Here is a 144,179-nt window from a genome sequence, read left to right as displayed (position 1 = left end):
CCTCTTGGAGTTGTCATACCTCTCAAAACAGTTTCGCCGCTCATGTTCAATCCAAGTATTATCTTCTACTGTTGTACTTTCATAAAACTTACCAGATGCAATGTTGTAAAACCAGCGTATTATGTGATTGATGCCAAATGTAATAGGCAAATGACTACAAATTTTGCGGTGTGTGAGCATGCCCTTCATTTGTTGATGGGATCCTTTATAGAGAAGTATAAGAAGAAGGCAGAAATCTTGGTATATATAGCCCACCTGCAAACCGACTCCTGGGCCCCATCTTACAAAAAGTTACGATTGATCCAATCAATCGTAACTCTATGGAAATCCATCAGTGTCATAATTTTTTATACAGGAAATTTGCAAAATGTCCTTTGTAAACAAAAGAGATCACATCAAATTGTCAAGAAATCATTGAATTTATAGATACCGGTATACATTCATATCTAGAATTTTTTTAACAAACATGCTTTTTATATGTTGACTTTGCTGGCTTTCCATAGTTGCAATTGATCGGATCAATCGTAACTCTTTGTTAGACGGGCCCCTGGTATACTTCACCCAATTCCAATTCAGTAGCAATCATGAAATAGTAATGTAATTAATTGATTGAATATTGAAATATCTCAAATGTAAAATAATTTAATTTTCCCTCTCTATTCTCCTCTTTTTTATTATTTTTTAAATTATATTTGAGGTAAAAAAAAATCAGTTTTAATGGGCTTTTTTTCCACAATTGGGAAATTACTTAATTTTGGTCCCTATATCTTTCATTTTAAGCACTATTTTTTTGTGCAACCAGCAATTATATGGTAAATGCAAATATCAATATACTGTAGATTGATGAAGCACTATATAAAAGCCAATTATTATTATTATTATTGTTATTATGTAGAAAATCATTTTTCTAGATATTTTTTGTTTTGTATCGTTTCTGGTAGGGCTTGGGGTGACTCTAGAAAAGGTTTTACCCCAATGCATATCATTCGGGGAAATTAAGGGATGATTTGGGATGTTATGAGAGCTACTGTCATTGCCCATTGCCCTCGTGTATTTCAATTCTGTGTTTATACAGAGCTGCCAACCAGTACGTTTTTGGCGTATTTATTACGTTTTCGCAACCAAAATACGACAGTATGTTTTTTCTTTAAAAAATACGATTTTGTATTAAAAAAAAATATGTCTCTATTTCATAAAACTTACACAAATATGGTTATTGGATCAGTGTAATTTCAGGTAACTTTTTTTTTAAATCATTTTGTTAAAACCAGGGTGAGATACACATGTTTCAATGTTTTTTTTAATCATCTGCAAGAGCAGTGCTCATTTTAGCTTGCATGCAGCTTGTGTGCCGTGATGAGCGTGCGCGCCATGCATTTTATTATGAAATACAGTTTTGGGGGGAAAAATACTTTTTTTTCATCACAGAATACAATTTTTCATTCCCAGAGGTTGGCAGATCTGTTTATATTAACTTTGTGTGTGTGTTTTGTTCATAGGGATCTTGGAAGAGAGAAGTCTTTCATTGAATTGGACACACCCAAGATATCCCATGAGCAACTTACACAGCTTGAGAAAGATGTCAACGAGGCAATCAGAAAATGTATTCCAATGACCCCGAGATTAGTTGAAATTGGTTCCAAAGAGTTGCAAGAGGTGATGTCTAAAGAATACCTAAATGTCAAGTCCACCCCAGACATATGTTGATTTGAATCAATAATGGTAAATCAAACAAGCACAGCACTGATCAAAATTTTTATCAAAATCGGATGTGAAATAAGAAAATTATGACATTTTACAGTTTTGCTCACTTTTCATTTTATATTATATGTGATATTCGAATGAGAGAGCTGATTATGTCCCTCACTCACTATTTCTTTTGTTTTTTATTGTTTTAATTATACAATTTTACAATATTTAGATATTTTTAAGGGATTTTTTTCTTTTTATTGGATTCAACTTTTTGTTGGGGTGGACTTACCCTGTAAGATGGTTTATGTGTTTAAATCTAGACAATAGTTTGGGTATACTTCAAGAAGGTCAAGTATATTGAACACACGATTGTGACAAAAATTGGCACACACGTTAATTACGGTATAATCTACAAAAGTGAAATATCAAGTTCTTCTAAAAATCTCATTTCTAATTATGCTAATTTATGTATTTTTTATTTCAGCACTTTTTGTTTTTTATTGCTTTTTTTAATGGAAATCATCGGCCACTTCTGACCATAAACAAGATAAATTGATTGAGTTTAATCAGTAAAAGTTAAAATAATGATACATTTATGAATTTTGGCTGTTTAACAATGTACATTCGAATTGTACACAAATTCTTTTTTTTAGTAATTTGGGGTCTTGACATGCACTTGCAATATGAGTAATTTCGAAACCACTTTTCCTAGATATCGCAAATTTGGTCTCAGAAGTTGAGCACAAGTTGAAAGAAAAAGTTCATTGCATGTTGTGGCACCAGCTTTTTGCAATGTTACAGATTTATATAAAAAAGTGTTTATGGGAGGGGCTAAATCAGCTGCCCTCTGTTTTATTTGATAGCCCTAGAGTTTAATTGTCTTCTTGTGTTTTTAAAGACAATGACTATGTTATTATATATTATCTATATTATACTGTTTTTTCTGTGTTTTTTTACGAAGTAAGAATGCCCTGTAAAATTGTACTTGATTTGTATTACTTTATATTACTTTGTATTATGTTTTGAATGGAAATGAAATAAAAAAATTGAATTGAATTGAATTTGAGATGTTTGTTGAACTTTGTTTTGTGACCACTATCTTGTTTTAGGTCCGTACCCGTGGATTACCTGATGACCATGTAGGTCTAGTTAGGATCGTGGAGATTGAAGGCATAGAGGCAAACATGTGCTGTGGTACTCATGTTTCTAATCTTAGTCACCTACAGGTAAGTACACTAACCTGCATTCAATCAACTATATTGTAACCCTAGAAACAGAGTTTTTAAAGACTTACAGGTCAAACTATGATTGCATTTTGATCATTTTTCTTAATCTAACAAGAAAAAAAAGTCTTTCTGAAAGCATACATGGAATGCTATGCATCTTGTTCAAACTTGATTGCGTGAAATGGATATTAGATCAACTATTGTAGTAAGAGCTATGATTTGCAAACTGGTTTGAATACTTTCATATTGTTTTCATCTGTAACTCTGGCGATATGCCAGTCATGTCCATATTTCTCTGATAAAGCTTCATGCAGGCGGCTCTGGATTTCTGACTGTATTCATAAACAAGGCCATTAGTGAATCTATTAGATTTAGACAAATAAATCTTCAAAACGGAAATCATGAAATAAATGAAATGTTTTATTTGATCAAATAGGCCATCAAGCTCCTTGGTGCCGAGAAGGGAAAGAAAGGGAAGACAAATCTGTACTTTTTAGCCGGTAATAGAGTCCTCTCTTACCTTGGCAAATGCTACAGCAACGAGAAGGCCCTCAACTTATCTCTCAAGTAGGTAGTGGAGCACCTTTTCTGCCAAGTCTGGAATAAAATCTTTAGTTTTATAATGAAAATATTATACAACATTTATATAGTGCTTAATTCAGTGTTTCTACTTTCTGAGCACTGCCTAATGTTACCCAGGTTTTAGCAAGGCTACTCTGACCAGTCGCTCAAGCATTCAAGGAATCACTTCCTACTGGGTACTCGTGCTCTCCCCTGATAATGGCAAATGAAGATATGCCTTGCCAAAGGTTGTGAGTGCCGTGGTGGGATTTGGACTTAATACCTTGTGGTTCAAAGTCCAGAGACTTATCCACTGACCCATGCGCCTCTATAATGACTACAGTTCAGGAAATATGCAGCTCTAGTTTTTCTGTTGAAGAATGCAGATTATTCTCTTCCATTATTTGAAACATAACTTTACATGTTGGGACCTCATACATTTGTATCTTAGAAGAAATTCATTTTTAACGTTATGTGGTTCCCTATTTTACCAAAGATATCACTCACTCGTTAGCGCAAAGATAATGTCAAAAGTAACATATTCATATGGTAATAAAGTAATCAATCAAACTACAAAAGTGCATGGAATTATTGATTAGGAAAAAAATGTATTCTTAAAAATTGCTAGAATTATTTACTTTGTAATCCCTGATAATGTTTACTGTGGAAGAAAGAAAAACCTTAATGTGTTGAAGTTAATCAATTTTAGTCTGTAATTCATTAATAATTAGCATTATCTTTATTTTAGATGTGGCCCTGAGGAGCACATCCAACAAGTTGATAAAATACAGAAGTCATTGAAGGCAGCTAACAAGGTAATTTTTGAAAAATGATTTGAAAATTAATTTTTCATATTCAGTCTAATTTTTGCCACAAAATATACCCAAATATAAACATATGTTTAATTGTTATACTCTATAATGTAATAGTTTTGATTGTACAACGCCTAGTTAGCTTGTTGTACGCGAGCATATGGGAGGCTGAGTGTCAAACATTCGTACCGTTGCACAAAAGTACCATCCAAAATGTACCGTTGCACGGCTTTAGGAGGTGACGTCACAATATGATTTAATTCATCGCGCTTAGTAAAAATGAAGGTGCAATACGCGTATAAGCCTGCTGGCTAAATGCGCAATGCTGCCCAAGGTCATGTGCGCTTGTGGGATTTTGCTTTTTGCTTTCTTTTCATAGATTACTATAGGGATAAACTCTTGTTTTTTCCTATTTTCGCTAAATTCCGAGGCGTTGTACAACACAAATAGCGAATATTCTTATTCGTGAAATGGTGCGAGATTTCGCATTTGGTGAAAGAAAGAAACACTCTATTCAACTCGGCTAATGCATCGTTTATCGCTATTTGTATATTGGTGTAGAGTCAGTTTCATTACAAAGGAATGACACAAAAGGAATGAACAACTTTAACCCTAGATTTAACATTATGCCCTAAAACTAACATTAAACGCTACTGCAACCCTAACCCTATATCTTAAAAGCCCAGAGCAATCGTCGCTGGAGTAGATGTTGTGTCACCCATTTGCGGAACATGTTCAATCTGACATGTAGACCTAACACTTCCGTGAAACTTGTTTCTTTCTCTCAGACGTCACTAACCCTACTGAGGGACCTTGCTGTGCTAGAAGCCAAGCATTACAAACTCAATCCTAACCGGGATCCATTATTATCCATCCATCGTAAAGAAGGTGATGCAGAGTACATGATCATTGTAGCCAACGAAGTAGGACCCGAGGTGAGTAGATGATCATTTTTTTTAATTTTTTTTTCCAAATTTTATTGATTTTCAAGATTTTTTTCGTAACATTACAAAAACAACAATCATACATGAATTACATAATTGTATAACATTAAAAGAACAATAATTAAATAGGAATCACTGTAACAATTACCACAAAAAACAAAACAACAAACAAACAGACCTGATGTAAAAGCTAAACAAAAATGAGTCCCTGGTGGTTTGGATTGTTTTATCAAAATGTAATTATGGATAATTAAAATAAATTCTCAATAGGGGACCATTTTCTATAGTGCATGTTTTCTTTGTGCTTTTGTTAAGCAATTACCAATTTTATATGTCTGATTTTGCAAATGAATGCTTCAAAACCTATAAAACTTACTACTAAATTCCTGCATTTCTGAATATAAATGTATCTCTTCAATAAGATAATTAAGTGATTCAGTAATATTTTATGTGGTCCCTTTCAATCCTTTATGAAGCCAAACATCACTCTTTTCCTAGATAGATCCTCATATCTGACAGATAGCTTCAGACCAATTTTATCAACAAAAGCACGTCTTAAATCTTCAGCAACCTTACATTCATAAAAAAGATGTAAAGGAGTTTCAACAGAGGTCTTGCACAATGTGCAAAGTTCTGTCTCAACTTGCTTCATTTTAAATAGTCTCTCATTGGTGTAGAGAATATTATGCAAAATTTTAAACTGGAAGACTCTCATTTTAACTTCTATTGTGCATTTAAATGGGATTAAATACATTTGTGGCCATTGTTCCTCCTCTATCCCATATTTAGTGGAAAATAGGGGCTCACAGACAGGTCTATGTGTTAATTTACTCACTAAATCAACATAAATATTTCTAGTTTTTAGTTTTTGAATTTCTCCTGTCAAAAGGATGGACTGATCATGTTCATTATCTATTTTCTCCAAGAACATTTGTATCAATAATTGATTAAATGAACTTCCCCATTTCTTCCTGACTAGTGATACTATTGCCAAATATATCATGTGATATTTATGTGGTACTTCTCTTGCTTTCCAAAAATTAAATTGCATTATGTTTCCATGTAGATCAAAAAGTTGATATACATAACATAGACCTGCCTCATGAAAGGCCTTACAGTATACTGATTTATTATCAATAAGAATATATTGATTATTCCAAACAATTTGACTAAGTACACTTGCTTGGGTTCCTTGATCATCAACAATTTGATTATACTCCTTTGTCTTGGACCATGCTAACAGCAAGTTATGATAAAATAAGGGAATTCCAAGAGAGTTCAACTGGCTCACAAAATAATTACTCATAAAAATCAATTTTCCACCAAATCGTTTACAATAATGGTCAAAGAACAATTTCCAATAATGATCTGATTCTGTATAGTATCTCTGAATCCACTTAACCAGCTGTGTCTCTATCATGCATTTTAGTTTCGGGAATTTCAGACCACCTTCGGTATAATCTGCAATCATTGTTGCCCGTGATATCTTATCTGGGCCTTTCCACATAAACTGAAACATCAACTTTTCAACCTCCTTAACAAAATCATCGGGTATTACAATATTGGAAACTATATACATAATCTTAGACATAACAAATGTTTTCAATAGTTGAACTTTCCCTAATAAAGTTAATCCCCTATTCTTCCATCTTAAGAAAGTACATTTTATTTCATCGAGTCTCTTATCAAAGTTCAGTTTCCTGACTATTTCCTGATCATATGAGAAATAAATGCCTAAAACTCTTATGCTTTTGTCTGCCCAATGTATATCATTTGTTTTTTCTCCATTGTGCCTATCTTTCCCAATCCAAATTCCTTCCGTTTTTGTTTTATTCAAATAAAGACCTGACATGATTGAGAATTCTTCAAAAACTTTGAAAACCATCTTCATTGATTGTACATTCCTACAAAAGCAAGTTATGTCGTCAGCATATGCTGTATACTTTATTTGTTTTCCACTAAGTTCAAAAGCCTGAATATTATCATTATTATTAAGTCTTGTAAGAACAACTTCCAAGCTCAGTATAAACAGTAAAGGAGCAAGAGGATCACCTTGTCTGACTCCTCTAGACACTGGAAAATAGCCAGTGGTAAATCCATTCACCAAAACACAACTACTTATATAGTAGACCGGCCAAAACGATTTTTTATACTTTGGACGGCAAAATTTGTTAATGCTTGCTAATGCTTGGCATCCCAGCTAATAGTCTTGCAAAAATACCCAGGAATAGCGTACGGCCGGATGCCAAGCGCAATTTTGCGTGAAAGTGTCATTTTTAGCGTAAAATCTGAAAGAATGTCGAAAATCACGCATTTTGATATTTTGACGGATTATTTTAATATTTTTGAATATCTTTGATATGCAATTATTTTTATTCAGAGTTTCAAATTATAAGTCTCATAAATATGCATTTCAAATTTGAATATTACACACACACATATGGCACAGGGGAACATAAAACCACGATTTCCTCAAAATAAAAGTTTGTGAAAACTATCAATAGTTTAAAGTTTTTTACGCAACTTAAATTCTTCGATTTAAATGCGTTTCTCAATCGAATGTATAGTAAATGTCCTAATGCCACAAATATCAAAAGAATTTTCAAGTAAGATGGAAGATATCTTATTTTATGTTATCCGAAAAGAGACAATGTGTATTTTACCAGGTGCGCATTTTGAAAGAAAAATTGAAAAAACCGTACATATTATGTACATTATTACATGTATAAGTACATACTAAAGCGAGTTTTTAATTACATGTATAAGTACACATTAAAGCGAGTTTTTAATTGAATAGCACAATTTGTCAATTCTTTGCATCCCAGCTCAAATTCTTGCGGAAATACTGAGGAATAACGTACGGGCGGATGCCAAGTGCACTTTTGCGTGAAAGTATCATTTTTAGCGTGAAATCTGAAAGAGTGTCGAAAATCACGCATTTTAATATTTTGACGGATTATCATCATATTTTTTATTATCTTTGATATGGAATTATTTTTATTCAGAGTTTTAAATTATAAGTCTACTAAATATGCATTTCAATTTGGAATATTACACACACATATATGGCAATACGACATAAAAAATCGTGATTTACTCAAAATAGAAGTTTGTGAAAACTATCAATAGTTCTAAGTTTTTTTACAACTTAAATTCTTCGATTTAAATTGGTTCATCTATTGAATATCGATCGTTTCTAATGTCACAAATATTAAAAGAATTTTCAAGTAAGATGGAAGAAATATTTTCTAAAAGGGGGCATGCAAAATTTAGCGGGGAGGGGGGGGGGGCATTTTCAACGTAAAATTGAAGATACTGTAAATTATTAACATAATTACATGAATAAGTACATACTTAAAACGAGTTACAAAATTTCTGGCCGCAACTGCCTCTCCCCCCCCCTCCCCCCCCCCCCCCCCCCCCCGCTGCCTAAGGTCATGTGTAGTGTCCGAATGGATTACATGGAGCTGAAAGTATCCCGTTTTCAAGATAATATACCACTAGCGTAAAGGGGGGACCCCTGCCCCCCCCCCCCCTGAGGATTTTTTTTCTGGTACAAAATCCTTTATTTGTGGTTGAAAACCTTTTTTTTTTTGCTTGTAAATATCCTCCAAAAATTTGCCCCCCCCCCTTTGGAAAATCCTGGGTACGCCGCTGTAATATACTAGAAGTATTCTGCTCGCGATTCGAGTGTATATTTTATTGTGGCTTAGCGAGATAGGCACCCTACACGAGATTACAAAAAGATGGCAAATAAATTTTCGACTCGAGCTTCGCGCTGGCATTAATATATGAGATAAACAACTTGCTATCTGTTAAAAAAAAAAACTTGCTTGAAGTGTCAATTTCTCAGAATCCAGTCGCATCCAGTCCATTATTAAATAAATGTGAATACTGTATGTCCAATCTTTAACTCTTTATCTCTCCCAATTTTAGCTCGCGCTTTTGCGCTAACGTTTTTGTTAAGTAAGATATTCATCTTTTTCTACATTAAAAACATGTTTAAAATCCTTCGTTTAATTCGACATTTTCAGTTCACGCTTCGCGCTCGCATCAAATGCTATAATTAGATACTGATCATTGTTCATGATTTGACGATTTTTGTTTTACCTCATTTGCTAAGAAAGCGTGAATGCTTCTAAGCAAGCAACCAGATGACCGATGGCTTAAGGTACTCTCCGAGGGACCTATAGGATTAAAATGCCTTACTACCATTTAAATGCCTTACTTGGCACTAGCGCGCCAAGTGGGAATCGAACCCAGGCCACCGGAATCCGAAACCCCCTCACTACCGATTGAGCTATCGCGCCTTAGAATGTTTCGTTTCTAATAAAAAAAAAATAGCCAGCTCGGCTTGTGCCGGATTTTTTTTTTAAACAGATACATAACATTCTTTATTTCAAAACGTCATCAAAATGTCCAGTTTACGGATTGGAATATAAAAATCAGATTGCGTTTCGGGCTCGCATCAATAGCCTATATATCATTTTTTTTTAATATGTATTATATGCTCCGTTTTCACGTCAGAATATTAAAAATTTCTGAAATTTTTTTACATTACAAAAATGTTCATGATTACACTTACGAATTGTGTAACTTTCTAACTTTCAGCTCTAAATTTCATGGCATATTATAAAAATACTTGCGCTTCGCGCTCGCATTATTCAAATGGGCCTTGTCAGATGCTTAATCGTGCTTGTGAGAATAAAGCTAATATGTACTTAATAATAAATACTCGATGAATCAATCTATTTTGGTACCCCCTGCAAAATACCAAGCCCCGCCCCGTGCTCCTCTGCTGACAAAATCCTAGCTACGCTGCTGGTGAGTGAGCTGACTGACCAAGTCTTTTAAACAAAAGCCTTAATTTAGGGAAGAATTTGTGTTTATTAATAACAAAAAAATGTTTAAAATGACAATATTTACATTCAATTAAGGTTATAATAAATAAATAAATATGTATAAATATATAAATATATAAATAAATAAATAAATAAATAAATGAATAAATAAATAACTAAATGACCCCCTCCCCAACAAGCTTTCTATTATTTTGCTTCTGTTGTTTTATGCCTTTTCTTGATTTTTTTTGGGGCAAGTTTCCCTCCCCTCACTTCCATGCATCTTCTATCAAAAGGCTTATGTCAGTGTCCGTAGCTCATTTTCCCAATTTTAGAATGTAAAAGGCGTTGTTTCATGCAACTGCGGTCAGTTAATTGAACAGTTCATTAGACCAGAAATTAAAATAGATCGGCCAATAACCATTTGCATGAGCTAAGAGTTTTCATCTGTGGAGAATGATGTTTGAAATACTAAAAGAGTAGGTTCTTTAAGTTCACATTTTAATTCTTAAAGCTCATTTCATCACATGTATTGCCATGTAGGGAAATGCAGTCGCACGACCATAATGACAAACAAATCTAAAGGCTAATGACCAGCGTCCAGCGCATGCAGATATTGTAATATATAGATTGCATTTCCCAAATTGGCATTGACAATACATACATGTATGTCCAGGGCTGCCCAGGGTCGGGCTGTCCGGCCCCCGTCTTAGACTACGATATATAACAGCATGGACCTATGATAATAGCAAACGCGAAAACTGTAATGAAGCAAAATGAATTGAATGAAAATTATAACTTGCAATGCAAAAGACCAAATAACATTTATTATTCATATTTTCACATAATAATTATAGCAGCAGAACATTGGAAACAACTGAAACTAATAATTATTCACAAAAGCGCCATTCAAGTGATAATGAAATAAAAAGCTCATCGAACCTAAATGACGTATAACCTTGATCATGTGAACTGAAATTTGTGCAAAATGATCCATGATACTTTAATACCCTTATATTCAAGTTTAATAATGAACTGGATCAATAAAATTCAAAAGTTATGATGACATTAAGAAAAAATACCCCCATATGGCCAAAGTTCAGTGACTCTAAATGACCTTTGACCTTAATCATGTGATCTAAAACTTGTGCAAGACGATCAGTAATACCTGAATACTGTTATAAGTGTCATTAATTTTTTTCTATACGTTCAAAGTCATAACGAAATTTCGAAAACGTAACCTTGGTTAAGATTTCAAGGTTGATATGACGCTGTTATATCAAAACTACCGTCGCCTCCGCCTGAAAAGTGGCTCCTTTAGTCCTGCTCTGCTATGCATGCAGGCGAGACAAAAAATAGGTATTGCCGTGGCAACGACCATATTTTGTTAGACTTTGATAATCCAATAATTGAAGTAAAATGTAGATTGACAGAGTAGTTTAAAAATGCTAATTCGATCGTTTTATTCATACATGTATATTTTCTATGCACTAGCGTACCTACGGGGGGGGGGAGCAGAGGGGGCAGTCTGCCCCCCCTGACGAGTCCCAACCCAAGCAAAAGACGTATCCATGCCCCCCCCCCCTGTGGAAAATCCGAGATACGCTACTGTTTCTATGATTTTGGATATAGATATTCCTACAAAATTAATGTTACCATGGTAACGGCAAATTAAATATCAGACCTATTTATGAATATCGCCACAGGTAGATTTACGTACAGCACCAATTAATTCGCGGAAATAGCAAGAAGATCGAACTCTACAAAAGTAAACACAATCCTATATAAGGTCACGACGAGTATCGCACTGATTAATATTAGTATGTGCAATATAGATTTAATATTGTGCGCTGTTTGTATTTTATCAGAAATACGCATCCGATAAATTAATGTACATTGTTATCTTTCGCATATACACTACTCAAAAAAAGTTAAGGACCACTTTTTAATGTGTGTATACAATTTTCAAACCGGGTGTTGTATTTCTAGAAATACCCGAATATGGCTGTCTTGAATCTCCTCAAACACCCTGTAACAATTTCACACATGGGTGGTTTCAGTTGTTGCATGATGTCTCTCGCATTATTGCATATCCTGAAAAGTGGGCCCATTGTGAAGTGGTACAAATGTGGATTCAAATGCATTTTCTGTCTTTAGTCTCTACAATCAACAAATTGCTGACAACAGCAATGCCAAGATACAGCTGTCCAGGATGCCATCAAACACAATGAAATCAATTTCACACATGCAGTTCTTTCATGTCTCTTGCATCATTGCAATGTGCCCGTACAAAAGTGGCTTCCAAAGCATTTTCTGTCTTTAGTCTCTACAATCAACAACTTGCTGACAATAGCAATGCCAAGATACAGCTGTCCAGAATGCCATCAAACACAATGACATCAATTTCACACATGCAGTTCTTTCATGATGTCTCTGGCATCATTGCAGTGGGCCATAAGACAAGTGTCTTCCAAATCATTTTCCGTCTTTAGTCTGTACAATCAACAACTTGCCTACAACAGCAATGCCAAGACACCACCTAAGTGAAACAGATGTAGCCAGAGCCTAAGGGATGCTCGAAGCTGGCCTCAGTCAGCGAAGAGTAGCCAGAATGATGGGCGTGTCACACAGTGTCATTAGAAGAGCAAATCAAAGACACCGAGAGACAGGGCTATACTCCGAGAGACCCCGCAGTGGCCGACCAGTTTCGACAACCCCTAGAGATGATCGCTACTTGACGAATCTCAGCCTCCGCAACCGCTTTCACAGTGCACGCCGCCTCAACAATGACTTCGCTGCAGCAACTGGAGTGATTGTTTCCACTCAAACAATCCGTAACCGACTTCACAGAGCCAATATGCATGCCAGACGGCCAGCTCAGTGTGTCCCACTCACCCCTGCTCACAGAAGAATTCGTCTCAACTGGGCCCGGGAGCATGTCAGATGGACCAGACAGCAATGGCGTAGAGTTCTGTTCACAGATGAGAGCAGATTTTCCCTTGACCACAATGATGGACGTTCGAGAGTCTGGAGGCGACCAGGAGAGAGATTTGCAGACCCATGTATTGCAGAACATGACCGTTATGGGGGAGGCAGCGTCATGGTGTGGGGAGGCATCACCTACGCCAACCGTACTCGTCTCTACGTGGTCCCAGGGGGAGCAATGACAGGAGTGAGGTACAGGGATGAGGTCCTTGAACCTATAGTGGTGCCATTTGCAGAAAATGTGGGACAAAACATCATTTTCATGGATGACAATGCCCGTGCCCACCGAGCTAGGGTGGTGACCGAGTTCCTTGAGGGCCAGGGGATTGAGCGTATGGAGTGGCCAGCGAGGTCCCCGGACTTAAACCCGATAGAGCACGTCTGGGACATGATGGGGAGGAGTCTCGACCAGCTCGAAGCCCATCCACTTGGACTGCAGCAGCTGGGTGTGGCTCTGGAGGCTGCATGGGATGCACTGGACGTCAGAGACATCAATCGCCTCATCAGCTCCATGAGACAGCGCTGTGAAGCCGTTATTGCTGCAGGAGGTGGTCACACTCGTTACTGAACTGCCTGAAAGACACTCAGACATTCGTTTTTACCACTTCATGTCGGTAGCTGATACCCCTCGGGGCCCACTTTTCAGGATGTGCAGTGATGCGAGAGACATTGTGCAACAACTGAAACCACCCATGCGTGAAATTGATTACAGCGTGTTTAAGGACATTTAGGACAGTTGTACTGAGGTATTTCCAGAAATAAAACACCTTGTATAAAATCTTTATGTACGTTTTAAAAAGTGGTCCTTAACTTTTTTTGAGTAGTGTATAACATAAAATGATATATCTTGCATCTTATTTCAACATTTGTTTTCACTATATGTGCCATGACAACAATTATTATGTATTTATTCGGTTAGCGCTAAAATTGACGAAATTGAGATGCGGAACACAAACATTATACTATTGATAGTTTTCACAAACTATTATTTTTAGTAAATCACGATTTTATATTTCATATTGCCATATATGTGTGTGTAATATTCCAAATTGAAATTCTTATTTACTAGACTTATAATTTAAATCTCTGAATAAAAAAAGTCCATATCAAAGATAACCAAAAATATGATGATAATCCGTCAAAATATCAAAATGCGTGATTTTCAACAGTCTTTCAAATTTTACGCAAAAAAAGATACTTTCACGCAAAAGTGCACTTGGTATCCGCCCGTACGTTATTCCTTAGGATTTCCGCAAGACTTTTAGCTGGGATGCAAAGAATTGACAAATTGTGCTATCCAATTAAAAACTCGCTTTAATGTGTACTTATACATGTAATTAAAAACTCGCTTTAGTATGTACTTATACATGTAATTATGTACATAATGTACGGTATTTTCAATTTTTCTTTCAAAATGCGCACCTGGTAAAATGCACATTGTCTCCTTTCGGATAACATAAAGTGAGATATCTTCCATCTTACTTGAAAATTCTTTTAATATTTGTGACATTAGGACATTTACTATACATTTGATGGATAAACGCAGTTAAATCGAAAAATTTAAGCTGCGTAAAAAAACTTCAAACTATTGATAGTTTTCACAAACTTTTATTTTGAGGAAATCGCAGTTTTATGTTTCCCTGTGCCATATGTGTGTGTGTAATATTCAAATTTGAAATGCATATTTATGAGACTTATAATTTGAAACTCTGAATAAAAATAATTTCATATCAAAGATAATCAAAAATATGATGATAATCCGTCAAAATATCAAAATGCGTGATTTTCGACATTCTTTCAGTTTTTACGCTAAAAATGACACTTTCACGCAAAATTGCACTTGGCATCCGGCCGTACGCTATTCCTGGGTATTTTTGCAAGACTTTTAGCTGGGATGCCAAGCATTAACAAATTTTGCCGTCGAATCCTTATCTAGAGCACTTTTTGACTTTTGGCTGGTCTACTAATATTAGTGTGCAATGTTCTAACCCATTGTATGAAAGATGGTCAAAAATTGAACACTTCTAAACAATTTAGCATGAACCTGTGGCTTATTGAATCAAATGCTTTTGTCAGATCAAGGGCTAGCATAATACCTCTCAAATTCTCCTCCTCAGTATATTGTAAAAGGTCTGATATTAACCTTATTCCTTCCCCTATGTATCTGCCTTTAATAAAGGCAGTTTGTTGACTATCTACTAATTTTCCTATCACCTTAGCAACTCTCTTCGCCAAGCATTTAGAAAGTATTTTAACATCTACATTTAAAAGAGTTATGGGATGCCAATTGCTCAGTGTGTGTTTATCTTTATCAGGCTTAGGGATGAGTTTTATTGTACCTTGTCTTTGTGACACAGACATTGCACTATTTTCATATGCAAAATTGAAAGAATCAATAACTTCTTTTGATATCAAAGGCCAAAACCTCTTATAAAACTCCACAGTTAACCCATCGTTCCCAGGTGTTTTATTTCTAGCCATTTTTAACAATTCTGCCCTAGCTTCAGAGCAAGTGATGTTTCCTTCACACGAATTTCTTTCTTCATCTGTGAGTTGCTTGATGTTACTCTGACTTATGTACTCTCTACTCACCTCATCTTCAACCTTATCTTTGTTCTCAAACAAAGTTTTATATGAATTCTTAATGAAATCCTGTATTTCATACTGTTTATCAATACGTCCCACATCTGAAATCAAAACATCAATATTAGAGTTTGCTGCTTGACCTTTTTCCAATGACAAAAAATATTTAGTACTCTTTTCCCCTTTCTCGTACCATGTACACCTTGACCTCAAGATTGCCCCATCTGCAAAATAGTCATATATTTTAAACAACTCCTGTTCTATCTCCCTTTTCTTTTTCATTAATTCTTCATCTATATCTTCTGCTGCCATCATGTCATCTATTTTCTTCAATTCTTTTTCAAAATCCTTTCTTTTCTCTTCCCTTTCACATTTCTTCTTCTTAGAAAATGGTACAGTAAATTCTCTAATTTTAAACTTTAACCAGTCCCATAGTCCTCCTTTGTCATTTTTATCTTTAAACTCATCAATCCATTTTGAGTATTTATTAGTTAAAGCATTAACATACTCCATATCATTCAATACACTATTGTTAAATTTTCAGTAGGACGGACCAAACTTTTTTGTCCCAATTTTCATGTGTAAACTAACATGATCATGATCAGACAAAACACACGGTATAATATCATTTTCACTAATTGTATTCTGTAATGATTCATGGATTAACCAAAAATCCAATCTAGATTGCACCATTGGGTTATACCTTCTCCAAGTAAATCCTTTTTTGCAAGGGTTTCTGATTCTCCATACATCAGCCAAACCAAAATAAATTTTCATATTTTCTATAAGATTCACAGAGTGCTTCCAAATGCTTTTCATTGAGCCACCTGCCCTGTCCAGATCAAGGTTTTGAATTAAATTAAAGTCCCCACCAATTATAAGGATTTCCCCATTTTCAACATGAACTTGTATGGTCAATTCTACCTTCTTAAAAAACTCAACCTGATCCGTCTCATTATTTGGTGCATATATGTTACAAATCACATAAACTTTCTTCTGAATTTCAACTTTTACCAATAAAAATCGTCCCATTATATCTTTAATGGAGTCTAACACTTTAAAATCAGGTGTCTTTCTTAATATAATGCATACTCCTCTGCTCTTAGAAGTTCCATGACTGAAAATAATATCAGCTCTAACTTGATTTCTCCATAATGATTCTTCCTTTTCTACAGAATGAGTTTCCTGTAAAAGGATAATATCTTTGTTCTGTTTAAGCATATAATTAAAATAACGTTTCCTTGCTTTAAAGTCCCCCAATCCGTTCACATTATGTGTCATCAGCTTCAAGTCCATAATTAAGATATGAATTTCTTAAAAGTACCACCATCATATGATCAGGTTCAACATATAGTAAACAATCAGGTTCAGCAAACAAAAAACACAAAAAACAAATCATACCAAAGGCTAGTTCTTCTGTATGCCTTTGGGAGATCAAGGTGGCGCTCTACATCGTGGTCTTTCCTTTTCTCCTTTGAGTGGTTTTTCACATATTCACTCTTGGAAACAGTTCATGAAAAATAGTTTTAAAAAACACAAAAGTTTAAGCTCTTATCATTATCTTAATTCTAAGTATTCCTTTTCACTTTTCTTATTGTTTTTAAGTAGACAAGGTAAGTCCAACTCTATAACATTATTCAGGTTTTTGTGTGCTTTTTTTTTTTTTTTAATGTTTCCGGCATTTCGATGTGGAATGATAAAATTTTCTTTCCTTTGACGTTTTGAGTTATTTCATCTTGTATCCTCTCTCCTTCCCGTCTTTTCCTTCTTTGTAGAAGATGCGAGCAGGATACTTGAAGTACACCACTCTCCTTGTATTTTCCTCTTTCAGCTTCTTCTTGATGTGAATCAGCTTCTTCCGTTGTTCACGAATTTCCTTGGGCAACATTTCATCCACGTAAATAGGATGCTTTCCATTATGCTCAAAGGGTTTCTCCTTCAAGAAGCGACGTGCATTCACCAGGATCATGTTTTTGGTCATGTACCGATTAAAAGCTGCAATAATCGGCCTTGGTCGAGGTGATGAGGTGCTTCCGCTGCGATGTGCCCTTTCGATGATTACTTCAGCTTCAATCTGCAAATGCGACTTGGCGAATGACTGGATCAAATTTTCACAATTCTTGTTCTCAGCACCCTCTGGAAAGCCTTGGAACACAAGTGTGTTTCTCATTCCTCTGGCGGATAGGTCAGTCAGACGTTCGCACAACTTCTCATTCTCCTTTTCTTGTGCGTGCAATTTCTCTTTGATTGAATCAATGTCAAACTCAATCCCTTCTTGCTTTTCCTTCACTTCTTCTATCTCTCTCTTATTATTATCAATCTGAGCAAGTGATAAGTCTAATCTGGCCACAATGTCATTGAACTTTGAGTTCATTTGATCCATTCTGTCAAGAAGCCTTGCTAGTAACTCTTCAGTGGTAGTACTTGCCTGCACCTTTTCATCTCCATTGATCTTTCGCTTCTTCTCCGCCCGCGGTTCGTCTTTGTCTTTTTCCCTCTCCTTTCCCCCGGCAGCTTCCGGGTGCGACTCCTGCGAGTCCTGGCCTACTTCGCTGATTCCAGTATTAAGCACTGACTTCTGAGTGAGATTTTCAAGTAGAATATCCGAGTTTTCATTGATGTCCATCTCTGTTCTGTCTGAAATTGAGCCAGAAGGGGTGAAGTATTGGGAAATCCTTGGTGAAACGTCCCTTTTGTCCATCTGTCTTTTCTTTCCACTCATTTTTAAATGATTTTACAGAAATTTTCCACGATGAGAAAAAATACAGTTTGACTTAGTAGGGCGCCATCTTTCTCTCCGAGTAGATGATCATTACCTATGTCACCTGGGGAGCGTTTCATTAAAAGTTTTGTCCAACAAGTTGTCAGATCTGACAACTTTCCTTGATCTTGATTGGCTGAATGGCACTGTTACTATGGTAACTATCAAATAAAACGGGATTTGCTGGATGAAACGTCTGACAAGTCCCTTCATGAAACGCTCCCCTGGGCCCCATTTCATAAAAAGTAGATATGATAGCAACTCTTGCTGGAATTTCAACTACCATGACAACAGTTAATAACCTTCTTCCTGATTGGCTTTTCCAATAGAAGTTGACATTCCAGCAAGAGTTATATAATGGTGGTCCCCAAGTCTGCGCACCTAACGATTTGAGTTAAGATATAACATGAATTTCTTTTTATTCCACAAAATCTTGCAGTTGATAATGTTCCTTATATTATCATTAGTAAGTGTGCCAAATATCTCATTAAAAAAATGAAAGAAATATATGATTTTCTTGGAAAAAAATTTGGGCAGTCATTTTCAGATTGAACCAAAAAATATCTGTGCACCCATTCACTTTGCACGCGATTCAGGATTTTTGATGAGAAAGACTGCATTTGGAGGCCGTCACAAGAAATGCCCGAAAATTCATTAATTTTCCATCACTTTGAGTCAGATTTTTTAATGAATATCTGTCTAGGTATTGCATGTTTAAATTTGTGTTCGTTGCGTATCTTCTTCTACTAGAATTGTGCAGATACGCGTATGCGCAGACAAGGTGGACTGCGCAGACTTGGGGGAACTTGCCATACTATCATAGCAACTTTTTTATATGAACTAGGGCCCACGTGGGTGTTTCATTAAGCTGTTTGTAAAGTTATGCACAACTGAAACATGTTCTTAGCTGCTAAGTCAGCTACACAGGGATGTATCGTATAGCACGAGAGAAGGTCACCGGTCTTCATTCCTAACTTACGAACAGCTTTATGAAACACCCACCATGGCCTGGTATAACAAGGATTGCGATGAATAGCAAAATTGCCAAGTCCACTTGAGCTCATTGTTGTATGCACACATTAAATGGTAATACACAAACCTTTGCAATTGATTGCAATATTGCAGTGTCCAGTCAAGCTCAATGTTGTAATTGCATATTGTTTAACGTACACAAATCAACCAATCTGAATCTTTATTTTACATTTGTGATTGATCATAGATTGATGTGTTAAGGGGCCTTGGCCTTTTGTTTCACAGGCAATTTATTCTGTCTGAATCACGCTGAAAATTTAACAGTTTGGGATGTGATTTGACTTGGGTTTAGAATAAATGTGAGGTTCATGATTAGAGTTAGTGTGTAGGTTTGATGTTCGGTTTTCTGTTTGATTTCTTAAGCAGATATTAAATAAGAGCGGGGTGTTTCATAAAGCTGTTCGTAAGTTAAGAGCGACTGGTGATCCTTTCTTATGCGCTAAACCATCACCAATTAACCTATTGTTGTATACCATTTACCACGAGATATTACCAGTCGTTCTTAAAGTCGCTCTTTACTTACAATCATCTATATGAAACACCAAACAGTTATCCAGTATAAAAAAAATTGTGCAGCGGAGTGGTCACTGAAAATGTTGAGGGGTGGGGTTGTATTAACCACCCCCTACCCGGCTGTTTTAGGTTTAATGTACTTACTAGTATTTCCATTTCTCTGTGTTTCCTTGTTCTCTAGAATGCACTGATGTTTCTCTCAACGGGTGAGGAAAATGGAGCTGGTCTGTTTTTAGTTGCTGGACCAACAGATGTAGTCGAAGAGGCAGGGCCAAGGTAAATAGAGACTTTAAATTCCATGTATAAAATAATTATACTTGCTTATATAGCGCCTGATACCTCTTTATAAGAAGTCTCTAAGCACTCTACAGTAAATGCATCATTAGAATCCTTGCTCAACCATTCCCCTCCCCTCAAAAAAAAAAATGAAAACAATTCAGTTATGGGTTGAAACAACATTCCAGGAGCTAACCGATCTTTTTTGTGAATTTACTTTTTGTAATGCTTAAAAGTTTTTAAATTCATTGTTATCAAAATAGTATGTTTAATTATTAAATGGGTTATATAGTCGCCAAATCATAAATATGAGGAAACCTTGATTCTCTTTTATTGTAATGAAATTAAGTGATATGAATTTAATAGGCTCTGCCTATAAAGCCGACCTCCCATAAGTTGAATAATCGCCTAACTCAAAGCATCATTTCAGTCCGGAATATGCTAAACGTGTCTTCTTTATATCTTTTAAGTCAAATTTGAACAGATTTGAACATATTTCCGAGGTCCCAAGAGGATCAACTTAGGTAGAGTCAGCTGTAGATGTTTTATTATATATAGATATTTTGTCTTTTCTCAACCTTGTGCAGAGTTGCATCCTTACTTGAAGGGAAGGGAGCGTGTAAGAATGGCCGCTACCAGGGAAAGGCAACCAAGCTATCCAAGAGATCAGAAGCAGAAGAGCTTCTGAGAGAATTCACACACAAGCTTAACTTGAACAGTTGAGAGAAAGGAGAGAGAGAGGGGAAGAAAGATGAGAAAAAGAGTGTGAGTCGGGGTGTGAACATGTGTGTGTGAGAGACAGAGAGAGAAGAGTAGAGAAGAAAGAGACAGAGTGGGTGAGGCAGTTGAGCATATTCCCGTAGTCTACAAGCAAAGACTCTAATTAAATTATTGAAGATATTCAAATAGCTATTCTCATATGGTGCGTTGCAAGAAACTTGCGATCAATTGCAAGTCTATTTTCGTTCCCGAAATCAAGCATATGCCGTGCAATTAATTGCAAATTTGCGATTGATTGCTAATCTGCTCCATGAAACAAGGAGTGTAATCTGATTTGCGAAAGTTAAAAGTGATCAATCAACTGTAAAATTATAACAGAATATTTGCGATTGATTGCAAATATTTTCTTGCAACACCCCTATAGTCTGTAAGTGCAGCCTCTAATTTAGTTATTGGTGATATTCAAATACGGTAGCTATTTCCATAGTGCGTAAGCACAGCCTCTAATTCAATTATTGATGATATTCAAATAGCTATTTCCATAGTCTTCTAGCACAGACTCTAATTCAGTTATTGGCGATATTCAAATAGCTCTTTCCATAGTCTTCTAGCACAGACTCTAATTCAATTATTGATGATATTCAAATAGCTATTCTCATAGTCTGCAAGCTCAGACCCTTATTCAAATATACCACATGTAACTTTGCCAAAATCGCATCATTTGGGTTCACAGAACTCTCTGCTCCACTTACAAGAAAATTTGACTGGGGGGGGGGGCTATATAATACTAGTACATCTTTTGCATAATGTTGTATAATAAACTGCTTCAAAGTTTACTTTTATTACAATTTATGGTAGATTTGTATGCTAAGTGGAAAGTCAATATATGCCTTTATGATATATTCTTCTTTAATCACAATACATAAATCTTTATATCAAGTTCAATGATTTTATATGAAGTCCAGTACTCAATGCATTATAGAATTTACCTTTCTTGTCTCCACTAGCCTATTTGATAATACTGAAGAACAGCAAGGGCACTGTTAAAGGAGAATGAAACCCTTGAAACTAGCTGAATCCATATCAAAGAGAAAAATCAAAGAAACATATTGTTGAAAGTTTGAGGAAGATTGAATGAATAATAAGAAAGTTATGAGCATTTGAATATTGAGATCACTAGTGCCATGTAGATCCTCCCATCGGCAATGCGACCAAGATCTGTGATATCACACACGTACAACTCCCTCATTACTTTAGTACTTATTTCACTTATATTCTCACTTTTATAGAGTCTATCACAAGGTTAGGTGTTTTCTTTATGAGATGACAATATACAGAGGTTTCACAACATTATATCATTGATGAATCGTTTGTCATATGATTAGAATGAGCAAAAAGAGATGTTTTGGGGTATATTTTCAGTGTCCGAATGGGAGAGTTGTACGTGTGTGACATCACAGATCTTGGTCGCATTGCCAATGGGAGGATCTCCATAGCATTAGTGATCTCGACATTCAAATGCTCATAACTCTTTTATTGCTAGTCCTATTTTACTCAAAGTTTTGTTGATCTTATTCTTTGATTTTTCTGCTTTCACAAAAGCTAACTTGCTCCAAGAGTTTCATTCTCCTTTAAGCATTAATGGTACTTTGTGAAACTCTAAACTGATCATTCCTCAGTTGGTTTTTAAGTCCTTATTGTATTCAGATATTGTTTTATGTATATAAATATATATTTAAAGTTGTTTTTATCTAATCATACATGTCCATCATATGGTCATCATGGTCTTCAAAATTGTCATTTTAAAGAGACTGTTTTATGTTGATTGTGTAACAAATCCAGATCATGTTTTTTTTACAAATTGAATATCAACAAATTTTCGAATCGTAATTTACTGTTGCATGAAAAATCATTCAATCCCCCTCACATTTTACTACCTGTTTGTATGAAATTTGCAATTTGGATGGCTTGTGAATTACAAATTTTTAATAATATTATCGCATTCAATTTCAATTTTCTATTCATCACTGGAATGATGAAGTAATACTCAATTTCACTCAAGCGAGGAAATTGAATAATTTTGCATGTAAATGTAGACCTTTTTTGTGTAGGATTAAGTACAAATAAAGCCTGGATCACTATGAAATTTGTCAGATTGAATTAACACAAAGATATATAAGGATTTAACTTTGGTCTGCATTTTACCATTTTCTGCATGACCCTTGGAAATCACCAGGGCCCCGTAACACAAAGCTTAGCAATGATCGTAGAACATTTTCTACGATTGATTGCATTGACTACAATGTACAATCAATCGTAAAAATCAAGCGTACGATTAATCGCTAACCTTTGTGTAACAGGACCCAGGTAGTATTTCATTCAAAGATTTGTCAGTGATTTTCACTGACTAATTTGCTCTCAGCCAATCAGATGCAAGGATTTACAGTAGCTTATAACATTTGTCTAGTGAAAACGTCTCACAAAACTTATCATGAATCGCTTCCCTGGACAGGCTTTGAAAAATGCTTTGTTGAGCTTGCAAATGATAAGAAAATGCTCAATTTCTTATTGACTGGATATTATAATTGCACATGGGAACAAACACTCTTTATCATTAGGTTCTTTGTTTTAATAAGTAATGCATCTAAACATATATTGTCATTTTATACCGATTTTATTCTTGTATATTTGTAAACCCCGACTAGTGAGGAGAGCTTCATAACAGAAACTACCGGTAGTTTTTCTTTTAGTCATCCTCAGGCACTAGTCGGTGGTAATTTCTTCCTGTTGTACATATTCTTGTTGTCTTTTGCCTGAAAATAAAATAAATAAATTAAGAATTTGAAGATAGGGGTGCAGTGTATGTTGAAAAGTAAGAATAGAAGTTCAACTTTCCGGACTTTTAAGTTCTTAAGAGAAAATGATCAATTGATGCAATACCCATGTCTTCTAAGAACATGAATGTATGACCGTGCCTTATTGTGTAGCTTAGAGACATTGTTCCGTTGTGTTAAGCGCTATATAAATGCGGAATATTGTTATTATTATCAACAAAACTTATATTCAATCACAGCAAAGGGGAAAAATCATGTGGTGGGTGGACTTGCCCCTTTGGCAGATTAGCCCCGCTCTCCCATATTCTCCTCAAAATACATGCACATATTATTTTTTCCCCTCTGGCGATGCAATTTTCCATTGGATAGGCTTAAATTTTAAAAGGCAATAAAATTATCAACTTGTATTTGGTAAATAAAACATAGCTGTTATGAGCATTTTCTTGTGTTTCTTCTCTCTTCTTTTCTTGTGTTTTACTTCTCTAAGTCATGTTACTTCAATGTCATCAATGATTCAGTGAACGGGGAAGTGTTTTATGAAGGAAATAGTGATTTTCTCTGACTAAATTATCTGAGCCAATCAGATTCAAGGATTTCAGCAGCTTATTACAGTTGTATGTGAATGACATTGTTTCGTGAAATACTCCCCATATAATGCATTCAAATATTCAGATACTCTTTAACAAAACGTACTAGCCATTATTCTATGCATTGAATGTGCAATTAGTGGAGGAGTATCAATAGTATTTAAATGCATTACTTTTTTTGGGGGGGGGGGATGAGTTTGTGTGAATCTTTGAATGATGCAGTTTGTGAGGGGAACTGTAATACTGAACGATTAAATAATTTGTTACTATGATACATGTACATAGTTGATTTTTATTATTTGACCGAGATGGGTTTGAAAGGAGAACTTAATTTTTTTCTTATACCCCTCTGCTGAAATGAGACTGACAAATAGTCTTGATAACGTTTTGTTTTCATATACTTCAGATGATGAAAATGGTGAAGGCGATAATAATGATGATGATGGTGGTGGTAATGATGAAGATGATGATGGTAAGGGTGATGAATGATGATGATTAGAGTGAGGATGATGGAGATGATGATCGTGGTTGTGATGATGATGAAATTAATGAATTTGACTCAACAGAATGGGAGGGGGGCTAAATGTTCTGTTGACCCTTATTCCATCAACCTACTTCTCCTACTTAAGTCCTATCTCACCCCCTATTCTCCCGACTCCCATGAACACATTGCTGAGATCCACATGATAATGTTGAAATGCTGCCCCAAAAGTGTAATTTGTGTTCACTCATGCATTAAAGTTCAATTTAATAATTTATGAAACTTGCTTGAACAACCAAAACTGGTCACGGTTGATTATTAATTTATCACAACGCCCTTAACTTTGCAAGTTCCAAAGGATTTGCCTCTCAAAAACTGACAGAAATTGGAAGGCTAATTCCAGCCCAGCCTAATTTTCATACCCTTTGTTTCAGTGGGCAGTGCTCGCTCAAGCATGAATAGTTTTCCAACTATTTGGTGTCATTTGAAAGTTGACTTTATTGGCTTCCATAATATGTGTTTTCCCAAAAAGTGATATGTTTTTTATTTGGCAGCCATTTCAAAAGTGTATAGTTTTTTTGGGACGCACTGTATGGTTGTACACTTTACCTGTTAATTCCCAGTTATGAATATATATCATTTTCCGTTGGAAGTTTAAACGAATGTCGAATGGTAGAGGGGTCCAATAGGAAACACGCCCCCCCCCCCCTCTCCCTGGTCCAGGGCATCAGGAGATGACCGAATTCGAAAATACCCGCCTATTCATATCGAACGAAAAACGAGCGGATGACACATTCGTCCCTTAAAGTATTCCATTCTGGCGGAATAGTTAAAGATCACATGCTTGTTCGAACTAGAATCAACATTACACTTTAAGGGCGAAGTCCCCTGGATATCAACGAGATTTAAAAAATTTCTTGATTTTTCAGCTGGAAACGCATTGTTGATTTAAAGGCAGTAGTTTCGGTTTTCGCATCAATCATATTAACCTAGTCGGACTTCTCGAATGTATCAAAGCGCTATAGGAGGCTTTATCGCTTAAACTGAAACCGTGACGAGTATTTAGTTGATACTCATAATATAAAGAATTAATATTTGAATACAGCTTTGAAGAAGTCTGAGCAGAAATGGCAATGCTCAAAATGTCTGAATTTTTCAGTCTGAGCAGAGAGGAAAAGAATTCACCACCAAAGCTCATCCACCACATTTCTTGACACTTAATTAATATTCAAGAACTTTTTTCTTCCGTCTTGCAAAATAAAATTGATCAACCATGAAACAAACAAAAAAGCCAGTTTCGAGCTTTCGTAAATTTAATTACTCATTTTGCATAACGATCAACGCACCCATTGGTACGTTTCTTTCATGTCATCAAGGTATTGATGGTTGGAATGAACATTGCGAAGTATATAGAATTTCAATCAATCAAATCAAAATGCCGTTCATAAGTGTTTACATCCACTCTAAAGAAAATATGCCCGATACCGCATCATGTAGGCCTACATAATATCATATCATACTTTTGCTTGGTGTATAAGCTTCTGTAAAGCGTTTTGTTTATAAGTGTCGCCCCATTTAGGTTTCTCATCTCACCTTTTAATTCATTATTATTTGTTTGCTTTTGTTTTGTATTATTATTATTATTATCATCATCATCATCATCATCATTATTATCATTAGTTTGGGGAGGGCTGATCGGGAATACTGATACACTTTCTGCCCCCCCCCCCTTCATTAATTAATTCCCGAATCCGCCCCTATATTTTGTGATGCGACCAAAAACCAAAGAATACTATGAAACTATATCAGTACAAACTAATTAATTTGACGTTTGACAACTGTTTGAACTAGTAATAATGGGTCCCATGCAGTTGGTATACACTGTAGAAATATCTGTTAAGGATAAAATGGACGGAGCATGCGTGGCTTTACAATATGGTATACAATGCCATTCTCTTTTACAATTTGTTTAGGGGCAGAAGGACCCTTGCTATCCTTCTTGGCTGGGGATGTTCTGGCATGAAAAAAAGGCGGTAATTCGCGTATTCGATAGAAATGAAGTTATTTCCTATACCAATTTCGAATAAAGAAAGTATTTTGGGGTCGTTTAACCCGTCCTTCCATCGGATTTAACCGAATCAATAATGTTACAGTTCGGAGTTCACAGAGAGAGGGAGAGAGAGAGAGCCCTTTCTTATCAAAGAAAGATTAAACATTCCTTTAAGACTATTAGCAGTTGGTAAGGTGAACTGAATTACCATAATTATTTCATTCTCCCCATCTTGACCCGATCTTTTTTTTCGGTAAAATTTCGATTAAACGAATGCGTTACAAACAAACCGCGAGAATATTAATGACATGTTAATAAATCGATTTTAATCAGGAATGCTTATATTGAGTTTCCAATAACTTACGATCGTAACAAATATAGCACTGGCGTACAGAAGTTGGGGACTTGGGCTCTGGGCCCCAAATGTTCGATGACCCCCACCCAAAAAAAACAATATATATATATGATTCTAAAAAGGGGGAAAATATGAGAAAACGGATAGGAAAATTGTGAAATATTATATTTTGTGCTGAATATTATGTCGAAATCTATAACAAACTTAAATTTCAATTAAAAAATGCAAAGATTTCCGTTCACCCATGACTTTCAGGAATTTTCTAAATACACCCCCTCAAAATTTGTTGGCACGTTGCGCCAGCATTCTAACGATTCGTTTTCTTTTTCTTGGGCCTTTGGTTGAGAAACGTTTATGTAAATTATAGAAGTATGGCCCCCCAAAAACGTAATGAGTGAATGAACAGAACGAATAAATTTACCAGCTGAATAATATAAACATATCGTACAGAACAGGTGTAATATAATACAATGGTTTTGTAAAAAAATCAAATGAGACTAGGTATCATTTAGCCATGCAGCTTGCACGATAAGGCGCAGTTCCAAGGAAAATATGCCTTCCATTTTCTGGCAAATGCCTCCCCTTTTTGAAGCATCATCTTCTTTTGCGCTTGCGCTGGATCAAGTTGCGAAGCAAGTGCGTTTTTAGGGATCGAAAACATTTGTCTGTTCATTCTTGATTTATTTCGTCGCCTTTCTATATCTCTCCCTCTCTTTCTGTCATTCCTTAAGTTCGTTATTTCTTTCTTCCCTTTTCCTTTCTTTGTTTGGTTTTTATCTACCCGTCATTCTTTCTTTTCTTTCTTTTTCTTTTTTTTATTTCTTACTTTCTTTCCATTTTTTCCCCCCGTTTTTTTGTGTCTTTTTGTTCTTTATCTTTATTTCATTTTTTTGTTGCTTCTCAGAAAATCCGTACGAAATACTCTATAAATTATGTGCAACCTCATTCCTGTATTCTTGGATTCACCCTAACCGTCTTTCTTCTTCATTGTCATTCCAATTCAACTCTTCATAGGCCAGTGGGTTCCCTTTTACAATATGCTAATTGCGTCGATCATTGACACAAAACCTTTCGTCGAAAGAAATGCTCTTCCATTGCAAAGCGGACCAACAATCTCTGACAAGCAGCATTTGCATATCGCAGGAAGTTCAGGATGGCTCCTTTAAAAAGGTGGAACTGGGTAATCCTCATCAAAATACCACAAGATCATCAACCAAGCAACAGCTTACTCGAAGCCGAGTTGGTTTCTTCAAGACAAACACTTGGCCAACACTTATATTTCCACATACTACTAAAAGCTGATACCGTTGTTCGTCCACTATACAGCCAACATTCGGGCGGCAACGAGTTCGAACTTGGCGCCAATCGTGTTCGTGCAGAGAGTCAACGAGAGGCATCTAAACCATGAGTTTGTTATCGGTAAGTTGTGTTCTTGTTCCCCCCTCCCGTCATGTGGGTGCATACTTAAAAAAAAAGCAAAGTGAAATACGGGTCTTACTTATTCCACTTAATTTATTAAAGCCAAGGAATCATTGATTCGACTTTAACCAACATGATCACGATTGGATGTTAAACACACTGCCACTGGAGCCTAATTTTATTGGGAAGGAATTATTTCACTCCACAAAATGCAGTTCAGATCAAGACGTTCTCTGACAACATGGGATAATTTATAGATCGCCAGTCACTCATCAAGAAGTACTGAAACAATTACTATCCATATATAGATATATAAAAAGCGTCAATGAATAATAAATAGGTTGAGCCATAATCGACGTAAAGGCGCTATGCACAAATTTGCGATGCTCGTTGTGGCGTTTGTTTTGGTTCTGTTTTGTATGACATTTGGCACGTGATCACTCTCGTTCTCTCTTGATATCGCTCCACCCCCTTCTCACTCCCTCTCTTCGCTCTATTCCTTTACTGCCCTCTCCTTTCCCACCTGTTCCTACCTTTCCCGTTCTCGATCTCCATCTCCTTTTTTTTACTCACTGCCCCTCTTCGGTTGCTAAAACTAAATCTTATCACCGATAGCCTTAAAGGACAAGTCCACCCTAACAAAAAGTTGATTTGAATAAAAAGAGAAAAACCCAACAATCACAACACTGAAAATTTCATCAAAATCGGATGTAAAATAAGAAAGTTGTGACATTTTAAAGTTTCGCTTAATTTCACGAAACAGTTGTATGCACCAGTCAGACGGCAGGTCCCAAGAAAGTGGCTTCTTTCATCCAAGTGATATTCATGACTTGAGATGTTTTGCATATTTAATGAGCCTGATGCGGACCAAAACACCTCTTTTCATTCGGTCATTGCTGCTCTAATTGTGCATCGAATTTCATGAATTTGGTGTCATTGTAAAGAAGAAGAATCATTCTTTCAGGTCATGTGTTTGAATTTATTAAAAGATTTTGTAATATAGGTTAAAATTTTGATCTAAAATATGCTACAAAATAATTATTTTCACCTGACAAAAGCTGCTATTTTCACACTTTATTTGTGTTTGAGCCCAAATGATTTTTAGATCATGATGAAGCTGAATATGTATGCTTTAAAATGATATAGGTTTCAAAATAAGAATTGGTTTAATCGGGTCAATATCACACTTTTCATTTGCCAAGTACATAAAGCAGCTTGAAAACAAGAATACTGCACTCTGATTGGTCAAAGAGACCACACAGTGGCAAATTCCAACGGTTCCAGTGCCTGTGTTCGTGGGAAGGTCACACTTCCCATGTGGTAATCTCCTCAAATACCCCGCGCCTGTAGTTCTGTGAACCTTATCCAGCCAATCAGAACTCTGGATTTCATGCAAGTACAAAATTTCAGAAATCTCGTCTTGTACCTTGTTGGGAAAAGTGTGATCTTGACCCGATTAAAAGGTGCCGCATATCAAGAGTGGTATTGTGAGAAAGTACAGAAATTCAGCTTCATGGTGATATAGATATCATTGAGGCTCAAAATAAAAAGTTTTGCACAATTTGCAAAAGAAAACAGAGGAAGAAAATTCAGTTTTGAGGCACATTTTCAGGCCAGAAATTTACTTATTTAACGAAATATTGTATACAAAATAAATGACCAATATGAAAGAGGAACATTTACTCTATCTGATGGTGCAATAATATTTCATTTAACTTCAGGTTAAAACAGGTACATTCTTAGAGAAAGAAAATCTCACGAATCACGAGATTTTGCAAGGAGGAGGATTCAGCCACGAGATGATTTGGATGAATCTGGCCTTTTTGCTCATTAGCATAGGGACCTGCGGTCTGACTGGCACATCCCGGTCGGTATGCAAACTGATGGAACTGATGGCATCACTCAGATCACTCACTATTTCTTTTGTATTTTATTGTGTGAAATATTCAAATTTTCTCCTCATTGTCCTTTGAAACAAAGTCTTATTTCAGTTGGTCCTTATTTTAAAATCCGTAAAAATTTAAATATTGTGTAATTCAAACAATAAAAAACAAAAGAAATTGTGAGTGAGGGACATTGATTCTCTCATTTGCATGTGACTAAATTGTGCATATAACTATATGTTGTGAAAAATAAGCGAAACTTCAAAATGTCATAACTTTCTTATTTTACATCTGATTTTTCTCTATTGATTTAAATCAACATTTTTCTGAAGTGGACTTGACCTTTAAACCCACGGTGAATTGAGAAGGTGAAGGTTCAAAGTTCACACCACTAGACAGGGCATATCGCAATATGATCACATCCACAATTCTGACTGATTGAATGTAGGAAGGATAAACAAATTAAAGCACGGGAAAAATATCAGAAAAGGGGAACAGAATGGAAAGGTATAGAGAAATCGTTGAATAAAAAATATGTTAGTATGAAAGGTTTAAAGTAAGGATATAAAACGAAAAAATGGACAGACATTAGACGGGGATCGAAGGACATACCTAATAGGGAATTAAAAAAAAATAGTTCGAAAAAGTGTTTATAAATTGCACGTTTGGTTTTATAAAGAAGGCAAGGTGACAAGGTTGCTCGCTCTGTTTCGTAATGAAAATAAATAAAGTGGAGTGTGATAACATAAAGGGAAAATGGCTGAATACATTGTAGTTTTGTTAATTTACTGGGGAAAGAACCACTCTGTGGTCCATTGGCATGCTTTTCAGTAAGAGGGATTTCGGAGTTTGTAAACTTGTGTAATTCTAGTTTAAAGGAGAATGAAACCCTTGAAACCAACTGAATCCATATCAAAGAGAAAAATCAAAGAAACATATTGTTGAAAGTTTGAGGAAGATTAAATGAATAATAAGAAAGTTATGAGCATTTGAATATTGAGATCACTAATGCCATGTAGATCCTTCCAATTGGCAATGCGACCAAGATCTGTGATGTCACACACGTACAACTTCCTCATTACTTTAGTACTTATTTCACTTATATTCTCACTTTTATAGAGTCTATCACAAGGTGAGGTTTTCTCTTTATGAGAGGACAAGTACAGAGGTTTCACAACATTATATCATTGATGAATCGTTTGTCATATGATTAGAATGAGCAAAAAGAGATGTTTTGGGGTATATTTTCAGCGTCCAAAAGGGGAGAGTTGTTCATCTGTGACATCATAGATCTTGGTCGCATTGCCAATAGGAGGATCTCCATAGCATTAGTGATCTCGACATTCAAATGCTCATAACTCTTCTATTGCTAGTCCTATTTTACTCAAACTTTTGTTGATCTTATTCTTTGATTTTTCTGCTTTCACAAAAGCTAACTTGCTCCAAGAGTTTCATTCTCCTTTAAGGTCAAGTCCACCCCATGAAATTCTTGATTTAAATCAATAGAGAAAAATCATAAAAAACATAAAAATTTCATCAAAATCGGATGTAAAATAAGAAAGTTATAACATTTTAAAATCGTTTATTTTTCACAAAACAGATATCGGCAAAACTCATGGACATGCAATAATGTCTCTCACTCACGTTTTCTTTTGTTTTCTTTATTGTTTGAAATATCAATTTTACAGTTTTGACAATAAGACCAACTTTACTGAACCATAATGTTAAAACAATTGTAAAACCATTGTAACCACATGTTCAGGGGTGAATACAACTTTGTTTCCCATGACAATGAGAAGAAAATTTTAATATTTCATATTTCATTTAATAAGACAAAGAAATAGTGAGTGACGACACCAGTCCCGTCATTTGTATCCCGACCAGGATGTGCATGTGACTGCTTTGATTAGTTTTTTCAGTGTTATGCTTGTTTGATTTTTTTTTTTTATTCAAACCAACTTTTTGCTGGGATGGACTTGTCCTTTAACAAGAAGTCTTTTTTTTTGCTTCATAAAAGTCATTTAAATTACTTTCCATTGGCAATTATACACAGGAAAATGAATGCTAAATAATTCAGGAGCGGAATCTCTGACAGTGGCATTTAATTCAAACACGAAAGAAACATGCATTGCCTAACAGCAGATGAAATGTGGAATTGCACTTGATATGGTTTAGACTATAGTTTATTGAATTAAAGGTAGGTCAGCTGTAGAACAGTTGATCAACTAGATATCCCTAGAAATCTTTATTTTGAATAACTGTACTGCAACAATTGGTTGATTGGATGGGTTATCGAGGAAAAATTTCTCGAAATTATTTTTATGGAAATAACACTATCTTTGCTCAACAACAATCCTTTTGTCGAGGGAATGGAAAAAATCCAGAGGGAAGGCAAAGGAAATCAGGGAGAAGGAAAGAATACAAGGAAGGTATATAGACACTAAAAAGAAAAAATAAAGGAAATAACATCGAGTTCAAAGGTCATGCATTGTCCCGTAACACAAAGCTTATATATAAATTATATAGGGATTGATCTTAGAGGTAACGCTTAATTTCACATCGGGTCCAATGCAATCAATCTTTAAAAAATAGTCCTTAGCTTTGTGTCACTGCCCCCCCCCAAAAAAAAAAAAAGGCAGAACACCTTTGTTTATCTGTTATAGCAACAGTCTATTATTATAATATATGCTATACATTTTGTGTAGATTTGTCTTGTTTTTCAACATCATTCTCGGTTATCACACAATGTTTACTCGTTAGCTGTCAATGTGATATGGCAACCGCTTTGGGAGCATGACCTCTATAGCTCACACATAGCATATGTACAAGTTCGTGAACTTCGTGTGCACAATGGTAATTGGATGATAACGATATTAGTGTACTCGGTTTTAATCCGCATATAGCAGGCTTTGGCATTTTGAAGGGATTTTTAAATAGTTGAATGGATTTCTAAAACATTCTGTATGAATTCAAAAGGAATGGAAGTGACCTCTCCAACTCCGTTACTCTTCAATCAGAGTATCACCATGAATGAAACGTACACCCTTTAAAATACCGTCGCCCGGTGACATCGGTAATTATTCATTCGCTTTTGAATGATCAATTGAGGTACAGACCATTCATAAGATATGGTTTATTAATATTTAGGTGCCTCGGGCATTAATGTGTCACTGATTAATTCTCTTAAGCAAACTTTCGATGTGCCTGTGTAAATCAATTTGTTTTTCCTTAATGTGGGTCTTGTTTTCTTCCAATTTTCTTTCTGTTTCATTAGTATGATAACAAAAAAAAAAAATCATGAATTTAGATTCACGAGCTCTCACATAAAGTTGGTGAAAAAACAACAACACCACCACAACACTTAGGCTCAATTCCTTCAGAAAAGACACAAAACGGTATGCATGCTTTCGATATTGCAAATGTGAATTTATTTAAGTATTAGGCTGATAAATAACTAAAATAAGCGAAAATCTATTCTAAATCGTCCCCCTTTTGGTAAGTCTTTGTATTTATTTTTATTTAGACATTTGAAAAATCATTTGTATTGTTTTTTTTACCAGTGTCTCATATAAAGCATGATGATAATATTTAATATGTTATGCACATATGCAGCCCGGTAGCCATTTTCCTCTTTCCTTCCCTTTTTAGCAGCTGGAGCTACAGCCGGGGTAATATATAGTGCGACATTGAATAGGAAACTAGATAAATTGGCGCCTCATAAATGCTATATAAATATCATTATTTTCTCTTTTGACAATCTCGGGGGATTCGATGGAAACCCCGAACCCCACTCCCCCTGGCTACAGGCTTGCCTATGGCAACCTTGCAAAGGAAAATACCAAGAAGCTCGAAAGACTTGAGGAAGATCGCTCAGCTCGCAGCTGATACATTTAGACCTTATACCCTGTCAGTTCATCCTTTACACAACAGGCTCGCTCTTCTCAAAGTATAATGAATGACCCGACACACCCACTTCATGCCCACTCATCAGTACCGATTCATTCGTTCTCGTATCCAAATTTGTCTTTCCATCCGCAATCATTTGAGAATTTCTTTTGTTCCAAACCCAATTCTCATTATTTTTCAATAGCAACATTATTAGCCAAGCTTAATTTCTTAACCCCAGAACGACCTTCCTTGACCGACCGTGTATTTTGATTTTTTTCTTTTCATCTATTATGTGGATATTATTTAATATTTTTATCAAAGCGTATCTATATTTGTTTTGACTCAGTCTCAACTGCAATTTTGAATGTTTGAGGAGCTGGCCTTATGTATTTCACATATGTCATTTAGAAGCCTTTTAAATTTATTTCTTTTTATTGATTTATAATTGTTGATTATGAATACTTTTTCGTAAGGGGTATATATAAGTAACGCTCAAGAGGCTTGTGATTCGCTGTGTGTGTTTATTTTACTAGCAGTCCTTTTCTGGATCGTTCACATGCCTAGCCAAAAGACGTTTTGCTTTATTCATTCACATCGCCTCATTATTTTTATGTCTAAGAGTGCAATTTTATTTAAATGTCTAATTTACAATATGTCCTGTCAGTGTGTCCAAATTTCAGTTAATTATATATGTAACAACGAGTGAAGGAAACTAATGAATTGAAATTGAATTGAGTTTGAAATAAATCATAATGACGTCGTCAGGTATGATTGAGTTGAAAGCTGATAATAGCGTTTGAGAAACGATGCCTAACAATCGGCCCATCTCGATTAAGTCGTGTGGGCGGAAAGAATCCACGCGATTGGTCAAAAGTTTAGTATCCAAGCAACCAACTTCGTATCTGATCGAGAGGCGAAGTACGCCCTCATAGTCAAATTACAATAGCGATCTTCTGCTTCAGCCTCGGTCTCACTTCCTTATTTCACATTCGCCGACCTCGTATAGATCTACATTGGTATTGAGGAACTCATGTTGGTGCGCTTTGGTTGATGAATTCGCTGGGGGAAGGAAGAGTACTAGCGAAAATAAAGCTGGTTGTTTTCTCCAATTTTATTCACCAAACAGGTCAAACCTGGATACGTGCAGCGGGGTACGGAGAAGAGAGTTCGATTCGATTGCGCTCCGCCAGTCGTGCATCTTATCAACAATCAGCAGCAGCAGCAACAGCAAGGCTCACGCGTAGACTGCCCTCCCCCGCCGCCTCCCGCTCCCGGTCTGCCTGTACCTGCCCAAGGTGGTGCTGGCAATAACGTGGATATATTTCGCCAGATCAACGCCCTGTTGGAAAACTCACTGGATTTACGTGGAATAGGTTCGAACCAGGGAGCAGGACCGGTCAACAACGGGGACTTAGCCTGGCCATGTAGAGTTCTCACCTTTCCAAGCCCAAGGAGACAGCAAGTACTTGGGAACACGCCTCATTCTGAAATGAGAGATGAAGGTAAGCAAGATTTTCATTTCGTAGATGACGCAGACGATATGTGGTTGTGATCAAGTCGGGAGAGACTTCTCAATTTTCACATACCATCTGCCATGTGATGGTCTGTGACTAAGAATCTTGACCTCTGCCAGCCATGTATTCACAATTTTTTTTAAAGGGGAGCTGGATTAAAAGTTGGATCTATAATTATGACTGAATGGAAGGGGAAGTGTATTTCTATTAAATATTTTTAGTGGAATATGTTGTGCATAGGCAAGTGAGGACCTTTTCTTTTTTGCTTGTCAAATTGTTAATGAGACATAATGACATCGATTTGATAGTGAGGACCACCCCCCTTCGGAAAATCCTAGATCCACCCTTGAATTGTTCAATTAAATGAATGTGGAAAGCAGTTCTCAAGGTTTTTGTATAAGATGTTGATGTAAGAGATAAATGGGTTGTACATTTGATAATGATCATCAGGTAGGAAAAAAAGATAAATAACTATCCTCCCCCAGGTAAATGACTTCATGGCAGCCACCCTGGTAGGATTCCACATCTAATTGAACTTTGTAAACAGATCTATTACTGTATAGGATACAAATTCGGCAAATCAGGAAACTCTATACAGATCGAGGCTGCTTTTAATATGGGTATTTCCTCGATAGCTTAAAGGAGCAGATTAAGCAGTACACAAATTTTGTTTCAAATGAATTCGTCTGCTAGCTGGCAAGAAGGTAATGAGTATAATTTAATCAAAAATTATTATCTGCATTCCATAGTTTTTGAGGGATTATTCGATTTAAAGCATTTGCCAGCACCCCAAAAGAATTAGAAATAATTCTTAATGAAAATTTGATAACTTTTGTTAAAAGATTTGATGAAACTGGGACAGTTAATGTAACAAAAAATCAACCAACCATAACTGGAAGAGCTATGATGACATTCCTCAAGTCAACAGCCAATCAAAATCGAGTATTCCATTTAAGTTATTATTGGCTAAGTAATGATGATTCCATCATATTCTTAAGCAATTCTGGGAAACGAACCTTTTAAATTTATCAGTTTTGAAAGCAACCAACTGCAATTTTATTTCCTGTTTGAATACAAGTATAATTTGGTTTGTGCACTTCAGGGGTATACTTTCTCTTTTCTCCTAAAAGATATTTTCTCCTAAAAATATTTTTCTTAAAAATTAGAGGATTGTTTGTCAGCAAAGTTTAGATTTTCCCACTCTTTGAAATGGTCATCTCCCTTTTGTACTCTAGTCTGATTTTCATATAGTCTTTGACCACATGGGCTAAATCCATTTGGTCTACTTTCAAATTGGTCTAATTGATATTCGGTCTACACTACACTAGATCTTATACAAATTATTAGGCCAATTGCCATTGAGTCCAATGCCCAGATGGTCTTATTTCCACATTGTCTAATTATTTTGCACATTTTCATATAAAAATTTGAATTATAAAAAATCATGCAATCACAGACGTATAGACTTTAGGCCTTAATGCTGTTAGACAAAGTGGATATTATAGCCAAAGTGAAAATTGAAAAAAAAATGGTAGATAGGCTGAATGGTAATAGACCAAATCATGGACCAAATAAGACAAGCCAGGATTAGAACGTGTTTGATTAGATCAAAGTAGACCAAGTGGCAGCTACCAGTGAGTGATACAACATACAGAAATGTGCTGCTGACAGTACAAGGGACGATTACTCATGCATTCAATTATTGGACTATAAACAGAATGAATCTGGTTAAATGATCAATTAAACCAAATGAAAATTGGTTGGAATGGGTAAGAGTTGCTTATTAATATACCCTATTTTTAGGATTGTTTGTTTGCTGTCATCAAAATCATAATTATTTCAAACTTCCTGACTGAAATTATGTTGACCTTTTAATATCAGATTTAGCCGGTTTGAACTCAAATTTATATCTTGCTTGACTAACGATGTAGAAGCTGTTGCAAAGTAAAGAAGAAAAAAAACCACCCTTGATTTATAAGTTGATTCTTTTAATAGTAAGTAGCAAAGAACAAATTGATGCATTTGTGTTTTAAGTAATGGATCATTCATACCATCAATATATTACATTAATATGATTAAGCTTTGATTTTCCTCAAATTTTTGGCATTTTAAATATTCTGCTTACAAATACAATATTTAAAATGCCAAAAATGCCAAAAATATGTACAAGTATATATCAATATGACAACAACTTATACAGAATACACTTTAAATTACATGGATCTTAAATAGGCCTTAATCCAGATTGGCTGTGATTTTGAGTTCTGCCTTTGATTTTAACACTAACAGTGATATTTTAAAATCTGTCACAAAAAAATCAAATCTTTTAGCTTTAAATTCACACCTTTGAAAGGTTTCATTCCAAAGCTGATATTTAGCTGGCCACTCTATCAGCACAGCAGGTTAGGATTTATTTCATATCCATGAAATTTATAGTCTCATGAAGTTTGTGATAAACGCTGAATTTCAAGGGTTTAAAATGAATCCAGAACAGCTGTGATTAAACCAGCTCAACATTATGCTAAGATTAAAATTAAAGCCTTGTAGATTTCATTTAAAAGCTAAAAATTTCAAATATTAATCCTTTTGGGTTTAAAAACAATTCCCTATGATTCAAAAGAGTACAATTGTTCAATTGGTGACTATTCAGTCCCTCTGGGTTTATTCAAATCCTTAAAAAGTTAGAGTGTAGGATTGTATATCACATGCTTGTGGGATTGTTGTGGCTAGAATATATTATCCCATCACATGATTGGTGATAAGAGGGGTATAATGGCAAAACAATAAGACCTGAATATGGCCCTGAGGTCACCTCAAGATTAAACAAAAAATCTTTCTTTTAGCAACAATAATTTTGGAAAAATGTACAGCTAAAAGTGGGCTCATAATACTGTGTGAAGATAAGTTTTTTCTTTCATTCTTTACAGAGTTTCTTTATGATATATCATCCAAAATTATGCTTTCATTGGAATAAATATCAGAGTTCACTCTTAACAATTGAAAACATAATCATTAAAATGATCTTTGTAGTTAGCTTGGTGGAGCTGATATATTTTTCTAGTCAGAAATGACTGCTCTAGCTACATTTGACTTTTTTAAAATCAAATATTACTGAAATACAGTTGCACTCAACTGACCCCTTTTAAGTTTGGAAAAGAATTAGTTTGATTTTGGAGTGTTGCATTGATTAGTGCATGGCTTGTTTAACTAATTTCATAAATATATGGAATCCAAATGAAGATATGATAAATATTTAAATCGATCATAAGTTTATATCCAACTATGTGGTTGATGATACAATAGGCCTGTTGAACGTATTCACATGCATGCTTTTAAAAGGGGATTTCCGAAAGTTTTCCAGAGGCTTTGAAGAGTTTATATTTATGATCTAGAAATGAGAATCTATCCATGAATCAAAAACATTTTCTCCAGACCAAACACGTCACATGACAGAGAAGCGGAATGGGTTTCTCTGATTGCATCATACAATCCGCGGACAGCATCACATGGTATCTACTGAACTCTAGTTACATGTTTTCATTGGAAGGTATCGAGTGTTGGATCCACAATGAGACATGACAGATTACATGTACATACTTATTAATACTCGCATAACTGCAACCGCTCCCCTCTCGTCAGTCAGGCCAAGTCTCTCTCTCTGAAGCCATCTCGTTGAAGGAGACTGATTGAAAGACAGGATGGAAATAAACTTGAACTCTGTTCACACTTAACAAAGTTAGAACGTGCTATAAGGCATTCAAAATAATTCCTTCTAACTGAAAGGAATTTCGTGATTTTTGCCCATGGATGCATTCTTAAAAAACACAAACGCGTCTTGATTTTAAACAATTCAAAGTGCTTCATTTTTTGTATTTTTCTCAGAAGCAATGCAGCATTGGGCCCCAGGATCATAGGTGATGATTTTAAAGAGATTTTTTGCCCATTGAGGGGAGGAGATTAATTTTTTTTTTGAAAATCAAGGAGGGACCCTGGGATCGCCACCAATACCCGGGATATAAAAATATTCTTCCCCCCACCCCCCCAAAAAAATATGCCTCTATAAATCTTATCCTATACATGTATATATACCTCCATTATTATGTCTCTTACTTTTTTTTCTAGAGGATATATTTCTCTGCACATATTTTCTTTCTTTCTCCGAGACTGACTGAATAATTTTGTTTGGTCACACTACTTCAAATTCTCACTTTACCGTATGGTCAAGTGTGTTCTATGCCGGGTCAACAGTCCTATTCTCTTTCTGAGCTGAACTGATACGCCCCTTTCTTTTGTTAAAGTGATCAATCAGCTATTGACTTTAAACATGAGGGTAGCAATCTGGAGAGCTCTGGCATAACTGTTGCGTGAGCTCCTCACTGATTTGAGGAGAGTAACTGGATTGTACATTTATCTGGGGAAGTAATTTGTATCCGAACAGACTCTATTGTTATTTCAAATATTTTTAACAAATGAGGAACACAAATACTATTTTGGTAAATGAGTTAAACATTTGTTAGAATACCAGGTCAGTGAACTTGGGGTAAGAAATTTTCTAAGACGGAAGGACTAGCAAATAATTTGCACAAGAATTGGAGAGAAATTACGACATAATGTATTGGCTTTATCCTTACATCTTTCTTCAGAAGCATTTAAGCATCCATTCGAAAGTTATGATTTGAACAGATTTATGGCTCCACGTAAATGAACCAAAGATATCGTGACCACATATCAGTGAAACGAAAGTTGCCATTCTGCATTTCATGTTCACAATATACTATGGAATGTTGGATAGAAACACATACTTTGACATGTAAAATAAGGGAGGGAACACACATAGATTTGCTTCAGATTTGACAATTAAGTTAAGCATAGAAAGAATAAATTCTGACAATTGGAGCAAGAACAAAATTTATTTGTATGTTGTACTTCATCTGTTTCAATAATGTATAATAAGTCACTTCAGTGGCATAAATAATCATCTTTCTTCAGCCCCTTTAAACACCTCTGCACAAAATATATTCTGAAAACACAATGTATGATCTTAGACATTGGCTGTTGGTCGCTGTGACCATACTGTAGAAGTTCTTTTATGATGTAATGTAAAAAAACCAGGCTACTTTATGACTTCCACGTCAACATCACAAACTATCAAAGAAGTTATTGCTTTACCTGGTCCAAAGTTTGAGGGTACATGTAAACTGCAAATATATTGAGCATTTATTTGCAAAACCATTTTTTATGGACTAATTGTATTGTAATTTCTCTGCAGCAACATGGTAATTTTCAGCATGAAATAGCTATACTAGAATTAGCTTAAATGGTCTTTAACTGGGGTATTATAAAAAAAAGTAGTAAATGTAGCCCCGGCTTCCAAAATATGGCCATCCCTACAGTGTTTGCCATTAGTCAGTACCTGGTCAGTGCATTCTACTCATCCATCTGGTACTCAATGCAATTGAGTACTCAACCCAACACCCTGCTCCTGTGGCAAGGTGTTGGGTAATAAAATCACCACTGAAATGAAGTCAATTTTTAACAAAAACGCTGCCCCCCATCCAATATTAGTTTATTCATGTATCTGGATCCTTGATTTGAATGTCTTGTTCATTGTGGTATCATGAACACCATACTTCATTTGAAAGGTTTCTGGTTCAAAATTGATTCTCAATTTTTGACTCGGGAGTTCTACATATTCCCATACATCAGGTTGCATGAAATAAAGTGTTCCTTTACAAACCAAAGTGCTACATTAGCCTTTTAACAATGTAAATAGACCTTGTCCTCATAAACATGCTTAGTTTTATTTATAGTGTTCAATAAAAATTGAATGTTTGACTTGTGCATCAGACCAATTCACAACTGATGTCAGTAGTTGGCAAAAGGTATAGATAATCCATTTTAGGAGGCTCTTTTTGTTAATATCCAGTTAGTTTACTTTATTGAAAATTTAAACCCTTTTCTTAGAAGAAATGTTTGAATAACCATGTAACTCCAAGGATAAAAAATTTACCCAAAATATGATTTGAGGATTTTTATGGGATTTATTTGTTTTAAAAAGTAATTTTTATTTAATCACTTTGTACACGAGTTAAATTGAATATCATTTATTTCACCTTTTCCTCCATATCTGATCCAGTACCACACATCAACGCAAACCTATTAGAAGCTGCTAGAGCCCAGATCCAGTCGTCATCCTCCTCCAACACAATGGATGCCAAGATGACGCTACCCCCCTCGATCAGCACCTCTACATCCTTACCCACACCCCAAGGCTCTACCAATGGTACAGACTTCATATCTTTCCTCCCCAACGTTCCCGGCTCCCCGGTCTCCCAGAGCACCTGGAGCTCCCATCCCGTCTGCACCAACCCCAAAGATGCAATCACTCTGTCCAACATCGACCGCTACCTCAGTGGAGGAGGGGCGTTCCCGGACGAAGGAGCCTGCAGCCACATCGTGTCGATGCTGGAGTCCTTGCCGGCCAGCAGCGTGGGCAGTGACCAGTATCCATCGTCCGTGAGCAGCGTCAACAGTCCAAGTTCAGATTCTTCCGTGCTGTGGGATCATGTCTTCTCCCCCATCAACCAGGCTGGAGGTGGGGCAGGGAATAGAGACCTGAAGTGCCCAAGTCCCAGTGATTCTGACAGCAGTGGAGTCAGCTCCGCTGGATCCATGAATGATGCCCAGCTGGCAGAAAGCCTCTCTCAAATGATGGTAAAAAAAATGGCTTGTTATTCTTGTAAATGAAAAATGAAAAAAAGAAATGACATTCATACATTACCATGTTATACATATCAAAGTCATAATCTGCTGTTTAATTCTTTTAATCTATTGGAAACTGACTGACCTTACAAAATCATGAATTTCAATGAACCCAATTCTTCATGAGCATGCAGGGTTAGTCTCCAATGATTTGAATATGAAAAAGGAAGAGCTTTCTACTATCTACTTCATGATCATATTCTGTATTTTCTTTCTTTTTATAAATTTGATTTCAGAAGCGAGATTAACATAGACATAAATATTGTTACCTTTTATTTGAATTTCTTTACAGGGCAACCTGAATCTCACAGGAGACCCTGCATTCCGAAACCCTAACACACAGATGGGTCTTAACATGGGTATGCCTAACATATCGCCAGCAATGCTTTTGCAGGGCGGGCTTCAGGGAAATCTACCTGGAGCCTTTCCCAACATGCCGTTCTCCCAGACTGGTCAGTCGGTGACGGACTCCAACATGTACAGAGCCCTACCTCCTCCTGCTCTGGACTTCAACGATCCCAACGTCCAGGCATTGACCAGGCAACTCCTTATGGATCCTAAGTTGAACAGCCTCGAGAAGCTCTTTAATGCCCTTCCAACTGATCCTAGTAACATTGAGAAGTTGGCTCGACTTAACAGACAGGCAGCAGGTATGTAATGTTCTGCTAATCAGTACAAGTAGAGAATTCTGAGGTTTGAGGTTCACTGTAGTCCTAAAAATTGTTAGGATGGTGAAACGAAAATAAATTTTGTGAGAAATTAAAATGAAAGATATTGAGTCGGATTTAAGAGGAGAGAAAGAGACTGGCAGTAGATCAGTAACTGTTCTGCCAATCAGCTAGGCATAGAGATTGTAGAGGAATTTTGAGGTTCACCATAGTCCTGAAAACTGTTGGGATGGTGGAATGAAGAGAGGTGGATTAAAATGAAAGAGATTGATGGGCGCGTAGAATTATCTTTTGTGAGATAATGTGATGTTTTTAAAAGGAGTATATCTTTCATTTCCTCAATCTCACATACTGCCAAAACTGGCATTGAAGTATCAGTGTTATGCATTTTGTGTTTTCAAACTGATAAAATTGAATTTTATCTAATGCAATAGATGATAGATTTTAATGTTCATGAAGCCCTTGAAATGTTATCCGATTCAAATATTTAGCATTGTATCTTTATTTGGCTTGTAATCTTATTATTTACTTTTTATGTACAAAAGTTCACATTCATTGATGTTTCTTGCCAATTAATTGAGATGGTGAAAGGAATGCTTCTTCTTATTTTCTTTTATTTTAACCTGTTAATGACTTGACCTGGAAATGCTTTGCATAAATTTAACAAACTAAATCATCACACTTGTTAAAATTGCAGCTATCTGCCAGCCAACTTGTACGTGGAGTGGGCAGTTACCTCCTAAAGTGTACCGTAATCCAACGTACTCCTGCAAAGTATTCCTTGGTGGCGTTCCGTGGGATATCACAGAAGGTAAGCTAAACAAATTTTTTTCTGTTAATGCTAAGATTTCTTTTAAGAAGTTATCAGAGATATCATTATTGTTGATGAAATTTAAACTATAGGCCTACATAGCAAACTTCCGTATGAATTGACGATGCTTTTGAATTACATTTTGTTTTTGTTTATTTATTATCCACAAGTATTATCCTCATTTACATCCTTCTTCTCCTTCTTCTTCTTCCTTCTTCTTCCTCTTCTTCTTCTTCTTCTTCCTCTTCTTCCTCTTCTTCTTCCTCTTTCTTCCTCTTCTTCTTCCTCTCTTTCTTCCTCTTCTTCTTCCTCTTCTTCTTCCTCTTCTTCCTCTTCTTCTTCCTCTTCTTCTTCCTCTTCTTCTTCCTCTTCTTCTTCCTCTTCTTCCTCTTCTTCTTCCTCTTCTTCTTCCTCTTCTTCTTCCTCTTCTTCTTCCTCTTCTTCTTCCTCTTCTTCTTCCACTTCTTCTTCCTCTTCTTCTTCTTCTTCTTCTTTCTCTTCTTCTTCCTCTTCTTCTTCCTCTTCTTCTTCCTCTTCTTCTTCCTCTTCTTCTTCCTCTTCTTCTTCCTCTTCTTCTTCCTCTTCTTCTTCCTCTTCTTCTTCCTCTTCTTCTTCCTCTTCTTCTTCCTCTTCTTCTTCTTCTTCTTCTTCCTCTTCTTCCTCTTCCTCCTCTTTTGAGTACAGACCACCTTGTGATGTATCATTCTATGTTGCACTCGCGATCATTGTGCAATGATTATACATGTTGTTCCTATATTTCATTCCATCTGTTCATAACCTTGTTAATTTCTGTGAAGATTGTTATGCAAAATGTAAACTTTAAAAGACAGACAGGCTGTATACAACTAGGTCATCACCATACAATAACTCAACAATATACATTTATTGTAATCGTATTGATATTCAGCTGTGTGGTATAATTCCATATAAAGAAAATCACAAATTCTGATAATTCAAGCTAAAGTTCATTACGGTACTGAAATACCAGTTGATTTTACCCTCATGTTAAAATTTTGTTGATTTCAAAGTAAATGAGGGACAAGTTCATGCTAGGATCAAGGGGGGGGGTGGTCATTGTTTTTTTTTTTTAAAGAAGAGATTGCCTGATAGGGAAGCTATTTTTTGCACGCCACCTTTTCCAACTTTCCCCTTTCCATGGCTATTCTTCTGAAAGCACACATGAATACACACTCCAGACAGGTTACAGAGAAAATAAATTATGTGGGTTTCAAACCAGTAGTGTTGTGGGTCTTTTGTATAATTTATTCATCAATCATATGTATGGTTTCTCATGCCATATGGCAAGGAGAGAAGAGTCATTGTGCCAACATTGAACGAATATTGTTTGGACAAAATAAAAATTGTGTAGGCCTATTATTTACAATACGTTTTTTGTGGTGTTTTACCCTTTTTTGATCACTTACATTGAATTAAATTATTTCTTGTTACAAATAGATCCCCAATTTACCATCCTCCCAAAGATGCTTATGCAAATAAGTCACTGAAAAATATGAAATGATGGTGTCGATGACTGTGCATGTGGTTCTATAGCACATAATGAAAATAGTTGACCCATACTTTTAAAATAATTCCGTTTTTGTTTAAAAGGGACCATTCAAATGTTATGAGTTTCACTCATAAACTCGTAGTTTTCTCCTTGTACTGATGTTATTGTTAGTACTGTATTCAGCATCATATGTGAAAATGGAGGAAACCTATTTTAAAAACATTACTTTTGTAATATGCTTTGATTTAGAGTCTGAGTATAGTTTCTTGTCAGAAACAATATGCATGGAAATTCATTCAGAGATTTGATGTAAAAAAACATAGAAAAGAAATTGTGATGAATCGACCTTTCTTATATAAGGTACCGTAGTCATATCTTAAATTTACATTGACCAATTCTTCTGTTCAATTTGATTTTGATCCTCTTGACTCATCAATATGTGATACTTTGATATCATTATTATAGGTATCAACAATATAACAAAGGAAAATTATATTAAGATTGTACAAAGAATCATTTTCCTTTGCTGGGGAACAATGCAGAAGAGAGAATCCCAGATTCCTTTTTTTCTGGGGCACACTGTATTCTTGCAAAATGTTCCTGCTCCAGTTTTACTGGAAATAATAAAAAAAAGAATGTTGTAACAATTATCCACTCAAATTATTCATGCAATGGGTGTATCTTTCAAATATCAGCTCTTAAATTGATACAGATCGTCAAAAGCAATGCAATGAATTCATCATTTTAGAGTAATCTGAGCCGATTTCAAATACGCACCTATCTTACCCTGGCTTAACAGGTGACTGTAATTGTCATCTGAATATCATTCTCTTCATGTTAGTCTACTTCAATATTTTTATGGGCACTGTGACTTTAGGCCTGAAGCAGTTCGTAATTAGACACTGATATATCACAAATTTTAGGTGCAGATTCTTTGAAAATCAATGTGCAGTTTTTATTTACCTTTGGTAATATTAATTCCATGCATTTTGAAAAATGTATGCATATTTTAAGAAAGAATGATATCATTTATATGATTTAGAGTCTGAGTATAGTTTCTTGTCAGAAACAATATGCATGGAAATTCATTCAGAGATTTGATGTAAAAAAACATAGAAAAGAAATTGTGATGAATCGACCTTTCTTATATAAGGTACCGTAGTCATATCTTAAATTTACATTGACCAATTCTTCTGTTCAATTTGATTTTGATCCTCTTGACTCATCAATATGTGATACTTTGATATCATTATTATAGGTATCAACAATATAACAAAGGAAAATTATATTAAGATTGTACAAAGAATCATTTTCCTTTGCTGGGGAACAATGCAGAAGAGAGAATCCCAGATTCCTTTTTTTCTGGGGCACACTGTATTCTTGCAAAATGTTCCTGCTCCAGTTTTACTGGAAATAATAAAAAAAAGAATGTTGTAACAATTATCCACTCAAATTATTCATGCAATGGGTGTATCTTTCAAATATCAGCTCTTAAATTGATACAGATCGTCAAAAGCAATGCAATGAATTCATCATTTTAGAGTAATCTGAGCCGATTTCAAATACGCACCTATCTTTATGTCCAGTCAAATACATTGCATTGACATAATGTCATGATTTTTTTCTGTTTATGAAGGATATTTAAGAACAATTAACACATTTTGTTCAATTACACCTTTTAACAGCTGAGAAAAGAAAGGTAGCTTTAATAATTTGTGTGTGGGCAGAATGGCGAATGTAAAAAATAAAAAATTACATAAAAATATATGTCTGATACAAATTATGATATTGGAAATGTAAAAAGCACTTTTCTATACTAAGCAAATTTATAGCTCCTAAAGACATTCTTTGGCAATCTACATTTCTTATGCATAACCTTGTTATTTTTCATGTAGCATGACAGATGAATAAAAATGTTGCCAGCTTGGAGATCAACTAGGCTTCCAATGATTATCCCCAGTAAACCAGTTATTTCATATCTAACCCTGATGGTAATTTAGATTTAAAGTTATGTAAATTCAATAAAATGCGCAACTTTGTATAAATGAAGACAAAATGATTGTTTAAAAAGAATGCAAATAAATAAAATAAAGATATCCCTTGCATGAAAAAAATTTAAACTTTATTCTCTCCATCTCTCCAAATTATGGGTCACCAATTAGAGCCCCATAACACACAAGATTTGTGATCTATTGAAATTTCCAACAACTAATTTGATTGGTTTTCCACCATTTGATTATTATGAAATATGAAGAGAAAAGCTATTCTCACATTATGTTTAATTTTTGTATTTATTCCACATGTGATTAAAGGAGAATGAAACCAGCTGAATTCATATCAAAGAGAAAAATAAAAGAAACATATTGTTGAAAGTTTGAGGAAGATTGAATGAATAATAAGAAAGTTATGAGCATTTAAATATTGAGATCACTAATGCCATGTAGATCCTCTGATTGGCAATGCGACCAAGATCTGTGATGTCACACACGTACAACTCCCTCATTACTTTAGTACTTATTTCACTTATATTCTCACTTTTATAGAGTCTATCACAAGGTGAGGTGTTCTCTTTATGAGTGGACAAGTACAGAGGTTTCACAACATTATATCATTGATGAATCGTTTGTCATATGATTAGAATGAGCAAAAAGAGACGTTTTGGGGTATATTTTCAGTGTCCAATAGGGGAGAGTTGTTCATCTGTGACATCATAGATCTTGGTCGCATTGCCAATGGGAGGATCTACATAGCATTAGTGATCTCGACATTCAAATGCTCATAACTCTTCTATTGCTAGTCCTATTTTACTCAAAATTTTGTTGATCTTATTCTTTGATTTTTCTGCTTTCACAAAAGCTAACTTGCTCCAAGAGTTTCATTCTCCTTTAAGGAGAGCTTCTTTATCATATCTATACAATTTACAAATTGTAATATTCAGCATTTTTAATATAATAGAAAGAAATAGTGACTGTAGGGTGCACCGTAGACCTAAGAAGAGATTGTCATTCATCGGTTAGACAATGAATTTGCTAAAGCCAGGGTTGCACCAAAAACATTCTCCCGAATATGGCCTTATCCGGATGGATTCGGTGGATTTGGAACCTTTTCGTCTCTGATTTGGGAAGCTCTAGGAATCAGAGGTGGATAGGTCTGGAATAGGTCCCAAATCAGAGCAGAATCGCCAAGATTTGTTATTTTTGTTTATGCTTGGTCTGTGTTGACCCAATAAAACATATAAATACAAAAAAAGAATTGCCTACCCAGTATACCCTAAATGCCTCCCAGAATCCAACCGAATTTCATCTGAATACATCTCGAATGTGGCCCAAATGAAATTTGTTGTGGCCACATTTGGGAGTATTTTGGAGGGTATTTGGCTGGTTTTGAAAATTTCAAAACAAACTGAATCCCTCCCAAATTTCTCACTCAGAATCCTCCCGAATATTGTATCGGGTGGATTTGCATCTGATTTGGTTTCGGTGTTACCCTGCATGGCTTAACAGATGACTTGTAATTGTCATCTGAATATCATTCTCTTCATTTTATGGTCATTGTGACTCTAGGCCTGAAGCAGTTCGTGATTAGACATTGATATTTCACAAATTGTATGCACAGAAGATAAAAAAAAATCAATGTGCAGTTTTTATTTACCTTTGTAATATCAATTCCATGTGTTTTATTTTGAAAAATATATGCATATTTTAAGAAAGAGGGGATATCATTAATATAATCACATGTATAGAGATTGTGTTCCTCTCAATGTTATTGAGGTGCTAATGTGGGAGCGGTAGTTTGTATATCAAATAACACATGTTATATCACAATAATTACATACTGTATGATTTCGTAATATATTGGGCCCCCAAGAAAAACAGTGCTTAGTCCACTGATGGGGTTACCCTGGGTAAACAAAACGAAATAAATAAATAAATAAATAAAATATTGCTTATAAAGACCATTGTGGAAGCAATTGCCACTGTATTTTCTCAGGAGAACTGCTGTGTGGATAACTTGAATTTTATGACCATCTTTATGGGATTGATTTACTATATTTGCTGAACTTTAGAATTGGTATCTAGATGATGGATTTCAAAAATTATTTGGCAAGTCATCATTTTTATCATGTGATTATGTCAGGTTTGTTCATGCTGGTACACAAAATGTTTTCACAGGGGAAGAAATCAAGGGAGCAAAGCAACCGAACTGATCATTGGGATGTTCCTTACTTTGTTCAAATTTAAATTTTATATTATATTTTAGAAAATATCTGTTTTATTTGTCTGCCTTGAATAGAGAGATGCAAGGAATTGTGGTTTAAATACAAACCATTCATTTTTTGTGAGCTGCGAATTTGAAAATTTACAATCTTTATTTATTTTTTACATAAATTTATAGTTTGTCATATCATTTGTTTGTGTAAAAGAAAACCACTCAACAGAAAAGTGAAACATTACAACTCAATGATGAGATGAAGACAAGGAGTGTTCATTTCAGTTAAAAGTGACTTTTAATATTGTTGTAAAAACTCTCAAAACCTGTAGCTTATAATATATAATATCATAGGTTATTACCCCCCCCCCCTCTTTGCTCTGATAATACAACATGAAGGAGACATGCATGGCCCTTGAACACGGGTGCTTCAGCACCCCCAAAAATTTCCTTGGGAGTGCTATGTGTACTATTCTCCATTGGCAGCACCCCCAGGTTTTCTGGAAGAGATGTACAAATGGAAAAATATATTTAAAAATGACCTTAATTTTGTGGTGAAAACTTTTTTTTTGCTTTTCAAATTTCTCATGACCAACTCCACTATCATTTAGTAGTGAAAACCTTTTTTTGTTACATCAGCACCTCCACTAAAAAATCTTTCACAGGACCCTGTAAGGGGATGTTATCATTAAAAAAAAAAAAACTGGCGATTTCAAACATAAATGGTTCTTGATGTATTCAAGGGCAATCTTTACAAAGTCATGGGGGGGGGCATTTGTCTTGGATACCTTCCCTTGTGTTATCACAAAAACACTTCACCTGTGTGTATAGATCAGAGGTCTACTGGTAACGAGTAAAAATTTTAGAGGTGGCCATCCCAGGGGCAAAATGTAAAAAAAAAGAGATGCGAGCGAGCAAACAATAAGACTTTTTTATACAAAATTCAAATTTTGTGATAGATCTTTGACATAACATTCAGAAGATATGGTTTGCATTTTCCCTTTCAGTTTTGTTTCCTTTTCTCCTCTTTTCTTGGTGTGAAACTTTTGGGAGGTCCATGGCCCACCAAGCCCCCCCCCCCCCCCCGCATTTGTACACCATGAGCTTCCTTGATTAGTTTTTATTATTCTCCTCACTGAATGTCACAAATTCACTAACGATTGTTGCCGGTTGTCTACCCATGCTGTAGATGACATCTTGAAGCTTGGCAATCAATTTTGATTTAAATTCAGACTTGTTTAGAGAACATCTTTGTGTCATTTTCTTTTTCTTTTACAGCTGGTCTGCAGGCATCTTTCAAACCGTTTGGATTGATCAGAGTAGAGTGGCCGGGAAAAGATGGCAAACATCCAAGATATCCTCCTAAAGGTATGTCAGTATCTCAGGTTCAGCACCAGAGAGGGTTGCATTCAGACATATGATATTTATAATGGTAATGGGCATATGATATTTATAATGGTAATAGGCATATGATATTTATAATGGTATATAACGGGCATTTTTGTAGTGCCATCTATCTAGATATAGGGCTAAATGCATTGAAAAGTTGCAATGGCTTTTTGGCTAGCCATTGTTTGAGTCAGTATGCATAAAAATAAGCAATTCCTTGTGAGGAAAACTTTTGTAACACAAGTGTCGGATGGCACACATGCATTTGATTCTGAATGTTAGTGTTGTATCCAAAAGAAAATACTAGCTAAGTTCAAGCAAGTGGTAAACATGTAGAAAATGCTTCACTTTGTGAGCATTAGCATAAATTTGCATTTACTCATGCTTGACTTCAGCAGCACTTGTTACAGTTTAAATGATGGCAGCCAGAGAGGTGCAAAAATGTATGCTTTTCAGCACAATTTACTATTACACATTTGAGAAGGGTAGCCTTTTCTCACATGTCAAGATCTTTTGGGCCCACAGGAAGATCAGCTATAATTAGCTGAAATGGTGGCCCTTGGTAAATAAAATTTATGATTATCATTGTTTTACACCTTCAATGGGTGAAAATAATGATTTGGCATGACCATAAGTAAATTCTTTCGTAACACCATAGCTATCTTTGTCCTGTCCAGTCAAGTTATTTTTTTTATAAAGAAATGCATACGTTGGCAGTCATCCTAACTGTCATATCACTATACGGCAGTGTGAAACCCATTTCAAGTTTACAATTTCCACATTTTGTGATGCAACCTTACAAGATTTTCATCGCTAGAAAAATATATGGTAGGAAAGACAAAAGTTTTGCTTGACATCTTTATTTTTACATGGAACCAGTAATGAGAGAAAATATCGCAAAAGAGCTACAAGCTTGTCATTTTAGTTCGTGCAGTTTCTATTTTCCCTGTTAAAAAATGGCATAGGGAATACAACGACGCTGCCCACATTTTCAGAACGCGCAATCGGCAAACCGTCGTATCTCTTACCATGTATTTGCATGTTAAGTGAGCGCAGCTAGCTGTTTACTTTGCTGCTAGTTCATGTTTCCATTGGGATTTGCACATTTTTTATCCACACTTGTATGGCATCGGTTTGAAATTCCCCACATATCTATTTTCTTCCTAGAAATTTAACCATAAATAGAGCAGGAATTATTGGATTTCCTCATGGGCGGCGGAGCAGAGGATGATCTTTTGTGTTTTGGGGGCTGCAACGTAAATGTCACCCTTGAACAAAGGATAATCCTCTGCGTCACTAGCGTACCTACGGGGGGGGGGGGGGGCAGAGGGGGCAGTCTGCCCCCCCCTGACGAGCCACAACCCATGCAAAGGATGTATCCCTGCCCCCCCTGACGAGCTTGAAGACCTTTATTGCCCCCCCTGACGAGCTTGAAGACCTTTTTTTTTTTTTTTTTTTTTGCTTGTCAATTTTTTTTCTGGTACGAAATCCTTCATTTGTGATTGAAGACTTTTTTTTTTCTTTTTTCTTTGCTTGTCAAATTTTTTGTCGGACGGTTTTGCCCCCCCTGTGAAAAATCCCAGGTACGCCACTGCTCTGCGTCGACGCCCATGGATTTCCTTGTTGATATGAGACAGCTTTTCTCATGTTTTTAGGTACACATTTATTTTTGATCTCACAGTCCACTAATGCACGGATTGTGACGATCGTCTGCGTTCGGGGAGCGGGGTTGCCCGCGCCCTTTCAAGAATACTAGGGGAGCCAGCTTTTCTCGAAAGGGTGGGTTGAGGGAGGGGAGTCAAGTTAATGGACCCTTTGGAGCCCGGGGGGCCACTTACATTGACGAGTGGACACCATGCACGACCAAAAACCACGTAAAAAGGATGTCTTTTTTAAGATAGGGCACGTTACGTACGTATGGAAAATACTTGTTTAGGGTGCTTTTCGAGACCCACTGGTCGCGCATGGTATATATCCACTCGTCGATGGAAGTGGCCCCCCCCCCCGGGCTTTGGAGTCAACCGGGGGAGCTTTTCATGAAAGGCTGTGCTGAGTAGTCTCTTGTACCAATTGTTTATTTGTGTCTATGTAAGTTTGTGTGAGGGTCTGGACGAGGTGAGGCGATGGTTGAACAAAAGAAGTGTGTGCATGGGATATGTGTGGGTGTGTTGGGGTGCGTGTAGTGAGGAAGGAAAGAAGGAGGACAAAAAACCCACATTTTTGTGCATTTTCAATTTCGGCTTATTTATTTTCAATAGTCTCTGCGGTGCATGCGCTGCACGGCATGGCTGCGGCGGTACCAACAGGGTGCCCGCACGTACAGACTATTATACTATTACTTCTACCAGCTTGTGATGGAAAGCTAGTTTTCAGGTCAAATTTGCTTCATCATACTATACAAATGCAAATTTATTCAGAATAGAAAACCCACTATTTCTCTTAATTCAATCGTCCAATATGGCTTTGTGAAATTGTTGGGGGGAGGGGGGGGGGTTCTGTTATAAACTTCTTTGATATGCAATTATATTCAACATCAAGAAAACTGCAAGCTCTCTTTTTCCTAATAATCTATGGTTATTTGAATTATTTTCATAGCAATGACTGGTTCAGAAAAATACTTAAGGCAGCCTTTCATGAAAAGCTCCCTGGTTGTCTCGAAAGGATGCATTAATTTGACTCCCCTCCCTCAACCCACTCTTTTAGAGAAAAGCTTCCCTGGTTTTCTTGAAAGGGCCCAATCCTCCCTGCTCCGCCTCCGCTCCAAAAACGCAGACGATCGTCACTTGCCACAAATGCACTGTATGCATATTTAGGAAGCACATTTGTTGATGGGCATAGACTTTTCTGTCTTTCTTATTTTTGGAATATTCTCTACTGACATCAATTTATTCTGATATTTAAAAAAACCCATACAATGTTCATATTTCATTGGTGATCGATTGAAGCTTCTATGATGAAAATAGCTATTGCTATCGATAGAATATATATATATATATTTCCGAATCCCTAAATGACTTGAAAGCACCTTTTTTTGTTCATTCAGTCCTTGAAATACTTCCATGAACTCTATTCTTTTCTAAGAATAGGAATACTATTCTTGTAAGGATTCGTGTGTAAAAAAATAATTTTATTCAAGGGTTTCTTTTCTTTTAGACATGTTTGCTAAAAACAGCAATAGTATTGTAGCTCTTCGTCTATATTGATGCATGTCATCCATATTGAGGATAATACTTTGAGGCTGGGCTTTGGATATGGTACACTCTTAAAGCAAATTTTGAAGCCATTGAAGCAAGAAAAGACTCCTCCCAAAAAAATGAAATAAAATAAAATAAAAATAAAAATACTGTCTTATAGATATGGCTTGTATACGAAAACAAAGTGACCAGATATTCCAGAAAAATTTATGAAAATTGTGATCTTGTGAAGACAGTGCAATATTGTTTTTTAATGAAAAAAAAAACAAACATTCATCATTTTGAATTTATAGGATGCTCCAGACCCACATCCACCCCATCTCCTATTAATGGGCCTTAATTTGCACAGAGCATATTTGCATAATTAGCATGGGCCTTTGCACAGAGCATATTGCATAATTAGCATGCCTAAAAAGCTGCATTTAAGTGTGGCATCGGCTGTGAATCCAGAATTGGCCACAGGTTGACCATTTTTAAGAGGACTCACATTTATTATTTTTATTCTAATTTCTGTGAAAAGCACACTAAAAGAAGGTTTTCACTCTGAACACCACCCCATAATGATATAAGGGACTAAGTTGCACCAAATCCACTCTGTAGAGTGCTCAAGAAATTTTTAGAAAATTAGAATAACAGAAATGATTTACCGTATAGGTACTTTTAGAAATAAATTTTCGGGTCCAAATTTTATACACTTTATTTTCTTTTTGATAAGCTCAGTTATCTTTTATTCAAAATTCATGCATGAATAATTTTAGTGCTGCTTTTTTTTTGTTTCAGCTACTGTGCTACATTATGTAGAATTCCATAGTCTTTCTGCTCTCATGGAATAATCAGTATAGCTGTGTAATCATGCACAAAGTTTATGTACAAACCTCAGACCATGATGAGCAAGCATTGACAGTATGGTAGACACTGAACTGTTAAAGTAAACTTCCTCATCATGACGACATAGCCTTTTTCGTTAGTTTTGGCAGAAGTATGATAAGGTTTTTCTCTTTTCTATAAAGGAAATTTTCCAAATGAATGGCATGCGGTAATGGCAGAACAAATTTTCTAGATATGTTGTGAAATAATAAATAGTGACCAGAATCTGTTTTTGATAGATATGGATCCTCATTGCCACACTCGGCCCTGGTGTGTGAAGTAAATAACAACCTAAATAATAAAAATATTCATGTGTTGTATGGTAAATCATATGGGAGAGTCGCAAGAGTGAAGATTCATCTAGAACATCAACATAATGCATATTACTCTCCTTTTACAATTGAAATAATCATGCAGGAATGTTATTCTGATTAAAATTTACTAGATAGTTATCAAAATACTTCATTGGATAAAGCCAGTTGCAACCCCGAACGTGTTGAGTGACAATTGTTGTCTGAGAATGGATTGAGTCCAGCTCAAAAGAGAAAATGAAAGTTGTAGAATTTCATAAATCAATTAGCCAAGTTTAAGTAATAGAAGTGATCAAGCTTTCAGTTTGCAAAATTAGACTGTAGTTTTGAATCTTCAATTATAGTTATAATTTCCGTACTTAATTTTTATCTTCAAATATATTGCCCATGGATCATAGTGTGACGATGGGGTCATTTTATCCTATTGTGTGAATTAAATGATACCATTAATTTTGTTTCAGGCAAAGTATTCTTTTTGTCTCTCAGTTTCAAGACTACTTGTGTAGCATTAATTAATTTGATTACAAGGGATAATAATTTCAGTTAAGGAACTAAATAACACTTATTCAATTTGCTTCCTTGTTTCCTTGCATCAAACATTTGTTCGTTACATGGTTTGTGCTACTGGAATATATTTGCAAGACTCGTTGGAAATGAATACAACCTTAAACAAATATTTACACCAACAGTTTATTTACTCTGTTTTGTCTATTTAAAAAATAAGATCTTCCTTGCCCATTCCAGTTGTATCAGAAAGAAATAAAATATATCACAGAACAATTTGCCCTCACCCATTTAACTTGCAAAATTCAGTAGCTAATAAGAGTAGCATGTAACTTGCCTAGAGTTTTATATCTCCAGTAGACATGAAACAGAACCCCGGGGGGCCACTTACATTGACGAGTGGATACCATGCGCTACCAAAAAAACACGTAAAAAGGATGTCTTTTTCAAGATAGGGCACATTACGTACGTAACGTAATAAGGGTGTCAAAAACACTAAAATAATGAAAAAAAGGTATCTATTTCGCTAGGAAATGTACGTGTTTAGGGTCACATTTGCGAGGGTATAAACAATCAGACTAAAATGTTTTATAAAGGATGTACTTTTTTGCCCCAGGAGTCAACACTACGTGTTTAGAGTACGATTTGCGCGAGTTGGCTGTACTAAACCCAATGATGTAGGTAAAGGTAAAACCGACGACCGACGTCTGTGTTTGAAATATTGCTGTACTTGTTTAGGGGTACAATTCAGGGAATACTTGCCAATGATAGTATCGTTTTGTTTCCAATACTTGTTAAGGGTAGGGTTTCACACGCCAATACTTGTTAAGGGATGCATTTTCAGAATATGGAAAAAACGTGTTTAGGGTGCTTTTTGAGATCTCATGGTCGCGCATGGTATCCACTCGTGAATGGAAGTGGCCCCCTCGCGAACAGAACAAAGGCACAATAAAAGCAAATTCACTTGTCAATCAAAACTGTATTTCGGATTTTTACAGCCTTGTGTAGGAACAAAAGTCAATATGACATGAATTTGTCATTCATATTAATGCTTTTGAAAAGAGTAGATAGCCTCGCAATATATTTCTTCAAAGATCAACTTTCACTGATTCCTTTAGTGTACCTACCATCACACGTATATGATTTCCTATCCCTCCTGCCAATTATTCCGTATTTTACATTAGGTGGTTTCAGACCGCCTCGAAGTTCGTCAGTTCTAGGTATTTTGGCAGTGTTATAAAGCAAAGAAAATACTAAATAGTAGGTACTTTTCAAAAATTACGCGAGCTTTCGCGGGTATTTTTCAGAGGTCGCAGGTATTTTGGAAGTGTGAAAGCAAAGTTTTGTCACAGCGTGTAGGTTGGGCATGGGCGCCGTGGGTGGCTGCTGAACTAGCAAATTTTAATCTTGCACCTTGCCTAATTATCAGACCATGCTCGTAACTTCAGAAACTTGGTTATAGGAACAAGGTTATGTTTCGGGGCGGTGTGAATGCAGGAATAATTAACGGGTATTTTTTAGCCTGAAAAGGTAGTTATAATTTAACGGGATTCTTGTGTGATCAAGGCGGTTTGAAACCACGTACTGAGACCTTCAGAAATCTATAGATAATAATGAAAAGCGATATAGAATGAGAACATAGTAAATATATGGGCTTATGTTAGATAATTTTAGTCTTCATTGAACTGTTTTGCAGGTAATCACTGCTGTGGTTTGATGAGTGTTTAAGATTGGTAGGTTAACAGGAACGGACATGCTTCCTTCCAGGAAATTCCAGCATATCTTTTATCCATGATGTCCGGTGTAGTACCTGGGTAAAAACACGGCCTGGTTAAGAGATCTGGGCAATGTTTCACAAATGGTTAAGTTTGACTGAAAATTAGTTGTGTGCTTTATATAACACATCAGCTCAGCCCCCCTAAATCTTTTGTGAAAAAGCACCCCTGCGATTATTGTGCAATAAGTGCAGGATAGATGTTACCTTTTTTTTCCTTCAGATATAGGATCCTCACCTTGTTGCTTTTTAAATCTCATTTTTCAAAACCAAATTTATTTCTTAATGTCTTTTTCTATCTACCTATCTATCTATCTATCTATCTGCCTATTTGTCTCTCTATTTATTTTTCATTCGTTAATTTTCATTTCATTCAATGAATCAACATTGATTTATTTATCTAGTTATTGTACTCTTGCATGCATAGCAGAGCAAGGCTTGGACTGCTGCTATATTGTGTAATGCAGGCGAGACTGCCAGAGGCATTCCTTTTGTTATTTATTATATATCATTGGGGGAAGGGGCTGCGTGAGCAATTAAACAACTCCATGCATGGGTTCATTGTTTATTAGAATGCTGATTTTTTTTTTAATGGTCCAAGTGCTTACACAGATATTTCAGATTAAAGAAAAACTAAATGAAGCTAGAATAACCTCATTCAATTAGGCTGTGCAAATACTGGAAATATCCATCATCTCACTCCAAATATTCAGGGAGCCATCAAGTAATTGAGTCATATCATTTACAAAATAATAGGAGGCACACATGGCTTAGTCTGCTCATAAATATATAATTGGACTCTGAAAATTTGTATTTGTAAATCTATATCTGTATAGATATAATTTATAACCATGTATCTTGTATGTAGCTAATGTAATTTCTTAGTGTATGTGAGGAGCATATGGATGAATACCAGGATTATGCCAGGAATCCATAACAACAAAAATTCAAGTCTAAAATGAAAGCAGCTTTACATTTGCATGACGATCTCTTCTCTGCCTGTAATTATCAATGTATTTTCACAGAGGGCAATGAGTCTATTATCACTACAGTTAGATTGAATTATCGTGGATATTGCATGGGAAATTAATTCTGTGGTCACACTAGTTTCATACATCTATTTTATCATCTTGAAAGTGAAACTTGTTCCCGGGGAAACTCATGCTGAAAGGAACTATTTGTTTGCTTTGTAGTACTAATTTTACTTCCTTGAATTGTTGATATTTTTCGGCGAGTGATAGAGATGTAAAACTACGGTGATTGAATGATTCGGGTTCATATGAATAAATCTTCAAATTTTAATTGAATGTCGATAATCTGGTTCCAATCTTCTCAGATAAATAATTTGAATTTTCACTGCATTTCTAATATGTATATGGGGAAATGAGTACCAGTATTTCTAAACAACATACTGCCGTTTTGTCATTTAGCGACATGATAAATGTTTTTTTGTTCCCCTTGGTTAAGGTTGTCGGGTTAGCTACGCTTTCTTCCCCATAAACATTAACATTATTGTTAAGGGTCTGGAATACATTTCCAGGTTACCCTGATAGAAAGACCGAGAGAAATAATTCTGTGAGAGTAAATCCATTCAGACTCCATAGACATAGCAAATGTAGATGAAGGCAACAGTTAAGGTGACCCCCCCCCCCCCCGGCCTGTTTGTAGAGCCTAGCTGCATTGCTGTATAGGTCTCACGGGCCTAAAACATTTCCCATATACTTGTGTATTAAAGGAAACCAAAACCCAATCTTATTGGAAAGAGTAAAATGAGAGGAACAATTTAAAAAAAGTTTCATCAAAATCGGTTATGAAATAAGCAAGTTATGGATGTTAAGTCTTGTTGTACTTTGTATGGGGATCCTCAAATTGGCAAACGTGCTTCAAAATGGGTGATTTTGTGATGGTGGACAAGTCTCAATTTTCAGATTTTCCCCTTTATTTTACATATTTCACATTATCTCCTCCTGACCTTGAAATATGTGATGTGAATTAGATTTCCCATGACATATGTTGTGCTCAGAAGGAGGCAAGATATGCAATTTGAAAGATAATGAGGAATATCTGAAAATTTGTGTACAAAACAAATGGAGAGTTGTCCACAAAATCAGCCATTTTGAAGCACGTTTGCCAATTTGAGGATCCCCATAAGATTGCTTCTCTCCTTGGGTTTTGGTTTCCTTTAAACTGGCACTTAAAAAATAAGGATGAAATTCGGAGGTCAAGTGTTTACTACCAGGGGATAGGATATATATCTGACAATCTATATCTGACCAGAAAAGGGTCCCTTGACCAGCTCATTTAAAAAATTGGCCTTTATGAAAACATTGAGGGATCAAATTCATCACCTGAAACTGTAAAATAGACCAAATCCTTCCGCCAGTCAAATATAGCTCCAAAGCTGAGTGATATTTCTTGCCAATTTATGAAAATGAAGTTCAATAGTTACCCTCCATACATTCAGTGTTAGATGGACACTCATATTCATACACTTTTTCAATCAGCTATATCAAAATAAAAAGAAATTGAGAATGGGTTGGCTGGAATGAATTGTTGCCTTCCCGTTGTTAATAGACCTGTGAAACCATAACTTTACGCTACCCCTAATATTTTGAACTCTGGTTGAACTTAAAACCATGGTTTAAATATGTGGTTTACTATGGATAGCCAAAAGAATTACACTGTTTTGCACACTTTTGTGATATCATTACAGAAGAATGTTCAATTAGACGTTTGCACGGCACAATCATGTGGGCGATTCCGTGCTAAAAAATCAGCCATTTTAAGAATGTTCTTCAACCTGCTGTCCAAACAAATGAGGAACTTCAATTTGTTTTGTGGTAAAAATAAAGTACTTACTACTGGGTAGTCTTGTGAAAAAATGACAACCCCAAAAAATTATTGTCCATGGGTGATGTGAAAATATTGTGTGTCGTACACAACGGAGAGATGTCCCTTACGACACACATTTTCACATCTACATCACCCATGGACAACATATCGACTACCCAGTAGTTAATACTTTATTTTTACCACAAAACAAATTGAATTTCTCATTTGTTTGGACAGCAGGTCGAAAAATGCTGTGAAAATGATGGCTCATATTTTCTACCATTGAATCGCCCATGTGGGATATATTCTTGACCCAAAAGTTTTGTTAGGTTATTAGTAACGATGAGTTGTATTATTGCACTACACAGCAGGCATAGTCATAATGAAACTCAAGGGATACAACTGTTCAATCGATGTTATTTCAGGATAAACTTAGCTGAACTCAACGAGAGTATGAAAGAAGGTCAAGAATTCTCTTTACCACTGCATGAGATATATTTCATTACACTAATATAATCATCATTACACTAAAGCATGTAATTTGAACGAAATAAGAAACCTTCAAGAGATGATTTCTTGTTCTCTCCATATTGAATTGCAAGAAAAGAGTGTCATTTTTTACCATGATTATATATAGGCAGCACTAGCGTACCTACGGGGGGGGGGGGGGGGGGGCAGGGGGGGCACTCTGCCCCCCCTGACGAGTCACAACCCATGCAAAAACGTATCCTTGCCCCCCCTGACAGGCTTGAAAAACCTTTTTTGCCCCCCCTGACGAGCTTGAAGACCTTTTTTTTTTTTTTTTTTTTTTTTTTTTTTTTTTTGCTTGTCAATTTTTTTCTGGAACGAAATCCTTTATTTGTGACCGCAGACCCTTTTTTTTTTTTTTTTTTTTTTGCTTGTCAATTTTTTTCTGGTACGAAATCCTTTATTTGTGTTCGTCGAAGACCTTTTTTTTTTTTTTTTTTTTTTTTTTTTGCTTGTCAAATTTTTTGGCGGACGGTTTTGCCCCCCCTGTGGAAAATCCTAGGTACGCCACTGATAGGCAGTGTTGCTTGATATTCTGTTTGTCTGTTTGCAATAAAAGGTGAAAAGGGTGAAAAAACAAAAGGCAAAATAGGATGGAAAAGGGCCGAAAAGAAACATTTCCACACATATTGAAAGTGCTGTAACGTCTCCTTGGCGCTTTTAAAGGATGATTTTTCCCTTTCCACCTTATTCATTTTGAGAGTGGGGATTGAAATGATGATAGTACACTCTTGAAGTTCACCATCATAATTTTCGCATACATTCGTAATTCCGAAGCTTCGTTATTCCGAAGGTTCGGATATTCCGAAGGTTCGTTATTCCGAAGGTTCGTATTTCCGAAGGTTCGTATTTCCGAAGGTTCGTAATTCCGAAGGTTCGTTAGTCCGAAAACGAAATGAGGTTCGTTATTCCGAAGGTTCGTTAATCCGAAAAAGAAATGAGGTTCGTAATTCCGAAGGTTCGTTAGTCCGAAAACTAAATGATTAACTAACCTTATTTCGTTTTCGGACTAACAAACCTTCGGAACAACGATCCTTATTTCGTTTTCGGATTAACGAACCTTCGGAATATCGAACCTTATTTCATTTTCGGATTATCGAACCTTTGGAATAACGAACCTTCGGAATAACGCCACAAATGTTCGGATTAACGAACCCTTTTACGTTTTCGGATTAACGAACATCGAGGTATAGGCAATTTACGTGTTTCGGAATTACGAACCTTCGGAATAAAGAACCTTCGGAATTACAAAGTGTAACCATAATTTTACATCAATATAGTTTCTTCCATTCTCTTTTCTCTCCTTTTATCTCCCTTTCCTTCCACTTTCCTCAATTTCCCCCTCCACTCATCTATCATCTATTGTTTTATCCTCCCTTGATTCCTCAAAATGCCACAATTTCAGTAATAATTGGTATTTATATAGCGCTTTATCAATCTACGACTGCTCAAGGCGCTTCGCAATTATTATTACCCGGTCACTGGATTCATAGCATTTTTAAGCAGCCTGTTAGGCGCACACTTGCTAAACCAACCACAATGACGGTTGTTTCCTACCGGTACCCAATTAGCACCTGGGTGAGAGTGGCAAAGTGTGGATTGACGCCTTGCCAAAGGACACTAGGCCATGGTGGGATTCGAACACACGACCCTCTGATCACAAGGCGAGAGTCAGAACCGCTACACCACAGCACTTCCACAGTACGTAGTATTGAAAAATTTAATTATCATAATATTGTTTTCAGTCATAAAACAAGCTTGTGAAGGGGAACCTAGATACCAAATCTACTCTTTTATTTCCTGCAAGAAGCCCATTATCTTTCTATGGAATCCATTTAGTGTTTATATATAGGCCTATATTTCTGAGAAACATCATGTAGCGTAATGCTATAGGTCTTGCTTCTGTTTTAGGTTCTCACAAGAGCAGCTAGTGATTCAAGCTGTAGTATGAAATGGGAATCCCCTTGTCGATATTGATTGTATTAAATAAAGCTTTTCTAGTCATTAATATTGTTATCAATTTGTAGGCTCACCATAATTCAATCATGTATTGGATAGAAAACAGAATTGACACTTTTGATATGAGCTGGCATTCTGTATGATTTAAGATTGCAATACCAAACCTCTCATATTTGTACAGTATTCAGCCCCGTCGCCAGGGTTTACAATTAGGGCATTTGATTCCTTCTCTTGGCTGAAAAATTTTACAAGCAAAAAAAATAAATAATGGGGCATTTTGTCCTAAAAAACGTTTTTCCTCCCTATTTTTCCTTGTTTTTTAAATTTAGTGGGTTCGATCTAACCCCCAACATCCCCCCCCCTGACTATCGGCTTGGTATTGGCACAAAAAGAACAATTATACTCTTTACATTTGATCATTTGACATGATGTGGAAGTAAGATATGTGAATGACAGGATATCGTTTTCAGGCAGGGTGAGCTAAAATAATCTGAATATATCCTCTCCATTCTCCTCAAGCTGGCAAATTTGTCTAAATTTGGTTATCGCCTCTCCCCCATACCAATATTTGATATTTCTGTACCCGGATAGAATATCTTGTTTCTTGTCTCGTGCCCACATGGCTTGATTCCCATGATGCCCCCGCCTGGCACGCTTGCTAATAAAATTGGTCCTCCCACATTGACCTGTAATGGTATATCCTGGTATTGTGTTACTGTTTAGGTTGCTACACCAAGAAAATGCTTTGAAATAAATTTAGGATTTACTTGCTGTAGATTTGATATGGATTGTTTAGGGGTAGAATAATCTTAATCTTGACATGTAGAATTTGAAATGATTTGTGTATTATCAATATCGATTTATGCCAGTGTACAGTATCTTATTCACACATATTCAGGCATTACTGTAATATTAATATAAGAAAATATGTAATTGATTATCTAATATTTAGCAAACATTGTATAAAGATTACCCATACTCAAAATAATGATGTTAAAGATAAAACATGTAATAGGCATATAATGCATTTTGAATTCTATAACAGACTACATGATAGTATTTCCAGCCTAAATATAAATTTACCTCAAATTTGACAATGGTTAAATGTAAACAAAATTTGAAATATTAGTCAAGTTTTGCTTTTGTTATATATTTTAATACTTTCTCCATATTTTTAATCTAGTCTGATCAAAATTGCTTTTTAAAAGCAAAGATAATGGTATACCATTTATCTGATTCCCTTTTGCATGACCTCCTATGCTTACCCCAGTGTCAATGGGTTTTTCTTCGGCATTCGCTATAGGGGCATCATCGTGGTCCATGAAGTGTATCTGCTACCTCTCTTGCAATTCGGAGCATGTTGTTCACCCGTCATACCCGCTACCAATCCCAAAGCCACAGAATGCTCTGTACCTTCTTTTCACTTCGTCTTAATGACTTTTACATTGATATCCTCCAAGGAGCCAGTGTGTAAAGAGTTACAGAAACAATACAGACCCAATTAATTGTTTATTCAGGAGGGTTGCTGCCAGGGCGATAAGTGTAGAGAGAGTTCCCCGGCCAGCACATACAGAGCCCTGGTTGAAATACTTCTATGAAGTCAGGAAGAGTTCACTGATTGGAGAACAGCGTGCTAATTCTAATTGTGTATAGCACCCGTGGATCAAGGATTTTTTTTAAAAAGAGGGTGCATAATGTTGTCCCAAAAATTTGACGAGCAAAAAAAAAAAAAAAAACGGTCGCCACGCACAAATGAATGGCATGTTTAAAAAACATCTGACAAGCAAAAAAAAAAAACAGTGATCACTCCCAGTTGAAGGTATTTCACAGGGTGCATCTTTTGCTTGTTAAAATTTCAACTCTGCCCCCAGCCGACTTACGCCCCCGTGTCAAGTCTGTATAGTTTTTATACAGAATAATTGTAATTCAGTAATTAATGGTAATGTTTATATTGAATAGTAATGAATGCATTGGTTGACCAAACTGCCTTGTTTTATGCCACCCAATATAAGATATATATTGGAAATTAAAAGTATTTTACACCATTAACAGATTTACAATAAATCTAGATCAACTGTTCTAACTGACCAGTGACAAACTATTTAGATTAAAAGCTACACCTTATAGATTTAATTAAATCATTTGAGATTTAAAAAATATATTTTTTGGGAAATCAAAATAAACCCAAATTCAACTGGTCATTGACTCCAGCTAATCTGAATTTATTTTGAATCCCTGTAATTTAGATTAGAACTGCCTATTTTTAGGGACTTTTGCTTCCTTATTCTAAATTACAAATAAAAAAGAAACTTATTCAAAGAGTTTTAGATGACTTATATGATTGCAAATTAGAAATATGTGTAGAGTATAATAAGAGATGATTTTCAGAATTTAAGAATGCAATCAAGAGTACTAGTAATATGTACACATCAAAAGTAGATAACACATCTTAATATTCAGTGATCAGCCGTATTTCACTACTATACTCTATTTTCATGAATTGAAATTAAATCCATATCCAAATTGGCTGCAAATTATGACCTGTGACCCGTCATATGCTTGGTTTTGATATAAATCTTAAAAAGTTGGGATTTGAATCATTTCAAGTTCAATATTCTTCAGAATTTGGATCTGAATCTAGAGCTGGAGTGCTTGAAATATGTTTTTTTCTTGTTAACACTGAAAACCCCTTATTTGTAAGGGTGCTTCCCATGTTTAACCATAGTGTGGACATGTCATCTCCATATACAGTACATGTTTGTAACATGAATAATCCAGAGATCGACTCTTCTAACAGAATTGATTACTATCACACCCTCTTATCATGTGATCATTTGGCAGTTGCTTGCCTTACTTTGCTTTGCATCAGTGCACCGACAATATGCCATACATAATTCATCAGTCATCGGAGATCATGCATTTTAAAAACATTACTAAAACATTGATTATCATGTATTTTGTCTTAGATGATTCTTTGGCTTCTGGCAAATTATGGAGCTGAATTTGAATTAACATTCTTTTGAACATGGGGTAGAGTGACACCCTTTGTCCTAAAATAAAATTGGTATAGGTATATATAACCAGTTTTATATCTAGGTAAAAGGGCAATTTTAAGAATTTCTTAAAGAACATATTGAGAGTAATAATTAATAAACAATTTCACAAAGGTGAGATATGTATGAATATAATGAATATAAGTAGTTTTGTTCTATTTTCATCATACTTATCTTAATGAGTTGATTTTGTTTAGGTTAGTGTTTGTCTTCTCTACACTGTTAGAAAATTCATCCTTAAAATAAAAAAAGTTCCTGCAGCAGAATCTCGAGAACACCTGTAATCTTACCAGATTGCGTAATCTTACAGGAAATTGGTATTTGGTGTATGGAATCTTACAAATTTCCTTCAATAAAACACCCTTTTCCCCTTTTTAAACAGACCTGTTCTGTTAAATTGCAGAAAAATTCCTGTTTTATGAATTTACAGAATGATTCTGTTTTTGCTTTCTGCAAAATCTTCTTTTTTTTCTGTAAAATCAGTTTTTTTCAAACAGTGTAAGTTGAAGTCTTCAGTGTATGTGTGCCAAAGGGCCAGATGCACCTCAATGGAGGTACTTGTACTATCTTTATGTCTTGTGACTAGACAGATGATTCTATGATTGAGTCTTGAGCTGGAGCGATAAAGTCCTTTAACAAGATTTGTCGATTGCATCATTTTTGTGTGATAGAAAGTGCAATCACAGTCATGTGGAGCATCGTGGCCCAGTGGATTAGTCTCCGGACTTTGAAACAGAGGGTCGTGGGTTCGAATCCCAGCCATGGCGTAATTTCCTTCAAGGAATTCATCCACAGTGTGCTGCACTCAACCCAGGTGAGGTAAATGGGTACCGGCAGGAAGTAATTCCTCAAAAAGCCGTTTGCACCTGAATAGGTAGCCTAGCTTAGCCGGGTAATAATAATAGCAGGGCCCGCTGGGAGAACAGTTTTCGGAACTGAAGTGGCTACCCTGGGTAAATATACCGTTATTATCACTGCAGCACCACACTAAACACTTTAAAATGAGTTTAAAAAGCTATTATAATGATTTACCGCACTGTGAATTATATCCTATTTTTTTCTTATTCTTTCAGGTTATGTGTATGTGCTGTTTGAATCAGAGAAAGCAGTCAAGGCATTGCTACAGTCCTGCACACATGATATGAGTGGAAGAGGAGAGTACTATTACAAAATTACCAGCAGGAGGATGAGGAGCAAAGAGGTCAGATTTTTAAAGGTCAAGTCCACCTCAGAATAACGTTGATTTGGATCCGTAGAGAAAAATCAGACAAGCATATAATATTGATGAAAATTTCATCAAAATCGGATGTGAAATAAGAAAGTTATGACATTTTAAAGTTTTGCTTATTTTTCACAAAATAGTTACATGCACAATTTAGTCACATGCAAATGAGAGAATCGATGATGTCCCTCACTATTTCTTTCTTTTATTGTTTGAATTATACAATATCTCTATTTTTACAGAATTTACAGTAATGACCAATTTGACTGAACAATAAAATGTTAAACAATGGTAATTCCACAAGTTCAGAGAGAAATAAAACTTTGTTTCACAGGACAATGGGGAGAAAATTTGAATATTTCATATTTCATTTAATAAAATACAAAAGAAATAGTGAGTGAGTGATGTCATCAGTTCCCTCATTTGCATACTGACCAGATGTGCATATAACCGTTTTGTAAAATTAAGCGAAACTTAAAAATTTCATAACTTTCTTATTTTTCATCTGATTTTGATGAAATTTTCAGTGTTAAGTTTGTTGGATTTTTCTCTTTTTATTCAAATCAACTCTTTGTTTAGGTGGACTTGTCCTTTAACAAAGAAATGATATGTTACCAGTCTCCCCCAAACCAGCAATAAGTCGCCAAGGAAGGTTCTCTGTAAATAGCCAAAAAGTTATTTGGTCTTCAAAAAGCAAAAATTGGAAATAGAAAATTAGCCCATCTGAAAGAGTAATTCTTCTTAATGCTGTCAAAATTTCAATTTGTAAATTTGAAAATAAAAACAAACAAGACTTTCTTTGACAGAGGTTCTTGTGGACTGCTTGGAAGTTAACTGAGATTGCACAGCGCATGTGCACATCTCATGCTTGAGGGAACCCCAAATAAAAAAATACCAGGTTTGGGGGAAATTATGAAAATTCAGAATTCTTTGAAATCCAAAATGTTGACATTCAAATGCAAATATAGAAACAAAAACTGGATTCTTATTATTTAAGCTTTACTATCTAAATATTATACAAGTTGGCTTGGATCTCTTAAAAAAACTTAAATCCTTCAAAGTGAAATTATAGTGCCGAGTGAAAGATACGATTGCCTTCATGCAAGAAAATGAAAAAATATGACACTAACATACAAAGTGGAAATAAGCATAAAGAGAATGATGGAATAGAAATTGAGGAGTTGAAAATGAAGATCACATGGACCAGTGGAAAGCAAGAGTCTTTCACCCTCATTTTGTTTCTGAAAAAACATCAATGTGTCTTAAAACATTCTATTTTAACAATGACTAAATTTTGCCTGTCCTACAAAATTTACCTGACCAAAATTAAAAAAAATTACCTGTCTTATGGCGCAGTCACATTTTTCCTCCGGCGAGTTGATAACAGCCATTTTAACCTTTTCTTTACCAGCTTCATATAGGTGGTTTGAATACAAATTAATAAAATGGCCATTTTTGACTCGCTGTACGGCTGCCAGAGGGGACTGAAGCCTTATGTTTTATCTTTATTGTATAGAATATACCCGTGTTTTACAAATTAACCAATTTTTCTATGCCATTTTACCTGTGTTTATCATCACAAGTAATATTGCCTTTTTATTGAATATATTTAATGTGTATGAATGATTGTCCTTTTCCAGGTTCAAGTTATTCCATGGGTGCTGTCCGACAGTAACTACGTCCGCTGCCCCTCTCAACGTCTTGACCCTGATAAGACTGTGTTTGTTGGTGCCCTTCATGGGATGCTTAATGCAGAAGGACTCGCACACCTTATGAATGATCTCTTCGGAGGGGTCGTCTATGCCGGTATCGATACAGATAAACACAAGTACCCAATTGGTAGGTATAATCTTAATGACACTTTATGTGGCAGTTGTGAAGTTGGGTTTGACAAACTATTTAGAATCTGTAAATAAATTATTGGTTGCCAAAATGCCTGGCAGCAAACAATCGGAACTCAATTTATTGCAAAAAACTCTGGGAATGATATACAAAGAGCCTTGTATACATAGGAAAGATACAGTAAGATTGGCTTGTCATTATCTTAGCACAGACTCATGGGGCATTGCAAGAAACTGACAGAAGTGCAAGTAACAAAATCAAGGGTAAATCCTTTGATTCAACTTTTGTAGTTGATGTGTATTTAATTGCAGGTCAACTTTTTGCAATGTCCTAATGCTAAATTTTTTTACTTGTACTTGATTTGCAATTGAACGTCAGTTCTTGCAACACCCTTTTAGGCTATGATTTAAAAGTTAAACCACCGATAGTTCAGAATACCAGTATGTTTGATTTTGTTAAGAAAGCAGTAATTATCCATGTGGAATTGAATAGCATATAAAATAGTTGTGCAGTGCTTTCATGAATGAGAGCTACTTAAAGGGGTGGTCCAGGCCAGGTTTAATTTATATCCACTAGATAGACAAAAACCTTCTCTTTCCTATACTATATTTTTTTAAAGAAATAAGAGGCACAGTTATTTTTTATTGAATTTTCAATTTTGCCAAAATCATATTCTGGCACGAGTCTGTACGATCCCAGAATGCAATGCGCAGCTTTTTCTGTGACGTAGCATCTCCACTTTGGCTTCGCTGGCTGCTGCATGCTACGAGCGCGAGCGAGCTAGCTAGCTAGCTAGCTAGCTATCGCTCGCACGTATATGCGTATAGATCATCAGCGCCGGCGCGGCCGCATATCGTACGGTATTTAGCTACATGTAGTTTTCGACTTGCATTGATTGCAGCCACCGTCGACCCTGTAATTCACAATTTGTTTGTTTCTCGCCGTTTATTTCATAATTTGAACAATTAATATGTCGGGTCCTGCGGGATATGCATTCCAACCAAGGTGGAATGCGGAAGAGTTGGAGAACCGTCGAAGAATAGAAGAAGAAGAGGTGGAGGAAGATCCGATCGTACCGCAGCCAGCGGCCGATCGAGTGGGGAGAAATGACTGGTGTCGGTGCGGGAACTGCCCGGTGATGCCGACGGCCAAAGAGAGCATTTGGTCCTCGCAAACGACTCTACTCGCGTTATATTTGTATGTTTTTATGTCAAACTTGTCAGTCCCAATATTGTGAAGCCACTGGGCACATCTCTCTCGATCTCGGATCGGATTTGGTATAGAAATCGCACTTTTATGGTTATTTTCTCCCGGCCGAACCGAGCAGCCGTATGCCTGACACATAGGCATATTGCAGCTGTGAGACATTGCGCGCTGGATAACTTGTTGCGAAACCAAAGTGGAGATGGTACGTCACAGTCACGTGACAGATCTCGTTACATGTGCGCGAAATTTAATTCTTTTTGCCCCAAATAACCGTTACAAGAAATGCTCTTAAAAATCTCCAAAGTCGAGTAAGGAGATAATACTTTTTGAAATGGCTCCTGTAATTATTTACTACGGGCTAAATATTTTTTGGAGCTGGCCTGGACCACCCCTTTAAGATATGATTGCATTGAACTGAGACTAATCAGTAAACAGAGACTAATTGCTCTACAACTTGCCTTGATGAATGTCATTTACCACTTCTCTGATTAGAGTAATGATAATAATGATATATTTACCCAGGCTAGCTACTTTAGTTCGGAAAACTGTTCTCCCAGTGGGCCCTGCTATTATTATTACCCCGGCTTAATTATATTTTTTAAGCGATTGCTGTAGCAACATTATTTTGAAGAGTATTCTCTTATTTGAACATGTTTTTCTTCAGAAATTCTGTCATAAATGTCTCCTGAGCAATTGTTTCTGATATTTAAGTTTCCAAGTAGAAAGAATTTGAGCGATTATAGCTGGAGCATGAACATTTTCTTGATGCTGGCCTGCTTATTAGTCTGTGTATTCTGGCTATTTTATTCTATTTCAATATTGTTGTAAGTAGAGAGATTTGTTGAAACACCATACATTTCAGTGAAAGGTTTGAAAAGAATTTAAAAAAAAAAAATCAATCCTTTCAAGGATTACTTTATCTCTTTGGTGTTTCTTCAAACATTTTCACCGAGTCTCAACACCATGCTCACAATACTTTTCTGTTTCATACATTCTTATTTGAAATCTTTTCTTCTAAAGGTTCAGGAAGAGTGACTTTCCACAACACCAACAGTTACATGAAGGCAGTAGCAGCAGCATTTGTTGAAATCAAGACGGCAAAGTTTACTAAAAAGGTAGGTGATCATTGTACTTCCAGGATTTTTCGCAAGCTCAGGTGAACTTAGGCTTAAAAATTTCTTGTGATGAATTAGGTTTTTTTTATCAAAGAGCCTATGATATCTATCATGGTATATATTCTTGGTACAGCCACCCCTTAAACACGTCCAGGCCATATCGGAGTAAAGTATATTATGGGAAGTATGTCATTGTTTCCATTTGTGTTTGATGAACCCAGTTAACGAATATTAAGAATATCTTTTAAATGGGTTCAAGGATGAAACCTATAGTGAGTGCGTATGCAAGTCACATGTTCATGTTTTAATTCTACGCTACCTCTCTGCCGTGCATTTTCTGTGAAGCATTTTGAATTTTGGGTGCCTCACTAATACCATTAGTGCATAAAAACCGAGATGCCATCTGAAATATGCGTTCTTTCAAAGGAATTAAAGGATGTGGCAAAAATGTTGATGCCATCACTTATTTTTTAGGCATGCATACTAAATACACCTGTGATGCCAATGTAAAAGCACTGACCAGTATGCTACAACCTCGTACTTGTCAGATATTGGAAGTACCCTCAAGTGCACTGCATCGCAATAATACATTTATAAATGTATATTATTTGTATATTCTGGACTTTTTTTTACATACATTGAGGACTATCTAGCTTCTAAACTATTTCTGCATATGTCACTTCATCACTCAGCTTTCATTCTCTTTTTTAAGTTTTTTTGTCATACAAATGTGATCTGGTAGATAATTATAGAATTCCTATCTCTTCTAATCTTTGTCGCTGTTATTCCATTGATATGACCATCAGGTGCAGATAGACCCATACCTTGAAGACTCTCTATGTACGCTGTGCCACACCCAGCCCGGGCCGTTCTTCTGTCGAGAGACCACCTGCTTCAAGTACTTCTGCCGCTCCTGCTGGTTTTGGCAACATTCCCTCTCTCAGATCAGTGACCATAAGCCTCTCATGCGCAACACCAAGTCCAAGACCAATGACCTAGTCTAGCTAGCTGACCACGTACCACAACCAAATTGGCCGACTAGTTTTTTAAATCGGAGAGATGATCATTGTTTTGTAAAAAAAAAAATGTATGAAATTTTTTTCAAAATGGATTAATGTTATACCTTGAATGATCTGCTTACTCGGTTTTGGGTTAACAGGCCTACTTTTACAATGTACTAGATTGTATGATTTGAAATTATATTAGCATGAATTCATGCAGGTTGGTGCATTGATCCTGCACAATTCGCAGGTGAAAACACGGCTAATATGTGATTAAATTGGATAAGGGCTGCAGTGTTTATGAGAGACCAATTATTGAGCCTTTTTTTTTTGACTGCCATAGTTTATTTTCTTGCCACTAAACTTTACGGAGTGTGCATTTGCGATAGTACATGCTGGTCTAGAGGGAAAGTTCTATAGAACTTTGAGATCAAAAATATATTTTCAATGATTTTTGCATGAAATGCGGTGGTAGCTTTATCCTTACATCCCCATGATCTGATCCCCACTTTAAAAAAGATGGTGATAATTTCATGCATTTTCTAATCATGAATTCGGTGCTTGTATGTTTTTGATTTTGCATCATGGCGGTTGACCTATATATGGCTGCCTGGTGAGATAGTTGATCAAAATGTCAGCTTGTGTTTTATTTTTAACTCTGTACTATAAACTTTATTAAAGATATGAAGCCATCTAAACACGTACTTTGAAGATGCATTTGAATCTCTTGCATCATTGACCTATTCATGAAGTAGAAGTTTAGACAAGTAGTTTGTCATTTTCGTTTTATATGGAATTAAATTCTCATCTAAATGTCATTGTAGTTTTGAACTTTTCATTAAATGTTGCACAAATTATGTGAGTCAGTCCTGCTGAATTTTCACGTCCTTGTAAATCAGTTCTGATATAATCATTTAAGCAATTGTAGACGATCCTTACATTGCTCTACTTCTCTTGTATCTATGTTGCTCTGAATCCATATATCTGCTTATTTGAAATCAGTGTTGTAATATATCAACTGCACTTTAAATGTAGAGGTATGATTACATGTTCCCTCATGAGTGGAACAGCTGGTTTAAAATCATGAAAAACTGTTCATCTTTTCCATATGTATAAAATTGTTTCACATATATCTGAATTGCCTTATCATTTATACCATTTTCCACCAAACTGAAGTGCACTTATAAATGCAAATATATATCTTGATTATTTAATATAGAAAATGTGTCTATTTTATAGCAAACAAGTTTATTACCACAAATTGGACTATATCATTATATTACACCCTATAAGGGTCTATAAAGCTATATATTAATTTATTACAAACAAAAAATGTCAATTATATTCTCTATATAATTTTTAAGAAATGTACTAACCATGCCACTTAACAGATTACTATCGGTCAGTACATAATGAGTAGATTCTGACTTAAGAGGTTACAATACTTAAAATGAAAGAAAGCAAAGTGTAGTCTTTCATGGGTAGAAAGATTATGATATCTTTGAAGTACTTCTTGAATGTGCTAAAGTTATAGTTTCATTTTAAAAGCAAGAAAGCGGTATGTCATTCGATATTCAATTATTTAACAGTGAGAAAGAGTAAGTTGCAGTAAAACACTTTTTGTATTAATAATGTATGTTGTTGAGTAGGGACAAAATATTTTGAAAACAAAAACAGTCGTTTTAAGGTTTTTATTTAGAAGTTTGAGCAAAACTGAAACTATAAGCCACAGGAGAATCGGGAATATTCCATTGTTATATTTTTGATATTTGTATATGATCTTATTCTATTTTTTGCATACCATTTTCAATACAAAATCAACATTTTTTAGTCGATCATCGTGTACAAGGTCTCGCATTTTAGTATTCCAGCATAAAATAATTCCATATCTGATGAAATTTATGAATTCTGAATAGATTAGAAAGTTCATGAAAGATGTATATAAAGCCGGTAACAAATGAATTTTAGTATGACCCTTGCAGCTACCCTGTTACAGAATGCTACTCCATTTTTATCTTGGTTGTAATAAAACAATAATAGATAATTATTTGAAAATCAACATTTCAGAAAATCAATCACCTATCAATTACCTAATGAAAAGTGACAATTTTTTCTTATTGGAAATGATTTGATTTGGGAAGTGATTTTAGATAAAGGGTGGGGAAGAAACATTTAATTGATTGATTTTGATAATTATTCAAACTGGAGGAAAGGGTTAATTTTATCACAATTAATATTGATGAAACACATATGGAGACATGTACAATTTTTAAATCATCAGCTGATTTGATTTATAATAGAAAAAAATAGTTAAGTATAATTCTTTTAAAGGTTTTCTAAATGTATGTCTATTAATTTTTATTGTGATCAAAGCAGAGAATGCCAATATTAGATTTTTGGTTTTAAATTTCTGTTTGAAAGTAGAGCAAAATTAAGATATAAAAAAATCAAGCAAAAACAATATTGCATTTAGTTTATTTCTAATTTCTGAACACTAAACTTTTAAGAAATTTGAGTTTATTAAAACACCAAGTTTTATGCTAAATTCTATGTATATGGATGGATATGCTCCTGATGACTTGGAATTCCATGACGAAGATTGATGAACTAAGATTTAAGAATCACTTCCAGCACCCAAAAATATGCACTTATATTCTACTTCAAAATAGAACAAAAAAAATTACCTGCACATCTTTGTTTGTTAGTATCTTGTGCCTTGTAAATGTTTTTTGATGAGTGTAATTGTATTTTTTTGTGCGGAAATCGATTGTGTGGCAATTGTTTGTGTAAATGTCTGAACCTGTTATATTGAAAAACATTTTCATCTTTTTCCCTTTATTTTATACATTTTGTATTTTATTTGTGATTTATTCTCAGCTGATTTCTATTCCATTTTCATATAAAAAATAGATTTATGAACCCACCCTGTTAATATGGATATAAATCCATGTGTAAGAAAAAGTTTGTCCTGAGATGCCAAGGCATTCATATTTTAAGGATTTGATTTAATTGTAATTTGAATACACTGTGAGAGTCTTTACTAATTTAATTCATTTTTATACATCTTTAAATGTACAAGATCGGTTTAACAAAATCTTCATTCACAAAATAGTGAAATTTCATTATACATAATTTACATATTGAGCTCTCTTTATATTTAAAAGAATATTTTATGTCAACTTGTCCGGACTTGTTTGATTTTAGTTACAACTTTGCATAATTAGTGACGGTTTGGTATCGGTTTTATTGTCATCATTGAAACTTTTAGTGTCGGGAAAGGATTTGTTTAACAAAAGAAGCAAATCATTTCTTCTTCCCCCCCCCCCCCCCCATTTTGGGTTGTCTTTCTGTGATTTTGATTTTGGTGATGGTTTATAGTGCATATTGAAATTGAAAACAAAAAATAAGGAATAATAGTGATGCCCCCCAAAATGCAGCGTATATGGACAATTTGTCATGTGCTGTCAATTTATAATATACAAGATTGAAAAAAAAACAAGTCAAGTAGAAATTGGCCATTATTACAGTTGCAAAATAAATAGTGCTCATTGGTGCATTATGTCATGCTTTAAGGATACACAAAAGACATTGTTCAATATGTTTGACATTTTTTAAAGTTTTAATTACAATCACTAAAGCGGAAGAAAGAGAATTATGAAAGGACAGAATAGATTACCGTGACCAGGAGAGGCTGAAATATTCAGAAAGATAATTCACTTACCTCTATATATTATCATGTCATATGGGTATAGCGATACATGTTTACTCCCTTTTGCTAGCATTTTCAGTATCTAGAACTTTATCATCATATTAGTGCATGCATGCAATCTGATAACTTTTCATTTCATCCATCCCAAATATCCATTCATCTATCCATTCAGTTGCTTTATAGGAAAACAGATTGTATTTTATACCAGTTAACTCTTGTATTCTAAAAGGTACATTATTACCCTTTTTTTAAGTTTTGAGTTATTTTTTTAATTGAAGTATCATCACTTTGACTTTTTTAAAAGATGTAAATGACTTGCCTTATCAACACATTCAGCTAAAAATGACACCTACAGTATTTGATTTCAGTTTTTGCACAACACTAGATCAAAAATAAGCTTGGTCTCTTTGTATTCAATGCGGGATATGAATTCCTACCATAAATGTCTTAAATCAATTCCTGTGTCATATTAGGAGGAATGAGATACAACTACAAATAGAATGATATGACCACGAATTCTTAATTGTTCTGAAGATCTTAATAAGTTTGTATATTTTAATTAGCCTCCTGACAATACAAATTTAAAGAAAACAAAGAAAATATGGACCTCCCATATAGTATGACCTTGTGATTAGACACAATTGTTCTTTAGGTGAATTAGAGATTTGAGCTTTAATACAAATATGTATACTACCCATAAACTTCCTCATGTATTCTGACATGCATATATGGAAATTCTGGTTTAGAGTTTTAGACCAGTCATATTCCATCGGTTTTGGTATTAGTCATATATGCACATGATGTTCAAACATATGGTCCGTCTGACGTGGGGTTAGTAAACACTTTTTCAGAGTTAATATTTATAATGAGTATGTAACTATCGATTTCTACCGCAATGGTGTGATTTGGGTGCAATAAGGTAAACGTTGGTGGTTATGCAGGGGGAGTATTTCATGGAACAGTTTTCACAGACTATTATTGTTAAAAGCTACTGCAAATCCTTGCACCCGATTGGCTCAACACAATTAGTCAGTGAAAATCATTGAGAAATGTTCTCATGAAACACTCCCCAGAACTAATGCATTACAGGTACTCGCAATTTATGGAAATAGAGGATATAATAAAAGCTTGCTGTTGGCATCACTAAAATTCACTGGTTTGACACGTTTCTACTTCTTGGTCATTCTGTTTCTGTTGATGGTGTTCTGATTTAATAAATATTTCCACAATTCTTCATCGAGGCCATTTTTTAAAGAGCCGACGGTTGTACTGAATATGATTAACTTAGACATTTTTAGAGGCACTCACAGGCATTATACAATTACACATGTTTTTGTGATCTAGGCCTTGAGATTAATTGATACACTAGAGCTGTAGATTTTTTCCATTTTGCTGATTGTTCTAGCTCATTTTGGAATACCAGCCTTGCTGTGTATGAATAAGGAGAAATGCAGCTCCGATGACTGCATCTGATGATGAAATGATTCTTCAAATACATTTAGAGATGACTATAATGCACTGAATATTGCAAGACCCTGTACAGGGCCTGTTTCACATAAAAGGATTTATTGTAAATTTGCCATTATGGCAGCTACCATGGTAACGGGGCTCAGCAGCCAATCACAATCGAGGTTTCCATGGTAGTTGCCATACTTGCAAAGTTACATGAATTACAACTTTTCTTGTTTAATGCCATTATTGTGACTACCATGGAAACCTTGATCGTGATTGGCTGCGGTGCCCTGTTACCATTGTAGTTGCCATAATGGCAAAGTCACAAGTAACTGTTAATGAAACCAGCCCCTGATGGATACGAGATATGATGATAGTGATTCATAATATCTACGATGAGGAAGACGCATGCATCTATTAAGCCCAACGCGCACGATGCGATCAAATGCAATGCAGTTTTTTTAATAAATTGCATTATGCATTAAATGTGAAGGTTTCAAGAAGTAAAATTATTTCATTTGAAGTTCGGCATTTTGTTAGGAATCATCATAATTTTGCTTTGCGGCAAGCATTGTGGTCGTTGTAAAATCCAAGTCGGCTTCAAGTCGCAGCTGATGACGACGTCATTACGATTTTGAAAATGGATTTGCTTTTATTTCTAAAGGGAGGCTAGAACCCTGGAACTAGACTGAATTTTGATTTCAGTAGACCTTACCACTATTCTGAACTCTGATCAATAAGATTTTATTCATCGGCTGGAATGTTCATTTCAAATGTTAGTAGTTTATTTAAAATTTGGATCGCAATATTGCATAGTGTGCGCCGGGCTTTATGGATAATTTTGATAATACGGAGGAAGAACATTAAGTGAAGAAAATGATGAGGAAAATCAGGAATGCCACCTTTCAGAAAATTTCTGTATATCTTCGGTCATTGAAAACACCTTTATTCTTGTAGGAAAGGGGTCATTCTAGATGATTGTCAGACATTTTTTTTTATCAAGACTCTGGAATCACTGTAATTGAGGAGGAAGATCATTCAATGGAGAACGTTATGACAATTGGGGATGCCCTTTTCAAGACTAAGTCTGAATTCACACTTTTTCCAACATATTTTCAGCCAATGAAAACAATATTTTTCTTGTTAGGAAAGGGGTCATTCTATATAGATGATTATCAAACTTTTTTCATCAATCCTAAGAGGTATCACTTGGCAGTGATGTTGGTGGTGATGAGGTGGATGTTGATCGTGATGATGGGGGGCTGATAAAGCGACGAGTTGAAGATAGCAATGTTGCCAACCATTGTGGTGAAAATAAACAATGGTTAATGAGAGAAACCGTGATAATTATACTTGTGGGAACATATCATAGATTCTCTTGCAATAATTTATAAAACAGCTTTGAAAAGCTTCATGAACAGCGCCCAAGAGCATCTCAAACAAACCCACAACTTTCATATTGCACACGTATCGATACAAATTGGCAACAAGTCATATAAAGTCCCTGTATAAGCCTTTCCGATAAAAATCAAATACAAAACAGAACTCTTATCAATCAAAATATATCTTTTATTGTTTTGATGTATGCATAATTTAAAAAATAGGAGTACTTGATATTTTCATAAATCAATGCACATTTCGCACTCCTAATTAATTTTTGCAGCATCATTTTTAAATTTGTAGCATTCTGCAAGTGGCATTTCATAATCAAATCTAGTCTTACCAATTCTCAAACAGTTCCCTTTGACACTCAATTCATTAAGTCAATAATCACTTCACTTCCCTTTTCCTTTTAACCCTATTTTATCACTCTACACAATCAATTTTGTTGAATCAGGTATATTGGCAGCAAACTAATTCATTATAGCCCCCAAAATCACCTTTACACAGTCTATAGATACAAATTTATAGGCAGCCATATACTTGGCCTTATTAAATGGTACTGAGAAAAAAAAACAGCCATTGAGGTCTCGGCCGTCTTGTCATAAAATAACTTGCATTTCAATTACTTTTGCTGTGTTTAATGGTTGATCCTGACCAAAATAACAGGATCAGGGGAGTGTTTCATCAACATTTTCATCCGACAAGTTGTCAGATCTGACATCTTTCTCTGATGTTGATTGGCTGAGAGGTACTGTTACTATAGTAACTGTCGGATAAAATGGGACTTGTCGGATAAAACGTCCGACAAGTCCTTTCATGAAACGCCCCCCAGGTCCATATTTTCCTGAGAAATGTATAAGACATTAATTATACCATTACACTTCGAATATCATCTGCTATCACAACAAATATGGTTGTTCACATACACGTATATTGATTACTAATTAATACAGATCCTTTCAGATGTATGTATGATCGAGTACCAACTTTGGTTATTAATTGGTCCAATATTCATTCTATCTACTGCCATACGTGTCGCAGTATGTACAATATGTTGACAATTTTTTTTTAAAGTCTAATTCTGTGTAGTTATGTACGTAGCATGTCCATGGCTGAATTTTTCAACTATCTATATGATCCAACTTTTTAATGTTATTATGATCACATGATCATGAGTAATAATCAGTATGTTAAAACCTTATTTTGTAAAGACCTGTGTAAATGGGAATAAACCAATTGCATGACATGGACCATGATATAAAGACCAAATGCTTCTAGATTTTATCTCACCAGTTGCTTCATAGGAACAGAAAATGGCCAACGTCATATTCTCTAGTCTGTGAAAAGTACTTTTAACATTTATGTTCACGATGCCTTAAAAAAACACCCATCAAAATATATTAACAAGTACATTAACACGGGTGGAGAATAAACCCAAAACCTTCAGACGAGATGAGCAGTGTCCAATATAAACAACATTTTTTTGAACCATTACAATAGTTCTATTCAGCTGCAACTAATTCAATAAATTTCAAAAGATCTCTGATTTGTTATGCAATGCATAATAAATGGCAGGTTTTCATACAATAGGTTAAACTATCTTTTATTGATTTCATGGTTAAAATATAAGGCAGTGATGGGTAGACATCATCGACATCATAATTGCCCATGTAACATATTATCCTTGTTTGGCACAATTGTTATTATTTTTATATATATGTGAAAACAGTCCATGAAATACCTATAAGCATACATACCTGTACATTTAAAATGTTTTTGTGCTTGTAGATACCTTAAAATTGTGCATGTAGCCTTCATTTTTCAAAGGTCAACAAAATCTGATAAAAACACATTTATTATAAAGCATTCTCCTATATTGATGTACATGCAAGTACACATATTGTATAATTTGATCGGACCCTCCTTTTTTTAACAACCTTAGAATATTTAAAAAGTGTTGTACAAATATCACATAATTTAATACTATCATTGAATAAAGGGAATGCAAATAAGACTGCAGTCTCAAGTTGATGATTATGCCATCTTCCAGATATCAATTAATCACAATTTTTTACCAAAACAACTGATTATCTTGTAACAATAAATATACCCTGTCTTTAACACTAGCCATAACAATTACATGAATAAAGTTAGTTCTGTTGGAAATTTCATAGTAGTGCAATAAGATCTTTATCAATTATATGATTGCTCATTTCAGAATCTCTACAATTATTTCAATCTTGGGTACCAAGTAGGATGTGAACGTCAATGTTGATAGTTCAGTGATTAGAGTTTCATGACATGTCATTGCTGGAATACTCCCCAGGGAGTGGAGCTTGTGCATGAAAATAATATGTAGCATTTATGAGGTGCCAATTATCTAGTTGTCTATTCATTGGCACACTATATATTACCCCGGCTTTAGCTCCATCTGCTAAAGGTCTGGTGCTTGGTGATTTCAAGGAATCAATCCTGCCGGGTACCTATTCATCTCACCTGGGTTGAGTGCAGCAAAGTGTGGGCCATAAACTGTACATGCAGTAGTGCTGGCAAGCCAGAATTCAATGAATGGAGTAATAATATATTGTTCTAATGTTATAAGCACTAAATAATGCGGAATATTATCATAACCACATGTCCTATTATGGGCTATTTCATTATTTCAATTTGCACAGTATAAGTCTCATACAATACATTCATTCATACTTAATACTCTTTAGAAAGTTGTGGTTAATAATTCAAAGTGAGATAGATTTGAACAGACTTTATATATATTTCAGAATCAATCACTAAATCATTCTATGCTTTTAACCACTCGAAACCAAAAAATGAAATGAAATGAATTGGGGCACAATTAAGTCAACTATTTCTACCCTTGGCATTCCAGTGGTTAATTTCTATTATTATGAATTCTTTGTTCTCTGAATTGTTATGTATTCTTTGTATTAATTCATTTGCCAAATAAATCATAATAACAATTATTAGAGTAGTAAGATTCTATTGAGTATCTGATTGATCATCATAAATTCTCCACTCTTTCTCATGATCTGATCGCAATAGTTTGGGAGAGTAATAAGGTCTTATTTTAAATAGATTTACTATGTTAATGAATGTTATAGAGTCCCTGTTGTTCAAGTTAGAACCTTTATCACATTTCATTTTAATCTCCTGCAGTGTTTAATATCCTGGTAAAATTGTGTCTAATCTCTATCACACATCTTTTAACCTCCTGCAGTGTTTCATAAACTGGTAGAATACTTATAACACATTCCATCATTGTTCATTTTAGAACCCTACCAGTTCTTTTGATCTTGTGTGCATTGTTTAATATCCTGGTAGAATAATTATAACAAATCCCATCATTGCTCATTTCAAAACACCTATCAGTTCCTTTGATCTTCTGCAATATTCAATAACTGAGGCCTGACTGATTATCTGATCTGTGATCTCTGAACCTCACCGTGGCTCTGTTAATGAGTGCTAACTTGGTAGAGTAATAAGGTCTGGAGTGCTGGCATCCGGATGTTCCTTATAATACTTCTGGAGGTACGTACAAGTCAACATCATCTTGGTCCCTTCTGAGGTGAAGTGGGAGAAGGCTGCCTGTAGTTCAGTAAAAGATCACAACATTGGACTTACTGTTTAGCACAGAAATGCTAAGGGCAGAAAACAAATTCCTGGAGGCTTGCCTTAAAGCCTGTCAAAAGGTTTTGGAGAAGGGTAAGTAAAGTTAATTATTGAGTATCATCTAACGTTTTAATATTACACAAGTATAGTTCTTGTATATCACATTATGAAAATTACATCACGATGTGCTTCAAAAGGACTTGGATAATATTATGCCGGCTTTCGCTTGGCAGCCGGAATTACTTACAGAGCACACGCATTTCAAGGAATTAATTACTTCCAGGTACCCAGGTCTAGTGGGCATTGGATGATTTTTCAGCCGCAAGAAATCAAATTTTGGCATATTTCAACTGTAAGAATTTAAATTTGGCATCAAGCATCCTATATCATCTTTATGCCAATTATCACATATCAAACAAATCATTTATATTTATAATAGTGAGCTTCTGTTGAGAGGAAGGCATAGATATAATGAGATGAAATAAAAGGTATACCTTTGCCAGAATGGCAGCGATGCCCCTCCCACGATACGATGTTGGAACCCCAGTGTGATGCATATCAACCGATCCATCTGATAGACGATCGTAGTCCAGAATAGCTCTGTCAGGTGGATCTGTAAAAAAAAAAGACAAATCCAAACAGGATCTTTAGATCTGGGATATGTTTTTCACACAACTCTTTGTATCACTCAAAAAAAAAATGATAACTTAAAAATTTTTACAAGGTCTTCTTATAGGGATCCTCCGGGCTGAAAATAATATGATAAACAGATAAAGAAAAAATCAGACAAACAAAACACAAAAAATTTGATCAAAATCGGACAAGAAAGAACAAAGTTATTGCATTTTAAAGATTTGCATTATTCCGGTGAAATAGTTTTAGGCATGTCTTCATGATTATTCAATGAGCAAACTGATGATGTCATATCCCCACTTGTTCGTTTGTATTTTATCATTTGAAATTAGGTTTATTCAAATTATTTCTACCAAGAACTGAATAAAATGGATTGATAACTGATTTAATGCATTAGATATTCATTGCTGCAACTTATTTCATTTTAAAGGAGGCACATTGTTCACACATGTATGAAAAATTGAAACAATTATGATTTCATGTAATAAACATAAGAAAAAGGAAAGTCGGGATGTGACATCATCAGCCCACCTAATGAATATTCTTGATGTGCATATAACTATTTTCACAAAATATTGCTGAATTTAAAATTCGACAACTTCATTATTTGTCATCCGATTTTGATGAAATTTTCAGCATTTTGCTCAGTGAAATTTACTTAATTTATTTAGATATATTTTCATCCCGGAACATCCCTTTAAATCTTAAAATGAATTTTGCATTCATTACAAATGTGCCAATGCATTTACAAATTATGTACCCGGTGTGTAAAGAAAGCCCTGTAGTACACTTTGAACTAAAATTCTAGGTCATCCTCACTAGTCAAAACAAAAATCGCACACGAGACAAGTCTGAATTTTGAAATGGATCCCTCTGTCAATAGATTCTTTTTCCTATTAATGGTGAGAATTCTTTTCTTTTTTATGTATATCATCATGATCAGGTCAGATCTAGAATAGATCTACATCATGAGCCAAGTTTGGAGTTGATCCCTTCAACTCAACTCAAAGCCAAAGCAAAAGGACACCAACTCATATTCAGCAAGCAGCTTAGGTCAGGTGCCCGACGCGACCCAGCACAGCCACGCCCCTTTTTCTCAATCAAACATGCTCTGCTTCCGCTCCTTCATCCCAAGTAAACTATCCTCCCGATGTCGAATTTCGAGTATGTGCATTGCCGCAGCTCAGGCGGAGCTCAGAGCAAGAAACCGCTGCCAATACCTCAAAGGCGCTGCAGTGTGCTTGGCTTGAGTGACTCACCGAGTTCGATGTAAAACTCTTGCTCCTCACAGTTATGATTCACTTTCAGATCTTTTGACTGAGAAGATGCCATACTCCTTGTGATATTCAGCTGGACTTGCTGAAAAGAGAAAAGACGGCACAAATTTCTTGCGGCTAACATGCCGTAAAATTAAAGTCACATTCACAACCAGCCAGCTGCTAAGATCGGAGCTGCAGACATATAGTCTCAATTTACAGACACTTTGTGAGAAAAAAGGAAAAAAGAAAAGAACTTGCGAAACAGAAAAGAAAAGAAAAAATTTAGAAAAAATGAACGAAGAATAAAATTATATTTAAAAATTAGAAAATGGAGGGGGGCAAAAATAAGAAAGAAAAAATAGAGTAGAAAGAAAGAAAGAAAGAAAGAAGGAAGGAAGGAAGGAAAGAAAGAAAGAAAGAAAAAAAAAGAAAAAAAAAGAACAGAAAAGAAAAGGAAGGAAAGAAAGAAAGAAAGAAAATAACACAAGGATATGAAAGAAGCTATATTTTCTCTAATTCAAATCAACTTTTTGTTGGGGTGGACTTATTCTTTAAATTAATGATGAATGTTTGAAATTGATTGACCTCAAGATAGGCCTGCGTTTGATTCTATGACAGATCGACAACAGAATTCTCGGGACGTACCCCCCCCCCCACTTTTTTCTAAAACCATTTACAATAACGAGACCATCTGATAGTGATTTCTTTTTTTTGGGGCCATGGCATATTCCGCCCCACCGTTCGGTTCAGCCCCCGCTGCCCTCCAGACAGTCAGTGAAAACGAATTAACAATTTTCATTTTTTTCCTCTTGAATTGCAAGCTTTTCCTAATAGTTATTCTGATCTTTTTTGCCACTATGAATCACTTTTATCTTTCATCGATAGTTTTAATCACAGTACAATTATTATGGGCGATCTAAATTGCGATATTTTAAAGACCCCTTTACATAGTGATACCAAGAGATTGATGCAAATACACGATATTTATTCTCTTGACTATATAAATCGCACAACTGGCACTCGTATTACTGAAACTTCATCGAGTTTGATAGACCTGATGGTTACCAACAGGACTGACCAAGTAAAGGTGTCTGGTGTCGTTGATATAAAGGGTTGAGTGACCATGCAATGAATTATGCTGTCTGGGGATCATCTTACACTAACCATACTCCACGTACTATAACTTATAGAAAAATGAACGGGTGTCGACATTGACAAATTCTGTGAACAACTTGAAAAGCAACCATGGGAAAATGTATACTCAGCGAAAGATGTTGATGATGCTGTTCAACTGTGGGAAAATTATTTGATGGATGTTGTCAATTCTATTATGCCTGTTAAATCAAGAAAAAAAAAAAAAAAAAGCTGTCTCCATGGATAACTCCAGACATTATAAATCTGATAAAAGAACGTGATAAAGCTAAAAGAAATGTATGGAAAAGCAAAACTAGTGATGCTACAAATTATTATCGAAAATTAAGAAATAATGTAACCTCAAAGATAAGGAAGACAAAAAACGATACTATGTTGATAAATTGTCCTCTGCAATGGGGAGATCTACTGAGGTGTGGAAGGTTTTAAGATCTGTCCTGCATGCCAACGTCACGTTCCAGCAGTGGTGAATCTGGTGTAAATGATTCTGTAGACAAAGCTAATGAATTTAATACTTTCTTTTCTTCAATTGGCACAGAACCAGCCTCTAGTTTTAATGATGTTCAACATTCTACAAACGATACTGTCAGCAATACCGTTAATGCTATATAACTTTACTTTTCAGATGGTTGCTGACGAGGACGGACGTTCGGAAGGAAATATTAAAACTAAGACAACATTATTTTCTATCGGTTCAGATGAGATTTCATCCAAGATCCTGAAGATGTGTGCTCCCATTATTGTTCCATATCTAACCCACATAATAAACAGATCTTTTATCGAAAATAAATTTCCAAACCATTGGAAAACGTCTTAAGTCATTCCTATTTATAAATCAGGTAACAGAAAATCTCCACTGAATAACTTCCGTCCTATTTCAATTCTACCCACTGTATCGAAATTACTTTAATGAGAGATTCGCTCAGCGGCAATTGATCTCATTTTTAGAAAATAATAAACTCTTATCTGAAGTTCAGTTTGGGTTTAGGAGTAAACACTCCACCTTAACTTCTTTATAGTTAGAATTACAGATCAGTGGATGCACGCTGCTGATCAGGGGAAATATACTGGGGCAGTTTTTATTGACTTAAAAAAAGCTTTCGATTGTGTTGACCCTTATTTACATCTTAAATTACGCAATATTGGTGTTTCTGATGAATGTTTGCCTTGGTTTAAAGATTATTTGCATACTACAGATTTATTTCTACTTGTCTTGGTTCTACTCTTAATTCTAGTCCTTTATCTATTTCTCTCGGTGCCCCACAAGGTTCTATTCTGGGACCTTTGCTATTTATTATTTTTATCAATGATATAACTTTGTCTGTACATTTTTCTTCTGTTCAACTCTATGCGGACGATACTGTCATTCATTTTTCTGATTTTAATGTTAAAAGTGTCGAAAATAAGCTAAATTGTGATTTGTCGTTTATTTATAAATGAATGTGCAATAATAAGTTGACGTTAAATTTTGATAAAACTGTATCTTTACTTATAGGCTCGACTGAGACATATGTTATAAATGTAATGTTTTAAATGTAAATATCAATAACATTGCAATTCAACAGCCTACTAAATAAATGTTAAATATCTCGGATTTGTAATTGACAATAAACTGAAGTGGGATGTCTATATTGAAAACCTATATGTAGAAAGGTCAGCAAGTTAGTCAAATATTTTGGTAGACTCCGCTATTGTATTAATGAGACCAAGTCATTATCTTGCCCCTTTTCGACTATGCGGATATTTTAATTGATTCCTCTAATAAAAAAACTTACCAAACAATTGCAAACCCTCCAGAATCGTGCAAGCAGAATAATAATGAAAGTCAACCAATATGATCATATCTCTAATGTACAAATTCATTCAGTTTTAAATTGGTCTCCTCTTGAATCTAGACGTAAGAAAAATCTTAACATATTTGTTTATAAATCAGACCATGACATGTTGTCTCCAATCATGTCCGATATGTTTCAACCATCTTCTCATCATTATTCACTACGTAATTCTCATAACTTTGCTTTACCCAAACCCAAAACAGAATACTCTCGTCGCACTATCCAATACAGAGGTGCATCTCATTATAATACTCTTCCCCGTCACATGAAATTGTTAGAAAATATCGATGCCTTCAAAAAAGGCCTAAAAAACATATTTCCAGACTTCTTGTAATATTTTAGTTCAGATCCGTCATTCTTACTTTCTTACTTTGTTATCTTGTATATATATTGTAAATACGTTTTTTTTTCTTACTTTTTCACATTTTGTCAACGTCTTTATCGTAAGTCAACTAAGTTTTTCTTTTCCTGTATTGGATTACATGTATATCTATGTAAGGGACCCCTCTGTAAAACAGCGTTGATATGTTATCAACGCTGAATAGGGCAATCCCTTCGTCTTTTTAATGATCATTTCTTTGTAATTGTAAATATATCTATCGTTGTAATTTTTAATTGACGGAAAATAAATACAGTACAATACAATACAATACAGTCAACGTTGAATATGATAGCGCCTCAAAAACGGATAGAATTAAACAGAGATCAGAAAACTGGATGACTAAAGATATTATTTCTCTTATTCGAGAAAGAAATGTGGCGTATAAAAAAATGAAGAAAAATCTAAGCGATGAGGATTATGACACGCTTTCCAAAAGATACAAGAAATTAAGAAATATGGTTCAAAGAGAGGTGAAAAAGGCCAAATTAGAATACCTACAAAATAAAATAGAAGAAAATAAAAATGATTCTAAAAGACTTTGGCAGAATCTAAAAAGTTTGGGATTAAAAAAGAAAAATGGAAAGGACCAAGAATTAGTCGTTTCGATTGACGGAGAATTATGTCATGATAAGATAACTATTTCCAATGAATTCAATTCCTATTTTACAAATGTCGCAGCTACGTTGGTAGATAAACTTCCATCTTGCAAAGACATTTTCAGTGCAGACAGTGAGAACATTCGTGAATTTTATGAAAAAAAAGGTATAAGCCAAGATAAATTTGAATTATTACCTGTTAGTGATCAATTCATTTTTAATGAGTTGCGTAAATTAAATGTATCAAAAAGCACTGGGTTAGATTTGATCCCTGCTAAATTTCTAAAAGAAGGAGCAAAGAGTTTGTACAAACCATTAAATTTTTTGGATAAATCTATCTATCTTTACTAGCACTTTCCCAGAGGATATGAAAATTGCAAAAGTAACTCCTATTCATAAGAAGAAAGATAAAACTGCTGTTGAAAACTATAGACCTATCAGTGTCATAAGCATAGTCCAAAATTCTAGAAAAGGCGGTATGTGTTCAGATCAAAAAATATTTTAAAGAAAATGATATGATTTACGAATATCAGTCTGGTTTTCGACATGACTATTCGACTGAGACATGCCTTATTCACTTGACTGATTATCTGAGAACTAATATTTCTAAGGGACAATTTGTAGGGATGGTACTCCTAGATCTTCAAAAAGCATTTGATACAGTTAATCATGGCATCTTATTGAAAAAAATACAAATAATGGGTTTTAACCAGGCTACTGTAGCATGGTTCAAATCCTACTTGTCGAGTCGACATCAAGTAGTGGCTATTCGCGATATTCGTTCCAAAATTATGCCTAATATAACGTGTGGAGTTCCACAGAGAAGTATTTTAGGCCCAATTCTATTTTCAACTTATATCAATGACATGTCTATTAGTATAAAAGCTGACTGTAAATTATTATTGTATATATGCAGATGATATAGCGTACTACTTTGTTCAAATTCCAACCCGAAATTTGTTGAGGAAACACTTAGCGAACAGCAGTCTACATGTGTCGATTGGATGACTGATAATATATTATCGTTACACTTAGGCAAAACCGAGAGCATTCTGTTTTGTTCTAAAAGTAATTATAAAACTTCATTTGAATTTGAAGTATCATACAATAATAAGATAATTCAGAGGAAAGAATCTGTAAAGTATTTAGGCATTGAATTGACTAGATCCCTTTCATTTTCATCTTTAGTAGAATCAATCGTGAAAAAGGCGAATGCCCGTTTGAAATTTCTGTACAGGTATCAAAGTTGTATGGATCAAAAAGCAAGGCGTATTCTCTGTTTTGCTCTTATTCAGAGTTTATTTGACTATGCTAACCCTGCTTGGTTTAGTGGCATAAGCGAACTCGATAAAAAGAAGTTGAAAGTTATACAGAATAAAATGGTTAGATTCATTAACTGTTCTGGTCCCAGAACCCATGTTGGCTACACCGAACTCTCTGGAGCAGGTTTTCTTGAAGTCAACAAAAGATCAAAACAGCTTATTTTGCACCACTTGCATAAAATCTATCACAATAGATCGAATCATTACATTGGATCAAACTTTAATCTAGTTACCGAATTACATAACTATAATACCAGAAACAGCCATTTCAACTTTTGCTTACCAGAAAGGGTAGGTAGTATTGGTAACTCCTTTTATTACAATGCTATAAAACATTGGAATTCCCTTCCCAATGATATAAAGGAAATAGGAAACTTTTTGCATTTTAAAAGGAAATTGAAAGAATATCTTTCACTTGGGAGTCAAAGAGAAGATGCAAATGATATGTTATACGGTTGATTTAGCCTGAATACTGACCACGTTCTTTTCACTTCTCTACCAGGTATTATTATTTATTTTACATAGTTTGATTGAAGCTTCGATATGTCCTTTCTTCTATTCTGTCTATTTCTTTGATCTCTTCCTTCTATTCTCCTCTTCGTGTTGTTATTGTTGTCGCCGTTTTTGCTGTTGTTCTTCTCCTTATCATTTTTCTTCCTCATCCTTTTCTTCCGTCTCCTTCTCCTCCTCCTCCCCTTTCTTCTTCTATTCCTCCTTCTTCTTCTCCTTCTTTTCTTCTTCTTCTTCGTTATATTCTTGTATATATTATCTATATATCTTATTTATTGGTAATAGTAAATTCTGATTTTTTTCTTCACTTTTTAATATGTAAATAGTATAATTTATACCATTTTATTATCTTAATTCTGTATGTCGAGGACCCCACTGGAAATAAGCTTTCGAGCTTTCGTGGGTCATCCTGTGCAAGCCTGTTGTTTTAATGCTACTGTATATATGTTATGGTGACTTGCCAAATAAAATCAATCAATCAATCAAAGTCAAATTTGAGTCTGTGCTTGCAAGACTACTACTAGCACAGACGGTCGGTCGCGCGCGCGCGCCCGGCCGGCCGATCAAAGGTCAATCTCGTGACTAAAAATAAATCAATGGACGTTCGTTCAACCTTTGTGTTGTTGTTTACTGAATTAATACTGGTAAAATACGCTGTTCGGTACTCCGATCAAAATTATTTCAGTGTAAGTTGAATCTTGGCTTGATTGTATGGGGTATGCTTTTATGTGTTACCAGTGCCGTGCTGAAATAAAGCTAGTTGACACGATTAATTTCCTTATTGTTAACTTGAGAAGTTGAGTTTATACGACGACTGTAGTGTGTACGGTACTCCCCGTACTCTTTAGTAGTGTTACGGTACGGTACCCGGCTACCGTACCTCGGGCGAAGTTCGTGCAGCATGCAGGCTCCACTCCATTCACTACCGCTACATTACGCTCCACCTACCCTAGACAGCTGGCAGCCGTCTGTTTCGAGGAGTTTTTTAACATTTTTTTTTTTTTTAATTTCTCCTCGTACACAGACGGCTCGCTATCGTGCAGCCACCATTAGGGGACTTGCAATGCAAAATCCCCCCGTCGGGGCTCTTCAATTTTTGTCTTTAATGAATACAAATTTTGAAAATTAACGCGACCAAAATACAAATTAATATTCCATCTTGGCATTAATTGCCAAAAAACAGAGAAAAATCAAGTTAAAAGGAACAAAAACAGTGACTTACCTCGGCTGTCGCGCAAATTCACTTCCCCGTTTTATCCGATCTTAAGTACATAAACATATGGCCATTGAGTCCCCTGTACAGATCGCGCTAGAACTTCGGTCTCTGTATTTGGTGAGTGAAGCCAACGGAGTTCAGCTGAACAACCAACATAACAGAGACCGAAGCTTTTGGTCTAGTGAAGCCAACGGAGTTCAGCTGAACAACCAACATAACAGAGACCGAAGCTTTTGGTCTACACCTACCCTTGCCCCGGGGACCTCGACACGTCTTTAGACAGTGTCGAGGTCCTGAATGCAACCACTCATTATCACCGGAGTACAAAACTTCGCGATGTTTGGCATTAGAAAACCGATGATCATAATGAATTAAAAATCTAACGAGTAATATCAATCTTACCTAAACAAACTGTTCCTAAATCAGCTTACCTTTGAAATAAGAATAATGAATACAATTCCATGAAATCCTTCAAAAGAGCATCAATTTTCGGACTTTTGTTCCAATCGCGAGATCGCCATGTTTGAGGTAAAATTCTGCGCATGCGCATATGAATATTTATAAGATGTCGTCACTGCATGCCTTTACAGCACAGTTTAATGAATATGCATGTAAGAGTGAAAACTTTCGGCAAGTCGTCTCTATTCAATTAAATCGTGATTTAGGCATATAATTCAATACCATTTTTCATTTTTTTTTTGTTGAAAAAAATAGATCTATATTTATGAAAAAAAATATTTATGGCAAAATCGTGATATAGGCCCCGCTCGAGAAAAACTTGTAATCGATTATACTACCTCAATATCTAGGTTGCTAACTTCAGCTCACTATATATACTCGTGATATAGGCCCCGCTACTGTGTTGAATGGCTTTGAAATTGAATGTCCGTTTGCGGGGCCTGTTTCACGAGTATAGTACTATAACCGTTATATAGACCCCGCACTACGGCACTTCCATAGCACAACCCCCCCCCCCAAAAAAAAAAAAAAAAAACACTTTTACCTCTTCCTCTTTGACTGGCTGACTATGGATTTCATGAATGGCAATGTGTCCGAATAGCCTGTATCCCCGCCCCTTTAAAAATACTGGACCCGTCAGTACCTGTGTGTATATTTTTTTCCTGACAAATTCAACCAGACAGACCACCAACTGTCTTCTCAAATTTGAGCTCCCCCCCCCCCCCGCTACGAAATCTCGGATCTGGGGGAAACATTAAACTCCTGAAATAAAATATCACAGAAAGGGAAATAGTAGAATAATTCGTGCATAAAAATAAATTATAAGAACACATTGAGACACTTTTTCCGAAATTATTAAATCTTTTAATAAAAACGAGAAATCGGGGGGAGGGGGGGGCAAGGGTGTATGAATTAGTAAATAAATGAATACCATATAGGCGAAGAAAAAATGCGATATTTGGATGGTGAATTAATGAAATGACGATCAATCAATATTTTTTTGATGAAATTTTCGGCATATTATGCTCAGTGAATTCTACTCTATTTATTAAGCTATAAATACTTTCAACCCGGACCATCCATTTAGGTTTTAAAATGAATGCAGGAAGAGAAAATAGGTTAGCTGTAGAAATACTGGCATATCAATGAACGGTATAGCTTTTTAAAAAACAAAAGGTTATTAAGGTTAAAAAAAAGTACTTTGAAAGAAGGGCCTACTTTTATACGCAAAATGAATAATATACATAATGATAGGCCTATCCCCAATTGCCGGGGGGGGGGGATAAGTCTCAGTAAAATATAGATTAATTTAATTAAGTGTAGATATCCCTCAAGCAATAATGAAATTGACCAAAAGAAAATTAATAAATCTTCCCCGAATGAATATACATATTTGTTTTCTTTTTCGAACTTAAATGGATGAAAAGTGGGGAGGCGGAGGAGGCATTTATGAAAGGAATGAAATAAAAAAACAAATATACACAGGAAGCCATGCAGATGAGTGATTCAATATTGAATAAGAGAAGAAAGCTGATTTCAAAAAAATATTGACTATACTTACATCCAGGTGATTATAAATAGATATATGATACATGAATGAATAAATGGATTCAATCGCAGCATTACGTCAAGTGAAATATTGGGGAAAAATCATTTACAAGAACTATGTAATTTGATTATTGATGACACCTCCCCATAGGCGGCGGAAGCGGGGGGGGGGGGGGGGGGGGGACAGGTCCCCCCTAAATTTGCGGTGGGGGGACGGTCCCCCCTAAAATTGAGGTTGATAACCTTTATGCACCTCCCTCCCCGCAAAAAATATAATTAAAATGAAATGCAGGGGGGCTCCAATTTATTTTATAATAATAATATTATAATAATAATGAACTTCCACACATAAAAAGAATTAAAAACGAATGATAACTCGATCTGACTCTCTATATCACAAAAGAAAAAAACTGAAAACAAATAAATTAAATGATTAATGAATAAATATAAATACATTTATTTATCAATATAAATACATTTATTTATCATACATATTAATCAATTCAAATAATAGATTGATAAATAAATAAACGAAATTTCACACATGAAAATAATTAAAAACGAATGATACTCTGACTCTCTACATCACAAAAGAAAAAAAAAACTGAAAACAAATAAATTAAATGATTAATGAATAAATATAAATATATTTATTTATCAATATAAATACATTTATTTATCATACATATTAATCTATTAAAACAGATTGAAATAAATGAACTTCCGCACATAAAAATAATTAAAACAAATGATACCTCTGACTCTCTATATCACATAAGAAAAAAAAACTGAAAACAATAAATGATTAATGAATACATTAATTAATCAATACATATAGATTGATAAATAAATCAATAAGTTAATAACTGTAATAACACATAAATAAATCAACAGATGAATTTCTGAAGAAGTAAATTATTATTCTCTCTCCTTGTTTATTTGGAAAATAAATTGGAGCCCCGCCCCTTACAGCGCCGCCCATGATATCCTTTCCTTGTTTATTTGGAAAATGAATTGGAGCCCCCCCCCCGCCCCTTACAGCGCCGCCCATGATATTCTTTCCTTGTATATTTGGAAAATAAATTGGAGCCCCCCCCCCCGCCCCTTACAGTGCCGCCCATGATATTCTTTCCTTGTTTATTTGGAAAATAAATTGGAGGCTCCCCCCCCCCTCCCCCGGCCCCCTACAGCGCCGCCCATGATAATTCTCACCGGCCGGGGAAACAAGCCCCACGACCACGTTATTTTCCATTATATAATAGTGTAAGGGGCCTCGATAACGAGTATACTATATAGTCGTCATCCGAGCCCCACACACGTGCGAATGCTGTGAAAAGCGCATTGGACGGGGCCAGTTTCGCGACTATCTTAGGATGCAAGCTTAATATATACTCGTGATATAGGCCCCGCTACTGTGTTGGAGTGTCTGAAGTGCCGTAGTGCGGGGCCTATATAACGGTTATAGTACTATACTCGTGAAACAGGCCCCGCAAACGGACATTCAAAGCCATTCAACACAGCAGCGGGGCCTATATCACGAGTATATATAGTGAGCTGAAGTTAGCAACCTAGATATTGAGGTATGATCGATTACAATTTTTTTCTCGAGCGGGGCCTATATCACGAGTATGCCATATTTATTTCATATATATTTTTATTTTGTTACATTTTGTGTTTTTATGATAAGTTTTTGTTGTCATTTGTTATATTCTTTCTTTCTCCTTTTCATTCTTTTTTATGCTTTGTGTATGGGAAGGGGGGGGGGGGTAAAGCGTGACTGTTCGCTTGGTGTGTGTTTTATTTCATATAACTTCCTCAAATTATTTTGATTTAATGATACTAAAAATGAAAAAAATATTTATCAATAGTGTGCTTGTGTTTTTATATATATTCAGAGATTTCTAGATCCGAATTTTTCCCTTTGTGATTATAAAAAATCTAACAAATATTTACAAATGGATTCTAATTTTACATTTAGAATAACCAATTTATGATTTTCTTAAATATGAATTCTGATTCAATAACGTAAATGATTTCATGTTATTTATCTTTTTCACATGTTATAACAATGAGGAAGGATTGAATATGGTTTTAAAACAAAAGGAAATACTTAAAAACAATTTTGCCTGCTTTAAAAAGAAATGCTAAGTCAAGATGTTAATATATAATTATAATTTAAAAAAAAAATCTGCCGCTTTGATAATCACCAATCACCATTTGTTGTTTAATTCACCGCATGGCAGTAGCATAATCAACCCCTCACCTGCCCCCCCCCTTTTTTCGGGGACGAAATATCCTCAATTTTTGGTTGAAAAACTTTTTTTTTTGCTTGTCAAATTTTTCATTGGCCCTGTGCCCCCCTTTTGGAAAATCATGGATCCGCCCCTGATTGAACTCATTTATATGGAGCACTTCTACACTGTCAAAAATATTTTTAACAATGCTGTTTACTGTGAGAATTGCATAGTAGTTGTTTAAACATTTTAAACAAGTGTTTAAAATTTAAACAATCATGTTTAAATCATTGATAATTTAATATTTGAATTTAATTATTGATGATTAAATATTTAAATTTAAAATGTGTGTTTTAAGATTTTAAATACTTGTTTAAACTGTTTAAACAATTACTGTGTGATTCACATCGTAGACAGCGATTTTAAATTTATTTTAACAGTGTATTTGAATGATTAGGAACTTAATTAATGGCGCAAAGTAGACGACAGGAGATTGATGACATAAACTTCCATATAATTCTATAGTAATATTGTACTTTCTTTTTTTATATATACGGCACAATTTTTATAACTCCCCCTTTTAAATGAGGAACAGGCCGTCCGTGGTCCCCAAATAAATTATGACAGACTAGTAAAGAGCTGAAAAACGGAAGAAGTATATAGCCTTTGTGGGTATACGGCATTATCATTATAGAGTTTACCACCCTGACCTATAAGGATCGGGAACGTTGGTGATCATTTTGAATAAAATATGACTTCATATACTTTGACCTATAATCTTAATACTAATTCCGTTCCCAAATATTATTCTTTAAAACTTGATGCCGCCACAAAACAAACTAGCAATATAGCCGAGATGAAAAAACGGGGTAATAAAGAAAAGGTAAACAAAGGAGAAAAACAAGGATTTTCTCGCAAACATGCGCGGAAGTAAAATTTTAGAGAGAATGAGAAAGAAAATCCCGCAAAGCTTTCTTTTTCGCCATTGTTTACCCCTTCGCTATCACCGTTTCTCTTCTCTCTTTTTTTTTTTTTGGGGGGGGGAGTTAGGGTGGGGAAGATCATCCCACCACCTCCTTGCTACGTACTTGTTATAAAAAAAAGGAAAAGGTGCATGATAAAGGCCTATTGGTATGTTATGACAAAATCTATCACAAAATTTGATTTCTGCGTCAATTCTTCAATGGTATAGTAGTAGTCATAGGCGGCGGAAGCGGAGGGGGACCTGTCCCCCCTAAATTTGAGATGGGGGACGGTCCCCCCCTAAATTTTTTGTTGATAATTTTTTTTTTGCTTGTCAATTTTTTTTACCTGTGTCTATCCCAAAATTTCAATTTCAGGTGGACCCCCTGATTTTTTTGGCTTCCGCCACCAATGGTATTAGAAGTATAAAAGCTGATTTAGCGTCACCATGATTTTCATTAATTCTTAAGCAAAAACAATATAAAGAATGGGATGTCTTTAGGAAAAAACCCTTTTGGACACCTGGAAAACAATCAGACAAGCAGGATTTGCGGCGACTTTATGCGTCCTATAATGAGCAACTCAATTCTTAGTAATTATAGGCTTATACTTATCCCGCAGAGATTTATATACCCAATTATTGAAGCTTAAAAATGCCAACAAGATGAAAGATAACATATTAATTTATAAACAAACATATGAATTATAATCACATCTCCGTTCAAACATAATACAAATTAATAGGCATCAATTGTATGAAAATGGTTGTTGGATGATAATGAGATTTGCATATATTTTCATTTCATTTATTTTAAATTCTCATTAAAACATACAACATACAATTGAAATTAAAACTAAGGATACATGCACAGTATACAAAATAAACAAAATGGAAAACATAACAAGTGAGAGAGAGAGAAAAAAATATGTGGGAGCCAGCATTGGATTCCGTGATATTTTTAAAATCATTTTGCATCACGGAGTCCTCTAGGCTAAGCCAGCAAAGCCCTGTCAGAGGCTGGGTTCCAGAAATAGGCATCAAAATCTTAAAGAGATGGTTTGCTGATCACTCAATAATTTTGATCAACGAATATATTCCTTTAATATATGAGTGTTCATTTATTTCTTCACTTTTTTATTTACATATATCTATACAGTTTCCAATAATAATAATAATAAAAAAAAAAACGTGTAGTACGATACCATGTGCATAATCTCTTGAAAACAATGAAGAAACAAGAACAAAGAGAATAAAGACAAAAAAAAAGAAAAATGACGAAGAAAAAAAGGAAAAAGCAAATACAGAGAAGAATTTTAAAAAAGGGAAGAAAGAAAAAGAAAACAGACCCCAAAAATGAAAAGAAGGTAGAGGAAAAAATAAAAAGAAAAATAAAAAAGGGGGAAAAGAAAATAAAACAGAACAAAAGAAAAGAATGGAGGAGAAAGAAAAACAAATAATTCAAACGAAAATATGTTACTTCTTTCAAAGAAAAAGCCGAAGCTAAAATAGTTGCCAGGCAAAGGGTGAAGCAAGAATTTACGGAACTAGACTCATGAATATTCATAACAATCTCTATCCGACGCATCAAATCATAGCCTTTTGTCGGGACATTCTGTTGTATTATCTATAATGGACTTTAGTGGTATTGGCAGTATCTGATGATAATAAGAACTTACTGAAATCGCATATTCAATTATTATTTTATTTTTAAAGTATTTTTTCTCTTTTATCGTTTGTTTTTTGTTTTTTGCCCGTTTGGTAATAAAAATCAATTTATCTCGTTGCCTCGTCAAAAGGCTATATCAATCCTCCATTGCTTCCTGTACGAACGAGTTTTAATGCACACCGGCAAAATTTTCCGACGTTTTTGCTTCGTTTTGGGGAATTATTTCGAAGTTTTGAGGGCCGCCCATATTGCGGCTTAAGTTGTAAGTATGTATTGATTCCTTTGTAACAGTTTTGTGCAATTTTATGTATTTTTGATTGATTCCCGATGCTCATCTGATTTCATCTGGTGAGTCGGGGTGAATCACAACGCAGCCCGAACACAGTACGTGTTCGGGCTGCCGCAGTAACACCTACCCGAACTTCGGGACGGTGAACTCGATCGGATATTCCGAGTGACGAAGGTGGGAAGGAAATGTTATTTATTGTAAAAATTATAGAAAAAAAATATAACGAGAAAGTAAAATAGCTTAATTTCTTAATCTTCACCTGTATTTCACTCCGTGTCCATCCTCCAGTGCCAGTTATCCTCAAAATTTGTGATTTTGGGCCAGTATCTTTTTCCTCACACGTAATATTCACGGCCGATTTCAAAACATCGCATGCGATCGGTCGGTGTTGAAATTTGGATTGCTTCTCCTAGCTCCAAAACTTATTTAGATTTTGTAAAACTGATTCAGATCACATTATTGACATGATTGACATCTCATCAACAACTAGATCTACTAGTGAGTAACTTTTTGGGACCATCTTCATGTTATTTTGGGTGTTATAATCAGTCTTGTAGTCGAGTCACCATGGTCCGAGTCCGAGTCCGAGTCACCAAATTAAAATGTCATATTTTAATTTGTTTACTCTAAAAGCTTTAAAGTAAACAAAAATTAAAATACGACATACAAATCAAAATAATGTCATATTTTAATACGTAAACAACAAATTGAAATATGACATTATTTTAATTTGTTGTTTACTTTAAAAGGTTTAAGTAAACAAATTAAAATGTCATATAAGTAAACAACAAATTAAAATAATGTCATATTTTAGTTGGTTTACTTTAAACCTTTTAAAATTACTTAGTTTGACATCGTACAATCAATCAAAACAATCACTCGCCCAATCAACAATTGATTCAAATCAACAAATACTTTATCAATTACAATTAAAGAGAAAAAATGACAAAGTAAAGGGAAAGCTGTTGACTTTGAGGTAAATGATATTTATGTACAGTTAACTCTGCGTAAGTCGAAGTTGCGTAAGTCGAAGTTGCATAAGTCGAATAATCAGGAAACGTCCAGGAATCGTTTGCAAATATCAGTGCCTGCAAGAAATACAACATAATGTGTCTTTGATGCCACAGGGTCTTACCTGTTTCAATATTTTACAAAAGCATGAACAGTTTGTTGCTTTTCATTCAAACATCATTACATCAATAGTACCATCTTTACAAATATGTTGTGTACAAAATTTGTAGAAAATGTATTACTCTAAACAAATGATACCAAATGTTCCTACTTTATTCAATTTCATGTATGAACATTATTGTAAAACAGAACTAAAATTCCCTTTGGACCTTTACGTTTTTGTGTCTCCTTTGTTTACTATTGTTTTATGCTCAAGTGTGAATGGATCCTTTCCAAAATATGCAGGTTCCTTTTAAAAAAAATCCTATGCTGGCATACAAAAAGGGTGAAAGATATTTCAAATACTGGATTCATCCTATAAACTTTTATATCGGAAAACAGCATTGAACACGGACACACTGAAGCTTTTCGACATGCACTCATCAGAGTAAAATCGCATTGAATAAACAGAAAGCCAAATCGAAACAATATATAATTGAAGCAAAGGAAAGATACGCGCGTAAAATGACCAGCTGTGATAAGCTGTCACCCCTTTTCTTCAAACTCCTCATGTTCACGGTATGCAAATCTGATAATCCGTGAATCTGCAGACATGACTCCGAACTGTTAAAGCTTTTTCGTTCAAGAGATTTTACTATGGCTATATATGTAGGCACGGCATGCAGGCTACGGCTACGCGGGTACGCTCATTCATTTATTCACGTGGTGGGCAAATTCGGCCTGCGCCTGAGGAAAGTCGCGCAAATAATTCAGTTACCGTAATTGCAATATGCTCATGTTAAAAACACAAATTTATAAACACTTTAATTCAATATTATTTGATATTACTGTGTTAAATATCAATAAAAAAAATTGAAAACTTCAAGATGTAAGAATCTCCGAAACAAGGATTTTATATCTTAAAAAGAGAGAAAGAAACAGTTCAACTGAAGTGTGATTTATAGACTGCCGAGTTCGCCCTACGATACGGACGAGTTACCCATGCAATCGTATACATGCAGCTGCACAGTGCAATGCGCTGTTTAGTCCGCTGCCCGTACGGCCTGCTATAGCACAAAACTGATGTGCGCAGCTTTTAACGTTGAGGCAAATCATGGGCAAATCAACTTTATTATCAATCGTAGGATATACATTTTCCATTAAATATTATTGGAAAATACTTCAAAATAGTGAATAATACTGACTATTAAATTCACCAGATAAGTATTAAATCTTCCGGCCTCGAGCCGAGTCATCGAGGCTGCATGCTACGAGGACGAGTCAGAGTCACGGCATTACGAGGCCGAGGACTGGCAAAGCCGGCCTCGGGACCTCCAAGACTGGTTATAATCGTGTAAAAATTGACCTAACATCAAAAGGTCAACACTGATCTTGAAATCACCCATTGCCGCCATACCTTTAATGCCTTGTTAGGCCTACTCAAGCCAAGGCTCAAGCTACCGGTAGATCTAGATTCTACTGGATAGTTGGTCGTACCAAGGTTAATCACGTGATGTATGCTGATGATCTTGTAATTTTTAGTCCATCTACCGCTGGGCTGCAGAATTTGTTGAATATTTGTACTCAGGTTTGGTATGGACAATGATCAGTAGACACTGTTGCAAACTTTATGCACAAGCTAGGGAACACATAGCCTCTTGTCGAGGCCCTGGCGGCTGCTTCCCGAGCGAAGCGAGGGATTCCCTAATTCGCGAAGCGAATTAGGCCTGGCGCGAGCCAGGGCCTCTTGACATCTGAACTGAATTATATATTCATGAGGAACGTCTTCCTAATGAATATACATGAGTCATGATATTACCGGTCACCGAGTAAACCAATGAAATGTCAGAGCTGTTTCGTTTTGGGTTCGGAATACTATATAGTATAGTAGTCCATTATTCTGCAGGGGATTCATTTAATTGCGGGACACTAAAGGGGATATAACCAGCAAAATGCTACAAGTAGTGGTACTACTACTACTACTACTACTATTGGCCGTAACAGACCCATCACCGCCCCTAAACTTCCCGGGAGATACTGCTCAGCCGCTGGTCAGACTCGAGTCAACTCCCAGCAACTTCACCCCAGCTTCCCTCACTGCACAGCGGAGATCGATAATCGACGCCCCGGTTCAACCGGTGGAATCGCATGAAATATTACATTTTTTCCATATCCTGTGGGTAGATTTACAAAGACATCTCGTCCTTTCAGTGCAGAGTTAATTTCATCTATTTGCAAATCCTTAAATCGGTCAATATTCAGCATTTTAGAGTCATATTCAGCGCTCTTTGATATTTCGTCGTCACTCTTCGCCAAGAATCCAAGGGTCGCCATTCAAGATGAGCTCATGAATATTTAATATGATGTCATAGCAGCTCGCGCTCTCATTGGATGATTTTCACCGACCAGTTTTTGGTCGGTGAATTGGTAAAAACAATAAAAAACAAAAGAAAGTCGGTGAAATTCGGGTCAGATGTCAAGAGGCCCTGTCTCGCGGCGCTCTGCTTCGCTCTCTCCCTTGCTTTGCCATGTTCGCTCGGAAAGCAGCCGACAGGGCCTCGACAAGAGGCTAGGGAACACACTGCAGGAAGTTCCATCTATGCTCTCACAGGTTAAAGGGATGGTCCGGGCTAAAAATATTTATATCTTAATACATAGAGTAGAATTCACTGAGCAAAATGCCGAAAATTTCATCAAAATCTGATAACAAATAACAAAGTTATTGAAGTTTAAAATTTAACAATATACAGTGCGTCCCAGAAAAAATGAAACCGAGATTTAGCGATGATTTATCATAACTTAATCACAAATACAATAGACAAATGACCTACCAATGTAAAGCTTAGAATCTCCTCTTTCATCTAATATTACTTAGATTATTCCTCATTCACGCATAGGTGAGGAAAAACAATTTGAAGAAACTCATTTGGCGGGGGGTATCTGAATTTTAAAAAGAAAACCACATGCCTAAAAAGTTCAATATCTGCTCATTAATTTGATACCTTAATCACAAAAAATGGTCAAGAAGTAGAAAAGTTACGTTCTCTCGAAACAATGCTTGTATTTCCATAATTTCAGTAAATAAACGTGTTTTCAGCGGTTTCCCACAGAAGCTATCGCATGGTTAAAAAAAGACTTCATGCATGGCTGATCGTCAACAAAAAGGAGTGTCGAGTGAGTTTGAACGCTAGCCTGTAAAACCTCTTCATTTTATGAAATTATTGAAATTCAAGCCTTATTACAAATAACCAGAACTTTCTTATGTCTTGACCATTTTCTGTAATTGAGGTATCAAATTAAAGAGCAGATATGGAACTTTTTAGAAATGTGGTTTTCTTTTTTAAACCCAGATACAGCCCGCCAAATGACTTTTTGGTATCCCCTCTTCAAATTGTTTTTGCTCACTCATGCGTGAATGAGAAATAATCTCAGTAATTTCAGATGAAAGAGGAGATTCTAAGCTTTACAATGGTAGGTCATTTGTCTATTGTATTTGTGATTAAGTTATGATAAATCATCGTTAAATCTCGGTTTCATTTTTTGTGGGACGCACTGTATAGTGGAAACAGTCGTCATGAATATTCATTAGGTGGGCTGATGATGTCACATCCCCACTTTCCGTTTTCTTTTGTTATTACATAAAATCATAATTTTTTCATTATTTCATACTTGTGTGAATATAATATGTTTCCCTTATAATGAAATAAGTTGCAGCAATTAATATCTAATGCACTAAATCAGTTGTCAATCAAATTTTTCTAGTTATTGGTGGAAAAAATTGAATAAACCTAATTTCATATAATGAAATACAAAAGAACAAGTGGAGATGTGACATCATCAGCCCACCTAATGAATATTCATGACGACTGTTTGCACAAAATATTGCTAAAGTTTAAAATTCAATAACTGTTATTTGTTATCCGATTTTGATGAAATTTTCGTTATTTTGCTCAGTGAATTCTACTCTATTTATTAAGCTGTAAATACTTTCAGCCCGGACCATCCCTTTAAGGTTGCATTATTTCGAGCATGAACTCTGCTGTATACTGCACATTAGTGGTGCAGATATAAGAAGGACAGTTTAAGTTTAAACTGGTGGGGACTTGTGGTAGCTTAAAACGATGCTATGAGAATGCTTCTTCGGTTACCCTGGCACTCTGGTGCTAGTTTGCTGATGCCCAGCTCATGTCAAGCAGAATTTTGTTAGAAACTTAACTTTTAGTTTATTGAGAGAATTGACATTTCTGAAAATACTATTGTATTTGTAAGACTGTAAATGGTTAACCCATTGCACAGCTGTACGAGGTATTATACATCAGAATTGTGGAAGCATTGGTATGACAATTTAATGGCAGTCATGAGTCGTGGTCTACTATAATAGTTATGTATTTGTGTCTTTTGTTGAAACAAGTTACTCATATTGCCATTTGTAAATATTTCCATTGTACTTTTCATACATTGCTGTCTTTTTTTGTGTGTGTATTCATTGCTTATTTCTAGTATCATTTTAGTGTGATTAGTTGATACCTTGTTGACTTGTTCTACTCTCTCTACATAATTATATGTTCTCTGATTAATCTAGTTTTATCTCTGTATACATGTACATGTCTGTTTTGATGTATACTATGATGTTTGTTTATATGGACCTCTACTCATGCAGATGTGTGTCTGGAATAAAGTCTTGAATTGAATTCAACTGAGCTAGGGCCTAAAAAAGAACTCTGTCGAGCTGTTTGACATTTTAATTTGTGCGAGGTTAGAGTTAAAGTTGTGGTTTAAGCCAGTTGTTACATAAATTTCCAGATTGGCTTTTCACTCTTTCTTTTCATGAACAACAGCTCTATAGATGTGGATCTGGATGACTGAGGACCTTTGGTAACCTTGGTGTCATCATGGCCAGTTCGTCAGGGAATGCAGTCAACGTTTCTTCAGATCCTGTGGCAAGGCTTGCCGATTTCCTCAGACGGGGCAAGTCTGGTCAGTACAGATTGATATTTTCCTCAACAAAGTGACTTTAATCATAAGCATGTACTTGCAGGCCTGATTCCTTTGTCATATGATGATTATAATGAAAGACAAATTGTTTTTATAATATGTTCTGGATCTGGATTAACCAAGGGAGCTCCGGCCCGGAGCCCAGGACTCGTCCGTGTAATACGAGGCAGACATATACTCTCCAAAATGGGGTAGATTGGGGTCGCAATAGCACTCCAAATAAAAGGGGAAAAAATAAATTATGCACTTACCTCGATTATATGGATGAAGGTCTATCGTGACACAGAAATCCTGACATTGAGGGTCCAGTTTGTGCCTCGATGTCAGGATTTCTGTGTCACGATAGACCTTCATCCATATAATCGAGGTAAGTGCATAATTTATTTTTTCCCCTTTTATTTGGAGTGCTATTGCGACCCCAATCTACCCCATTTTGGAGAGTATAGTATCTGCCTAGTATAATACACGGACGAGTCCTGGGCTCCGGTCCGCTTTGCGGGTCGGAGCTCCCTGGGTTAAATCTGGATGTGTACAGTGCAGGACCGTTTTGGTATAGATATAGCGCACTGGGTTGTTTGTTACATCATGGGCAATTGACTCATGTGAAGTTCTTGATTTTATTATCTTAATGAACTTTCAAATAAGATGTCAGTCTCATATTGACACCAAACATTAGGGTAAAGTGAGTGATTGTAATACCGACCGGCAGGGGCCTTTTATTACCGAACGCGTGCATCATCCGCGTCAAGAGAATAATTTCATCATGTTCATATGCTCAAAACTTTGCAACATCCTTCCAAAGGGAACTTGATTAGAAAGATGATGAAAAATTGTCAAAATACATTTTCAAAGTCTTTTTATTCTCAAAATAATAAAATATTGTAAAAATAGCTCATCAGTGATTTCTTTGTTTTCTCAACTTTTCTTATACCGGTAGAAAACACATTTTCGGTAATACGATACCATTTTCAAGTTTCACATGCGAAGATGGGTCCAATCGGATGCTGATATCGTAAAGAAGAAAAATGATTTTGGAAATTTTTTACATATTTATGTTTTCTAGGTATTTGTGTATTTATGGTTAAAGTTTGGTGAATTTTATGAGAACATTGGGTTTGATATGATTGAATTCATGAAAAGTGTTTGGTAATACGATCTACTACCATACATAATTTTGTCAATATCATATAATGCTTAGTAGATCTACTCAAATATATATTTATTTGAACGTAAAAGATGTATTATCATATTCTTTGTTTTCTGATATATTTTATATGAAAACTAATTATATATGTATCCTTTTTAAAGAAATGGAATGCAGATACTCCACCAAAAATATAACACTAATTTCCTACAAGTGTATGTCACAGAGCATTTTTAATCACTTGCTAAATAGATTCTCATGTGAATCGATAGATTAGAGGGTTATTTCCTTATGTTTTTTTCATGCATACATACTTTATTTCATCAATAATTTCCTATACACAAGGATAATTATTTACCTGTCACTTTTTGGAACCCGATGGCAGCGTACATGGGCTGTAGGAAATAAAGACTTCAGAATTCAAGAGGTTAAACCGACTTATCCTAATATTTTCTACATACCCAGACATTAAGGTATTGACGGGTAAGAGCAAGCTGTCCCTGACGACCGTCTATCTTTCCATACTGAACCGATGCTTCGCTACAACTCATCCCACTGATGACTCGACGGAGGTAGTGGATGGTGGAAAAAAATATGATGCAGAGTCCGTTAAATATCTAAGAGATGTTCTCCACAGGACATTAGGTTTAAAGGTGAGTGTCAACTGTTGGTAAAAGCATAACTGTTTCACAAATTTGTCAACCATTCAATTCAATGGAAAGGAAGGGGGAAACCCTTCCCTAAAATTCATCTTTCACAGCATGAAATGCACAGACTTCCTTAAAATTAGTTTGATTTAGTTGTAAACTACCAAGAAAATGAGGAATATCTCCTTCTTGCTTGTCTCTAAAAGACCGATTTATGGACATTTTAGTTGAAGTTACACTACTACCTGAGACTTGATTAAATCCTTGTGAAGCCAATACAAAATTGTAATTCTTAAAGGCATGAAAAATATATGTTATGCCAACAGATAATGCAATGACATGTTTTAGAATCAGTGTTTTTAAAGTTATTCTACGTTTTTGCCCTCCTCTTCTAGACTTGAGATCAAATCAGATCCAATTGCATTGTGGGTAAAGCAGGTGTACATTGACTTGCCCTACTACTCCATTTGTCAGAGTTTATTGTCTGTTTATTGCTTTTGCATCATCGCTTTCAAACAGGTTTGCCCATGGATTCCCAACTCCCTGGAGAGTATGTTACATATTGCAATCAAATGCTTTTGTATTCTTTCCCGTTATGTTACAGTTACTACACGAGAATGCTACTTTGAAAGGTGCTGTGGATGTATCACGTTTTCATGCGTTGACGGTCCTAGAGGTCAAGCGAGTACCCGTCCATTTTTTGGTTGGTCTAGGCTCTCTCCGATCCCAGCTCAGGGTGCTGATATGTTCCAGATGTGTCCATTCACTTCAGGTATGATTACGATTCATTTTAACACTGTTATCACTCATAGAAGTAGTTACAGCTAAATACCTGAAGTTGCAAGAAATGAATATTCAATGCAAAAGTCTTTAAAATCAATGTTAATAGTCACTGTAATAGTCATGTTAGATCTAGATCTGCGGGTGTTTCACAAAGATTTAATTGTGATTTAGAGTCACATTCGTTCCTAGTTGCATGCGGTATATAACGCATCACTGCATCATGCATCACGGAAAATAGTATTAAAAATGGACATACTGAAGCTTTTTTGGCATGCACTCATTGGAGTAAAATCGCATAAATGAAAAGAATGCTAGAACGAAACAATATAACAATCATACAAATGTGCATGTTGGCGTTTAAGCATGCCTCTAAGTAACACTCCCTTTGTACATAACCCTGTCTCTGTAAAATCATGAAAATATATATATATATATATATATAATGTAAGGGGGCCCTCAGCACAACGAGTAGTGCAGCTACTCATCATTTAGTGTAGATAAACTTGGAAGACAGAAATAACGACGAGTGAGACGTAGCTCTCAGGTTTCCTTTTTTATTGCAAGCTTTCGGCCATAAACTGCCTTCGTCAGGCCTACAAAAAAAGAAATCAGATGGAACGAACATAATATTTACATATATATAAATTAGGTATAATATTGCATGTGTTTATAGTACTACAGAATTACGCTTAGGAGTTTTACATATGTGGTTAGAATATGATTAACATTTAAAATTATTTAGTTGTAGTTACCGTAATTTTATTGCTGAACTCTCATTGACCTGAGAGGGCGGTGTGTTGTCCGATGGGACGGTGACCAGAAGAATTGTCGTTTTGGCGCCTGAGAGGGCGGTGTGGTGTGTTATGGTCACAGAAATTACAATCGTGAATTACTGGGACTGAGAGTCCGATGGAACAATAGCCTGTAAGGGGTCAGTTAAAGGGATGGTCCGGGCTGAAAATATTTATATCTTAATACATAGAGTAGAATTCACTGAGCAAAATGCCGAAAATTTCATCAAAATCTGATAACAAATAATAAATTTATTGAAGTTTAAAGTTTAGCAATATTTTGTGAAAACAGTCGTCATGAATATTCATTAGGTGAGCTGATGATGTCACATCCCCACTTTCTGTTTTCTTATGTTATTACATAAAATCATATTTTTTTCATTATTTCATACTTGTGTGAATAATATGTCTTTCTTATAATGAAATAAGTTGCAGCAAAATATCTAATGCACTTAATCAGTTGTCAATCCAATTTTTCTAGTTCTTGGAGGAGAAAATTTGAATAAACCTAATTTCATATAATAAAATACAAAAGAACAAGTGGGGATGTGACATCATCAGCACACCTAATGAATATTCATGGCGACTGTTTTCACAAAATATTGCTAAACTTTAAAATTAAATAACTTTGTCATTTGTTATCTGATTTTGATGAAATTTTCGGCATTTTGCTCAGTGAATTCTACTCTATTTATAAAGCTACAAATACTTTCAGCCCGGATTATCCCTTTAAGTATGTAACGTCATTGGAAGTAATATCATAAAAGCAATATAATAACTGGTAACGATGCCATTATTACGATCACCATCATTACAACCATCATTAAGTATCATCGAAGTATAAACATTATATCATCATTATACTCATCAGGTATCAGGATATGAACATCGCATCATTTTTATAATTAACACTGTATAAATATCATATGATCAATATAATTATACAATGTCATTTAAGAATAAACATAATAAAGTATAAGCGTAGTATATAGGGTTTTGCGTAGTATATAGGGTTTTGTTTTGTTATTATATTACATGAACAGGGTGTGAACATTATCGTACAATCATCATATATCATCAAGGTATCATCTATATAGATAAGTGTGACTTTGAAAAAAAAGAAGCTGCTAGACGTAGCAATATTGTCCTTTATTAGGCCTAGCTTTCCACCGTGTAAACTGTATTCCTCAGTGCTTTGAGGGACACAAAAGGTTCTTGTTGTGTTGTGTTCCATTCCGTTGGTCTGGTTAGTGAACATATTGCAATCCATGCTCAAACAGATCTTAGGAGTTAACCCCAGATGAGGACCAAGAGCTAGAAGTACCAGTAGTATATCGAGAATTTGCCTTGGTCTCGTATGATCGAGGTGCAGCATCATAATATGATATAAGTGTGACTTTGAAAAAACAGAGGCTGCAAGTTTTGTATTATTATTAAGACGTAGCAATATTGTCCAACTCCTTTATTAGGCCAAGTTTTCGACCGTGTAACCTGTCTTCCTCAGGGCTTTGAGGGACACAAAAGGGCTTTTGCGTCCCTCAAAGCCCTGAGGAAGACCGGTTTCACGGTCTAGCACGGTCTTGACATTGTTGAACTGGAGGAATGAGCAATGTGGTTAGTCGGGTAAGCTTGCGAACCAGGAGATGACAGATGCAGTGTTCTTCCATTGGTTGACGTTGGTTTTTGTGTTTAGCTCGCTGTTGACCCTTTTGAGTATTCGTTTGCTCACAGATCCGATTTCGGTGTTTGTTGGGTTGAGTAGTCTACATGTGGTTTTAGTTTTCTTTGTGGTCTTTTAATGTGATGAAGGCAGGTTTCCGGGCTAAAGCCTCAATTCGGTCTGCAAGATTGAGCTTCGTGGCAATGTCCTTGGCCTCACTGTTGATCATTTGTTCAGTATCAGGGTCTGCAAGCTTGTACGTCTTTCGTGATGCTTGAAGAGAGGAGGGACTCATATCTGGGTTTGGAAAGCCTGTAGAATTGATGTAATACGATGTAAAAAGAAATTGCAAATTCATATCGGAATCTTAAAATTATACTACGCTAAAGCTGCACTTTCACTTCACTATGGAGATTTTCTAGCCCCTAGAAGAAATCAGTGATTTCTCACTAAAGGTTAGAGGCAAGGTCTTGTCAATTTCCTCAGGGACATTATAGCATTTCATATTTCAAAAATTAAAATTAAAAATAAGATTTTTTTTATGTTGATGTATAGATGCTGTTGGTAGGATGCGGTGGAGATAAAGCAGACGAACAAGACTGGCCTGTATTACACACCCTTAACCTCAGTCATAACTACATTGATGCCCTGGATGAGTCATTGGTATGTATTGCTTCCAGGGGCCTGTTTCACAAAACCTGTAATGATAACAAATTTGCAATAACAGTTTAACGCTACTAAAATCATTCAATTTCACTGGCTGATAGTAAACTTGTTATATAGATGGTGCATATGTTATGAAAACAAGTCTTTATGAAATGACCCTGGAATTCACATAATGTAGGCATTTAAAAAAAGATAATTTGTAAGGAAAGAAGGAGACTTAGCAGAAGAATGAATTCGATTGGGGAGAATGAATATTTTGTGTTTGATATTAGGAAATTTAAAAAAGAAATAAAGCTGCAAAAAGTCAACGAATTGTGCACTATATTTTACTGTTTTTCATCCTACTCGCCTATTTAAATTGTCTTCCTTTGATTCACAGCGTTTCCTTCCTGCCTTGAAAGCACTGGACCTAAGCCATAATAATATCAGACACACAAGAGATTACTTTGAGGTAAGAAAATATCTATTTCCTGTCTTTCCAAAATGTCATGCAAATATCTTCTCTTCTCTCTTTAACTCATTGCGCTTCTGTGCATGATATTTCAATACATATTGTTTTGGTGAGGGAAAAATTACGAAGTTCTTTGTCTTCTTATTTCAGCATTGATGGCTCGATATTTTCTATTTCATTACCTGTAATTGCAAAAAAGCATTTAAAATTCTACATAAAGAAAAATGAACGTGTATTAATTTATTCATGAATATCTGACGATTACTAGCAATACCCATCTCTAAATTTGAAATCTCATTGTCAGTAAAAAGGCAGTGCATATACAGTCTAAAATGATTAGTCAACAAATCAAAATTATTGAATATTATGTTTTGTACACCTTGCATACATTGGGAAATACTGTTTTATATATTTTATGTTTACTTTTTTAATTTAGTACAACTTTTATGTATATATGTCATATTTGTTTTTAATGAAGTGATGTTTAATTTTGATAATTATGTGTGTTAGTATAATCCCTACTAAATCAATCTTTCACGTTGCAGTATCAGCTCTTTAGGCTACCTGTAATCATTATGTTTTCATTAGGTAGTAGTGACATTAAAATCAATTATCAAGGCTATCTGTATTTCAAGGCCATCTAGAGTACTGCTTAGTCCATAAAATCCATATGTTTTATCAGGATTATATGATTCTGTGTATTCCACACAAAAAATATGTATGACAATACAATGATATTTCCTCCCTCATATACTGAGCATAAAACAATAATGTCAGATATGGGATGCATTATATCATGGGTGTCGATTTGTGTTGTTAATCTTTTGTTCAAGGGGGGGATGATCTATTATATCATCCCCCCACTTGAATAGTATGTCACGGATTGACACCAGGGCATTATTGTGCATGTATTATCTCTTCATCCATCGAGGCAAAAAAAACAATATTTCATCATCGGTCTGTGTAAGCAATCTTTATGTCCTGAATTAATTTATTATTTCTGAAAATTATAACTTTATTATTAGCTAAGGTTTCAGTCTCACTCACCATCAGAGTTTTCAGCTCATCTCAAAGTGTCAATTTCACCAAGGCAATTTCACTTTGGATTTTAAAGCACATGTGATTGCAGCTAACAGTGATTTTATGAACAAGTCTTTAGAGTTAAGGTTGACTGTTACTATTTCATCGTAGATCTAGATTTGGTTCATTTGCATAGTAAGGATAATGGTACAAAGATGAAGAAGTAGGAGAAGAAGAATGTATGAAGTTGAAGGATCATAAAACCTAAGCTGAAAATGATCATACTCATACCAACACATATGTCGGACAGTGTATTTTTATTGCTGGGAAAAAACCCAACGCCTGGCTGGGACGCCATGCTCATTTATGTTGATTTCTCAACTATTACAATTTCCCACCAGAATAATTTGGCACATAATCTTTGTTCAAACACTTGGGCAGTCACTTTATTAGATTCTGCTTGGACTCATGTTTCGATTGTTACCACAACTGGCATTTATTTTTTAAGCGTCTTGAAAATTAATGGTAGCTTGATCTTACAGCAAAAGTTTCACTCAGAGAAAATACTGGGAATGATGGTGCTACAATGTACAATGTATATCTCTATTGCAATGGGTGATAACATTTGAACGCCTTTGGGTTCATCTTAACTGATATCCCTGCAACTTCTTCACTATTTTCATTTCTTCTGTATTTTTTGGCATCTTCTAGAGTCTTCCAAATACATCCAACTTCACTTGAGTTAGAATCAGCTATGGAGGGTACCTTCACTGGGAGAGTTCATTCAGTCTCATCTGCAGTCCTTGATCCCCAGTGATAGAAGAGTAGTCAGATGTTTGTTCAATTATCGCTGGTGAATGATAGAGAATATTACTGTCTGACTATCGCAAGGATCAAGGTCGGGAGATGAGATGGAATGAACTTTCTAAGATCAGGGGAGCGTTTCATGAAAGGACTTGTCAGACGTTTTATCTGACAAGTCCTGTTTTATCCGACAGTTACCATAGTAACAGTGTCTCTCAGCCAATCAGAATCAAGGAAAGATGTCAGATCTGACAACTTGTCGGACAAAAATGTTGATGAAACACTCCCCAGGTACCCTACACTGGTAATTGATGGTGCCATCCATTCCTAATCGTTGATAACATCTGAAAAAGGGATTTAATTATTTTCAGGATTCATCTTTGATATTCTTTTACCGTCTATTTCTTGACATCTTCAGAGTCTTCCAGAGATCATCCATCTAAACTTGAGTTACAACCAGCTATGGAGGGTACCTTCGCTGGGAGAGTTCATTCCATCTCATCTACAGACCTTGATCCTTCGAGGTAACAACATTGAAAGCCTTTCTGGTGTGGAGTACCTGGAGGACCTAGGAACCCTGGATCTTGCCAAGAACGCAATCTTTGACTCCTCGGAACTCTTCTCTTTGGGTTACCTGCATAGGCTAAGGAAGGTGAGAAATATTTGAAAATGATTCCCTCGACTGTTGATATTAATAGGATTTGTATAGCGCACGTATCCATCTTGCTAGGTGCTCAAGACGCTCCTATATTACCATGGCCAAGCTAGTCTACTGATTCGGGTGCGCACAGCTTTTTGAGGAATTACTTCCTGCCAGTACCCATTTACCTCACCTGGGTTGAGTGCAGCACAATGTGGGTAAATTTCTTGCTGAAGGAAAACACGCCATGGCTTGGAATCGAACCCACATCCTTCAGATTGAAAGACGAGAGTCTTAACCACTAGACCACGACGCCCCCAAATATCTTGTATCATGGTTTTGTTTAGATTAGTTTGGTTTGGTTTTGTTTAGTTTTAACTTAACCACCTTCCTGGGGTATATGAGTAAAACAAATATACAAACTGGCAAGAATAATAGTGTGCATGTAATACAAAAAATGCATTGGACACAATATACATGGAAATGGAATAGTGATGAACCTACAGGATAGAGATAATAGCTACTGATGGTAGCCTTCCTCAGCAATATGACCCAGTTTGATGTTAGTGGCATAGTAAAAATTTATGAGGTAATTCTTTAGTTTCCTTTGTATGTTGTAAGCAGAAATTTAACATTCTGTTATTTTCAACCAACACAGACGAAATTTCATGATTGTATAGTTATAAACATTGTTAACTATGGTGTGCTGTACTGTAAAGTGCTCTTGACAATCTCAATGAGTTTGAAACTACTGTGTCAATGACATTTATATGATGATATTTGAATTATTGCATACAGACACAGGTTACTTTGCCTAAGTCAAATCTATTAGGACCAGAGAAATCTGTTTGACTTACGAGAGATTTGACTTTGAAGAGGTATATAACACATGATTTGCATACTCTGGTCTAAATACTTGTTTTAAATTGGGTGAATATTTGGCTTATATAATGTTGACTTATTCTATTTTACCGATATGTTCCTTTCCGTAGAGTTGATTCGCTTGAATAAAAAAAACACTATTGGCTAAGACAGATTATAATCACTGATTCATATGTAATGAATTTCGGTTTTTTAGATGCACTTTGATGGAAATCCATTCACCTTCCAAAGCAAATGGCGGTTGATGATTGCAAAATACCTACCACCAGAGGCAGCACAGTTAGTTGTAAGTGTTCTCTCTCTCTTTTGCCCTCTCAGTCTTAGCCATTCTCAGTTTTCTTCCCACCCCCTCTCTATCTCCCCTTCTATTTCTCTCTATCCATTTCTCTTTCTCTCTCTCCATTTCTCTTTCTCTCTCTTTCTCTCTTGTTTGTGTCTATAATTTGGTCTTCATTGAAAAATGATTGATTTTTGTTGTATTTGATATTCGCCCTGAAATTAAAATAAGTTTGAAATCAAAATAATTTTGTGTTTAAAGGGATGGTCCGGGCTGAAAGTATGTATAGCTTGATAAATAGAGTAGAATTCACTGAGCAAAATGCCGAAAATTTCATCAAAATCGGATAACAAATAACAAAGTTATTGAATGTTAAAATTTAGCAATATTTTGTGAAAACAGTTGTCATGAATATTCATTAGGTGGGCTGATGATGTCACATCTCCACTTGTTCTTTTGTATTTTATTATATGAAATTAGGTTTATTCAAATTTTTTCCCTCCAAGAACTAGAAAAATTGGATTGACAACTGATTTAGTGCATTAGATATTCATTGATGCAACTTATTTCATTATAAGGGAGACATATTATTCACACAAGTATGAAATAATGAAAAAATTATGATTTTATGTAATAACATAAGAAAACGGATAGTGGAGATGTGACATCATCAGCCCACCTAATGAATATTCATGACGACTGTTTTCACAAAATATTGCTAAACTTTAAACTTCAATAACTTTATTATTTGTTATCCGATTTTGATGAAATTTTCGGCATTTTGCTCATTGAATTCTACTCTATGTATTTAGATATAAATATTTTCAGCCCGGACCATCCCTTTAATGATTCATTTCAATGCAAAAAAAGTAATTGAATGATTGACTTGTGCATGTGTCAAAGTTTATGGCATGTGGAAAATATATTTTAAGATATAATTTCTATTACATATGATTTTTTTTGTATTTATTGGTATTTCTTCAATTTGCATCTTGAAGAATATAATGTATGACAATAATCCCTTGCATGAACTTACATTTGAAAAACTCTGTAAAATATCATTTTTTTTGTAAATCTGACATCAGTTTTTGTCAATTTTTGCTTCACTTCTTAAGCTGCTCATCCCTTGATAATTTGAGAACATCCCAACTTTTCATATAAACCAGAAACACAAGAAAAGTCATTCCAGGGTGGTTGGAATGATAAGGAGTCAGACATACAAATTTCATGGAATTGCACACATATATAATTCCATTTTATAAGATTTTTATCTTTTTTTCCAGACCTTTATTGATGAGGTTCCTTTGACCAGAGCAGAGATACAGGTGAGTGTTTAATATTTTTTTCAGAACAATTATTTGAAAAAAAGAAAAGTTCAACGGCAGGTGAAAATAATTTTGATTAATACAATTCTTGTTTTGTCGTATCTAAGAGGAATATCATAAAACTATCCATAAACAAAGCACAAGATCTTAAAAAGCCTATATCATGGACAAGGGATAAGCCTTTCCTATTGTATCTATAAAAAAAGGTATATTTTAAATGTTCAAATGGAATTTTTAGATGTAAGAGTTTGCTCATCACAGAATTAATCATCTTTCATCAGCTTGTACCCAGAAAGAGCACCGTAAGACCTATGAGGCCGGAGTACCTCTCCGACAACTTCTCGGCTTCTCTCCGCTCCGACATGTCATACGATAACCTGGAGGAATCGGTAGACCCCGAGGGAGGTCAGAAAAGGAGGAAGCAAAGGGTCAAAAGGTTATCAGCAAAGGTCAGGAATGCATCCATCAGTGAGCAGTCAGAGGACCAGAAACAGAGAGCTAGGAAGCAGCTGTCAGATACTGGTGGTATGTTTGCTTGACCAAACCTTATATGGGACCTGCCACCCCGAAACCCACAATATGTCACCAGGGAAAATTCTCTGTAAATAGCCAAAATAATTACACAAAAATTCAGAAAGTCAAAATAAGCTTTTCTGAAATGATAAATATCCTTCTTCATATTGTTTTTTTTTACATCATTTTTTACATCATTTTTGTCCAGACAGCTCGGAAGTTTTACAGAGATTGCACAGCGAACCCCTAACTTCAAACCTTGTTTCCTTTTTTTTTTGAAGTGCTTACCAAAGTTTTTCTTCACCCAAGCAAGTAGTTTTGTGGGTTATTATTAAGTTTTACATCATTTTAAAAAGCTGGGAATGTGTCTTTTTAAGCTCACAAATCTCAAAATTCATTTTGGGCAACTTACTGTTGGTTTGGGGATGGCCGGTCACATATATTGACAATCCCTTCTTATATAGGTACTTGTATACACAGATGCCATCTGCAGTAGTTTGCAGTATTTTGTTCTTTTTTACCAAACACACTCATGGAATATACCGTTTTCGACATTTTTTTGTCAACGTGTCCATTGTACAGGGTTTAATTATTTTTTTTCACCCATAATGTTTTACCGCTAATTATATGCATTGCTCTCCATGAAGGGAACAGTATCCTCTATCTTCCCAAGCAAAAGGGTATGTTATAAATATACACTGGTTGAATGCAATTTGCTTGGATTTTGACTTAACATCATCATGCGGGCAAAGCAATGTTTTGAAATGCTATGAATTTCACAATTTGGGGGTAGGAACTGGAGTCTCATGTCGCTGGATTTGAAATTTAAAGTCTTCTGTTTGCTGAAATGAGTGCATGGGACGTATGCTTTGATCAAGAAATAGAGTTTTGGTTTTTACTTGTAGTATCTTGTGGATTACTTGACCATAAGAAAAGATCATTGGATACTTTAGATCTGAAATTTGATTCATAATTATATATATTTAATTTCTCTTCAGTCAAATCATCCTCCAGCCCAAGGACCACACCAGGAACCGATGCCAAGAAAGAGTTTGAGGATATTAGACAGATGCACGGCAAAGACTGGCTCCTGGCCCTTCATAACCCTTATGAGCCACTCTCCAAACCTCCTGGACATGTTAGACAGAGTACTGAACCACGGCGTAGTCCCACCGATGCTAAACTGGGTGATGTTAATGACGATGTTGGATCAAGGACTAATATCCAGGTGGACGTCCATCTTGAACAAGAGGGGTATTCAGCTGGGCGTGGCCCTCCGATGGTGGTGGTGGAGGAGGCGGTAGAGAGAACATCCATGCCAAATGAAGAAAGCACCAGGGTGAATCCTGTAGATGGGGTCAGAGGTCAGGTCAACGGTCATGTCAAAGGTCAGGAAGATGAAGGTGTGAAGCAACTATCAAGGGAATCCTCGGAGCAGATTGACCTGTTGATGAGACAGGAATCCCAGCTCCAGGTTAGAATCAAAGATGGTGACTTGAAAGAAGAAGAGGACGATGATAAAGAGGAGGAAGATGGTAAGACAAAGCATTATCATTTGTTTTTTTCACGGGTTGTGTGCATCTCTCAGTCTTAAGATAATTGTATTAATGTGCGAAATCAAGTGTATGGAAAGGGGTCCTAAAGCTACGCACCAGTCATCGCGCATGCAATTCTAATTGCAAAATGCGCACTCTGTGTGTGAAGCTGTGACAAACGATTCCTATTCAATTATTATCGACAGAGGCTGCAATAAATCACTAAATGCAGAGAAAATCAGCAACATTTGAATTTTGTTTTTATATTCACTTTCATTTCATATTTTCCTATAATTATATGAACATATTTTAGAAATTAAGGCACAGGAAATACTATTTCTTTGCATAATTGATTCTTGACAATTCGAGCGCGTAGCTTTAGGACCTCTTCTACATCGGGCGGCGAAATCAAGAGGTGTTTGGAAAACACGTCGGGATTTTCGTATTAGTGAGTTTTGTGATATTTTCTTCTTGGGTAAGGATCTTTAGAATATTTACCATAAATTAGTAAAAAATATTTTGTTCAAATATTAAAACTGGCATAATTTTTATCGTTTGTAAACAAAGTGCATAGCTTGATGTTCCCCCATCATATACATGATTAACAATTGATAAATGAACCAAAACAAAACAAAATGAATAAATCATAGAAAAAGAATTGTCATTGAAATCTTTATTATTATTTTATGGACTCTGGAAAGTGTGACCCCCTTGTTTATTCCGTAATTTTGACCAATGCTGCTTTCTGTTTAGATGGCATTGACCTGTGTGGCCCATTGCTGATCAGACTGAACAAATCTGAACCACCAGTTCAACTCTTCGTCACCATCAAGGAAGCGTTTATTGAAGAGAAAAACCTTTACGGCAAGGTTGTTCAGAGACTGGAAACAAAGAGTCTAATAGGGTGAGCTATGCCCTCAATGTCAATTCAAACTTTTTTTTTATTTGAGATGTTTGAATAAAGAAAATTGAGGTATGGGCAAAATGTCAAGTCTCTTTTCAATGGGATATTTTGAGTGTAGTAGTAAATTGATATCACTTGCAAAATCTAAAAATTCAAAGGCCCATAAAGTTCAGTTTAACTTAGACCATGGTCTAACCCTTTGCTTAACCTATGGGAAGCTAAATAAATTCTTTTTGACATAGTATGTTTCTTATGTTCACTACGTTGTTTCCTCGTACTTTTATGATAAAGAAAACTATTCTAGTCATTTTTACCAGAGTTAAGTTTTGCACCTTTTGACTGAAACATTTGTTGTAAGCTCCCTACTAATGATGCTTATTGAATAGGCTGCTTTAGTCAGAGCACTAGTATATCCGTTTTAATTTGTTAGCCCAGCATCTCTCTATAACAAAATGATTTTAATCTTTCCTGACCTGTGACTAACACCATTTTGTGTCTGAAATTATTTTGGTAATTATTTTTTCCCCTATTTATTTGGTCTTATCATTGTTTCCTTAGAATGACGATGTCAATAGAAGAAATGCTTGATGAATTCAGCAATGCTCCTGTAGAGCTTCCCGTAGTGAAGCTGTCCTTTGACTATATCAACAAGGAACGTCGTAAGAGAGATTATGTCATGGAGGATATGAACACCTGTGAAGTATGTCATATTATTCTTTTGTTTTGTAATTTGTCATAAAAAGTGGACAAAGATTATAAAGACACATCACCCAATCCAAAATGTATGTGCTAACATGTCATCTTATAATGTAGATTTTTCAGGTAATTGTTAAACTTTTTTTTAGTTTTAAGTTCCTTTTACCAAAGTCCTATAAAACAAGTCATTATTCTGGAAAAGCAATTTATACAAGATACAGTTCATTAATGTAGGGTTTTCTTAAGAGTATTTTGCATTGCAAGACAGCTAACCTTAAAAGTATTGCTTAGATTTATGATGAATGTATAACCTTGTCATACCCACCAGTCGAATTTATCAGATTTTTTTCCAAAAAATTGCATTATTCAAATATCACTTGATTATATGTGGTGAAACATAATGCATATTTCTATGTTTAATTGTCTAAGCCTATGTTTACATGATAGCAAAATCAATATTTTACATCAGACTTATCATTACATTGAATTGGATAGCGGTAAGTTTGAGTATTTTGTTCCATCAGGCCCTGATTAAAGTCCTGGAACCAATCATAGTCCAGAACGAGGCAAGTAAGACCAGGATCTTCTTACAGTGTCTGAAGTGTATGATGACATTCCCAAAGGAACAGGCTAAGAAAAAAGTTGAGAAGAAGCCGAAGAAGTCTGGGACGTGGACCTCTGAGGAAGAGAGCGGGAGTGGTGAGTAGATGATTGATGAGGTATGAAGGGGGGAGAGTGAGAGTAAGAGAGAGAAAGAATGAGAAATAAAGGGTGAGGGAGAGATAAAGTGAGTGAGAGAGAGAGTTAAAGAGAACAAGGCTAAGAAGAGAGTTGAGAAGAAACCCCAAAAGTCTGGGTCATGGACATCTGGGACCCATTTCATAAAACTTATTACAATAATAAATTATTCGATTTGATTGGCTGATATTTAACTCGAACCGGGACCCTGAGGAAGAGGGTTGGAGTGGTGAGTTGATGACTGACGAGGTTTTGATGTAACTGGGTCTGTCAGACTTTCCATTGGCTCTGTTTGTTCCAAAGAGAAGGTTGATTTCTCTTGTCACATGGTCTCAAAAGAAAGAAATATCTGTAAGTTTGTCTGTTGGGGGATCCCTTTATTCGATGGTAATATTGTGGACTTACAATATACCAAATCACTTGATACATCGGGACAATGTCTCTTAACGCCTGAAAGATATATTTTAATACATTGATGACAATCTATATGTACACAGAGCTGGCTTTTGAATAAGGCTACTTTTAAATCTTTCTTCTTTTGACCATACTTTGTTAGTATCGTTAACATTTTGCAAGCATCAAGACCAATTGCTATTTGACATAAATATCTGTAGTGTTCAGTACATCTAATATGTTTCTTATCTCTCTCTCTTGCTCTCTGCTTTAGATTTTGAGTCGGTCAGTGAAGTATTGACCTGTCCAAGCTGTGGTAGTAACCTTCTGCTAGAGGTCGATGACCCTAGAAGGTCAGAGGTCAACACACCTGTAGGGTCAGTGGCATCGGTTGACATGGCAGCAATGCCTATGGCTGCATCATCACCATGGAAACAAAAAAGGTTATATCAAAACAGAAATAAGCAACCATGTGGTGCCCTGTTATTAATATTAGATAATCAGGGCCCCGTTGCATAAAAGTTACTTTGCCATCCAATGGTAACTACCATGGTAACGCTGATCAACAGCCAATCAAAAGCAAGAGCATAGTTACCACAATGTAGGGACAGTGATTTTCCGTTTCAAAAAATTGCCTTTTCCGTTTCAGAAAATCGTAAATTCCGTTTCAGCATGCCAGAAAACGGAAATTCCGTTTCCCCATAGACTTTGTGTACACGGAAAATTGGCAATTCCGTTTACCATTCAGTAGCAATATATCACTCGCGCTGCGCTGGTCAAAATTTGTATCTGCCACTGTACCAACAACGCAGTAGAATCCGCTCTAATCGGATCTATGCGGGTACACAAAATATTTTCACAAACATATCTGACATAAATACATCCTTACCTTTCACATTATTAGCATTATTTTTTCGTTAAATTAAATTTTATCGATAATTTTGGGGGTTTTTGGACATCGTTTCGACCAGTCAACGACTGTAGCCTATCCGCCATTTTGGATTTCAAGACCGATATATCGTGCTGTTACATCTTCAAGCGTAGAGGGCAGCAACACACGACCGTGTTGTTTGCATGTGAATGTTTTCGATACGGCCGACCCCGCCGCCGGGCAAGGCCCGCGGGGTACGATCGAGAGTGATGGAGTCAAGAGCAGTCACGATGTGTGAATTGTCATACTTTGTAGTGAAGTGAGATCGTGTTTTGTGAGGTTTTGTGGCCAGTTAATATTCGTATTTTGTTGAGATTTTGGAGTAATTACTGTTGCTGTTCTGTGTATTCTGAGGTGATTCCGTGATTCCGTGATTTTCCGTTTGAAATGGCACTTTCCGTTTCAAAAGGCAATTTCCGTGAATTCCGTCCGTTTTCCGCGATCGCGGAAAATCACTGTCCCTAACAATGGTAACTTTTATGCAACGGAGCCCAGATCTGTTTCATTACAATTAGATTCTGTTGTATATGTGTAATTGGAAATTTTCCAATCTACCTAATATTGTTATTGTACATCTTCCTACTCTCTGTTTAAAGTAATTAAACAAAAATTAGCCCATATTCTGTCATGATGAATATAACAAAGCAGTTCATGAACATCAGAATATTTAAATATACAGTCAATCTGCTGCAGCCACCTGTCTCTAAAAAAACATTAGTTATGTTTTCTTTGAATAATTTCCCACATATATCACACAAACCTGTCCATTAAGACCACCTGCTAATCATATGAATACCCTTGAATGTCTTTATAGCGAGGTTTGACTGTATGTTGTTCTTGTATTTTTTATGTATACACAGAGAAGCAGATACCATTGTGGTAAGCCCTTCCAACAAACCCAGCAATTTGATAGACCCGTCAGTCGACATTTTCTCCTCCAACTCCTCTGATCTCAGCTACACCAAGAGTGCCTCGTCCACCCCTTCCCAGCTCTCACCAAAGAAAGACCGGACCAAGATGAACCTTAGTCCAGCCCATGGTCCAAGAGGACAGGCCATTAGAGATCTGATGCCATCACCATCCAAAGACGGCTCATTGACCTCGTCGCTGTCATCACAACATAGTGGGACAAGTTCAGATTTTAGGTAGCTTTTTAAAAAGATTGATTTTTGCGGTTTTTTGTTTGATAAGAAGTGTAAAAGAAAGAACTGTAATGTTTGATAAGAAGTGTAAAAAAAAAAACTGTAATTATATGGAAAATAATTTCCCTCCTATTGTATGTACTCACATCTGTTGCAGAAAGAATTTTCGTCTTGCCTAAACAAAGTTTAGCTGAAACTCAGTAATCACTTTTCCTGTTAGTCTGTTACAAGAATGTTAGTTTTTCTTTAACTTGCTCTCATTTCGTTATTTCTGCATCACTTGTCTGCATATTTGGTACAAATGATCATTGAGTAATACCACATTTGTGGTGATGAAGATGGTGAATTCAAAGGTCATCTAGGGGTCAAATGGTCAAATGATGGGAGGCCATCATGATAATCGTAATCATCACATTCATCATCATTGTCATAACCACAACCACCACGACCACCTCCACCACCACTTACCACCACCACCACCAATACTACCACCATCACCTCTAGCAATACCTTCACCACCACTACCACCACCTCCACCACCAGGTCATCTAGGAGTCAAATGGACAAATGATGGGAGGCCATCATCATCATCGTAATCACATTCATCATCATCATCATAACCACCACCACCACCGCCATCATCACCACAACCATCCAACTCGCAAATGTCTTAGAGGTGATACACATTTTCTCCCCCCCCCCCCCTGATAGGTTACCCGATCCAAGCATCAAAATGGAAGTAACTGAAAGTAGTCCAGTGGAAGAGCTAGTCAACTACACGAGAGAGAAACTCACAGAGCTACTTACCACCAACAAGAAAGGTTTCAGGCAAAGGTAAGTAGATTCCTTGGTATAGAATCTCAATATGGTGCTTTTACCACTTCAGGCATTATCTCAAGATATTATTCCTACATATATATTTGTCTTTGTACCCTATTGAAGCATATATATCTACACTTTTACATTCTTTCAGATTTACATTTACATATTACACATTGCATATTTTCAGATAACTTTCATATCATGTTATAGTCAATATTATCAATATTATATATAGAGTACAAAAGTGAGATGTCATCATTTAGGGTGTGTTTGCATTATAACATTTTAATGACGATATTTTGGTATTGATGGTGAAAAACCTCCACACTTAAAATCTGACTTGAATCGGTTTATGGTAGCCCAATGATTGGTACATATACGTCTAATAATAAAGCCCTATTGAAATGTCAATTGGCAGGTTTCATGATTATAACCAAATAAAATTATGCTGATTCTTATAGCGCAAAGCAGGTATTTATGTTGCCATATCTCAGGGGAGGGGGGGGGGCGGTTTGAATTGATTACAACAAAAGGGTGTTTATCTTGCTCCATTGAGACACACTGTATCTAAAATGCTGAACAAAAAATGTTTATAAAAAACACAAAAAAACATAGGTTTGATATGCCATTATTGCTTCAGTACTCTATGTGCAGTTTGATATGGTGAAACCAATAGACAAGCCTGGATGAACTGCTAGGGGTAAACTGAATTGGTTTTGAGCTTCTATAACTTGATGGCCCGTATTCTGAAGTCAGGTTTAACTTAGACCACAGTCTAACTCTGTGCTAAAATTATGGGAAGCCAAAAATTCAAAAATTATGTTTATATTGTATATTTCTTATGTATACTATTTTGTTTCCTTTTGCTTTCGAAATGAAGAAAAATACTTTAGTTATCATTCCCAGACAATTATGAACAATTTGGGTCTCATATGCGTTAGTAAATTGTATGTGTACTGTTAGAGAATTGTGCTCCAATTAGCTCTCCATAGTTAAACCACAACTTTAAACCGGGGTTTAATTTAAACCCGAGTTCAGAATACGGGCCAATGGGTTTAAATGTTAGCCAGCTGTTCATCCAGCATGTCCAGTCTTGTCCATATTCACGCACCCGTCAAGATATTCATAAAGTAACTGAGTATGATGCAATCAAGCTTTTGTCTTGTGTTTTTTGTTTCTTAAAGGTCAAGTCCACCCCAGGAAAATGCTGACTTGAATAAATAGAGAAAAATCAAACTAGCATAGTGCTGAAAATTCATCAAAATCGGATGTAAAATAAGAAAGTTATGACATTTTAAAGTTTTGCTTATTTTTCACAAAACAGTGATATGCACAACTAGGTTACTCAATCGATGATGTCCATCACTCACTATTTCTTTTGTTTTTTATTGTTTGGATTATACAATATTTCATTTTTTAATAGATTTGACAATAAGGACCACCCTGACTGAACCATATAGTATTAAACAATGCTAATTCCACATGTTCAGGGAGGAATTAATCATTGTATCACTTGACAATGAGGAGAAAATTTGAATATTTCATATTTCATATAATAAAATACAAAAGAAATAGTGAGTGGATGACGTCATAGTGTCCTCATTTGCATACCAGCCAGGATGTGCATATAACTGTTTTTGTGAAATTAAGCGAAACTTTTAAGTGTCATAACTTTCTTATTTTACATCCGATTTTGATGATTTTTTCAGTGTTATGCTTGTTGGAATTTTCTCTTTTTATTCAAATCAACTTTTTGTTGGGATGGACTTGTCCTTTAAATAATTCATTTTAGCGTTACTTTGGCCTTAAGGCAGAAATTGTTCTTTGATTTGATCAGAACATTGAGAAGGAAATTAAATGTTGATACTTTAATCGAAGTGAAATTTACCCAAATTGATGTATTTGTATTTCACTTTTTCTGTTTATCTAGGCTGATATGTTGAATGATAAATTTAGTATCAAGCAATTTTTTCAGTTCCTTTTCCCCTTTTTTCTATCTTTTTATATTAAAACAAAATCACATTAAGATTTTAGAAATATGGTCAGATTGAAGATATTTGCTATTTCATATGATATATGCATGAATAATAAAAAACTAACCCAATTCCAACTACGGAATTATTTTGTACATTTATGTATATTTTCCTCATATTATATGTTGTTCTATTATTTTGTTATCTATTCATCATTTGTTTGTTTTGGTTGTTTGAGTTGGTATCCTGAAATTTTCTTGTTATTCTTGGGATAAGTCCCGAGGTGTATTTTGTTTCATGTGTTATCCTGTTTCTGTTTTTAATAGGTCTTGTCTATTGGTCTTGCATCATTTCTTTCTGATACATGCATGTTTCGCACATTAACAGATCACCATGAATTTGTTTACCGAGTATTTTTGTCCTCTATCTTTGTTCAATTGACACAAAATAGCACTGAACAACCAAGCAGTACTTCCCAAAGGTACAGTGGTACTCTTGCTTTATATTCCTTCCCTAACTTATCTTGTTTTGTCTTGTCTTGTCTTGTCTTATCATGTCTTATCTTGTCTTGTCTTGTTTTCTAATTAAAGTAGCAAATTTGTTGACAAAAATCAGAATTTTGACCTTGAAGTATATTGTGAGAACAAATTATAAAGGGGTGGTATTAAAAAAAGGTGCTCAATCATTTATAGGTCTCTCATTAATTCAAAGTGGCATCACCATAAGTAGTATAGAATGTAAGATAGTACTAATAACATGAAATGTACATTCATCATGACATCATGTAAGAGTACATGCTTGTTTTATTCTCAGCAGCATGGATTGACACTATATATTGCATGTTTACAGGATAGAATGGAATGCTTGTTTTAAATGCTGTTAGTTAGAAAACTATGCATGAAAAACAGGAACTTTAGAATGCAATCCAGCATGCATTCCCTGTTCAAGTTTCATTGAGAGTGGTTAAATAGGTTCCTAAATTTTGTTTGTATAATGTATATTACAGTGTTTATGTTGCCTTTGAAACTTTTATCACATTTTTTATATTCATTTATGGAAAAAATAGTGGTATCAGAAAATAGAAATGAAATATTTATGGGTGTTTTCTGTTACTAACATTTTCTCTGTTTTTTTTTTTTTTTGAAAAATATTTCTACTGGTATGTATGACATTGCATGAGCTCGTCTATCCATTATCTTTTATGTGGGATTCTCGACTCCTTATTACTCATTAATGTTACGTTGTGCATTATAAAGGTAAAGTCTACCTGAATCCATGCCTTCGGGAAATGTCTTTGGAAGCTAATGTAGGAACATTTTCTAAGTAAATTCTAACATTATATATTGTCTTGAATTAGGCTTGATTATGTTGGTTTATGCTTGCCCCTTGTAGGTACTCTCTCTGTCCCACTGATGGTGGGAGTGTATCTAGCATGGATGCCTCGGGACCTACCACCCCTGTCCAACAAATCATAACCAACCCCTTTGACTCACAATTCAAGAACTCTGCCACCAAGATTGGCCCCTCAAGGACATCACCATCCCAGCTCCTCAACGGCAGTGCTAACATACCTGCTGATGAGTCCGATGGAGGAGGTGTCGTCGGCGCGTCCGATGAGAGCGAGGTTAGGACTAACGGAGGAAGTGATGATGTATTCAACCCCAGGGTTGATCATAGATACAGTGAGGATGATATCGTGGTGTTGCAGAACCCGGAAGCAGCAGCGTCCAGTCATAACATGGAATATAGGAATGTCTTTCACCTACAAGATGGGCAACATCAAGACAAGGACTCCGTCTCCGTGGATGCCATCAGCGTCGGGCGCTTGGACAGCAATGAGAGTGACATTGCCGTGATAAGTGAAACGGACGCTCAAAGCAGTAACAGCGCGCTCGCGTTGCTCAGGAACTCAAGCCTTGGGAATATCAGTGCGACATCAGATACTGTGTTTGAAAACAATCACCATGGAAATGTGAGCAATGAGAGTAGTGAAAGTCCTGCTCAGCAACGGCAGCAGACTTCATCATCTGATGATCACAGGGGCTTGCTGAGCTCCAATGAGCATGACGTTATCTATAAATCAAACTCTGGAGCTGAGAGTGCATCCGAGGTCAATGGAGGTGGACAGTGGAATGTTGGTGGTGCCCACCAACCTGTAATCAAAAGAACGGTCCAGTCTTCACCGTCTCATTCTATTAACTCAGCAGAGACATCCATGTTATCAATGGCTGAGGAGGATTGCTGTAGAGTAGATCACCGTCTAAAGCTCTTCTTCTCCATGTCTGTCTTTGGCAATGAGGAAGAATTCACTTGTCTATTAAAGGTATACTTTATGGCCCAAATTCACAAAGGTGGTTTTTAAAACCATCGGTTGAACCCATGATTTATGCAGATTTCCTGTATAAATTACGCTTGTTTACAGCGTATATTAAAAAATGTCCAATGCTGATGCATGCTTTAGTCACAGTGCACTTAATTGACACCTGTTGCCGTGGTTATCCACGCTATTTATTCATGATTCCACTGTTTTGAATTAATGAGTCCACTTTTCAAACAGTGGACTCATGAATAAAATAGCATGGATAACCATGGCAACACGCGATTTTCTGATTCCCTGTTCTAATTGTATTAGCACTAAATTACTTCTTCATTATCCAAAATTTAAAGTGACATGTAGACTTACGTGTGTTGTTATGTAGCATGAACCGTATTTGCGCATCATATTTGCAACGCTATACATGTATATGGATGCAAGTACTGCTGAAAGCTGATGCCACTTTTGGTTTTGACCTTCACCCATTTGGCATGTCCAAATTATGAATAAATCTGAAAGACAAACATGATAGAAAGTGACATTGATGGATTTCTTTTGGTGTCATTCACGTATTATCAATTACCTTGTTTTTCTCGTCTATTCAATGCTTCTTACTCTTAATTGTTCCTGAATCTATTACTATTATATTTGTACTTTTCTCTTTCGTTCTTTCTTTCTTTCACTGTGCCTTGGGCACTCTGCCGAGTGGATTTGGCGCATTACAAATCACATATATTATTATTATTATTAATTTCAAACATTTTTGTTGGTATTCACTTGCAGTTTGATGAACAACACTTCTAAAATAGCAGGCAATTATTACAGACAATAGTCATATGAATTATTCAAAGATGTTTACATGATTGTGTTATTGCAAACAGTACTCTACTTCAATTTTGTTTTGATTTGTTGTCAGGGCACTGTGTTTCAGTTGAGCAAGAAGCAACATTTTGATGGTGTGGTGGTTGTATCAACAGATAGTATCTACCTCATGAAGATCACAAAAGAAGAAAGGTAAAATCTTGATTAGGAATCATCAATTTCACACTTAAATTTTGAATAAACTCTATTCACTTGACGTAGACACTTTATGTGAGGAATTTAACACAGGGTTTGTGTCAAAATTGTCAAAAATTCAATGTAAATGTACGAATTGTAGGAATATCAAAGTTCTGTATAGAATAAAATATGACTACTTTTTTTTTAAAGTTAATTGGAAGCTTACAAGAATTTTTTTTCTTCAAATTTTGGTTCAAATACAGCTCTCAGTGAAAAATGCAAGCATCGACGTTGCTTGTTTCCTTTAGGGCTTTTTGATAATAAACTTTTTTGGGAAATTATTATTAGACTTTATTAGACTTTCCTAGTAAGCTCCCATACATTGTCATGATGAAAATCTCCATTAGAGGACACCAAACCCCATGTTTGACTCCACCAATTCTCTTTTTGAAGTGTGGCAAATCTAAATCACCTCTGGCAAGCTTGTTACCTCGCCACGCAGGGTTGATAGTGCTTGGAAATGAAATATCTTGGATCCTCTAACAAGGTTTTTTGAAAAACGGGTATAAATAACCGCAGTTCCGATCAGAGAAACGGCCGTCTCCTAACGAGGGTTTGTCATTATGGTGGTCTAATAATTGTTTCCCAAGCTCTACGTGTTCCTGGCCCACTGAATACAGGATTTTCCTGAATCAAATTCTCACTGCTTTGTGCTTCATGTGATAAAGTTAAATGCTTTTAGATTATCATGGCTTGAGTAGTTCATGATTGGAACAAAAATGGAGAAAAAGTAGGGGTTGGACGCACAAAAAGATTTACAGAATTGCCCGGTAGTGAAGTCAGTTGTAGCATACGTGTATATAAAAAATTGAAATGAAGTGATATAAATAATTCCTGTAATTACACTTTAGACATTATTCTAATTCCTTCCTGTCTTAGTGAGAACCCATCTGATTGGCTGGTTAAGAGAACGCAGCATCCAATCAAGGACCTTGTTAGAATACATGTCGGTCTTGGAAGTCAGAGTGTGCAGTTTGAATTCTGCTCCGATGGGATTCTCTACACCGTTGTGATCGGAGACAAGAAGAGAATTAGACAGTTTGCTGCAGTTTTGATGAGTATGGATTAATTATGTGATGATACATATTTTTATTTGTGTAGGAGGCATGAAAACAGAGCTAGAGATTTGTCATAAAGATTGAAGTTTCACTGAAATTCGTACTTTAATCCTGAGCTATGTGCGGTATACAATGCATTACCGCATTGGTCGAATCACGCTCAGAGGATGCGTGCTACTTCGTATTTATCAATGAGATCGCATGTTGAATATCATGCACACTTTGGTACTTAGCATAATATGAAATGTTGGTATGGGGATCTAAGGAACTGTCTACAAGATGTAAAATACGGGGTGTAGGAAACTGGAAATGGAAGTCGTCAGAACAGCACGTCCCTGTACCACATTATACATGAATGCCTCCCCTGGCTAGCCATAATTTTAGTACAGAGTTAGACCTTGGCCTAGGTTAAACATGACTTTAGAATGTGAGCCACATGTCTAAATGAGGCTTTTATCAGAACACATACCCATTTTCTTGACTAAATAATATCAGGGGGGACTTACTATCTGTGTAATGTTTGTAGGAAAGCTACAATCTACCAAGGCTTTTATATAAAAAAATTGACACTTCAAAGAACAGATCATACTACAGTGAGAATGCTTGTGACCAGTTTTAGCTTTAAACAAGACTTATGTATGTAAAAGAAATCAAGGTCATTTTTATTAGTACATTACACAAAGCTGCCAAGTAGTACTTATTTTTCGTATTTAGTACTGAAAAATGAGAAGAATACTGATGGTTTCATACAAAATACCAATTTCTAAAGTTCAATTTTATGTGTTTTCCTATGGCATTTCTTTGAAAATACTGATTTTCTCACCAAAATACTGATTTTCAGCTTTTATAATACTGAAATGAACTTGTTCAGGTTGGCAGCTCTGATTACAGCACAGATCATGCAACATACAAAGGCAAAATCTGTAGTAGAAATAAAGTTATTTCACAAAAGACTGGTACTAACAAGGTAAGATTGTCCAAATGACCTAAATTTTATGTTTATTTTTTTAGCTGGACCTATTCATTTCATATTTTCTCATCTCCTCCAGATTTAATCAGTACAAGTGCATGGAAGAAAAAATTTAAAGGTGTTGTATGGGAGCATGCCCAGACGTTTCTCAACCTTACCGATGAGGTGTTTGTCCCCCAGGCTACAGGGGATACAAGCTATGAGGTAGACCCTCAGATCACTGTCTTCATCACGTCACAACTCAAGACAAGACTAGAAACGAAACAAGGTAATGTTTCTCAACATAAAAGTATTGATTTTTCTTTTTAATAGAAAAGATAGAATAGGGGGGGGGGTGAAATGAAGAAATTGCTTAACCCTATCAAGATATCAGTAGATCCTATAGGGAAAAGGGTATACAGAAAAAGAATAGTACACAAAGATGTAGGAATGTCAGAAAAATAATAGACAGAGATGAGAAGTAGGCTAAAGTTTAACAAAAACTTGTAATGTCAATTTTTAATCATGAAAACTTTAAACAAATATGCAGTTGAGTAATATGGCAAACTCCTGTCACCAGTGGGTAATTATTCAACCAAGCCTGCTTTAATAGCATCATACAGCTATCAGGTCAGGGAAAGTGAGATGATGACTTTACCATCAGGCAATTTCCAGTTGCACGACATAATGTTTATTGGTCATCAATCTCATTCTACTCTGTGATCTATATCCCAATCGTATCAATTCCCCATGAAAACACACAATAATCTTCATTTAATTGACTGCAGGTACAGAGATGAGAGTAGAGCCACTAGGTATCGTAGTAACCGCTACTGATATCTACCTGGTCGAAGAGAACCACTTCTATCCCTTAGCTCTGGGGAAGAACAAGAAGAGTGTCAAGGGTCAACATCAGTTCGTCCCAAAGGGTCATCGCAAGATCAGTGATATCTCAGGACTGGTGAGATTCTATCATCTTCATTCCTTAAGGCACCTTGTGAAAAGTCAGAGCTGCATCTTTATGCAGGAATCCGCCAAGCGGCTTTTCATTACAAGTCAGCTCAGTCACCATAGACAAAATAATGGGGAGTGCAGAAAAGCTGTAATGAAGAGACACATCTCATCCTTATAGCGGGATTGTTACCGAAAAAAAAACGCAGCATAGACTTTGGACAAGTTGCCTAAGGGTGTCATTAAATTTCATCCACTAATTCTGTAATCGTGATTGCAATGCATTTTTGTCATATGGGAATCACCTGAGATTTTATAGCTAATTAGTCACTTAATTGCTGCTTAAATTAACACTGTTCTATATGGAGGGAAAATAATCAATTTTCTCCAGCTCAAATTTTTGCAAACTTCCACAAAGTAACTCAATTCCTTCAAAGCATCTCTCTGTTTTGGGGAATATACTGTAAATGTTATAATAATAATAATAATAGCGGTATATTTACCCAGGGTAGCCGCTTCAGTTCCGAAAACTGAAGCGGTGTGGATGGTATGAAATTTTGGTGTGATTTTACATGAATTTTTCACTTTTTAATTTTTTTATATAAAACATTGCATGGAATGAGCTAAGAATTTTAGGATTTTAATCAATGCAGCATTTTGATATACAATCATGTCATATGAAATGTACGTGTCAAAATTTCCTTTTTTAAAACAAAAGAATGAACATGCTGAATATTGTTGAATGTGAAATTTTGACAAAGTTGAAAGTGATGATGATACATGAATGTATGATTTTTATTTCATCAGGAGTTGTACGGTGACTCTCCAACTGATGTGACGATTTCATTCTTTAGTGAGGTAAGATTCAATCAAGATTGGTCATAAGTTAGTCATTTGATCTTGTGATTTGAATAAAAAAGTGCTTTGATGCAACATCTGTGTTTGGCTGATCAGTTCAGCCCATGAAGTCGTAACCAGTATGAATTTGATCAGTTTTCTCCCAGGCGCGGATCCAGCTGGATTAGACACAATACTATTTTGGGAGCCATATTGTTTTTGCACAACAGTCAGCCCCTCAAACTTTATTGTCTAATACGGCTTGATTTGAACCTGTTCTCCATCAGATGCGGTGACAGTAAAAAAAAAATTGCGACACATAATTACCTTGCTCATGCATGATCTACGTGCATGCACTCAGTGATAAAATAAAATTGATTTGCCCCTCGATTGTTTTTTTCATTGTTGATGTTAAATTCCTTTTTGATGTCACAGTAAACTTGCCCAAGCTTCAGTGGGGTGATAAAATAATAAATTTTGAGAGCAGCTCAGAAAAAAAATGTATTTTAGAATTATTGCAATGATGGCAAATTCATATTATCTGAAAAGAGTCTTCTTATTCTTGTAGAGAACTCTTCCTTGGCAAAAGAAGGTTGCTACTTATTTTGTAAGTCTAAAGTCAAGCAATATTGAGCTGTCCTCATTTTTTTTTCTTAATTAAGAGGTTAATGAGGTTTTAATACCCCAGTAACAATATGCTTATTTTGCCTCGTAGTTGAGGCAGCTTTTAAAGGGGGAAGAAAACTGGCCAAAACTAAACAGTCCCTCATTGACTGTGTTATTAATAGCTGGTCTTAAAATATGCCTTTTTGAGATAAATATTGCTAATACTGAAAATAAATTGGCCAGTAATTTGATTTGCCTAAAGAAATCAAAATGTTTTTGAGAGGAACATACCTATATAGTGCACCATTGAATAGGCAGCTAGATATCGGTGCCTCATAAATACTGTATATTGTTATTATTATTATTGTTATTATTGTTATTACTATTATTATTATCATTATTATTATACTTATTTTTATTATCATTATCATCATTATTATTACAATTATTATTTATTATTATTATCATCATTATTATACTTATTTTTATTATAATTATCATCATTATTACCATTATTATTTATTATCATTATTATTATCATGATTATTATTATTATTATCATCATCTTCATTATTATCATCATTATTATCATCATCATCATCAACATCATCATCTTCATTATTAACATCATTATTATTACTATTATCGTCATCATCATCTTCATTATCATCATCATTATTACTATTAACCCCGGCCGCGTCAGACCAAAAGACGTTAAAAGATGGGAGTTGCTGCTACCCTGTTTGGCGTTCAACGATTAAAGGGATAGAGCCTCGTCGATCTGGTGCTGCACAGCGGCTGCCGGGCCCACGATCAATTGGGCAGAGCAAATTTTCGGAGTATTTCATTTCATGTCTATTTTCGAACAATAAATTATGGATTTATCATTTATTTATTACTAGTATTATTAATATTATTTTGTATGGTATAGGACACTGGTGAGGAATCTCAGTGGAACATCAGTACATCATCAGATGCATCGCTGGATCAACTTATAACAGCCATCAAGCAACCTTGGAAAGAGATGTTTGGTGTTAACATTCAAGAAACTCTTCATCCCTCTATCGCTATCCAGGTATGTTAATCTCATTTCATTATTGAATGTGCAATAGACAAGTTCACAATGCATTGTGCACATGGGCGGTAACAGTTCATTTGAGAAAAATCATCTAGCTGGTTTTCGATTTCACTTATATATGTGTGTGTGATTTGATGATTGTTCATATATTCCTTTTAAAGGACAAGTCCACCCAAACAACAAGTTTATTTGGATAAAAATAGAGAAATCCAGTAAGCATAAAACTGAAAATTTCAGCAAAATCGGATGTAAAATCAGGAAGTTATGACATTTTAGAATTTGCTTATTTTCATAAAGCAGTTATTGCATATCCTGGTCTGTATGTATATATGAGGGGTCTGATGACGTCACTCACTCAGTATTATGTACTTCATTATATGAAATATTCTTATTTTCTCCTTAATGTCCTGTGAAACAAAGATTTATTCCTCCCTAAACACATGCAATTTCCATTGTTTTAACATTTTATGGTTCAGTCAAGTTGGTCCTTATTGTCGAATCCGTAAAAATTTGAAATATTGTATAATTCGAACAATAAATAATAAAGAAATAGTGAGGGACATCATCGACTTTCTCATTTGCAAGCCACTGAGTTGTGCTTATAACTGTTTTGTGAAAAATAAGTGACACTTTAAAATGTCATTATTTTCTTATTCTACATCTGATTTTGAGGAAATTTTCAGCATTATGCTTGCTTAACTTTTCTATATTGATTCAAAGCAACATGGCTGCTTGAAGGAACCCTCTATTGGAAAAAAACACCCAAAAAATTGATGCTGAAATATATTAGCTTTACAGCAACTCTGCCAACCACTGACAGAAGGAAGCAACTCTTGAAGGGATTACATAGTAATTGAGGAGAAATGAAACTTGATTTTGACATTTCTATATATTTCAGAAATGGGGGGGGGTGTCTATGTGACTCCAATTCCTTTAGCATCATATAGAGGATACAGTAAATATCTCAGATCAAGAGAAAAAAAATGATAACAAAAATCAATAGTTGCTTCCTTTTGTCAGTTTCAAAATAATTGTTGCGATAACTGGTCATTTTGAACATTTCTGAGTGACTGATCATTGGATTGGTTTCAAATTAACTGCCTGTTACTGAAGTCAGCGCCACATTTTTTATCTGGAACCTTGCTTAGTATCATATCTTTACTATTACCATTTATTTGGTTATCTCTGTTTGCTTCGTCTAGATGTAATTTTGCTCTCATTTTGCGCTTTTTAATGAATTTGGAAATAAATACATCGATTGAAATTGAAGTTTCAGTATAGACAAAAGAATGCACATGTATATACTTTATACGTATTGTTAAGAAATGTCTATTTTGATTCCTATTAACTGTCCATTTTATGTTTGGTGCCTGATTTTTATGAATAATATTTGTCTTCTTTTGGCTCTCCCACAATGTACATTTCTTTCTTTATACTCAGCGTCATTTCATTCCACTATAGACAAAACAATGTGTAATGTCAGAAAGCCACAGTGAAAAACACTCATTGGGACTCCTATTGTAGTATAGGATATAGCATCAAATTAATGGAGATGTTTCATGAATTTATTTGTTCATGTTTTCCATCTGTATGTTGGTCTCTTCTATGCAGGATTTGACGTGAAGTCTCCATGGAAACGGTCAAAGAGATATTAACCATCATCATACTGACCACCCAAACTTCATCAATATCAGCTATGCCAGATGTCCAATCCATCAATTTATTATTTATTCCTTATTTTTAATTTACCTTATAAGGTAATAAAGATATTGTTTGTATTTTTCTATAATTTTCTGTCATCTGATTGGAGGAAGAGGAAGATGGAGTTTTGGTAACAATCTGTTAAGAAGGAGCACCTGTCTGTAAGGACCACAGATTTGGTTCCCTTAAATATAATGCCCTAAAGTGAGAGAACCTGCTCATGAAGACCGCTTTTCTTGTCTCTCTTGGATAGTGTTTATATATATAATTATATACGTATATAAGAATCAAAATTAGGAATATAAATATATAAAGAAATTAAAATCATAGATTATAAAAGAAAACGGAGCATAGCTTTAAAAAATGAAAGGTAAAGTCACATATATAACTATACTTTATATTTCTATCTTTCCCACAATTCAGGTTAGTAAACACCATGTATTTTTAATCATTCAAGGAGATAAGAATAATAGTTTTGGATGACAGGTTTTCTTGTTCTACAGGTTTTCATTTTGAGATTTTTTTTTATAAGCAACCATATTCAAGGAAAACTACTAATGCAGCCTTAATAGACGGATGAGCCTTTATACAAACAGATGGGCACTTATAATGCAATATTTTGGATGATCCATAAATGCCCTTTTCTTTGTTAGGCGTTCATGGTTTCCTTTCTAGTTATGTATTATTTGAAGAAGTATGTGCATTTCAAGAAATGTCTTATTATATGAAGAGCTCTGTTTGAAAAGGTACTACATTTATGCTTTTGAAGAAAATTGAGCTATTAATTTATTGATATCAAAATATGAATCTCTCTTTACATATAAGTTTCTACCCAAACTTTGAAAGCAATTAGATATAGAAAACTTTTGTACTGTCTTTTCACAGCCAGTTGTTTTGATAGGAATATTGTAAACTTCAATATTTTGCTGAAAATAACAGTTGTATTACTTTCTAGCATATGGTGATAAGGAATAAGCCATTCAAAAGTTTATTTCAAAACCTTTCAAGGAAATAAATGCACTGTTCTTCTTTTTATTGTCCTATGCAAACTGCTGATATATTTCTACTTTGCATTTTAATTCCTTTATTTAACTTTGATATTTTACTTGATTAAAAAACTGCTTTATGCTCTGACATTTACTAAATATTAAATTCTACTTCTGACAGAGACTGGGAAATGGTAAATGAATTAAAGAATAAACGACCTTAGATTAACATTTATTTTGTTCAGAAAAATCAATTAATTCAGTTAAAAAGTAATTAATTAAGTCAAAGGAATTTTCCATCCAATTATTGTGCAAAGCTGTTGTATAGCGAATTAGCAATGTGAAGTCTTACATCACTGATTTTTCAGTGAATATTCTTCAGTGCGAGCCTAGTTTTGTTCCAAATAATATATTTTTGGTTGAGGTTGGAACATTTTAAAATGTGGTCTGTTAATATTTCAATGCTCATGCTAACTTTCATATCTTGTCAGCACTGTAATGAACCTTAGATGTTGCATTTTACCCCATGAAATATGTTGCAACAAATTACATAATTTATTATATTTAATTTATTTTCATATGTAAAATATGATGCTGAATGGGAAATTATCACCACAGAAAAAAGATGTATTTTTTAATGTTTATTTACATGTATGATACTCAAGCTATCTGCCCATCTAATGGGAAAATCTGGAAGAACTCTTTAAGTGTTTGGGCCCTCGAGGATAAGAAAATAATGATAAATGTTGAAGATCGATGATGTACTATATTTTATGTTGGATAAGAGAAAATGTGATGTAAATATCTTCTAAAATCACAGAGATTCTATTTATTTTTTAGTATGTTTGTTGTGTACTCTAGTGTTAAAAATGTAAGGTCACTTGATTTAATGTTGAAGAAAACATTGTCCAGGTGTTGTTATTGTTTTTTTTATGCCAGCCTTACATTTTATTGTATTGAAAATTTACTTTATTTGATGGAAAATTATGAGCAAAAACTGTGCAGTGAAGAACCTACTTAGGGGGGGGGGGCAGAAAAAAAAGATAAATGCTGCTGGAAAACAGCATTGCAATAGAAAATACATGACTCTGTCTTAAATTTCTTTTTGTGCACATTATTGATACAAGTTTACAGCAAAGTATTTCTTTGAAGTTATTTGCCCTAGGGATGACATTTTATTCAGGCTATGCAATATATTTTCACCTATTTTCATTATTTTCATCATTGTTTAAATTACTATTTATTTACTGTACCTGTACAGAATTAAAAAAAAACTGAAATAATCAAATTATACTGTGCAGGGGACTAATTTTTGTATTTATCTTATTTAGTATTGACTCTTTATGAAACATTTTTAGTTCAAAGTGACATTGATCTTGAGGGATTGTAATTCAATGAAACAAAATCATTAGATTTAAGAGTATATGTATGTTGCATATTATGTTGTTTTTTACACAGATATTAGCACATTCCAGTTCAATGATGTCATGTGAAAAGCATTACAATAAATGATTTAGAATGTTCTAAGAATTACATGTTTCATCTCAATGGAAAATATTAAATTTATGTTAGAAAATGCATATTCAGGAGAAAGGAAAATTTTCACCTTCTTTCATCTTACTTTTTGTTGATGATTGTTGTGTATAAAACAATATTCTGAATCCTGTTTTTTTTATTTCTTTCTCTATCTTGTTTTCAAGATTGCATATTTATTGGTGTAATATTTACTGATTTCAAACGTTTTATACATTATTACCCTCAAAGAAAACAGTTAAAGGTAAATGCTAGTTTTGGTAACGATACGAAAATGAGTTCGTACAGAATCCAATGAAATGACCACCAAAGTGTCTGTTTGCATAAATAAAACGCATGTGCCAAAGGATTCTGGAAGAAATTGTGTAATTGCTGAGAAATCAGCAAATAAGCACAGGATTCGGGTAGAGCGTCGGGGCCCGACGCTCAAAGCAATAATTATACACAGTCCCACGTGCGCTTATCTGTGTTGGGGAAGTTCAGTCTGAACATTTTTCAGCGTAGATTTCAAGATTTCACAAAGTTCAGTTTATGTAACTGTACCAGATCTAGATCCTCGTTGATATACTGACAATTAAGCCTGGTTTTACAGACTTTCTCATGAAATCAGTGTTTCCTGCAACTACTGGAATTTCTCTTTAAATCAGAAAAAAAAAAGTTGCTAAAGATTGGGTTATATTGTACTAGACATAAGTTAATGAATTTTGAAATCTGAAATCAATATAGCTTTAAACACTAACTTAAAGGTCAAGTCCACCCCAGAAAAATGTTGATTTGAATAAATAGAGAAAAATTTAACCATCATAATGCTAGAAATTTCATCAAAATTGGATGTAAAAAAAAGTTTTGACATTTTAAAGTTTCGCTTGTTTTTCATTAAACAGTTATATGCACAACTCAGAGACCTGCAAATGAAATAGTCGATGATGTCCCTCACTCAATATTTCTTCTTTTTTTAACAATATGATATTTCATTTTTTTTACAGATTTGAAAATAAGGACCAACTTGACTGAACCATATAGCATTAAAACAATATTAATTCCACATGTTCAGGGAGGAATTAATCGTCGTTTCACTTGACAATGAGGAGAAAATTAGAATATTTCTTTTTTCATATAATAAAATGCAAAAGAAATAGTGAGTGGATGATGTCATCAGTCTCCTCATTTGCATACCAACCAGGATGTGCATATAACTGTTTTGTGAAATTAAGTGAAACTTTAAAATGTCAACTTTCTTATTTCACATCCGATTTTGATGAAATCTTCAGTGTTGTGCTTGTCGGATTTTTCTATTTTCATTCAAATCAACTTTTTGTAGGGGTGGCCTTGACCTTTAAAATCTTCAGTTTGTTGAAGTTCGCCACCCTCTGATCATTTTGCCAATTTGAGATTTGCACGGGTCTAGTGATTTAATATTTGCAGATAATTTTTGTTTGTTATTATTTACCAGTCAGTGAACTGTTAAATTTCCTTTTTAACAGGAAATACCCAAAATTTTTACATCCCATCAGAATTCACCAAATGCCCTGAAACCAAAGTTAACTGCAAGAATATAGTCATATGATAAGAAGCAAGGGAATCACAGGAAAAACTATGATCAAGGTAATTGCTTGAAACTTTGCATTGCCAAATGAATTGGCTTGCCACCATATATATTGATGATGTACACCTCAATTTGTTTGTAATACTTTATGATGTGCAATTGCAACTGATATGTATCTGTACTCGGTTTAAACAACAGGAATATGCATGCTTGACTAGCAAAAATGAAATCTCTATTCTGTAACATACAATGAAATTTTGTTGAACACAGAACAAATTTAGTTTTTTTTTTCAATAAAAATATTTGAAGATGCTAGAAATTTGCATTTGCAGTTCTTAGTAGTTGTGTTTAGTGATTTCCAACATTCTAATCTATTTTCATTATTTTGTACTTTGTTTTGTTTTTTGAGGAAAAAACCCAAATCAGACAAGTTGATAGGTGAAAGTTTGAACAATATCGGACAAACAATAGAGAGTTATGAAGTTTTAAAAGTGGTGAACATTTGTAATCACTATACAAATGGAGACTTCAAATTGGCAGCATTTGTAATGTCACAGTGATGTACATGACCTATGAGAAAGTTGTCCTTGCCCCTGGTCATAATTTTACTCTTACCCAGATAAGTCCGGGTTATAATTGAGCAAGGTGCCACAAGAAAAAGGAGAAATTTTCATATAGTGCTTCTAGACCAGTTTTTTACGCTGAATATGAATATATGAGGTAACCAGGCTGTATCCTGAAAATTAACCCGTGAGGGCGCTTTTTTCAAAATGGCCGCCAAATTTTCAGAACATTTGAATTTTCGTACATAGATTTTGACATAAATATTCCATTGCCACAAAATTAGTGTCATATGAAAGACAAATAAATTTTCTACAATTTGGTACTATTTATAGGGGATAAGCAGGTCATTTGGCTGAGATTTTAAGTAGAAAACTGCATTTTTTGTCATTTTTTCCCAAAAATTGAAAATTTTGCAAATACATGATTTTACATAATTCTGAGAAAAATTAATGAATTACCTTGAAATGTTTCAGAAAACTTTATTGATATACTATTATCATGTGGATGAAATTCCAACTCTGTATCATTCTTCTTAGCAAATTTATAAGGTATCAAACTTGAATACTTCAATTTCAGAAATGTCGCTTTTTGTATGCATTTCCATAGACTAATACGTATAACATGTACTGTACATGTATAATATGTATAATGTATAGTTTAATAAAATTTAAATGCAATTATCTCCGCTATTTAACCACTTGGAGAGTTAAGAGTAGGCTTTTCTCTATCAGCTACATAAAACAAAATGTTGGCACATCAAGGCCTGACCCTCTCATGGGGTGGGGGTGTCGAAGTCACCCCCCCCCCCTTGCCCTTGGCTATATCATGTTGTTGTATATTGCCTATTTGTTGGAAAAATCTCTGTTTTTTGGAGCACCCATTGAAGCAAAAACAGGCATTTCTGCTATACAGTACAGTCACTTTGATTGCTTTGAAACCACTTGGAGAGGAAAGAGTATATAGGCTTTGTTCTACCAGCTACATACAAAGTGGCACATCGAAGCCTACCACTCTCGGGGGGGGGGGGGTGGTTTGCTTAATATTGCCAATTTATTTGAAAATTCACAATTTTGGACCCAACATTGAGGCCAAAAATCGTTTGTGCTTTGTTGTACACCCCATTTTATTGATTTGAAACCACTTAGAGAGGAAAGAGTAGAGTTTGTTCTACCAGCTACATATAAATAAGCACTGGCACATTGAACCCTAGCCCTCTCATGGGCTGTCTAAGTCACCCCCCCCCCCTCTATATGATGTATATTGCCGATTTATTGGATATTTCTCCATTTTGGATCACCCATTCAGGCAAAAGCGCGTTCCTACTATATAGTACAGCCAATTTTATTTTCTTGCAATGAATTGGAGAGGAAAGATTAGGCTTTGCTCTATCAGCTACATATCAAGAAGTGTTGGCAAATCAAAGCCTATCCCCTTCAGAATGTTCAGGGGGCTGTAGAATTTACCCCACCAATTTTCGGTAATTGACTATTGGACAGTCACAATTTGCATCACCCATTGAGGCAAAGGGCGTTTCTACTACATAGTACAGCAAATTTCTTTTCTAGCAATGACTTGGAGAGGAAAGAGTAGGCTTTGCTCTATAAGCTACATATAAAGAAGTGTTGGCAAATCAAAGCGTATCTCCTTCAAGCGGCTGTAGAAGTTACCCCACTAATTTTTGGTTTTTGGCTATTTGTTGAAAAGTCACCATTTTGGAGCCCCCATTGAAGCAAAAAGGCGTCTCTGATATATAGTTCTGCCACTTGTATTGCCTTGAAACCACTTAGAGAGGAAAGAATAGGCTTTGCTCTATCAGCTACATAATTTTGTGCTGGCAAATAAAAGCCTACCCCCTTCTGGGGGCTGTCGAAATCACCCCCTCACCCCTTTGCGTTATTACCTATTTATTGGAAATTCACCTTTTTTGAGCCCCCATTGAGGTAAAAAGACATCTCTGATATAAAGTTCTGCCACTTTTACTGCCTTGAAACCAATTAAGGAGGAAAGAATATGCTTTGCTCTACAAAGAAGTGCTGGCACATTGAAGCTTACCTATCTTGGCGGCTGTCAAATCACCCCACCCCTCTTGCATTATTGCCTAATTATTTGAAAATTCACAATTTTTGAGCCCCCATTGAGGCGATATGCACTTCTGCTGTATAAAACACCCAATTTCATTTTCTTGAAACCACTTGGAGAGGAAAGAGTAGGTTCCCATCTTTCAGCTATATATAACGAATTGCTGCCATATCGAAACCTGACCCACTTCAGGGGACTACATGTATATAGATGTTACCCCACCTTTTTTACGATTTTTTCCAATTCATTGGAAAACTCGCCATTTTGGAGCCCCATTGAGGCAAAAAAGTGTTTCTGGTATATAGTAGAGCCACTTCTTTATATGCAGCTGTTAGAGGAAAGCCTACTCTTTCCTCTCCAAGTAGTTTCAAGGCGGTAATAGTGGTAGAACTATATATCAGAACCGCCTTTTTTCCTTAATGGGGGCTCCAAAATGGTGAATTTTCCAATAAATAAGCAATAATGAAAAAGGGGTGGGGTGATTTCAACAGCCCTCTGATGGGGATAGGCTTTTATTTGCGAGCATGTCTTTATATGTAGCTGTTAAAGCAAAGCATAGTTTTTCTCTCCAAGAGTTTTCAAGGGTGAAAAAAGGCAGAAACATAATCAGAAATGACTATCTGTCCCAATGGGGGCTCCAAAGTGGTTATTTTTTCAATATATAGGCAATAATGCAAAAGGGATGGGTGATTTCGACAGCCTCCTGCTGTTTGCCTGCACTTCTTTATATGTGGCTGATAAAGCAAAACCTATTCTTTCCTCCCTAAGTGGTTTCAAGGATTTAAAAGTGGCAGAACTATATATCAGAAACGCCTTTTTTCCTCAATGGAGGCTCCAAAATGGTGAATTTCAAGGGGGGGGGGGTAATTTCGACAGTCCCCTAAAGGGAGTAGGCTTTTATTTGCCAGCACATCTTTTTATGTAGCTGATAAAGCAAAACCTATTCTTTACTCCCTATGTGGTTTCAAGGCAGTAATAGTGGCAGAACTATATCAGAAATGCCTTTTTGCCTAAATGGGGGCTCCAAAGTGGTTATTTTTTCAATATATAGGCAATAATGCAAAAGGGATGGGTGATTTCGACAGCCTCCTGCTGTTTGCCTGCACTTCTTTATATGTGGCTGATAAAG

General features: G+C 35.4%; 5 protein-coding genes across 5 annotated transcripts in view; 4 read left to right on the top strand and 1 right to left on the bottom strand.

Moving 5' to 3' along the window:
- Positions 1-6,270, top strand: part of LOC129257766 (alanyl-tRNA editing protein Aarsd1-B-like) — a 10,147-nt gene extending 3,877 nt beyond the window's left edge. Inside the window, exons 6-10 of the mRNA XM_064097851.1 lie at positions 1,500-1,656; positions 2,802-2,918; positions 3,355-3,485; positions 4,228-4,294; positions 5,080-6,270. Of these exons, the coding sequence (XP_063953921.1) occupies positions 1,500-1,656; positions 2,802-2,918; positions 3,355-3,485; positions 4,228-4,294; positions 5,080-5,238 (631 nt within the window). The 3' untranslated portion in view covers positions 5,239-6,270. The remainder of the gene's footprint in view (positions 1-1,499; positions 1,657-2,801; positions 2,919-3,354; positions 3,486-4,227; positions 4,295-5,079) is intronic.
- Positions 6,271-28,345: 22,075 nt separating this feature from the next.
- LOC129257767 (cytoplasmic polyadenylation element-binding protein 1-like) lies at positions 28,346-51,350 on the top strand. Its single transcript, XM_054896163.2, has 6 exons — positions 28,346-28,672; positions 35,570-35,945; positions 42,094-42,671; positions 43,012-43,369; positions 44,085-44,198; positions 51,193-51,350. Exons 1-6 carry the CDS (start codon positions 28,658-28,660, stop codon positions 51,333-51,335), a joined length of 1,584 nt encoding a protein of 527 aa, XP_054752138.2. The 5' UTR covers positions 28,346-28,657; the 3' UTR covers positions 51,336-51,350.
- A 15,513-nt stretch (positions 51,351-66,863) lies between these two features.
- Positions 66,864-77,569, top strand: LOC129255854 (cytoplasmic polyadenylation element-binding protein 1-B-like). The gene is made up of 5 exons (XM_054894182.2): positions 66,864-66,879; positions 67,399-67,526; positions 69,188-69,386; positions 71,616-71,710; positions 72,517-77,569. The coding sequence occupies exons 1-5, from the start codon at positions 66,864-66,866 to the stop codon at positions 72,712-72,714; spliced, it is 636 nt and encodes a 211-aa protein (XP_054750157.2). The 3' UTR covers positions 72,715-77,569.
- Positions 77,570-79,420: 1,851 nt separating this feature from the next.
- Positions 79,421-84,997, bottom strand: LOC129257768 (protein NATD1-like). Its single transcript, XM_054896165.2, has 3 exons — positions 84,775-84,997; positions 83,377-83,495; positions 79,421-82,858 (listed from the first exon to the last, which is right to left on the bottom strand). The coding sequence occupies exons 1-3, from the start codon at positions 84,914-84,916 to the stop codon at positions 82,736-82,738; spliced, it is 384 nt and encodes a 127-aa protein (XP_054752140.2). The 5' UTR covers positions 84,917-84,997; the 3' UTR covers positions 79,421-82,735.
- Positions 84,998-91,143: 6,146 nt separating this feature from the next.
- Positions 91,144-140,723, top strand: LOC129257769 (serine/threonine-protein kinase 11-interacting protein-like). The gene is made up of 27 exons (XM_054896166.2): positions 91,144-91,257; positions 104,896-105,034; positions 106,662-106,849; positions 107,448-107,615; positions 110,633-110,740; positions 111,123-111,194; positions 113,437-113,670; positions 114,737-114,826; positions 116,101-116,142; positions 116,424-116,667; positions 117,654-118,190; positions 118,944-119,094; positions 119,653-119,794; positions 120,315-120,489; positions 121,196-121,364; positions 122,713-122,997; positions 123,706-123,828; positions 126,241-126,270; positions 127,182-128,112; positions 129,020-129,117; positions 130,042-130,220; positions 131,270-131,458; positions 131,958-132,130; positions 132,928-132,978; positions 134,495-134,638; positions 136,253-139,105; positions 139,509-140,723. The coding sequence occupies exons 2-26, from the start codon at positions 104,950-104,952 to the stop codon at positions 136,262-136,264; spliced, it is 4,620 nt and encodes a 1,539-aa protein (XP_054752141.2). The 5' UTR covers positions 91,144-91,257; positions 104,896-104,949; the 3' UTR covers positions 136,265-139,105; positions 139,509-140,723.
- The last annotated feature ends 3,456 nt before the right edge of the window (positions 140,724-144,179 follow it).

This window comes from Lytechinus pictus, chromosome 3 (assembly GCF_037042905.1).
Source record: "Lytechinus pictus isolate F3 Inbred chromosome 3, Lp3.0, whole genome shotgun sequence".
NCBI classification, from domain to species: Eukaryota; Metazoa; Echinodermata; class Echinoidea; order Temnopleuroida; family Toxopneustidae; genus Lytechinus; species Lytechinus pictus.
The sequence above is the reverse complement of the archived record's forward strand: the minus strand, read 5'-3'. Positions and strand labels throughout refer to the sequence as shown.

Excerpts from the sequence above, each read along its gene's own strand:
- LOC129257767 (XM_054896163.2), top strand. Across the intron at positions 35,946-42,093 it reads TTCTGAAATGAGAGATGAAG|TACCACACATCAACGCAAAC; the intron begins GTAAGCAAGATT and ends TATCTGATCCAG. Across the intron at positions 43,370-44,084 it reads ACTTAACAGACAGGCAGCAG|CTATCTGCCAGCCAACTTGT; the intron begins GTATGTAATGTT and ends TTAAAATTGCAG.
- LOC129255854 (XM_054894182.2), top strand. Across the intron at positions 67,527-69,187 it reads GGAGGATGAGGAGCAAAGAG|GTTCAAGTTATTCCATGGGT; the intron begins GTCAGATTTTTA and ends GTCCTTTTCCAG. Across the intron at positions 69,387-71,615 it reads TAAACACAAGTACCCAATTG|GTTCAGGAAGAGTGACTTTC; the intron begins GTAGGTATAATC and ends TTTCTTCTAAAG.
- LOC129257768 (XM_054896165.2), bottom strand. The coding sequence starts at position 84,916 with ATGTTAGCCGCAAGAAATTTGTGCCGTCTTTTCTCTTTTCAGCAAGTC. Across the intron at positions 83,496-84,774 it reads AGAGTTTTACATCGAACTCG|ATCCACCTGACAGAGCTATT; the intron begins GTGAGTCACTCA and ends TTTTTTTTACAG. Across the intron at positions 82,859-83,376 it reads TCGCTGCCATTCTGGCAAAG|GCAGCCTTCTCCCACTTCAC; the intron begins GTATACCTTTTA and ends ACTGAACTACAG.
- LOC129257769 (XM_054896166.2), top strand. The coding sequence starts at position 104,950 with ATGGCCAGTTCGTCAGGGAATGCAGTCAACGTTTCTTCAGATCCTGTG. Across the intron at positions 121,365-122,712 it reads TCACCATGGAAACAAAAAAG|AGAAGCAGATACCATTGTGG; the intron begins GTTATATCAAAA and ends ATGTATACACAG. Across the intron at positions 129,118-130,041 it reads AAGATCACAAAAGAAGAAAG|TGAGAACCCATCTGATTGGC; the intron begins GTAAAATCTTGA and ends TTCCTGTCTTAG.